At 40.0% G+C, this 144,179-nt stretch overlaps 3 protein-coding genes across 6 annotated transcripts; 1 reads left to right on the top strand and 2 right to left on the bottom strand.

The window, feature by feature from the left end:
- Positions 1–47,588: 47,588 nt before the first annotated feature.
- COPRS (coordinator of PRMT5 and differentiation stimulator) lies at positions 47,589–61,890 on the bottom strand. 3 transcript variants are annotated; one of them, XM_070736002.1, is made up of 5 exons: positions 61,755–61,836; positions 59,962–60,053; positions 53,890–53,974; positions 50,738–50,944; positions 47,589–48,353 (listed from the first exon to the last, which is right to left on the bottom strand). In XM_070736002.1, exons 2-5 carry the CDS (start codon positions 59,962–59,964, stop codon positions 48,181–48,183), a joined length of 468 nt encoding a protein of 155 aa, XP_070592103.1. In that variant the 5' UTR covers positions 59,965–60,053; positions 61,755–61,836; the 3' UTR covers positions 47,589–48,180. The 3 variants fall into 3 exon arrangements, with proteins under 3 accessions (XP_070592103.1, XP_070592104.1, XP_070592102.1); XM_070736003.1 differs by lacking the exon at positions 61,755–61,836 and adding an exon at positions 61,669–61,742; XM_070736001.1 differs by lacking the exon at positions 59,962–60,053 and having other exon boundaries at positions 61,755–61,890.
- Positions 61,891–64,949: 3,059 nt separating this feature from the next.
- On the bottom strand, positions 64,950–106,737 carry UTP6 (UTP6 small subunit processome component). Its single transcript, XM_070740447.1, has 19 exons — positions 106,540–106,737; positions 105,362–105,446; positions 99,749–99,790; positions 99,564–99,656; positions 97,503–97,550; positions 96,500–96,563; positions 95,533–95,651; positions 92,117–92,194; positions 88,634–88,715; positions 87,183–87,264; positions 83,096–83,280; positions 77,988–78,067; positions 76,300–76,377; positions 75,988–76,167; positions 73,240–73,320; positions 70,164–70,273; positions 70,004–70,070; positions 66,224–66,296; positions 64,950–65,491 (listed from the first exon to the last, which is right to left on the bottom strand). The coding sequence occupies exons 1-19, from the start codon at positions 106,629–106,631 to the stop codon at positions 65,334–65,336; spliced, it is 1,797 nt and encodes a 598-aa protein (XP_070596548.1). The 5' UTR covers positions 106,632–106,737; the 3' UTR covers positions 64,950–65,333.
- Positions 106,738–111,745: 5,008 nt separating this feature from the next.
- Positions 111,746–143,911, top strand: SUZ12 (SUZ12 polycomb repressive complex 2 subunit). 2 transcript variants are annotated; one of them, XM_070740446.1, is made up of 17 exons: positions 111,755–112,326; positions 113,931–113,977; positions 114,065–114,129; positions 119,168–119,236; positions 123,484–123,533; positions 124,394–124,478; positions 125,350–125,435; positions 129,255–129,486; positions 130,515–130,617; positions 132,201–132,306; positions 132,795–132,972; positions 134,778–134,869; positions 135,310–135,453; positions 135,767–135,924; positions 136,212–136,410; positions 141,446–141,525; positions 141,817–143,911. In XM_070740446.1, the coding sequence occupies exons 4-17, from the start codon at positions 119,224–119,226 to the stop codon at positions 142,163–142,165; spliced, it is 1,875 nt and encodes a 624-aa protein (XP_070596547.1). In that variant the 5' UTR covers positions 111,755–112,326; positions 113,931–113,977; positions 114,065–114,129; positions 119,168–119,223; the 3' UTR covers positions 142,166–143,911. The 2 variants fall into 2 exon arrangements, with proteins under 2 accessions (XP_070596546.1, XP_070596547.1); XM_070740445.1 differs by lacking the exon at positions 124,394–124,478 and having other exon boundaries at positions 111,746–112,326.
- The last annotated feature ends 268 nt before the right edge of the window (positions 143,912–144,179 follow it).

Genomic DNA, 144,179 nt, shown 5'->3' with positions numbered 1-144,179 from the left:
AGCCCTTCACTGCATCCATCCACCTACCTACATACCTACCTACCTATCTATCTAATAATATCTCACAAGGAAATTGATTCTCTGCAGCATTCTGGCTAATCTCATCCAAAACCACTAAAGATTTCAAGTGGAAATAGCAACATCTCCTGAAGAGTTTAATCATTAATTTAAAAAAAAAAATAAACTAATTTTCATTTAACTTTAAATATTCTCTGAAGGAATCTCATAAAAAATTGAATAAGGAGTGCCGCAGTGACTACTTTTGCTTCTGTAAAGAACTTCAAAAGCTTTCTATGATCTACTCAAAGGAAAAGGTTGGGAACTGCAGCTCTCAAAGGAGAATGCACCCAAAATAATAAATTATTATTATTATTATTATTATTATTATTATTATTATTATCATTATCATCATCATCATCATCATTATTAATTAAATTTGTATGCAGCCCCTCTCCGAGGCCTCGGAGTAGCTTTTAGAGCCATGGTGAGTGGTATCTTCCTCTGCAACATCTGAAGCTATGTGCTCTACAAACTTGTTGGAAATTTTGCAGTTGTTAACCCCATTTCAAGCTCTGCTAAGCAAAGAGATCATTATGAACTGAGATTCCCAACTCCATAAAAGCTGGATTCCAGAACATCCTCATACAACCCATTGGCTTCTAGCTGTAGTTGGCATCCCTTATAACACTTTCTTGGAAGTAGATGAAACGTTGTGAAGAGTGTACAATTCCAAAGTTTGTTAATTAGAAAGGTTCTTTCCACCGATTCACACTTCCAAGGAAGAGCATATTCTGATCTTGATCTAATACACACAATTCTCCTTCTCTGTCCCTGTGGCAGAATGTTGGCAAATGTTGATTGAGCTTAAGAGTTGAATGAAAATTATTCCGGAACAATGTAACCTCATATCCTCAGGCTTTTTTCAGATTAGAATGAAGCATTGTTTTTGCTGGTGACTATGCTCCCCTGATTGAACAAACACTGAATAGCCAGCTAGGTCCTATAGTAGTCTAATGTTTTAAAAGTTTGTGTTTTATAAATGAATCAGTACTAGGTTGGACAAATGATTTAAAACTCGGTCAGTCTCTACCGGCTTAACTTTTTTCCAGATCAAAACCAGATCCCTTTTCCATCCAAGAATACCAACTACAACTTTATAGACAGGTGCAAAGGGTTGGAACAGGAGATTGATGAATAGGAGGACAGAAATCCAAACGCATTTCTAATTTTACTAGGGAGAGTGAGGTGCCTGTAGATGGAAGGATGATAAAATTGTAGTACAACTGATAAACGGATTGCAGAACAATCTTTTTATATATATTTTCTCACAGATTTCTAAAGGACAGCCAAGTTAATGAAAGTGGATTTCCATCTGCTAAAATGTGTACTTAACAATGATTTTTAAATATGCCATGTCAAGCAACTCAAGGATTGGCAAGGAAATTATACTGCTGTTTCTTCCAATAAAGTCAGCAGCGCTGATTGAATTGATTGTCTCCATTTATTGAAAGCATTTCTTAGGTCGCCTTTCAAGGAAAAACAAAAAAGCTTTTCAGTGAAATGTTATCTGTTTCTTCCCATCTAATTGTTTAAACATTTTACATTTAAATATCAACAATTATGATTAGTATTTTAAAATAATACTAAAGCTACACAAATGTTCAGTATGGGTCAGTCTATTTTCTCAAAAACATTTCAACATTTAAAAAATGGTGAATGTGGATGATTGTGCAGGAATAAATAAGACTAAATAAAACTTATACATGATTTGGTAAACAGGTTAATTTCATTGGGAATGTGTGTGTGTGTGTGTGTGTGTGTGTGTGTGTGTGTGTGTGTGTAGCATATTTTTGCTGATAATGCAAGCTTAATATGCTCTCATCAGTTACGGTAGTTACATGTATGTATGTATGTATGTATGTATGTATGTATGTATGTATGTATGTAAGTATGTATATGCATATGTATATGTATGTAAATGTATGGGTATATGTTTAGATCAGCAGTCCCCAAACTACAGCCCGGGGGCCGGATGCGGCCCCCTGAGGCAATTTATCCGGCCCGCGGCAGCCCACGAGATTTTATCAATAGATATTATAAGCTCCCGAATCTCCTGTCAACTCACCGCGGTCTGTTGCAGAGCGAGGAGGCGGTACAGAGGCAAGGGGCGGGGAGGATAGGAGCAAGATAGAGAGAGAGGGAGAGAGAGAAAGAGGGAGAGGTACGAAGAGGGAGAGAGAAAGAGAATGAGTGAGAGAAAGAAAGAGAGAGAGAAAGAGAGAGAGGGACAGAGAAAGAAAGAGAGAGAGAAATAGAAAGAAATAGAGAAGAAGAGAGAAAGGGGGATAAATGGAAAGAGTGAGAGAGAGAAAATGATGGAGAGAAAACGAGGGAGAGGAAAATGAAACAAATGAGAGAGAAGAAAGAAAAGAGAGAGGGAAGAGAGAAATGGAGAGGAAGGAGGGAAGGAAGGAAGGAGAAATGGAGGGAGTTTGTTGATTTAAGTTTAAATTTACTTGTTAATAAAGAAGTATAAATTACTTTATTACTTAATTATTTAATTACTTCTTTATTTTAAATATTGTATTTGTTCCCATTTTGTTTTTTACTTTAAATAAGATTTGTGCAGTGTGCATAGGGATTTGTTCATAGGGTTTTTTTATAGTCCGGCCCTCCAACAGTCTGAGGGACAGTAAACTGGCCCCCTGTGTAAAAAGTTTGGGGACCCCTGGTTTAGATGATAGACAATAGATGATAGATAGATAGATAGATAGATAGATAGATAGATAGATAGATAGATAGATGATAGATAAATAGATAGATAGATGATAGATAGATAGATTTATAGATAGATAGATAGATAGATAGATAGATAGATAGATAGATGATAGATAGATAGATAGATAGATAGATAGATAGATGATAGACAGATGATAGATAGATAGATAGATAGATGATAGATAGATAGATAGATAGATAGATAGATAGATAGATAGATAGTAGATAGATAGATAGATAGATAGATAGATAGATAGATAGATAGATAGATAAATATATGATAGATAGATAGATGATAGATAGATAGATAGATAGATAGATAGATAGATAGATAGATAGATAGATAGATAGATAGATAGATAGATAGATGATAGGGAGAGAGAGAGAGAGAGAGATAGATAGATAGATAGATAGATAGATAGATAGAGATAGATAGATAGATAGATAGATAGATAGATGATAGACAGATGATAGATAGATAGATAGATAGATAGATAGATAGATGATAGATAGATAGATAGATAGATAGTAGATAGATAGATAGATAGATAGATAGATAGATAGATAAATATATGATAGATAGATAGATAGATAGATAGATAGATAGATAGATAGATAGATAGATAGATGATAGATAGATAGATAGATAGATAGATAGATAGATAGATAGATAGATAGATAGATAGATGATAGGGAGAGAGAGAGAGAGAGAGAGAGATAGATAGATAGATAGATAGATAGATAGATAGATAGAGAGAGAGAGATAGATAGATAGATAGATAGATAGATAGATAGATAGATAGATAGATAGGTGATAGATAGATGATAGATAGACAGACAGACAGACAGATGTATAATCAATCCATTCCAAGATGAAGACCTATTCATTGAAAGTTGTGGATCATGGCTTATTCTACTGGTCCAATGCACATTTTTTGATGTTTTTTGCGTACCCAGTTTACAACTTAGATAAAGTGATAGCCCCAAAGTCATCCAGCTGGGTAGCTTCTGGAGCCTGCTTGTCCTTTACTGCCAAAGTTCAACAGCAAGCAATATTCCTGCCAATTTCAGGCTTGCCTGTTCAGCTGTTTGAATGCCAACTGCATTATGTTCTAATATTAACGCAGGAAGGTGAGAAGGGGATTTTAGTATGCATCAGTTAGACAGTTAATGTATATATCACCCCCACCCCACATAATTCTTGACATAATTAAGTTATGTAGTTGCTGAATTTCCAGGGGGTTAACCTAAGCTTTGGATTGCTCTGGAATGGGACTATTCATATTTCCATGACACATGAATTAAACCAGTTTCTAATTTAAAAAAATTAGGTTATGATCTTGTTTGTCTGCTCTTTTTTACCTGGCTCCAATCTTTTCCTCATTTATTCCCACCCCCCTTTTTCTTTCCTCTTCCCACTACATTTTCAAGTTCACCAGACTAAGCCCAAAACGGTTTCTTCCTTTTCCTAAAACTCATTTTTTCAAAAAACCAAATAAAAAATAACGGAGGTAAAAAGGTGCTGTGTGTTATGTTATTGTGACTCCAACCACACATAATGAAAAATGTATCATTCATTCATTCATTCATTCATTCATTCATTCATTCATTCATTGGATTTGTATGCCGCTCCTCTCTGAGGGCTCGGGGCAGCTCACAACATATATAAAAACATAGTAGTACATCCAATCCAATTAATATAATTTAAAAATCCTAAAAATCCTAAAATAATTTAAAACATTAATTATCATTCACTCCATAAAACACACTTAAAAACACTCGTTGGTCCGGGGGGGAGATCTAATGATCCCAGACCTGGCGACAAAGATGAGTCTTTAAACTTTTTCGGAAGGCAAGGAAGGTGGGGGCAGTGTGAAACTCCATGAGGAGCTGATTCCAGAGGGCCGGGGCCCCACAGAGAAGACTCTTCCCCTAGGTCCCACTAGCTGACATTGTTTGGCTGATGGGACCCTGAGGAGACCAACTCTGTGGGACCTATACAAATCTAATAAATAAATAAATAAATAAATAAATAAATAAATAAATAAATAAATAAATAAATAAATAAATAAATAAATAAATAAATAAATAAATAAATAAATAAATAAATAAATAAATAAATAAATAAATAAACAAACAAACAAACAAACAAACAAACAAACAAACAAACAAACCTGACTGGACACTGGGATTCGTGCGGCAGAAGGCGGTCTCGGAGGTAGTCTGATCCTATGCCATGTAGGGCTTTATAGGTTATAACCAACACTTTGAATTGTGTCCGGAAACTAATCGGCAGCCAATGCAGTCCGCAGAGGATGTTGAGATGGTGAGATATGGCCATGCCTTGGAAGGCCCATAACTGCTCATGCGGCTGCATTTTGGAGGATTTGAAGTTTCCAAACACTCTTTAAAGTTAGTCCCATGTAGAGAGCATTGCAGTAGTTGAACCTCGAGGTGATGAGGGCATGAGTGACCGTGAGCAAAGACTCCTGTCCAAATAGGGCCGCAATTGGTGCACCAGGCGAACCTGGGCAAACGCCCCCCCTCGCCACAGCCGAAAGATGATGTTCTAAAGTCAGCTGTGGATCGAAGAGGACGCCCAAGTTGCAGACCCTCTCTGAGAGGGGTTAATAATTCCCCCCCAGGGTAATTGATGGACAGATGGATGTGTCCTTGGAAGCCATTACCCACAGCCACTCCGTCTTGTCTGGGTTGAGCTTGAGCCTGTTGGCACCCATCCAGACACTGACAGCCTCCAAACACCAGCACATTACTTCCACTTGCTTTACTGAGTGGACATGGGGTGGAAATGTACAGCTGAGTATCATCAGATTTGTATCTAACGTTTGAATATTTGCCATGCTCATTGTCAGAATGAACTGCCTTAAAACAGGCAAGGAGAATTTTATCTGAGCATAAAGTGAAGAATTCATAGTTACATGGCTACCCCTTGCAAGATAAGCACACAGGGTTTTTTAGTTCTGTAATGTAGGCTTGAGGCTGAAAGATTCAAAGCTCCTTCTGTTTAGTTTTCCTACACCTAGGCTGAAGGGGAATATCTTGGGTAGGAGGGCTACATGCCAAGCAGACTAAAGGGTGCCAGAAGATCCTGCCTGAGTGATGGCAGGGGCTGTAATTATTTTATAATTGGGGAACCCTTGGAAGGAGTCTGCCATGGAATTTTTAAATTATCTCCCCGCCAGTTTATAACAGTAACACAGATAACGCATGTTTCAGGTGCCGTGCATGGAAGAGGACCCATTTAAATATAATTTAAAATTATCTGGTGTGTTAATATGGAAAAGCCAGTCAACGATACTAAGCGAGAAGCCCTGAAATGGGAGAATTGGTGGGGGGAGCGATGAACCAGTTTTTATTGTGTCTCACTGCTTCTCCTAATTCCATTTAGCTCTGTTGCTGTGGATTTCAATGAGCAACTAGGATTAGTCTTACACCCAGAAAAAGAGTCAAGAAGGATCATAAAGCATAAATGAATTCCAGAATGTAACATTTATGAATATAATGAGCATACCGCACGAGGTATCCTCTTTTAGATTGAGAATTGTTTTGGGGGGGGTTGGGGGGGATTCAGACAAGCAAGATGTAGTGGCAATATCACATTTTTTTCTTTGAAAAATCATGTGCATAAATTCGCAATGATCATCATGAAGAACCTTATGGGCTTTTTTCCTGCCTTCTAGTACAATGCTGCTACTGTTAATCACTTTATAACAACAAAAAGAAAATAAATTATAAGTAGAACAATAAATCTCAATATTTATTTTATTTATTTATTTATTTATTGTTAGAGTTGGAAGGGACCATGCGGGTCATCAAGTCCAACCCTCTGCCTAAGCAGGAACCCTATAGCATCCCAGCCAAATGGCAGTCCAATTTCCTCTTTAAAATGTCCAGAGTATTGGAGTTCACAACATCCGCTGATAGGTTGTTCTACTGGTTGATTGTTCTGACCGTCAGGAAGTTCTTCCTTATTTCCAGATTGAATCTCTCCTTGGTCAGCTTCCAGCCATTGTTCCTCGTCCGGCCCTCCGGTGCCCTGGAGAATAAAGTGATCCCCTCCTCTCTGTGGCAACCCCTCGTATACCTGTAGACTGCTATCATGTCCGCTTTGGCCCTCCTTTTCTCTAGGCTATCCATGCCCAGTTCCCGCAGTTTCTCTTCATAAGTCTTGGTTTCTAGACCCCTGATCATTTTGGTTGCTCTTTTCTGCACCTTCTCCAGAGTTTCAATATCTTTTTGAAGTGTGGTGACCAGAACTAAACACAGTACTCCAGGTGTGGTCTGACCAGGGCGTAGTAGAGTGGTATTAAGACTTCCCTGGTCTTGTAGTGTATTCCCCTGTTAATGCAGCTTAGGATTGTATTGGCTTTTTTGGCTGCTGCTGCACATTGTTGGGTCATGTTTAGTCGATTATCCACCAAGACTCCGAGATCTCTTTCGTCGTCGCTACTGCTGAGAGGGGTTTCTCCCAGGCTGTATGTGTGTCCAGGATTTTTTTTACCTAGGTGAAGGACTTTGCTCTTGTCGATGTTGAACATCATTTTGTTGGTGTGGGCCCACTGTGTTAGTCTGTCCAGGTCTTTCTGTAATTTGAGCCTGTCTTCAAGGATGTTGGCTACCCCCGCCAGCTTGGTGTCGTCTGCGAATTTGATTAGTTGCCCTTCTATTCCCTCATCCAGGTCATTGATGAAAATGTTGAAGAGCCCAGAGCTCAGGACAGAACCCTGTGGTACCCCGCTGCCTACTTTCTTCCATGTGGATTTGGAACCGTTGAGGACAACTCGTTGGGTGCAGTCGGTCAGCCAACTGTTAATCCATCTACATGTGTTGTAATCTACCCCACTTGACCCTTTTACTATTGTCCATGTAATTCAGCTTTCTTGGTTAAACTGCTCGAAAGATGTTGAACTCCCTATAATCCTGCCAACATTTGACCGAGATGACTGGTGGTGACTCCAGATATTCAGTCCTACTCTTATTGATGGTGTCACTGAAAAAGGTAGTTTCGGTCCCTTTTGTGCAGATAGCGGTTCCTCCAAGGTCATCTTCCTTCCTCTCTACCAGATCCTGCATTTGGTAAGTCAACGAACGTTGCAATGGTCTTCAAAGCCCACTGACTTTTCTTCACAGAAGAAACATTCAGCATTTGTAAGGAGCAAGGAATATCTTTGGGATTGGCTACTGCTGCCCAATTCTAGTGATTCATTCTTTTCAACTGATCCTAAATAGTGTTTCCAGTTGTTACTAACTTAATATGATCTAATATTCCCCCTTAAGCAGAGCTGCTCTTGCCTTTCTGGTTCATTAGGGACTTCAAATAACAGTAACCCAGAAAAAGCGTTTTTAAAAGTTATGATCTGTAATGTGCCTTGTGTAAGATATGGATATGGCAAATTCCTAGACTAGAGCCCTAGTTTTATACGGTTGTCTTGGAAGCAGCTGTAACACTTTTCCTTTCTTTTGCATAGAGATAATGTGAGTTAAACCAGGCCACCAGTGAAGGGCTGCAAAAAAATGTTACTACCATACTTTGGGGATGTCTTATTTTGTGGGTGTGGCTTGCCGGCCATGTAATTAGGTGGGAGTGGCTTGATGATCATGTGACTGGGGTGGCTTAAAGGTGATGTGACTGGCATAAAGGTGGCCAACTTGACATCACTCATGTTAAGGGTATGGGTTAGGGGTTGGGGTAGGGGTAGGTGTAGGGGTAAGGTTAGGGTTAGGGTTAGGGTTAGGGTGCCTGGCCTCTCCCCGCCTCAAAGAGATACAATTTTCCTATCTATTTACTATTACTGAGCATCCAAAATGTACTATTTATTTCTATGTATATATGCCATATGTGTACATACATATTACACACAGCCACACAAAAATATACATTATCTACTATATAAACTGTATGTGTATGTACACACACATGCACACACACACCTCTTCTAAAATTATACACATTCAACCTCAATAGGAATAGGAAAAACATACCCAGAGCCCAGAAGTGTGGGGGGAGGGTGTTTCAAAATTTTTCTACCAGTTCTGCATACCTGACCATACTCGTAGGAGCCCATATAAGAGAAGCCCAATCTTTGACTTCTTTTCATATCACTGTTGCCCTATTTTATGAACAAATGACATTGGGTGAGGAACTCAATGGTTCTCTGGATTTCTTCCATGTGCCCAGGTTCTTCCATAGATTTCCACACCATAGAGAAAAAAAGTGACTTTCAGTCCAATGTAAAGATGGTAGGGTAAGTTTCGTTTGTTTGTTTGTTTGTTTGTTTGTTTGTTTGTTTGTTCGTTCGTTCGTTCGTTCGTTCGTTCATTCATTTATTTATTTATTTATTTATTGGATTTGTATGCCGCCCTTCTCCGCAGACTCGGCGCGCCTAACAACAGTATCTACTGATAATGCTGAGGAGGCAAAAGCAGAAATGTTGAAACTGAACATGTTCACAGATCTAAGAAGGATGCCAGACTGAGCGCTGCATGAAAGATAAACAATTGTCTATTTTTTTCTCAACTTATCAATCTACATTATGTACAAATAACAGAAGGAAGTTTTCAGGTTTAAGCAGGCGAAAGTTTACAGGTAACTTTATGTGCATAAGTGCACCAGCGTGCCTTCCGTCCCCTTTCCTAATGTTTCTCTCTTACTAGAACCATGTATATAGACATTGTTATATCTTTGTATACTATCAATACGTACCTGACGAAACAAGTAAGGCCTATACAATTTATGTATGGTATGTCTGTGTGTATGTCTGGTTTAATAATGGTTTTTTTTAAATTTTTTTAATTTATTAGATTTGTTGTGAATTGTTTTATTGTATGTTGTGAGCCGCCCCGAGTCCACGGAGAGGGGCGGCATACAAATTAAATAAATTAATTAATTAATTAATCAATCAATTAATTAATTAATTAATTAATTTAAAAACAAACAAATAAACAAATAAACTAGAAATTTTAGAAATCATAAGGGAAAAGAGACGCAAAAGGAATTAAAACAGTGCTGAAAGATTAGAGCCTAGGGTAGCTGGGGAAGCCTTTCAAATGTTGTTTGAGGCAATGGTTCAAAAAGGGGAATAGAAGCTAGTTGACGAAAGAAGGCACAAGTAAAATCATGTACTCTGTAAATATACTAAATGGATGTAATAATTATGTAACCAAAACCTGTATACAAATGAAATAATACTAGAATGATGCAAGCAATTTTTAGCATACAGTATTTGAAAGAAAAGAAACCCTGTACAATTGAACTGGTATTTGTCTCCACCTGCTGGTTTGGAGGAATACTATCATTGTTCATGTTATGTTGGTTTTTATTTAGGTTTTTTTTACAATTAATTTCAGACTATTTTTATCACACAAACCGATTCAGCAATTATTCCTTTCTCTTGACAAAACTGAAATTCTCAAGGAAATCAAGGGATCGCTAGGAGTATGTGAATATACTCTAAAATTTAACCAGATCAAAGACTTATGAATGTTATTGAGCCCAGATTTACCACTGTACGTTATTGCGGTTGTAAATCCAGACATTATATGACTGGATTTAAAGTTCCCATTTTTTCTTTATGATAGAATTAGAGACCAGTCATTGCAAAATGCTAAGACATTTGACTGCCTTTGCAGTCTTTATAGTTTTTATATGTATGTATGTATGTATGTGTTTGTTTGTTTGTTTGTTTGTTTGTTGATTGATTGATTGATTGATTGATTGATTGATTGATTGATTTGATTTGATTTGATTTGATTTGTATGCCGCCCCTCTCCGTGGACTCGGGGTGGCTTGTTTTCCAAGCAGGAAAGGGTAACAAAGAGCAGCAGCATTTTTATTGGCGAATTCTCCGCACCAATCCTTAAGAACATCCTATTGATACAACCTAGGTGAGATCATGTACCAGCCAGGGATAGTGTCCTGGTGATGTGAACTGGGTGAGATCATGTAGGTATGCGAGGCCTGCTTGAGGTAGGCAATTTGCTGCACACAACCTCTACATGACCCCTATCTCTACATATTTACAATGGTTGTAAAGAGAAACCATTCTCTCCAATGGGCATTTTTGCTGGAAACCAGAATCAAGTACCAGAAACCTTTTTTAAAAAAACAAAAAAGATAAATCATGGTCACATGATCATGGGATGAGACCATAAAAGCAAGTCATTACCAATTACTCAAAATGTGATCATGAACATGGATGTGTGTGCAGCCATTGCAATTATGAAAATGGGTCATAAGTAGTTTTGGGGAAGTCCATCATAACTTCAATCCCTTGTTAAATGACTTATCATAAGTCAAGAACTACCTTACCTGTTAGCAAAAACTTCAGAAGAGAAGGATTTAGGGGTAGTGATTTCAAAATGGGTGAGCAGTGTGGTCGGGCGGTAGGAAAAGCAAGTAGGATGCTTGGCTGCATAGCTAGAGGTATAACAAGCAGGAAGAGGGAGATTGTGATCCTGCTATATAGAGCGCTGGTGAGACCACAATTGGAATACCGTGTTCAGTTCTGGAGCCCTCACCTACAAAAAGATATTGACAAAATTGAACGGGTCCAAAGACGGGCTACAAGAATGGTGGAAGGTCTTAAGCATGAAACATATCAGGAAACACTAAATGAACTCAATCTGTATAGTCTGGAGGACAGAAGGAAAAGGGGGGACATGATCGAAACATTTAAATATGTCAAAGGGTTAAATAAGGTTCAGGAGGGAAGTGTTTTTAATAGGAAAGTGAACACAAGAACAAGGGGACACAATCTGAAGTTAGTTGGGGGAAAGATCAAAAGCAACGTGAGAAAATATTATTTTACTGAAAGAGTAGTAGATCCTTGGAACAAACTTCCAGCAGACGTGGTTGGTAAATCCACAGTAACTGGATTTAATCATGCCTGGGATAAACATAGATCCATCCTAAGATGAAATACAAAAAATAGTATAAGGGCAGACTAGATGGACCATGAGGTCTTTTTCTGCCATCAGTCTTCTATGTTCTATGTTTCTATGTTTCGTATACATTTCAGGAGATTTAATAACAGTTTTAGTCCTGAAAGTACGATTAAACTATGCTCCAACCCAATCATAGCCAAACTGCCTTACTGAAATTCATGTGCACATTTGTGGATATTTTGTAAATTGAGGCTGAGGGGAAGGCCAGAGCAGCCTTAAAACTGTGGTGGGTCTACACTAAGATCTTGACAGAAAGGTCTTTTCCCAAACCTACAATTTATATTTTCCATGTAAGTTCAACCGAACGTTTACCAAAAATGCAAATTGCTGTTTCGGATAAAAGGTATAATGGTACCTCAGTACCTGTCAATAATTTGTTCCGGAAGTCATAACAAATCCTAAAACTGATACGTATCAAGAGGTTCATGTGATTTACCTCATGATACACACACCCCTATTTGGCTGGAAGAAATGGAGAGTCACAAGGCAGCTGAAGTCAACAAGATCTTCCTTATGCATCCACTACCAGGAGAAAGACGAGTGCCAGGACAAAGTTTCTGCTTCAAAACACGTCAAATACAGAATTCAATGAGTTTTGAAGCACTCAAGTACCAAGATATATCCTTAGCTGCCTTTGATTTTATGGATGGTGTGTTTGGGCTGTATGACTGTTTTTAATAGTGGGGGGTTTAAAGACTGTTTTAACATTGGATTTGTATATGATGTTTTATTGTTGTGAGCCACTCCGAGCAGTGTTCCCTCTAATTTTTTTTGGGGGGGGGGGGGTGGAAAAGTATAGTGTCTGAGCGGCAGTCCCTTTGGGACTGGGCGGCACAGAAATAATAAATAAATAAACAAACAAACAAACAAACATACAAACAAAAAACCCACCCTGTTTTGCCTCAGAGAATTTCAGAATAAAATACTGTACTGTGTGTCTATAACAGTGAGCTCATAATAGGGCAACTCTATCAATATCAAAATGCCACTTAAATAGTTGAGCTAGTTTCAAACTAGATTTTGATTTTCTTTCTCTCTTCCTTACTCCCATTCCTTTTCTTTCTCTTTTCCTTCCTCTCTTTTTTCTATCTGTTTCTCTCTCTTCCTCTCTTCCTCTCTCTCTCCTTCCCTCTCACTCTTTCCCTCTCGGCTTCTGGGCAGGTTTGGAAAACTCTGAGTTGATGATGATTTTTAAGTGAGCGATTGCTCACTGCTCAGCTTAGAGGGAACTATGACTCCGAGTCCTCGGAGAGGGGGGACATACAAATCTAATAAATTATTATTATTATTATTATTATTATTATTATTATTATTATTATTAAGATATGATTGTAATATCAGGAATGGGGATAAAATCAATGGCTCTACATCCCTTTCTTGCTCTCTCAGTTGCATAGGTTTTCCTCTAATTCAAATTTAAAATCCCAAACCATTTTTTTAAAATGCACATTAAGTTATTTATGGCCTCTTTCTCTCTTCTCAGCCCTTTTGTCCAAGAAACAATTGGTACAAAATGCCATTAGGTAAAAAGAGCAGGTCACCTGTTGACTTAATAACATACCTGAGGACAGCACACAAAATGGGTGCCTGATCATTTTGCAACCCCTCTGCTGAATCAGATGAAGTTTTTCCGGTTCCTGAGTGTTAAAACTCCACTTAGGCATGCAGACAATATTAGCCTTATTTGTACAACTTGCCAAACGTAAGCTTTGTGGTCTCACAAAACTGACAATTAAAGTATTCACATGCCATAAACTTTTTCTTTAGAATATTTGCAGACTGTTCCACATTACAGATCCCAAGGCAGTAACTGCCGTTGCAAAATGACAATTGTGGAGGGTTGCGGGGAGAATCCAATAAAGCCCACAATTAAAAAAAACAAAACCCTGGAGAGGTAAAAATTGCACTCAGTAAGGAACAAAACTCATGTAAATAGTCCTGCCTTAGCCTGGTGCCAAAATAAATCCAGTGCTGCTGCCAGCTAATCTTTCATAGTGAGGGAATTCCATAAGTCAGTGCCAAAACTGAAAAGACCCCACTGTTGCATCCCCGTGTAATGTGCAATGTAATATATTCCCTAAAATAGGCACATCATCGTAAAAGGAAGAAAACCCTCTACTCTCCCATTCAAGCCCAGCCCTGCTTCTATGTGTCCCTCCCCACACCCCCGCAGTTCCCTAAAAAATATTAAGTGCGTCTCTTGGCTACCCAGAGCGAAAAGGAAATAATCCAAAATCGGCTGAGTTTGCCTGACTTGTAAATCGTGATTTACAAACCAGTGTCCAAGATCACATAGCAATCCAAACCAATCACATTATGAATCCTGTCATTGGAGTCGTGTGTGTGTGGAGAAAGATAGATAGAAACGCATATATACACAAATGCACAAACACAATACGTTTCCCAAAATGTTGGCCTTCCTTCTTTATTCCTTTTTTTATTCTCCCTTCAGAAATGCAAAGTTATAGTCCGAAGATAAATAATAAAAAGACAAGAGAGTAACAAGCCTTCGTGGCAACGTTCCAACAGAAACAAGCCTTCTTTCTTCTAGGTGTTACTTTTTCTCTAGGTGGGGCAGATGAGGGAGTTAACTTTTGCCTGCACATAATGTTAAAAAAATGTGTGAATCAAGCACATATGGTTCTCATCCACAGTCAATTCTGTGCACTTCAGCACTTATTTATCTCTTTGCTAAGTCACAGGCAGCTGTGGATAAGATTTTAGGGCAATTATTATGGCCAGAGCCATACCATATGAAAGAACAGAATCTGTACCTTAGCCTAAGAGAAAGAGTGATTTTTGCCCACAGATATTCTTCTCCGGGGGTGGGACAGGGAGAAAGCAGGCTGTGTTTCTTTAAAAAAAAAAAAAACTTTTGCAGCCCTTGCTTAAAAGAGTTCTGGCTTCAATTCTTTGAGACCATTTTCCGAATTTCAAGCTCAGCTACTGAGCTATTGTGCAACACTTGTCAATTTTCTCATGTTTCTGAAGTCTTTAAAAAAAAAATCAGCACACAAAGCCTAAGAAAAACTGGAAATAGTGAAAATACCAGTGAAAATTTGGTAGTCCCAAACCCCCTCTTTCTTTCACATCTTGTAGTGCCTTTAATTTGATTCTTGATTTTTTACCTAACCATATATACTTTAATATTATTTAATCCAATTCTTTTAAAAAAAGTTACCTGGATTTATTGGGATTGTTTGAAAGAGGAAGAGGAGCTTGGGCAGGACACTCATTTTGATTGAATTGATTCTACCTATTAATGAGAGTTGTAAATTTTGCCAATTTTTTAGATCTACTTTAAGATCTACTTTAAGCAAAAACTTCAGAAGAGAAGGATTCGGGGGTAGTGATTTCTGAGAATCTCAAAATGGGTGAGCAGTGTGGTCGGGCAGTAGGAAAAGCAAGTAGGATGCTTGGCTGCATAGCTAGATGTATAACAAGCAGGAAGAGGGAGATTGTGATCCCCTTATATAGAGTGCTGGTGAGACCACATTTGGAATACTGTGTTCAGTTCTGGAGACCTCACCTACAAAAAGATATTGACAAAATTGAACAGGTCCAAAGACGGGCTACAAGAATGGTGGAAGGTCTTAAGCATAAAACGTATCGGGAAAGACTTAATGAACTCAATCTGTATAGTCTGGAGGACAGAAGGAAAAGGGGGGACATGATCGAAACATTTAAATATGTTAAAGGGTTAAATAAGGTTCAGGAGGGAAGTGTTTTTAATAGGAAAGTGAACACAAGAACAAGGGGACACAATCTGAAGATAGTTGGGGGAAAGATCAAAAGCAATGTGAGAAAATATTATTTCACTGAAAGAGTAGTAGATCCTTGGAACAAACTTCCAGCAGACGTGGTTGGTAAATCCACAGTAACTGAATTTAATCATGCCTGGGATAAACATATATCCATTATAAGATAAAATACAGGAAATAGTATAAGGACAGACTAGATGGACCATGAGGTCTTTTTCTGCCGTCAGTCTTCTATGTTTCTATGTTTCTATGTAATTTGGTTTATTAAACTTGTGTAATTGTCTTCTTTTAATGTTGCCGTTTTAGCTGTAAGCCAAATTCCTAAATATTTAACTTTTTTTGACTGCTTGCATGTTAGTAATTTGTTCCAAATGCTTTATTTGTTTTTTTGTACAATTTTTAGTTATAATTTTTGGGTTTTTTGTTTGTTTATTTTAAGTCCTGCTACTTCGCCAAAATCTTCGATTTCTTTAATCAGTTTTGGTGCAGTTGTCAGTGGTTCTTCAATTATAAATACCAAATCATCTGCGAAGGCTTGGACTTTGTAGATTTCTTTTCTTATTTTTAGGCCTTTTATATCTTCATTTTTTCTTATTTTAACTAATAGTGTTTCCATCGTTAGTATAAACAGAAGTGGAGATATAGGACATCCCTGTCTTACTCCTTGAAATTTTGTCTAGAAAATCTACACCAAGATTAGAGAGGGGTGGAACTGATAGCAATGGTGTGTGCGTACAAGCATGCTGCTACATAATACTTCAGTGTTAGTTATCAGCAGAGTGAAAGTGTTTACATATAGATGAATCATCAGATACAAGAGAATGTATTGGGAGGTGAGAAATGATACCCTTAGTTCCCCTTGGGCAGTTGTACATATAAATCCGATGTGATTAAAAAGCCATAGGTTCTGATTCATACATTATCTTTTTGCACATCTGCCGAGAGGTAATGGATGCCATCACCGGCTGTATCTCCCAAAATCACAAAATGGACTGGATACAAGTAAACAGAATAAGAGACTGGCTACAAGTAAACAGAACACACAAATGTAAAGGATGGTGAATTAATAACCTTGAGACGTACTGAACCTTCACTGACTTAGATCATTATTATAAAATCAAACGTATAGAGAGCCAATGGAGAAATGACCAAATGCGTATGCCATAAAGATTTGAGAGAACAAAAAGAAGAACCTCCGGAACCGCCTGCTACCGCACGAATCCCAGCGACCGATAAGATCCCACAGACTTGGCCTTCTCCGGGTCCCGTCGACTAAACAATGTCGTTTGGTGGGCCCCAGGGGAAGAGCCTTCTCTGTGGTGGCCCCGGCCCTCTGGAACCAACTCCCCTGGAGATTAGAATTGCCCCCACCCTCCCTGTCTTTCGTAAACTACTCAAGACTCATTTATACCGCCAGGCATGGGGGAGTTGAGATATTCCTTCCCCCTAGGCCATTACAAGTTATACATGGTATGTTTGTGTGTATGTTTGGTTTTATAAATAAGAGTTTTTAGTTGTTATATTATTGGATTGCCACATGTTGTTTTTATCATTGTTGTTAGCCGCCCCGAGTCTACGGAGAGGGGCGGCATACAAATCCAATAAATTATTATTAAATTATTATTATTTCTGGAGGTGAGGTTGCATTCAGTGTAAAACCACTGGCAGAGTATAGGAGAGATCATCCTAGCATTTCCTTGGGCAAGTAAAGGCCACTTCAATTTCATATTCATTGTCCACCATTCAGCTCTACCTAAGGATTCTTTCAGACAAACCAGGGTCCCATTCCCAAACCTTTCCAAGTCCAATTTAATGTCTACACAATATTGTCCTTCAGACACCAGAGCAAGACAGGTTTACATGCTGGGAACAATCAGCACTTTGGCCTTTTTGGTCCATAGCTGAGCATGAAGACATGGCAATTAAACAGTGTTCTGAATTGTTGGCCAGAAACGGATTACGTTGCCTCATTCCTTGCATACTAAAAAACAAAAAGGGATATCTTTATATTGGTGCTATGGTGTTTTCATTTCATGTCAGAAAAGTATAATTCGGAGTCTTTTTCAATCCACCACCCGCTAAGGGGAGAAGACACCATGGAAATGAAGCAAGCAAAGTGTCTCATCCAAATAACCCAAAGCAGCAAAATGTTTCCACCTACATAACAACACTGACTGCTACAAAACTGATCTTCCCCCTATTTACAAAAGTTGTTGACAAAATTGAACTTCCAACAAAATGAATTTGCATGTGGAGAAAAGCACAGATAAAATCAAAGATATAAGTACAGATTAGGTGAGACCTGGCTCAAAAACAGTAACTGTGAGAGGTACCATGGGATCCTAGTGGATGATCACTTGAACACGAGCCAGCAGTGTGCGGCAACAGCAAAAAAAAACCTCGTACAATCCTGGATTGTATAAACCCCTGGTTCCCAATGTGGGGCCCATGCCCCACAGGGGGGCAATTTGATTTTTAATAGGGGCGATTGGAACCTTGTTTAAACCAAGTTAATGGCCTTTTTACGCTTCCTCCATATGAGTAGGAGTTCACTTTTTGAATAGTAAGACTTATATGTCACCCGTGGGGGGGATGAGGATTTAGAGATGCTTAGGTGGGGCCTGGGCAAAAAAAGGTTGGGGACCACTGATATAAACAGAGCCATAGAATCAAGATCACATGAAGCAGAGGTGGGTTCCTTCTGGTTTGGACTGGTTCTATAGAACCAATAGTAGGAATGCTGGCCCAGCAGCGATGGCCCGCTATACATATCCCCAAACCAGCACTCTCGGCGGCACTGTAGGCGCCACCATCTTGGTTTTAGCTTCTGCACACAGAGAGAAGCTGGGTTTTAGGACACACCCACATGACAGACCTGCATGGTGAGCGCATCCACTCAGTGTGTGAGGAAGTGAATCAGCAGCGAGGTAAATTAGAACCCACCCATGACGTGAAGTATTAGAACCCTAGTAAGACCATACTTGGAATACTGCAACCAATTTTGGTCACCATGCTACTAAAAAGATGTTGAGAAGTTGGAAAAAGTTCAGAGAAAAGCAGCTAAGGCAATCAAAGGCCTGGAGACTAAAACATATGAAGAACGACTGCAGGATTTGGGTTTGGCTAATGTAAAGAAAAGAAGAATTAGGGGCGATATGATAGCAGTATTCCAGTATTTGAGGGGCTGCCACAAAGGAGAGAGGGTCAAATTATTCTACAAAGCACCAGAGGGTAGGACAAGAAACTATGGTTGGAAACTAATAAAAAAAAGAAGCAATCTGGAATTAAGTAGAAACTTCCTAACACTGAGGATAATTAACCAGTGAAATAGCTTGCTTTCAGAAATTGTGGCACTCCATCACTGGAGGTTTTTAAGAAGAGACTAAACTAAGATGACCAGACAACCCACTCTCTGTGGGACAGTCACACTTTTTAAGAGAGAGAAATAGAGAGAAAGGGAGAAAGGAAGAGAGAGAGAAAGAGAGAGAGAGAAAAGAGAGAGAGGAAGGAAGGAAGAGAGAAAGAAAGAGGGACAGAGAGAGAGAGAGAGAAAGAGAGGAAGGAAGGAAGGAAGGAAGGAAGAGAAAGAAAGAGGGACAGAGAGAGAGAGAAAGGAAGAGAGAGAAAGGGAGGGAAGAAGAGAGATGGAGAGAAAAAGGAAAATAATTTTTTTATAGACCAAATTTTTAATCAAGACACCCCACACACACTTGCACCCCAGTCAATGGTGTCCCTCTTTACCAATGTGAAAATCTTGTCACTTTAGACTAAACAGTCACTTATCTGAATTGTATAGGGCAGTGAAGGCAAGCCTTCTTTTCCTCGGGTGTTGAAAGAGCGTGCATGTGTGCGAGTGCCCAAACCATAATTCAAAGCTAAAGACTTTTTTAAAAAAACTTTACTATTTACACATGTGACAGCTAAGCAGGCAAACAAGAGGCAATTTGGAATATTAAAAATGCCAAACAGCTCACAATGGCAAAAAGATTTGAACTAAGCCTAGCATCACTTCTTCAACAAGCCATGGTTGAAAGAAAGAAAGGTTGGTATGGTAACTGATTTAAGAGAGTTTACTACTTGGCTGCCTGACACCGCAATACTTATTGTAGTTTGACGTTTCCATATTGGTTAGTGAGACTCTGTTTCTGAATAAGTTTGTTTTCATGTGTGTGATCTTAATCTTTGGAGTTAGCATAGCAACAATGGTAACGAATATCAAATTATAATCACAAAGGAGGCAAAATGGTGAATTTGAATAACTAGGAATTCTGCTAGTTGCCAATCAAAGAAGTGAGGTTCAATGTCAGTTTTTTCTAGAGAGTTGTTTGTGCCTGCTGAAGCCTGTAACATCTGAAATTCTCCAGTACAAAGCTGCTCTGCAAATATAATTTTCCTATCAACTTTGACAAAGAAAAATTGCTAAATGGTTCCCACTTCCGTGGCCAGCATTATTGACAATGTTTTAACAGGAAAAGTGTTTTGATATGTTTGTTTTATGTAAGAGATACAAATTGGCAGGAACCAATAGCAGAAAGAAATGCCAACAAAAAAGTTGGTATAGTTAATTCCAAAGTGATAAAGTTATTACTGAAAGAGTAGTAGATCCTTGGAACAAACTTCCAGCAGACGTGGTTGGGAAATCCACAGTAACTGAATTTAAACATGCCTGGGATAAACATATATCCATTGTAAGATAAAATACAGGAAATAGTAAAAGGGCAGACTAGATGGACCATGAGGTCTTTTTCTGCCGTCAGTCTTCTATGTTTCTATGTAAAAAAATAATTGAAACATCTAGTGCGCCCTGACCGAGGAGGAGGAGGAGGAGGAATAGGAGGAGGAGGAGGAGAAATAATTTGTTTATGAGCCTTTCTAATCAAACTTTCTGATTCATCAAAAGAGTTGTATGGCACTGCAAGAGTTTTAAAACAGATTTTAAACAAAATAAAAGGCTCAATCCAATACATGCTTACTTGGAATAGATCCTACTGGATTCAAGTTAAGTTACTACAGAAGAAATCTGCATTGGATTACTGTGTTAAATTATGATTGGGTTCAAACATCCCACTAAGTCACAATGTTGCTTATTTGACTGTGGTTTCATATATTCTGCAAATTCAGCCAATTGGGGCTTATTCAATAAAACCTTTGTTTAAAACTAGGTCTGAAAGCAATGTGCAAAATACAAAAAGAGTCATAACTCAAAGACCTACAAATAGGAATAGTTCCATATTCTATCATCCTCATCTTTTTTCTTCTATTTATGCCTCCTCGTGTAACCTGGAGAATAGTGGAATAATTTTCCCCACCCACCCACCCCGCCTCCACCGCAGTCCTGAAAACAACCCCTTCGTAGATATTGCTATCTGCATCAGGAAATAAATTCACCGCCAACACCAACAATTTCTTCCTCCAAATCAAATATCAGCATCAGAAGAGGGAATTTTCTTCTGAACTATGTTATAAGAGGAAACACTGTTTCCAACATGAACACTTTGAAAAACCTTGTACATGTTATATCAGTGATGGCAAACTTTTTTTGGCTCGAGTGCCAAAAATATGTGCGCGCACGCGATAGTGGGCGTGCACATGCCCACGCCCATAATGCAATGCCCTACTACTCTATGTTCATGCGCACAACCCCACCCCTGCTGCTCCCCACACACATCCCCACAGGCCTCACTGAAAAGTGTTCGGAAACTTTGAAAAGTGTTCGGAAACTTCAGATCGTGCAGAATGCGCCCGGAGAGCCATCGTGGGGCTTCCTAGATTCGCCCACATTTCTGCAACACTCCGCGGCCTGCACTGGCTGCCGATCGGTTTCCAGTCACAATTCAAAGTGTTGGTAATGACCTTTAAAGCCTTACATGGCATTGGGCCAGAATACATCTGGAACCGCCTTCTACCGCACGAATCCCAGCGGCCGATAAGGTCCCACAGAGTTGGCCTTCTCCGGGTCCCGTCGACCAAACAGTGTCATTTGGCGGGCCCCAGGGGAAGAGCCTTCTCTGTGGCGGCCCCGGCCCTCTGGAATCAACTCCCCCCAGAGATTAGAATGGCCCCCAACCTCCTTGTCTTTCGCAAATTACTCAAGACCCACCTTTGTCGCCAGGCATGGGGGAGTTAGTATATGCCTTCCCCTAGGCCATTACAAGTTATGTATGGTATGTTTGTGTGTATGTTTGGTTTTTATAATAAGGGTTTTTAGTTGTTTTATTAAATTGGATTGTTACATGTTGTTTTTATCATTGTTGTTAGCCGCCCCGAGTCTGCAGAGAGGGGCGGCATACAAATCCAATAAATGACAATAAATAAATAACAGGCCTCTTATTTAGGCCTGTTGGGATGTTTTTCGCTGTCCCCAAGCTTTAGGAAAGCCCCCTGAAGCCTGGGAAGAGTGAAAAACAGCCAGCTGGGCCAATCAGAAGTTCGGAAAAACATCTGCTTGGCCTGTTGGGCCATTTTTCACCATCCTATAGGTTCAGAAAAGCCTCCTGAAACCTGGGGAGAGGAAAAATGGGCAAAAAGAAGCCCAAAAACCAGCTGGCCAGCAGACACAGGCTGACATAGGGCAATGCTTCACGTACCCTCAGATATGGCTCCATGTGCCACCAGTGGCATACATGCCATAGATTCACCATCACTGTGCTATATGCTTTGTAATATATCTTATAACCCAAAGATTCATGAGAGTGAATCTCATACCTTCAATGGGATCACTCCCTCCTTTCGCCCACATATTTGCTAATTGAATGCGAAGCTCGTTAAGTGCACATGAGGTATTTCAGGGTGGGGAAGGCCCTGGGGGGCCTACTGATGGAACAGGCCATCGACCTAAGACCACCCAAGGACTTCCTGACCCATTGAAATACCTCATGCTCCCCACAGTTGCTTCCCCTCACAACCTGCCACACCAGTTCACTTATCTTGTGAAGATCTAGTAAGCAGCCTTCTCTCCAGCCTTTCACACCCCTCTACAGTTCCGTTCAACCTTCTGCAGGCCTCACTTAACAGGTTGCTGGCTGAAATGGAGCTTCCAAGGATCTGTGCCTCAGAAGTTCCATTTCGGCCAGCAATGTGCAGGATAAATGTTGCAGAGCTTCTGCCATTGTTCATAGAGGCAAACAATTGTCATGGTGCTGCAAGTTTCATAGTTTTGGGCCTTGTTCACAAACGTTAGGGGCATTTATCATAATTTCCAACATTCACTAAGGGAACGCTTGTAACCCAGGGATTACCTGTACAACCTGCAAGTAAAAGATGTCTGAGCTCCACAGAAGGGAGGTTAGCATGAGAAACATTTCAAAAGGTCCCCTTCCTAGTTTTCCAGAGAGTAAAAGGAAAGGAGGAGAGAAATAGTTTCAGTCTTACAAGATACTGTTAATGTAACCATGCAATAAAGATGGAGCTAGTAATCCTGGCTTTGCTTCTTGTCTGAACTATTATGCAAGCCTAAACTCCAGACACTGGGCTAACCAAGTAAATGGTTAAATGGATATCTTTGTTTTGCAATGCTGATTGTTACAGATAGTCCTCAATTTATGACCATTTGTTCACCAACCATTTGAAGTGAAGATAGTGCTGAAAAATTGGACTGATGGCCCATGTCTGAAATTATGACCAATGCAACACTTCCGTGGTCACATGATCAAAATTCTGATGCAACTTCGGGGGCACTTCAACCCACCCACCCCCACTTATATCCCCCCTCTCCATCTATGCCCTTTTAGCCAGCTCTGAGGCTGCTAAAATACCGTATTTTTGGAGTATAAGATGCACCTCCCCCCCCCACCAGAGGGTAAAAACTTGGGTGCATCTTCTATACCTAATGTATCCCCACCCAGCTACCCTCACCTTTTGGCCTCTTCCTCCCAGCAATTTATCTCCTTGTAGCAAACATCAAAAAAAAAATCAGAGCCGAGGTGGCGTAGCAGGTAGAGTGCAGTACTACAGGCCACTAAAAGCTGACTGTAGATCTGTAGGTCAGTGGTTCAAATTTCATCATCGGCTCAAGGTTGACTCAGCTTTCCATCCTTCCAAGGTGGGTAAAAAAAGGACCCAGATTGTGGGGGCAATATGCTGGCTCTGTTAAAAAGTGCTATTGCTAACATGTTGTAAGCTGCCATGAATCTAAGGAGAAGGGCGGCATTAAAAATTGAATAAATAAATGAATAAACAGAACAGAGCGTATTAAGCCAAGCAACGCATTATCAACTTCCCGATTTTCAGTTGATGTGAGGCTGCTGGCCGGCCACATGCTAAACTGAAAGTGAACCTAGTTGCAAGGAGGCAAATTGCTGGGAGCAAGAGGCAGATTTTTATTTTCTGCTGAACTGGATGTAAGGAGGTAAATCAATAAGTATAAATATTTGTAGAATGTTCAAATTATTAGACTTATCTTTTAAAGACTGCTTTATTATTGCTCTAGACAACAAAATGAAGCTTTTTAAAATAAATGCTTGTTCTGAAGAGACTCAGTGGTATTTCATCTTCTTTTAAATAGTAGAGAATAACTATACTTCCACACCAATTTTAACAGAATCTGTACAAGTGTAGTCCAAAATGTAACAGTGTCCTGTTTTAGTATTAAGGTAAGACAGCTGAGTTAAACCCTGACTTAGTCATGTTTGGAGTAGATCTATTTAAATAATGGGGAGGAGTTAGTGTGACTACATTTAAGAAAATTTTCTGGCATTAATATACGGCATTAATATAGTGTGCATTTCTCCAATTCTTTGCTATTTCTATGGGTCAGGCACACCTGCACACAAATACCCAGCAAATAGTGTATATCATCTGTGCTGTTTGCTGGGAGGCAAATTGCTGGGAGGCAGAGGCGGATTTTTTTTCCCTTGTTTTCCTCCCCCAAAACTAAGGTGCTCCTTATACTCCCATACATCTTATATTCTGAAAAATATGGTAAATAAATTACAGCCGAGGAGAAGAAGAAAGAACTTCAGCTGTATCGCTCATTTCTAGCAAAAGAAGTTCTTAGTCTGAAAGAAGAAAAGACTTGCCAGGATTTTTTTTCCCCTTCCTGCTTTCTGTTTTTGATGTGGTTTGCAATTTTCCTTCGGAAATGTTAGAGAAGATTCATTGGAGCAGAAGCAGAAGAAGAGTTAACCGACTAGCAACAACTTGGGACAGAACAGCTGTAGATCAGCAATGGAACATATGCTCTGCATGCAGAAATCCCAAGTTCGATCTGGGACAAATGCAAACTACGGCTCATGCTATCTTCCTTTGAGGGCCATTTGGCATGAGAAGCGGGGTATGCTCAACAGGCATGCTTTCAAGGTACGACCTAGTCATTTGTGTTCCCTGCTCCAGAGATATATAATGTCCATTTTTATAACATTAACTCAAGTCCATAATCCAAAGGGTTTAGGCTCATCTGATCTGCAATATTTTAGGGAGGAAAAAAAATAGATCTTGATTTGTAGCTATGCACCTGCTTGCAAAGCTATGCTAATGCTTGTTCGGATGGGTATTTCTAGATCTTCTTCCCGAAGCTTATCCAGTGCTATTTTAAAGCTGCGTGAACCTCTGGGGCCACCTTCCTCCCATCCTTCTCAAATATCGATAGTGAGCTAATAATATTAACAGAGAAAGTCTCTTTATTCTCATCTGGCTTAGGATCCCATTTCTGCAGGCTTGGCACTTCTGTCTTCAGCTCTGCTATCTAGGAATGTGTCCACCACCACCTCTTCGGTTCAAACCACAGGCACACACTGCCTCTTACCAACACTTTGCCGATATGTTTAATATCAGGGTAATTATAAAAAGAGACAACCTGAATCATAGAACATGCTGATGCTCAGTTGCCAAATTCCAGCCAGTGTGGACATTAGTAATAAATGCTGTGAATTGTAATTTGGCAGTACAGTGGTACCTCATCTTACGAACGCCTCTTCTAACAAACTTTTCAAGATACGAACCCGGTGTTTACGATTTTTTTGCCTCTTCTTCCGAACTATTTTCACCTTACGAACCCAAGCAGCTGCTGCTGGGATGAAGGGGTTTCTTTTTTTTCCCCCCTTTTTTGAAGAAAGAAAAGGGAGGGGCTGCTTGGAGTAGGAAACATTTTGCAGAGAACAACGTGCTTGCAAAGGAACTGAAATGGCGTCTTTTTAAGAAAGAAAAGGGAGGAGGGAGGGGCACCTTGGGGGAGGAAAATTTTTGCAGAGAACAAGTGCTTGCAAAGGCACTGAAACGGTGTCTTTTGAAGAAAGAAAAGGGAGGGGCGCCCCCCTTGCCTTTCTTCCTTCCCACTCACCCTTTAGCCTAGCCTTGCTTCTTCCACCCGCCCCCTTTAGCTGCTCCTCCCTGCCCTCTGTTCGCCTCCCTTCTAAAGTTTGGGATTTTCCTGAAGGATTTGCACGCATTATTTGCTTTTACATTGATTCCTATGGGAAACATTGTTTCATCTTATGAACTTTTCACCTTATGAACCTCCTCCTGGAACCAATTAAGTTCGTATGATGAGGTACCACTGTATTTGTAAAGCCCTAGGTTCCCCCATCCCCTCTTGTGAAGCTTTACCTGAATATAATGTTAAAAAATATTTATTTAATTCATTAAATTTATAGACCACCCTTCTCCTAGTGGACTCAGGGCGGCGTACAATAATAAAAATACTATGGTAAAAATACAATTAAAAAAACAATAAAGATTAAAGAGCAGAGTATAACACTCAGCAGACCCAGAGGTGCCGGCAGAGCTGTGTTTTTAAGGCTTTTCAAAAGTTTTTATTTTTATTTTATTTATTTATTGGATTTGTATGCCGCCCCTCTCCGTAGACTCGGGGCAGCTAACAACAATGATAAAAACAGCATGTAACAATCCAATAATAAAACAATTAAAAACCCTTATTATAAAACCAAACATGCCCACAAACATACCATGCATAACCTGTAACGGCCTAGGGGGAAGGAATATCTCAACTCCCCCATGCCTGGTGGTATAAATGAGTCTTGAGTAGTTTACGAAAGACAGGGAGGGTGGGGGCAGTTCTAATCTCCAGGGGGTGTTGGTTCCAGAGGGCCGCGGCCACCACAGAGAAGGCTCTTCCCCTGGGACCCACCAAACGACATTGTTTAATCAAAGGGACCTGGAGAAGGCCAACTCTGTGGGACCTTATCGGTCGCTGGGATTCGTGCGGTAGCAGGGGATTCCAGAGGTAATCTGGTCCAAAGTCCAGGAGAGTGAGGGCAGAGCAAAGCTCTGGGGGTAGTTGATTCCAGAGGACCGGAACTACCACAGAGAAGGCTCTTCCCTGCAACCCTGCTTGGCTGACGGGACACGGAGAAGGCCAGCTCTGTGGGATCTGACTGGTCACTGGGACATGTGAGGCAGAAGATGGTCCCATAAATAATCTGGTCCTAAGTCATGTAGGGCTCTATAGGTAATAACCAACACCTTAAATTGCGTTTGGAGACCAATCAGCATCCAGTGCAGCTCGCAGGGTGATGGAGTTACATGAGTATATCTGGGTAAACCCATTTAGCCAGTTTCCCAAGCTAATGTCCAGTCAACAAAGCAGTGGAAGTGATGTGCCGGTGCCTGGAGGCTGTTGGGGACTGGATGAGTGTCAACCGACTCCAACTCAACCCGGATAAGACGGAGTGGCTGTGGGTTCTGCCTCCCAAGGACAATTCCATCTGTCTGTCCATAACCCGGGGGGGGAATTATTGACCCCCTCAGAGAGGGTCCGCAACTTGGGCGTCCTCCTCAATCCACATTAGAGAAACATCTTTCAGCTGTGGTGAGGGGGGCATTTGCCCAGGTTCGCCTGGTGCACCAGTTGCGGCCCTATCTGGACCGGGACTCACTGCTCACAGTCACTCATGCCCTCATCACCTCGAGATCCGACTACTGTAATGCTCTCTACATGGGGCTACCTTTGAAAAGTCTTCAGAAACTTCAGATCGTGCAGAATACAGCTGCGAGAGCAATCATGGGCTTCCCAAGATATGCCCATGTTACACCAACACTCCGCAGTCTGCATTGGTTGCCAATCAATTTCCGGTCACAATTCAAAGTGTTGGTTATGACCTATAAAGCCCTTCATGGCATCGGACCAGAATATCTCTGGGATCACCTTCTGCCGCACGAATCCCAGCGACCAGTTAGGTCCCACAGAGTTGGCCTTCTCCGGGTCCCATCGACTAAGCAATGTCGTTTGGTGGGACCCAGGAGAAGAGCCTTCTCTGTGGCGGCCCCGACCCTCTGGAACCAGCTTCCCCCAGATATCAGAGTTGCCCCCACCCTCCTTGCCTTTCGCAAGCTCCTCAAAACCCACCTCTGTCGTCACTTCCCTCTAGGCTTATAGAATTTATACATGGTATGCTTGTATGTATGAGTGGTTCTTTAAATTGGAGTTCTTTAGATTATTTTTAATATTAGATTTGTTTTCATTGTCTTTTCACTGTTGTTAGCCGCCCCGAGTCTTCGGAGAGGGGCAGCATACAAATCTAATAAATAAATAAATAAATAAATAAATAAATAAATAATGCATTTCAGATATGTTGGGCCAAGACCCATCATGCTATGGCTTTTCAAAACTGCTCTTCAGTAGGAACATGAGAAATAAAAGGCAGCATCCACTGAGTTTAAGACATGAGCCTGAAGCACAACCATAGCAAAACGTTATAGCTACAGGAGACGTAGGAGGTGTTGGAAATGTCAAATGTTTTATGATCCATAACACTGCTTAAATCCAATCCAATTTTTTAATTTTTTTTGGAAATTATAAATAATGAAATCTTTAAAAATTGAATAATTATTACGTGCTTGTGCACTTTCAACCCTTTGTTCCTTCCCCAATCATTTCCTCCCTGCTGGAGTCAAAGCAATTATATCTTGGATTGCCCTGATCAAGCTTCTTTTTATTCCCTCTTAGCAATACGACACTCAAAGGAGATGAGAATTCCCCAGGCTCAGCAACATATGCAATCTCCATCTATCTATCTCCATGACAGAAGCCAGGCATACCAAGATGTTATAATATCCCTGGTTTCAAAACAGAAACTGTGATTATAACTCAAGTATGTAAGTACACTGGTATAACTAAGGAGAAAAATAGTTTGAAGATGACAGGTTGCAGAGTGCATCATGTGAACTAAGAGTGAAACAGATGCCAGTACTCTTGGCTAAAATACCTTGGTTTCCACTTCCATATCCATATTCTACAGCGGATTACATGCGGATTTCACATGGAGAAAACAGCAATGGGTGACCATGAATAACGGTTATACTAAATGTCCTTATTCCCTTCCTCCTGCCTCCAGTGTGATGTCCACCAGGTATACGTTGAGTTGTAAGCATAGTTCCCTCTAAGCTGAGCAATCGCTCACTTAAAAATCATCATCAACTCAGAGTTTTCCAAACCTGCCCAGAAGCCAAGAGGGAAGGAGAGAGAGAGGAAGAGAGAGAAACAGATAGAAAAAAGAGAGGAAGGAAAAGAGAAAGAAAAAGAATGGGAGTAAGGAAGAGAGAAAGAAAATCAAAATCTAGTTTGAAACTAGCTCAACTATTTAAGTGGCATTTTTATATTGATAGAGTTGCCCTATTATGAGCTCACTGTTATAGACACACAGTACAGTATTTTATTTTGAAATTCTCCGAGGCAAAACAGGGTGGGTTGTTTGTTTGTTTGCTTGCTTGCTTGCTTGCTTGCTTGCTTGCTTGCTTGCTTGCTTGCTTGCTTGCTTGCTTGCTTGCTTGCTTGCTTGCTTGCTTGCTTGCTTGCTTGCTTGCTTGCTTGCTTGCTTGCTTGCTTGCTTATTTATTTATTATTTCTGTGCCGCCCAGTCCCGAAGGGACTGCCTCTCAGACACTATACTTTTCCGCTCACCCCCCCAAAAAATTAGAGGGAACACTGGTTGTAAGTCTTACGTAACAAGGCCAAGATTTACATTGGTTGAGAATCAGAGAAATTATATTCCTTTTTTTTTTGATAAACTTTATTAATTTTTCATAAAAATTGACAAACATACAAACACACATTTAACATAAAATTGGGGTTGCAATTTCCCCTCTTGTTCTAGAAGTCAAATTTCAGTACAGAAAAAAGAATACATTATTAATACCTTAGATCAACATATTAATTTAAATGAAAAGAAGAAATTTCTTCTTTTCGAGAAATTATATTCCAATGCATCTAAAAGTCCCCCTCCTTACAACAGCGATAAAGTCTCAAATCAACTGGTCATGGAAGATTTAGTCTAAAACAGAAGTGAACAAATTTTAATTGGCAACATGAGTTCTGACCAATGAAAGCGGCAGTCAGACTAGTTTTGGACCAACTGTGATGGAAGCTGTCACTTTGCTTCTTCAAATCTTTACTGGGCTCTACTTTGAAGGAGGGACAGATTGCTGAAAGGCCATCTGGAAGGATTTCCCAAAAGTGATTATTTGCTTTTGGACACATCTAGGTATAGTTCTGATCACAAGCAATCACTCTGGAGGAAGATTAGCTTCCTATAGGGAAGCAAAAATATATTTAAATAATCGGAGGAAGGGATGTTAAGTAGCTTTTTTTCTATATTCAATCTGGGTTAGCATTCACTCTGCTTAGTTGGATGGAAATGTAGGTTCCTAATGAACCTACTGAACCTATTACTGATAACAACTAGGAAAAATGGGAGGGAAATATTTTGTCATTTTCCTTTAACTCAATTTGCCTGTTCTACAGGATCATTGTACCAAGATAAGACTACCGGTAGCTATTCTTGTAGAGAGATATACAGTGTTCCTGAAAATTGTGTAAGATATTGCTAAACATCGCCCCCTACTGGCAAATGTGGGTTTTACTGAAGGAACTATTCTTCTACAAGGGCTTTCCTTCTGAAGATTTTTTTTTTAATGTATGTTTTTCTCCACTAAAATAGACTTTTATTATTATTATTATTATTATTATTATTATTATTATTAATTAATTAATTAATTAAATTTGCATGCCGCCCCTCTCCATAGACTCGGGGCGGCTCACAACAATAATGGCAAAACAATATGTAATACAAATCTAATAATTTAAACTAAAAACCCATAATTTAAAAACATGCACACAACACACCATACATAAACAATATAGGCCTGGGGAAGTTATTTCAGTTTCCCCATGCCTGACGGCAGCGGTGGGTTTTAAGTAGTTTACGAAAGGCAAGGAGGGTGGGGGCAATTCTAATCTCAGGGGGGAGCTGGTTCCAGAGGGTCGGGGCTGCCACAGAGAAGGCTCTTCCTCCAATATCTTCAAAAAAACTGATACTGGTCATATTCAGTTTTACATAGCAAACCTATAGAGTATGTACACTTTATGTGTTTGTGTGTGGGTTTGTGGGTTTGCCTGTGTAAAAGACGGAGAAACAGAAAAATGTAAGAATATAAGCACCAAGAGTTTTTAAAAAATAAAAACTAGCAGAATCAGAGTAGCTTGATGTTCTGCCAGTTCTCATATCAATGGACTCAATCTGTACCCAGAAAGAAGTTAATCATCAGATTTTGCACTTCCCCCAATGTTGTGCTATATAGTGCTCAGCTCTATCCCCAATATATAAATGCACAGTAAGCTCTGCAAACGGGGGTATGTATTTAGAATATGCAATATGTATAGGAATTTGCATTTAATGGGAACATGCGCAGAAAATAGACTGCAAAACGTACTTATGTGTTAATTTTCATAGATATTATTTTGACAAATTGTGAATTAATGCAGAAATGGAACAGATTTAGGAATAAACAACTGTGAAACCGATTAAAAAAAACTATGATTTCATTTTCACTTCATTTATTAGTTTTCTAAGCCGCCCAACTCCTGCCAGATTCTGGGTTGATATCTTTTCAACTATACCTTGAATTTTAAGTGAGTTTTCACAATTACCAGGTTTTTATCTGTTGTATGTAAACGTTATTAATACATCTATTATTTGGACAGTTAATAAGACTGCTAATAAGAATCGGGGGGGAAGGGAGCCATTACTCAATCCAATATTCTCTCTTTCAGGGTAGGTTTTAATAGGCACTGCACCCAAATCTAACTCCCTGGAGGCTTTAGTTCTGAACAAAAGAACTTTTCTCAAGGTTTCTTAGAATGTCTTAGTGATTATATTGAACACACTTTACTTTTTAAAAGAAATACCACTGGCACTGTTCAGATCTGTTATGTATCTGTCCTCTGCAAATCTCCAAGGATACGTAACTTTCTTCATGAACTGAAGAAGCCTCCTGAGGCCTGCGTGAAGTTTATTTGTATTTCATTCCATTTCAATTCATTTTAATTTATTTATTTATTTTATTTATTCGATTTTTTTTTTTATTCCGCCCTTCTCCTTAGACTCAGGGCGGCTTACAAACATGTTAGAATAGCACTTTTTTTAACAGAGCCAGTATATTGCCCCCACAATCCAGGTCCTCACACCTCGGAAGGATGGAAGGCTGAGTCAAACTTGAGCCAGTGGTGAGAACTGAACCACTGACCTACAGATCTAGCAGTCAGCTTTAGTGGCCTGCAGTACTGCACTCTACCCATTGCACCACCTCGGCTCAATCAATTTGTCAAAAACATGCACAAGGTAACAGGTATTGGTATAAACATAAACATGAGCAAAGTAGGTAAGGTAAATTAGGACAATTAGGACAATAAAACAGGGGTGGTAGGCACAATAGTGCGTTTATGCACAATCCTTAAAAAGAAACTTAAATTTAAACAGTTTAAGAACTTGAAGTAAATTCAAAAGTTTAAGAACTTAAAATTATTTCCCTACACCTTCACTTTCAATCTAATGGAAACACAAGAAGGCCAGGAAGATCATAGGAGTCTTGACTGAATAATTAAAAGCAGGACATTCATTCACATAACATGTTACATGAACATTGGACAAGTTTTTTATTATCTCACTAGTAAGGCCACTTTTCATATGTGATCATCCCATAACCCCCAAGACCAATCAGAACCAGCCCTGACTCAATTGGAAATGGAGATGTAATATTCAAACAGAATAGGGTTCGTTTACAATTGAGTTTATTCAAAGGGGCGGCATACAAATCCAAATAATAAATAATAAATCCAATTAGATTTGAACCAGTTAAAGATTTGACTGGGGTGGGTGGGAAAGGTGTATCCGAAGGTACAGAAGAAAACATCTGCAAATGTTTTATTTTTACACAGAATGGAAAGAAAGTAGCAGGGAGAGTAGATCTTTTAGAGAACAGTAAACACTTTTAGTCAGATACTGTAAAACTTTCACTATAATAATGTGTCACTTATATTAATATAAAGGTAGGAGGACTTAAGACAGTGGTTCTCAACCTGGGGGTTGGGACACCTTTGGGGATCGGACGACCGTTTCACAGGGGTCGCCTAAGACTATGGGAAAAGACAAATTTCCCATAGTGTTAGGAACTAAAGTTTCTATTCTGGCGTCTTGGAACATATTTTTACAATCCGACCAATCAGGTGCTTACAGTGGGGGTGTCCCTGTGACCTTCCTGCCAATCAGCTTATAGCTCTGTTGGGAGAATTGGCGCTAGACTTATGGTTGGGAGTCACTACAACATGAGGAACTGTATTAAGGGGTCGCAGTATTAGAAAGGTTGAGAACCACTGACCTAAGAAAAACATCAAAACTATTTAGCAAAGAGACCCAGTTATTTTTAGTGAGACAGCACGAAAAGTAGACAATATAAAAATAGAGCTCTTAAAAACTAGAGTTATGCTAGCTGGTTAAATTTAAATGTTGTTATAATTATGAGGTATGGTTATTCCTATTACTATCTTCTATCATCTGGAATTTTTAGATTAGGAGGTATAAATATTATTTACTGTATATAAATAGATAAATACTTATTTTCCCATTTAAAGGCTCGGTAAGAATGAATGCCTATTCACTTCCTATGTGTGGGGCTTAATTTAATTTCATGTAGTTTAGTTCAGCTTAATTTAATTTAATTTGTTCAATTTAGATACCAACCGGTTCTAGACTGACTAATTGGCTCAAAATAGAGCCAAAACAAGGTAGAATATACAGTGGTACCTCGGTTCTCGACCATAATCCGTTCTAGAACTGTGGTTGAGAACCGATTTGGTCGAGAACTGAATTAATTTATCCCATAGGAAATAATGGAAATGTATTTAATTGGTTCCCAGCCCATTGACTTGCTGGGAACCAATTAAATCTACAGTATTTCCTCTATTCCCTATGGGATAAAGATCTCAGGGAACGGGATGAGAGGGAATGGGAGTCGGAACGCCCCTCCTGGCCGCCCTCTTAATAGCCTTCCAGTCTCTACCTTGTGACTTCTCCACGCAGCAGGAAGGGTAGGGCTGGCTACAATACCGGCAGCTTCGTGGGGGCTACTTTCCTCAGCGTTCAGTCGGTTACCTAAAAGCAGCTGCACCAATTTTTTTTTCCCCGGCGGTGGTGGCTCCGTCGGCTTCCCTTCGAGGAGCAACAGCAGCGTCAGGAACGTCACGTGAAGGGAAGCCGCCGGAGCCGCCACGGGGAAAGAAAAAGTTGGTGCAACTGCCTGGAGGTAACCAACTGAACCGCGCGACATTCCCCACGCTGCTGTTGCTCCTCAAAGGGAAGCCGACGGAGCCACCACCGCCGGGGGGAAAAAAATTGGTGCAGCTGCTTTTAGGTAACCGACTGAACGCTGAGGAAAGTAGCCCCCACGAAGCTGCCGGTATTGTCGCCAGCCCTACCCTTCCTGCTGCGTGGAGAAGTTACAAGGTAGAGACTGGAAGGCTATTAAGAGGGCGGCCAGGAGGGGCGTTCCAACTCCCATTCCCTCTCACCTCGTCCCTCAGATCTTACATTTCTGATAGAAAACAAAATTTTCTGTTCAGTATCCGAATTTTTGTTCGGATACTGAAGCAAATTTTTGCAGAAAATTTTGTTCAGTATCCGAAATGTACGAGAAAGGAAGCGTTCGAAAACCGAGGTACCACTGTACTATATAAAAAAATAGAGTAATAATAAAGAAGAAGATGAAGAGTCTGACAAAAATATAGATGCATGCAAATTTACTGAACAGGAGTCCTAACCAGTAAAGGGCTGTAAACAATTTTACTACCGCACTGTGGTCGTGGCTTGTTGTGTGGGTGTGACTTGATGGCCATGTGATCGGGGTGGGAGTGGCTTGCTGGCCATGTGACTAGGTGGGAGCGGCTTGACAATCATGTGACCGGGGGTGGCTTAAAGGTCATGTGACTGGGTAGGAGTGGCTTACCAACCAAGATAAGTTTTCAAATAGGTGCTTGGACTCTTTCAATTGATTAAATCATATTATTTTAACAGCCACAAAAAGGACAAATGATAGACAGCATGATTTGTTGAGGAGCACAGTAACATTTAAAGGTTTTGTACTGAACCCACAACGTTCAGTACGATAGCAGATTAGGCAAGTAGCTCAATTTTCTTTAATTGCTATAAAAGTTCAGTTCTAAATAATGATTACAATGCTTAAAGCATTTATGGGTAAAAACATACTATTTAATTATTTCCTATTTTAAAAGTAAGTACGGGTCATACTAAGGTACTAGAAGATGGACAATAAAAAAACCTCGAGGTGATGAGGGCATGAGTGACTGTGAGCAGTGACTCCCGGTCCAGATAGGGCCGCAACTGGTGCACCAGGCGAACCTGGGCAAACGCCCCCCTCGCCACAGCTGAAAGATGTTTCTCTAATGTGAGCTGTGGATCGAGGAGGACGCCCAAGTTGCGAACCCTCTCTGAGGGGGTTAATGATTTTCCCCCCCAGGGTAATGGAAGGACAGATGGAATTGTCCTTGGGAGGCAAAAACCACAGCCACTCCGTCTTATCCGGGTTGAGTTTGAGTCTGTTGACGCCCATCCAGACCCCAACAGCCTCCAGGCACCGGCACATCACTTCCACTGCTTCGTTGACTGGACATGGGGTGGAGATGTACAACTGGGTATCATCTGCATATTGATGATACCTCACCCCATGCCCTTGGATGATCTCACCCAGCGCTTTTAGTGAGACAGCACAAAAAGTAGACAATATAACTGGATGATACAGAACTATAGCAACTTTGACCAATTTAGCCAACTTTCCTGCCGCCTAGGAATTCTGAAAGTTGCCATTTCCAACCTTAGAAAAGCTAGACTAAACATACATATAAACCTGACCTTTTCAAAAAGTGTACTTTATTTTTCAAAGACAGATCCCCATGGCGTATATTCACATTTAATGTATAAATTCCTTGGTTACCCTCTTTGATGAATGTGATCAAGAACAAACTGAATCACCATTCGTTGATGATGCTTTATTCTGGATATCGGCACTTAGCAGAAACTTCATCTGATAGGCCTAAATATCCTTTCCATGTCTATGCCAAGGATATTTGGTTGTCTCTATGAATCTGCACACTAAAGAATGGGAGGATGTTATGTCCTATGTGTTATGTTTGTTTGTTTTTTCTTTTTTATTATCAATAAAAATTAATTTTTAAAAAAAGAATGGGAGGATGAGACTAGAATTCAGATGATATTATTGGATGACTTACAGCCATCATATCTGGGGAAGGCTCCAATGACGGGAAAGGTGGAAGGAAAGAGAAGAGGATGACCAGCTGCAAGGTGTATGAACTCATTTGTTCAGATTAGGGGCAAATTGTCAGGGAGGAAATCTAATCAGTAAGACTCACTCAGGACTTGATGGTTCATAATCAATCAATTAATCAGAATAGAATAGAATATAAAGGTGGGGTGGGGTGGGGTGGGGTGGAATGGAATGGAATAGAATAGAATATAGAGGTGGGGTGGGGTGGAGTGGAGTGGAGTGGAATGGAATGGAATGGAACGGAACAGAACAGAACAGAATAGAATTCTTTATTGGCCAAGTATGATTGGACAAACAAGGAATTTGTCTTTGGTGCACATGCTCTCAGTGTAAATAAAAGAGAAGATAAGTTAATCAAGAATCATAAAGTACAACACTTTATTTTATTTTTATTTTATTAGATTTGTATGCCGCCCCTCTCCGATAGTCCAGGTACAAATAAGCAATCCAATCATATTAGGAACCAGTCAAAATAAATTGCAAGCACACATCAATCACTCAATCTTGTTAAGAGCTGGAGGCTATTTAGAAGCGGAAAGTTGGAACCCAAAGGACAGTCAATAACACTTTGTCCACCTGGCTTCCAATATCAGTCCTCAGGCTTTATACTGTCTACAAATCACAGAGGCTGATTTTGGGGATTCCAGCATTCCATCCTGCATCTGAAAAGAGTGTTGGGATTTGAACACGTGCAAACACAGCTAGTTTCCCAGCTAATTCCAGGCTGCCAACTATACATTTTTTGTTCAGGCTCCCCAGAGTATTTTACAAACAGTATTTTTTTTTTCCTTAGACATACAGAGTGCTGGAACTTATCATCCTCCTCAATCTAGTGACCTCTGAGACTCTGGGATTTAGGCACAGCAGATGGTTCGGAGAACTGATGTGCTCAGCATTTTCTTCCATCTCTGAAATTATTGACATGCCCTATTTTACAGCTAGAGATGCAGATAGCCAGGGAGACATTTGCAAGTTAAGCAGACTCATGATGTAACTAACAGCAGACAACAACAAAACTACTACTTCTGCTTCTTTGGAAAGGGAGGAAATTAAATTGAAACAGATGCCTAGCGTAATTAAGTCTGGTCATTAAGGGCATTTTCAGATGGATGGCTGCTAACCTTAACTGGTCAAAAGACATGGTGCAGCAATTTTACAGAGCAGGGTGGCGCAGCAGGTAGAGTGCTGTACTGCAGGCCACTGAAGCTGACTGTAGATCTGCAGGTCAGCGGTTCAAATCTCATCACTGGCTCAAGGTTGAGTCAGCCTTCCATCCTTCCGAGGTGGGTAAAATGAGGAGCTGGATTGTGGGGGCAATAGGCTGGCTCTGTTAAAAAGTGCTATTGCTAACATGTTGTAAGCCGCTCTGAGTCTAAGGAGAAGGGCGGCATCAAAATCGCATAAACAAACAAATAAATAAATAAATGAATGAATGAATGAATGAATAAATAAATAAATAAATAAATAAACAAATAAACAAATAAAAAATAAACAAATAAACAAACAAACAAAAGCAAAAGCAAAAGCAAAAGCAAAAGCAAAAGCAAAAGCAAAAGCAAAAGCAAAAGCAAAAGCAAAAGCAAAAGCAAAAGCAAAAGCAAAAGCAAAAGCAAAAGCAAAAGCAAAAACAAAAACAAAAACAAAAACAAAAACAAAAACAAAAACAAAAACAAAAACAAAAACAAAAACAAAAACAAATAAATAAATAAATAAATAAATTCGGGGGGGGGTTTACTCTTTAATAAATGGAAAATTAAGAAGTGATAGAAAAAATGGAAAGGTTTCAAGTAGAGGGGTGCTGGCCTCCAGGCCTCATAAAATTCAGTGAATCAGGCAGGGCAATACAGTGTTCCCTCAATTTTCACAGGTTCGAACTTCGCGAATAGCCTATACCACGGTTTTTCAAACAATATTAATTTAAAAATACTTCGCGGTTTTTTTCCTATACCACGGTTTTTCCCACCCAATCACATCATGTCATCGCCAAACTAATAATTTTTGCAAACAAATAACAAAAAAAATAATTATTGTTAATAAATAATTATGTTTATAAATATCAGGATCACTAAGTGTCTTATTCAATGGTGAGTACCAATAATAATGGTGAGTAAATGGTTGTTAAGGGGATGGGAAAGGGTAATTTAGGGGTTTAAAGTATTAAGGGAAGGCTTGTGATACTGTCCATAGCCAATAATGGTGTATTTACTTCCGCATCTCTACTTCGCGGAAATTTGACTTTCGCGGGCGGTCTCGGAACGCATCCCCTGCGGAAATCGAGGGAACACTGTACTGCAACAAACGCATTAATTAGAAGCTCTCTTAAGCATTTAATCTTATTAACAAAAAAGCAAAATAGCCCATTAACTGAAAGGTTGAGAGTTTGAAAACCAGGAGAGGAAAAGCCAAGCTTGAGGAATGATTGCATGCTTTTCACATTACTAGTCTGGGGAAAGGTGAGAAAACATGTGCTGGCAGGATAGTTTTTTTAAAAGAACTTTGCACATTGATGATTATGTAGAAAGCTTATTGGTCTGGTTTCAATACCAGTTCCCCATAAAGAATCTCCCTTTGATTATCTTCTGTGGGATGCGGAGAAGGGAACTGGATCTCACTGATGTTCCTGGACTTCCCAGTTAGTTTCACATCCTTCTGGAGCAGAATTTTAGGGACAGGAATGAAAGCATCCTTTTCCCACAAATTCTTATCTGCATAACAGGTTCTAACTAAAAAACTACTAGTTTTTTCTCATCATTCCTATCACCCATCTCCTCCCACTTGTGACTGAATGTATGACTGTAACTTGTTGCTTATATCCTCACGATTTATATAATATTGATTGTTTCCTGATGGCTTATTTGAACCCTGTGACAATCATTCAGTGTTGTACCTCATGATTCTTGACAAACATATATTTTCTTTTATGTACACTGAGAGCATATGCACCAAAGACAAATTCCTTGTGTGTCCTATCACACTTAGCCAATCAAAATTCTATTCTATTCTATTCTATTCTATTCTAGAAAAGGATTCCTTAGGGACTTCAGCTCTGTGGGTATTGACTCATGTTTCTCTCTTTAACCTGGAGCCCTGCCATACAAAGAGTTTTTCGTGTATTTTGAACATGCAACTTTCATGGCTCAAAACATTGCCAGCTGCCCTCTGGCAAACTTTCAAATTATCTGTTTCTTCCTCCCCCTTGCAAATGGGTGGCTTCCCACCTCCCTTCACCCCACTTCAGCAATAGATGTCAACATTTCATTGGCTCCTGTTTCTATGTGGATGCTCCCACCAAAGAAAATGCCATTTATTTTCCTGGCCTCTCGGCAGTGACCCACCATGCTTGATTCGGTCCTGGAAAAACTGCTTTCCTGGCATGAAACTCTTCCTGGGTTGGTAACAATTTGTAATGTAGCCCACTAGCAGAGCTGATGTGGCATTACATAAAGAAGGCTATATGGGCTTCTCCGTGGATTTGCTTGATTGCTTAAAAAAACACATTTTCACCTCAGGAGGTGCTTTTTGCCAATTACCAGCCTAATATACTCACAAACACAAAGTGATAAATTCATGAGCGATGCACATGAAGGAGAGAGGGTACTGGACATTGTGAAGGGAGGGGGAAAGATTGTTGTGCATTTTTGAAGATTTAAAACTTGGAATGAGGGCAGGAGACATTAAATTCTACACCTGGCAAGTTAGACGGCCTGAATGCTGATGACCTTACATTCTACATTTAATTACTGGGTAGCTTCTATAAATACGTTGATGGCTGAAGAAGGAACCTTTGCAGGTTTTAATGTTATTTTGATTGTTTAATGTGTATATTTTACATGTTTTTGTTTTAACTTAAGAGCAAGAAATAATAATAATAATAATAATAATAATAATAATAATAATAATAATAATAATTTATTAGATTTGTATGCCGCCCCTCTCCGAAGACTTGGGGCGGCTCACAACAAACGATAAAAAACAATATTATACAGGCACAAATCTAATATTAAGAAGAAGAAGAAAAAACTAAAATCCCTACCATAATTAAAAACCAAACAGCACACACATACCAAACATAAATTATAATAAGCCTGGGGAAAAGGTGTCTCAAATCCCCCATGCCTGGCGGTATAAGTGGGTCTTAAGTAGTTTACGGAAGACAAGGAGGGTGGGAGCAGTTAGAGGTTAGTTTACGGCAGGGGTCTCCAAGCTTGGCAACTTTAAGACTTGTCTTAAAGTTGCCAAGGTTGGAGACCCCTGGTTTACGGTATTGAGGAAAGTCTGAAGTCATTCCCTTCTTTTTTCTTGTCATTTTTTTTCACTTTTTGCCTTTTTTGATCTCTTCTCCTCTCCAATTTTTCACTTTTGTTATTTTGTATTTTATATATGGTATTTTTCAGAATTTATTTATTTACTTACTTACTTACTTACTTACTTACTTATTTGTTTATTGGATTTGTATGCCGCCCCTCTCCGCAGACTAGGGGCGGCTAACAATAGTAATAAAATAGCATATAACAATAATCCAATACTAAAAACAGTTAAGACCCATTATATAAAAACCAATCATACTTACAGACATACCATGCATAAAATTGTAAAGGCCTAGGGGGAAAGCGTATCTCAATTCCCCCGTGCCTGGCGGCAGAGGTGGGTTTTAAGCAGCTTACAAAAGACCAGGAGGGTGGGGGCAATTCTAATCTCTGGGGAGAGTTGGTTCCAGAGGGCCGGGGCCACCACAGAGAAGGCTTTTCCCCTGGGCCCCACCAAGCGACATTGTTTGGTTGACGGGACCTGGAGAAGACCCACTCTGTGGGACCTAACTGGTTGCTGGGATTCGTGCAAACCTCTTTTTTGACTATTTTTGTTCTCTAGCTGATCATCCCTTCCTTGGGAGAAATGGGCAGTCTAAAAACCAGCAAGCAAGCGCAAAGGGGGGGGGGCGACAAAAGTAAAGTAGCAAAAATCCTACACAATACCAAATATTTCCTTGCTAGAGATTTACTGTGACTTATAGCATTACCCTGCCATTGCTGTGGCAACAAATCACTAATGAAGACAGGCTTTATATCATCCCCGCATGGCTAGGTGATACTACACTATAAATCATTACTGAGGAAATGATCTCTTGTAATAATGGTGAATAAATAAGGGCAAAGGGATTAAAACAACCCAGTGTGATCTTCCACATTGGAATGGAATGGACACTTCCCTTTATTGAGGAATGGGCGAGTAGCCTCTCTTGCCCTCCAATCATACATCTTAGAAGGGCTTCTAGACTTAGGTTGCGCACCAAAGCTCCGTTTTTCATCTTGCTAGCCTTGTTTCACAATCTTGACATTAGATCATTTTCAGAGGTCTACGTTGGGCTGCCTTTCAAGATGGTTTGTGAACTAAAAAATTAATTCCAAACTAATTGGTCCTGCATTAAAATGATGCGACATGAACTGCTCTTCTTTGGTTTTTTTCATCATATAAAATTTGGGAAATATTTTCTATAACTCCTTTTGACCTGCTGAATATGTAATATTAGCTATGTAAAAATCTATGCTTGGAAACTGAACATTAGTATATAACACTATGCCCCAACCTGATGTCACTCAGAAGCTTGGATTATGATTCCCAGCAGGATTAGGCATGTTGGCTGCAAACAATTACAGTACTGTCAAAAAATTGGGAAACACGTTTATACTGAATGGAACATGCTACTGTTAATTAGAAAACATCCATGCAAAACATTATGTTTTTATCCACGGGCTAACTTCCAACCCATTTCCAATTGCAATTTAAAAGTGTCAGCTCTACTCTTTATATTTTTTAAAAGGTAGGCCTAGATTCCCCTTCTTAAAAATGAAAATAAAAATCTTACTATGTCATTTGAAAAAAATCTAACTGCTTGCTTCAGAGCTAAGGACTTCTGTCACTCTAAATCTTGCTGCCCCTGTAGCATGCTTTTGCCATGCATCTCAAGTGGGACTCTGTTGTGCCATTGTTCCTTCAGCTGTACCACACAATGCTACAATGGTGAAAGAACAACACTGTTGCATTCCCCTGGCTGAAATTCAGAGAGTTACCAACTTCAGGAAAAGCCACTTAACAACTGCCACACCAAATATGCCAGAGTTATTTGTATTGTCTGAGCACTCTATTCAATATATTTTTTTATATTCCCCACTTCCCCAACCTATTGATCTAATGAACACCAGATGGCTAGAAAGGGTTTACATATTTTGACTGCAACCTAATAATGTGGAAAGCCACGTGAATCTGTGGAGTGTTCTTGTATATCAACAATTTTTTTCAATTTTTATTACTTGACTTGATGACCACAAGATGGCACCAAAAGGTTGGTGTTTGCATTACTTTACTGCCATCTAGTGATCACTTATGCAGCTGCTGGGTGAAGTGCTGAAGAGCTTTATAGTAGTTGTGTTCTGTTCTAGCACCGAGCCCCGCAGGAATCAAATGCAGACCACTGGATATAAATAATAAAGGGTACAAGGAATTATTTACAAATAAAGTCTGTTCAAATGAAACTAAAGTCTCTAGCTGGCTTTGCCGGAATGAGCAGAGAGTCTTATCAGCTGGCTAGAGTCCCAGAGAGAGATAAGCAAGGTAATGAGCAGAGAGTCTTATCAGCTGGCTAGAGCCCCAGAGAGAGATAAGCACAGTAATTACCCAGCTGGAATAATGTTCAGAAGCAAAGATGTACAGAAGTAATCTTGTAGTCCGGAGCTCTTCTGAAAGCCAGGAATATGCCATTTTAAACCCACACCGAATTGTCATGAAACTAAAAATCAAAATGACATGCGTTGTTCTCTGCAATGAAGCAGGGTGTGACTCACTCTTAAATACTCTGAGGGTGTGGCCCATTAGTCAGCAGTGCTACTCCTAAGTAAATCTCCCACCAAGCCAGTCATGCCTGCTAGCTGCCCTGCATACTCTAGCATCAAGCAGAGGCTCCTCCTCATCTCCTGAGTCACTCATCTCAGGAAGTGCAGAAGGCCCTGGTTGTTGTTCAGAATCTGACCTCACTAGTTCACTGTCAGTCTCAGCTGCCAGGAACACAGGATGCCTGTATCGCACCTCCGTTGTCTCTGTGTAATTGTGACTAATTGTGTAATTGTGACTCTGACTAATTGTGCAGGACGCGAGTGAACCACAACAAGTTGTCAAAGGTTTATTTTCCTATTTTTCATACTTCATTCTTTTTTTTAAGTATTACTTTTTATTGTTGTAGCTGTATTTTTAAAAATACTATTAAAAGAAATCAAACCATCTCTTCCTTTGTGGTACACAGTCTACTTGGGTAGGATAGGATCTGTGCCAAGATACACACTCTGAAACAACTAAAGTCATCTTTGGATGGCCTTGGTAGTAGGCTGAAGATGAGACAGAAGCAACATTGTGAGGACACATCCTTTGGCAGTCTGAGAAACAACTCCACACCAAGACAGTCTGAATGCCAAGATTTTTTTTAAAAATAAATATTGTGTATATGTGTATATTGAATTTCTGTGTATATACACATACAGATTACTGAAATTATAAATTATAATACACATAGATTTAATTAGGATACATACACATACAGATATCCAACACCTTTGTGACATAGTCAAAGAAATCAATGAGATTAGTCATGTCAGACTAATCTCATTGATTTCTTTGACTATGTCACAAAGGTGTTGGATGAAGGTGGTGCCGTGGATATTGCCTACCTGGACTTCAGCAAAGCCTTTGATATGGTTCCACATAAAGAGCTGATAGATAAATTAGTGAAGATTGGACTTAATCCCTGGATAGTTCAATGGATTTGCAGCTGGCTGAAGCATAGACATCAGAGAGTTATTGTTAATGGCGAGTATTCTGAGCAGAGTCAGGTTACAAGCGGTGTGCCACAAGGGTCTGTTCTGGGTCCTATTCTTTTTAATATGTTTGTGAGTGACATAGGGGAAGGTTTGGTAGGGAAAGTTTGCCTATTTGCCGATGACTCTAAAGTGTGCAATAGGGTTGATATTCCTGGAGGGGTCTGTAATATGGTAAATGATTTAGCTTTACTAGATAAATGGTCAAAGCAATGGAAACTGCAGTTTAATGTTTCCAAATGTAAAATAATGCACTTGGGGAAAAGGAATCCTCAGTCTGAGTATTGTATTGGCAGTTCTGTGTTAGCAAATACTTCAAAAGGAAAGGATTTAGGGGTAATGATTTCTGACAGTCTCAAAATGGGTGAACAGTGCAGTCAGGCGGTAGGGAAAGCAAGTAGGATGCTTGGCTGCATAGCTAGAGGTATAACAAGCAGGAAGAGGGAGATTATGATCCCACTATATAGAATGCTGGTGAGACCACATTTGGAATACTGTGTTCAGTTCTGGAGACCTCACCTACAAAAAGATATTGACAAAATTGAACGGGTCCAAAGACGGGCTACAAGAATGGTGGAAGGTCTTAAGCATAAAACGTATCAGGAAAGACTTAATGAACTCAATCTGTATAGTCTGGAGGACAGAAGGAAAAGGGGGGACATGATCGAAACATTTAAATATATTAAAGGGTTAAATAAGGTTCAGGAGGGAAGTGTTTTTAATAGGAAAGTGAACACAAGAACAAGGGGACACAATCTGAAGTTAGTTGGGGGAAAGATCAAAAGCAACATGAGAAAATATTATTTTACTGAAAGAGTAGTAGATCCTTGGAACAAACTTCCAGCAGACGTGGTAGATAAATCCACAGTAACTGAATTTAAACATGCCTGGGATAAACATATATCCATCCTAAGATAAAATACAGAAAATAGTATAAGGGCAGACTAGATGGACCATGAGGTCTTTTTCTGCCGTCAGACTTCTATGTTTCTATGTTACACCTGGCTTTAATACAGATGTTTATGAAGAAAGATGATCTTGAAAGAACTGATTGACTCAAAGTCACCCACTGAGTTTCTCCAAAGTCCAGTATTTCAACCATTACATTTTAGAGTGCAAAAAAACGCCCAAAGGGCAAACCGGAAGTCCATTTTCTGAACTTCTGGTTTGCCAGTTGGGTGGTTTTTTTCACCATTCCCAGGCTTCAGTGAGGCCCTGTGTGGATGCGAGGGGGTGGTGGTGGTGGGATTGTGTGCATGCGCAGAGGCAGCGCAAGGGGTGAGCATGCATGGGGGGAGGGAATTGAGTGTGGGCACATATGAACCATAAAAGGTTCACCATCACTATTGTAGAGTATTGCTTTTCTCTATATAATTATGTTAATTGTGGGAATTTTTGCATTATGTATTTATCATCTTGTTTTTTTTAAAGTTCTGGTTTTTGTTTCATGTTGAAAGAGAGCTTCGTTAATATTTTAAATAAATTCTCCACAAAATGTGTAATTTAGTATTAAGCGTTGCTTTTATTACTACTACCAACTTTAAAATTCATGGAGGATAAGGCAATCATTTTCATTACTCCCAATGCCTTGTGCGACTGCCAATATCAAAAACTTACCTGTCATTAATTGTTGAAAAAATATGTAGGTGTGTGTTATCCTACATCTTGTGTGCTGGCTTTATTGAAGCACTTTGAAAAAAATACTATACAAGGTAAGCCTTTACTGTGATCCAAGAGAAGCAGCAAATTATGCAGTTTTTTATATAGTACAGAAGATGCAATTAGAATATAATAAAATAAAGGGAAACTGAGATATAAGGTTCAGTCTGCTTCCTAATTTCCAACTACCGGTAGTTAATTTTCAGCTATTGTGTATTAGAAGAATAAAGATATAACCTGCATCTGGGCTCCTGGGAATCTGCAAACAAGGAAATGCAACATCTGTTTTGAAGCTACCGCAAACCGACCTTAAAATTTTTACTTCTAATCCTTGGAGATGGACAAAACATACATCTTTCAAAAGCATTTATTTTATATATTTAGCTGAACAAGGCCTCATCTCATCTCAGTTTAGCAGAAGCTTTTGCCGTTTGAGTAGAGTGTATCACTTTTGCACAGCCACATTTTGGAAAAATAAGGCACAAACTTACTATGGCCTGGATGACTGCTGCCCTCTATAGGTTTTACTGCATAGATTGCAACAGTGACAATCTAAAATAATACAAAAAACGGAAGTCTGCCTATGCCTGCACATATACCATAGATGTTTTGAAATTATGGATGGAAGCAGATTGCTAAACACATAGTAGAGGGAAGCATTCAGTAACCTAAACTGGTGCCTTAATGTGTATACAGGTTGTCCTTGACTTATGACAATTGGAACCAGAATTTCTATTGCTAAGCAAAGCAGTTGTTAAGTAAGAGGTGCCCAATTTCATGAATTGTTGCACAGAGAGGAATCTTACACAATAGATATCATATTCTCCATCCAAAACAGCACTTGTTGCTGCCTTTGCAAGCAACAAGAAAAATGTTTCAGAACAGCTGAAAGGCTTGTCTACATTCCCTCAACCTTGAGGTCCTGAGGCATGGCAAGAATGCTGTAGGGGCAGTAGATTTTGTGGCTCATCAACCGCACCCATCTCACTATATACTTTGACACACCCTCTGCCCAAAAAAGTGACTTTCCTAATCTTGGAAAGCACCAACTTGGGGTGTTGACACAGAGGCAGGAGGGAGATCCCTTGCCCTCCCCTAGCTCCCAATTGGGGCCTTGTGGACTTGTTGGTTAGAACCAAATAATCCGGTCCCTAGATGCTGTTCTAGGGTCTAAATTAATCTTACAGCATTTCTGGAATGTTATCATATATGTATGTTGCATATTCAGAATATCTTTCTGTCCATCCATCCAGGGGTGGGCTACTGCCCAGATGGAGGGGAAATGCAGTGGAGTAGTGAACATGGAACTCCACCCCAGAGCACCCAATTTGCACTGAAAGATGTTGAAAGAAAATGCAGGGCGTCCTACATAAGCCACGCCCACAGCGTGGTAGTAAAAATTTTGATAGCCCTTCACTACATCCATCCACCTATCCAAAATCCAATGAAATTTTCTACACTACCCTAATAAAATGAGGACAGTTTAGAACTATATTCGTTTACTTAACAATAGCAACCAGTCTTTATTTATGTGTATCTCTATAGCCACTATCAATTAATTTATATTAAGCTTGCATAAATAAATCATATATGACTTTATACAGGGAAATTATACAGGGAAAATGGATTTTCCGTGCCCCTATTATACCTAAAAGGCTGATATTGCAACATTGGGAGGATAAATGTTTAGCCCCATTCACTCAATGGATTGAAGACCTGATTACACTTGCTACCTATGAGAGCCTATAAACTCCGCATGCACAAATATAAGGAAATAGGAGACTCATTTTTAAAGTACAGAATGTTGGGGAAAAAAGCATGACAGCATGATATAAATGTATTAGAAACACACACACACACACACTTTAATACTGTTTGCATTATATATAGAATTGTTACTTTATATTGTTCTAAAACATATTAAAATCTGTTTTCTCTCCTGTATCTTATTTCATTTATTTTTCAGTACGAGGATATATTTTTAATTTCTTTTTGTGTTTGTTCTTTTCCTTTTTGTTATTATTTTATAAGCAATATTTTTAAAGAATAAATCAGAGGTGAACATAATTATCCAGACCCTAGCCAAACAGTATATTCTATCAGCATTTCTGTATGTTTATTATGTTAAATAAAACACATACATATGCCATACAAAATGAAATAGCCTGTATTCCTGAAGAATAATCTTGTTATTATCCCCCAACCAGCATCCCAATGACCTTCAACATATTAAAACGTGGAACTATAGTTTCAGAAACTCTCGCTGAGTGTCAAAAGATGGAAATAAATGTGCATTGTCATTCAGTGAAGGCTTGCAAGACAAACCCAAAATTAAAATAACATAAAATAGTTAACAGCACTTTAACAGCAATAGCCACTTTACAAATTAAACCTAAATCATTTCAAGTTTGTTTAAACCAAAAGGTGATACAAAGTTGGATCTATCCAGTCCCTAATATTTCAGTACTCTAGATTCTTATAAGGCATCCAGTCATTTCAATTTTGTGCAGTTGAATGGAGAAATTATTGATTTAGAACTTAAGTATTTTTGTCCCACTGCTGGGAATGTTTCAGTCAACAGCATCTTCAAATTGTCCATCCTCTGTCATAGCTTTTAAGTGAATCAAACTCAACGGTGCTACGTGATGTAAACTTGGGTCATACAGAGGTTCTTCTTGAACTGAAGAGGATGCCTGTCCATTGCCATCCCAGAAACTTCCACAGTAGATAATATCGTCCAAATCTAAAGACGCAATTTGGGAACAATGTAAAAATGCACTATATACATTGTTGTACAATGCTGAAGTTAATCTGTATATATATATATACCGGTATATAGATTGCAAAATTACCCAAGCTAAGATTCAATTAACTTCTGAAGAAATGCTTTATTATACATATTATTATGCTCATTTATATTCAGTCCTTCCTCCAAGGATCTTAAGCTAATGGTGCTGGGAACATGCTATTTTCTCTTTGTTAAAAGAAAGAGGAAACAAAATGTGTTCTTCAACCAATATGATTAGAAAGCTCAGTTAACAGAGAGAAGTAAACAATACAGCAGCTATAAACAAAACTTATTATTCTAGGAGTCAATAATCATCTTCATCCAGTTAAACCAGGAACAAGTCATAAAATCTTCGTGTTACAGAAAAATGTAATTAATTAACTTTACAAAAAAAACTGTTTTCAATTTTAATTTAATAAACACTACATATGTTTTTAATTTATAGGCAATATTTTATGAAGGACTACTAATCAACACACTGTGAAACCTTGCAATACTCAGTAACTTTCCTTATACTTGCTGCTAAAAAAACTTCAGCAAGTTCTCGTAAGGAAAAAAGAGCATAAGACTCAGAAAAATAATACTAGAGACAAGAAAGAAAAATGTGCATTCCTTAAATGGCAATATGCAACTCTTCTCCACATCACACCACTAGTTTAACATTTTACAGAAATGAAGAAAAATGGCAATTAAAAGAAGAAAGATCTTTCCATTTAGAAAAAAAATATGTATTTCATCCTTGTTACATTACCTTTAATTATCCCTCTGATAATTACATTAAATTCTGATTAAAGAAATTAAAGAAATCATTAAATTAATTCTAAAAAATTATTGAAAACACAGGCTTGTTCTTTAAAACATTAAGAAATAAGACAAATCAAGATAAAACACAAAAATAATAAGAATAAAAGTGTCTGAGTCAGTTTGCTCTTTTGCTAATTGAGCCAAAGGATAAAAATGGCACTACATGTAATCCTCGTAATCCTCAGTAGTTGAACCTCGAGGTGATGAGGGCATGAGTGACTGTGAGCAGTGACTCCCGGTCCAAATAGGGCCGCAACTGGTGCACCAGGCAAACCTGGGCAAACGCCACCCTCGCCACAGCCGAAAGATGGTTCTCTAATGTTAGCTGTGGATTGAGGAGGATGCCCAAGTTGCGGACCCTCTCTGAGGAGGTCAGTAATTTCCCCCTCCCAGGGTAATGGGCAGACAGATGGAATTGTCCTTGGGAGGCAAAACCCACAGCCATTCCGTCTTATCAGGGTTGAACTTGAGTCTGTTGCTATTCTTATACTTCAAAGAATAAGTTAGTATATTACTATCCTAACATTATTATAGATATTGTATTTTCATTACTTGATTAAAAGACAGAGGGATGGTTTGTATCTTGAATAAATGATTTTTAAATTCAAAACAATTATAAAACTGAAGTTACAGCTCTAGTTAGAAAGAACTTGTATTTTCAACTAGGGTTTTGCAGAGAATTGTGTTCTTCATTGAAACTACAGAACTATTCTAAACTTACAGCCCAACTGTGAATATTTAAGAGAAAATTACTGAAGGATTACTATGGAATCATTATCAATAATTAAAATGGCAATTAAATTAAAGTATCAGGGGGACAAGTATTTGTAAAATATGTAAAGGAAAGAAACTAAGGAAGCAGTATAAATATTTGAAAAAATGCTTCACAATTTATGAAAAATCTCAAAGGTAATGAATAAAAAAAGGAGGAGATATAGCTACTATACCAGATATTTACTAGCAAATGACTAGCCCTTTCTATTTAAGAGTTTCTATTATTTAATCCCAAACCAGGGTGCAATTTTAAGAATTAATATATTTATATTTTCATAATATAACTTCTGTCAAATTAACGATAGTGGAAGTGCTTAGTTGCAATTCTCTCCTATTTTCTGTCTTAGCAAGTTCCTGGGTAGTCTACTGAACCTCAGAATTGACCCTGTTGTAACATGACAATTATTTAAGATCAGAAAGAAGGCAACCTGAATATCTTGCAGAGCCACACTTACATACAATTAAATTTATTCAATAGATATAACTATGCCAGCTTGAATAATGCTGGAAGCCTTATTTGTATCAGAGATCAGTAACATTCTAATATCTATTTAAAATTTAGATACAGTCTAGAACCACGCTCCTGAAACATGACAGATATAACTGTGTTCTTCATTTTCTCATACGAAGTACCAAGAAATTAATATATCAGTGCTTTCATTTGTCCAATGAGTAGTCTGACAAATACATGATGTATTTTTCCCAGTCATTAAGTTTCCTAACATGTTTGGGGAAAAAATCATAAATAAGTATTCCCTTACCATAAGAGTTTTTATTGTTTTCAGACTCTTCCATTTCCTTATCCCAGTCCTCTTCTTCATACTGTGTAACTGTTGTCATTTCAGGAAAAACAGCTATATTGTAATCTTCATTGTCTGATTTACAGTCTTCATTTTCTGATTGGAAGTCTTCAAAATCATCAGAATCCTCAAGATTACTTATTTTTGCCTCCACCTTTTCTGTTAGCTCTACAAAGAAAGTAGCCATATATATACTGTATATATATAAATAATCATAAGGATGATGATGATGATCTTATATACTGGTATTGGGGGGGGAGGGCAGAGATAAAGTACAAACAATGTTAGGCTGGCTCCATGCAATTTATTTAATATGATAGTTGCATTTTGACCAGACAGCAACTACCTCCATTTATTACCCTTTGCCCATTTCACCAACTAACATCAAGAGAAAGGATGGCAGTTACCGAGACTGAATTAACCACATGAATTGCAAAGCACGCACAATGAATACATTTTGCATTATCCTCAGATTTGCTGGATCAGTTTCAGGGACACCTGCTAACAATTTCAAACCCAGCAAAGGCCCAAGCCATGTATATACATCTTAGACAACTTGTCTTTCAGCTACTATTAACTAATGCAAAAAGCTAGGAATAAATTTGCCTGCACCACTCAGAAACCCAAGTATGTTATACTATATATAGTAGTAACTGGGTTTAAACTGGGTTTAAAAACTACAGAGTGAGCAATCCCTCATGTTGATGTGCCTTGGTGGCACAGTGGTTAGAGTGCAATACTGCAAGCTGCTTCTGCTGACTGCTGGCTGTAGTTCATCAGTTCAAAACTCACCAGGCTCAAGGTTGACTCAGCCTTCCATCCTTCCGAGGACCCAGATTGTTGGGAGTGATATGCTGACTCTGTAAACTGCTTTAGATTGGGCTGTAAAGCTCTGTGAAGCTGTATATAAGTCGAAGCTATTGCTATTGATCAATTAACTGCTCAGAAAAAGCTTCAGAAAAAATTGACTGGGGGGGCTTTGCCCAACATATGTGATTTTTTTTTCAGGCTGTGGAAAATAATACTTTCCTATTTTGAAGTTAACTACTTGCTTGATATGTAAGGGGAATCAACATTTGAAGGCTAGGATTTCAGATGCTAGATGGAAAGAGATTGTAGTAAGCTATTTAGCCTTTTCTCTTCTAAATATCACATATTTCTTCACCCCACATCTACTATTGTTTTTCTATTCAGAGATTCTTAAACAAATTGATCAATTGTAAAGCAGGAAAGCCCCCAGCAGTGATCTAATATCACCTAAGCTGCTAAAGGGAAATGCTGCTTTATACATCCCTGTTTTGGTATTCTTTTAAACACATCAATAAAACACTTCAAACATTTGATGACTGGAGTTCTGTAACCATTCTCCTTCTCTAAAAATGGCAAAAAAAATGGAAATCCTTCATAGTTAGCCTACAAAATGAGCTTAAAACATGATATGCCTATTTCCTTGTTATAAGTTTTTGGATTGAGTATAACAAGAGAAATTTCTAGCAGAACTTAAGGAATGTAGTGAACCAGTGTGCCAATTTACAATTTCTAACAAAAAAATATAAATGTATGAGCAAAGTCATCTTTTATACATAATCATTATTTAAAACAATTCTTCAGTTTTATTTCAAGGAACAGATTCTGATGAAAAATGTCCCTCTCATTCATTGACCAGTAGCCACTCATTCCAATAACAATACAATATGAACACACAATCATCAAGTCAGATGAGAATAGAGCTGGCTATCTTACTGCAGATGTTCCAACTTATTGAGGCACAAAATAGGGTTGCATTCTAGTACCCTGTGCTTCAATATTTATGTGGACATCGGTGGTAGTTGCTCCAAACATCCTAAATTCCGTGAGAGACATTTGATAATGACACTATATGCCAATGAACCAACTATTATTTTGCTTCCTAAGTGGCCCTTAAGAGAAGCTTAGGGTTTTAACAAAATAATAACAGCAGGATATAAAATAAATAAATATTGTAAAAAGAGAAGTCTTATAAGCAACTACTGTATTTCCAAAACCAAAATTTAATCTTTCTAGGAAAGAAAATCTCTTCAGATGTTTATGGCAAATAAGAAATAATAAAACTGAACATGTTCCAGATTTTAAATACCTTGGCATAATTTTTTAAGCTTCTAGAAGTTGAAGGAAACAAATTAGATCCATTGCTGTCAAAGCTAAAAACAGTGTCAAAGAAATTCTGGGCTTTTTCCATTTTAAAGAGAGTAGTTCAATTGCTACCATCAAGCTTTTAAAAGCTAAAACTGTGTTTCATAATTTGTCCTTTAAATACTATTTAAACCACAATAGCAATGATATCTGGATTCACTGATTAATAAGAGCAGAATATTAAAAGTACCATGTTATATAATTTTGAATGGGAAAATTGTTTTAAATATGTTTATATCTGATGTGAAGAAAATCAGACATGGCTTCCTTAACTATATTTTTGTTTTCTTTTTCTATATTGTAACGGAGACATTTTGAACATTTTTCCTGTTCTATTTTTATTTGCTATGTTCTATTCTATTTCAGTTTATCTTATTTAAGGTTTCTTTTTAATTCCAGTTTTTTAAGTCTCTTGTGATTAACTCATTACTTCTATTTTATGTGCAGTTATTTCTTTTGTGCTTCATCTTGCCAGTAAAAGGCTTAAATTAAGAATAAAATTTAGAAAATCCAACAGTAAACCTTAATAGTTTGGTAAAATAAGCCATGTTACTGGATTTTGGCTCACTGAATTAAACCATAATGCCAGATTGTACATCACATGGGAGCCTAGACATATGTAGAAAGGCTGCCAGCAACAGTCAGCTATACTATACTTATGTAGACCATCTCTCACTAACTTGTTCAGTAACAACTCAGTTACTAATAGCAATAGCATTTAGACTTATATACAGCTTCATAGTGTTTTACAGCAGCTCTAAGCGGTTACAAAATCAGTATTGTCGCCAACAATCTAAATCCTCATTTTCCTTGTGCACTGAACTGCACAACAGCTGAACAAGGCTTTAATCTAACATGCAAATCTACTCATACAGTGTATGTATTCTACAACTGAGTTATTGTTTCTTCTTCTAGAAGTGTAGTTACTTTTCTCTAAATACCTTTCCAAGGTTTCCAAATGAATGTCTTTGCCTTCTTTATTTCAACTTCCTGCTGTTCAGTAATGGAGGATCCATTAACTTCAATCTGCAAGGCAGAAAAACTTTTTTTTTTTTAATGATTCTCATCTTCTACTGTTTTCATATAAATACTCCCGAAATTGCTGGATAACAGATATAATCCTTGAAAGCTGAGTTAAATCTGTCTTTTTGAAAAAGATTGACCTTAAGTTCCTGTTATTAAAATATGGAATTGTAAATGTATTTTAATGTTAATTTCATAGTGAGAATATTAAACTTTAACTTGTTAATTAATGACTTTGATTATCTTCTTGAAAAGAAAATCTTGTGAAGCTTGTAAGGCCAATCTTTCTATTTGTCATAAAGAAGCAATGGCATTTGCCGTAAGGATAGTATAATATTGTTTCCTCAGTTCAGAATTGCAGATAATGTAATCATGAAATCTGAAACAGAAATTCTGCTTTTAATGTATAATGACAAATGCTCCCCAAACCTGGATAAATTGGGTAAAAGAACCATTGAACTTACCTGAATGGTCTTCTCGATGCACCGCAAGGAGAGTCCAATGTGGGTAATTCTCCAGTCTGATTAGTAGGGACTGAGTTTAATTTAAATATTAAGGTACCGCCCCCTGGCCCCTCAGTCAAAAAAAAAAACAAAGGAGCAGTAAACCCTAAACCCTTTTTATTGAATAACAAGAAAGCCAAGATAACGTTAAACTCATCAACCATATAAAGGTCCAGTGATCCTGGTCCAAAGTCGGGTGGGTTTGGACTCTCCTTGCGGTGTACAGAGAAGACCGTTCAGGTAAGTTCAACGGTTCTTCTCCAATGTACTCGCAAGGAGAGTCCAATATGGGATGTACCCAAGTTCCAATTAGAGAGAGGGAGAAGGCTGGACCAGGGGCGCTGGAGTCGAGCACACCCTTTGTAACACTCTCCTCCCAAAGGCTGCTTCCAAGGAAGCGAATGAGTCAATACGGTAATGTTTAATGAATGTCGATGGAGCCAATTTCCGGTGATGCCGACTGAGGATCTACTTCCAGCGGTCTGCAAAAATCACAGAACGCTGACCATGTGGCCTGATAAATTCTCCTAGTAGATGGTCTGCGTGTGGCTTGAATGGTAGCAATGACCGTGTCTGGTAGATGTTGGCGCTTTAGGCGATCCCCCTCAAGTGCCACACGGTCAGTTGCCACCACTGTGGGTCCGGATGAAGGATGTCCCCTTGGTTGAGGGAAACCAGGTGATCTGGAAACCTCCAGTACGGGGAGAGGGACCGTAACAGTCGCCATGGTGACCCTGGTATCTCCGCCCCATTTCAAAATGGCGGCCGTTGTGCCTTGTCCTGGTTTCCATAGCAACCGTGACTGGCTGAGGCGCTGCTCAGGCTTCCCGCCCAATCTGAGGCCCCACTAAATACGAAGCTTCTTCCTTTTTGTTTTTGGAATTAATGCCGCGATCTTCCTCCTCGTGAATGGCCAGCAATCTCCACACGTAGCTGTTGAATGCGGTTTGAGTCCTCGCCAGCCAACAGATCGGGTATGTTCTTCGGAGGGGGTGGACCCTTCCGAAGTCACCGCTCTTTTAAACAACCAGGGAGACCGCGGAGGTCAGCAACCCGGTGGCTCACTCCCTTTTCAGATAAATTCTTTATATAATAGAAGTAATGTTATGGCTGAATGAGGGTCTATAGGGGGAGGAGCTGCAGGCGAGAGGGGGAGACCCCCGGAGAGTGTCCCCCCTATGCTGCTCTAAAGTAAGTTAATATGAAGACTCTTCTTACCTGTTAATAAGGAGAAAGAACAAAAAAGTTATTTAATACATTAAAATAGAATGCTTAAGAGGAAAAAACTCTAAGTCCCTTTACTGCGACTGAGTTTTTTTGACTGAGGGGCCAGGGGGCGGTACCTTCTTAATATTTAAATTAAACTCAGTCCCTACCAATCAGACTAGACAATTACCCATATTGGACTCTCCTTGCGAGTGCATTGGAGAAGTGGGGTTTTTGTGGGTAATGACTTAAAGAACTACTATACCAGGGATGTCAAATTCAATTTCATTGAGGGCCACATCAGGATTGTCTTTGACCTCGGGTGAGGTGGACATGGCCAGTTTGACATTACTAGTGTTGGGGCTGCCTTTAATGTCCTGACCATTCTGCCAGCAAAAATGGGCTCCTGAGCTCCATTTTTGCTGTGACAGCCTCCTGCAGTCCTCTGCTAGCTCTTCTTTTCACTGTCAGAGTCACCATGGGCCCGTCCTTCACTGTTTCCAGGGTGGCCCATAGGCCAGATCTAAGCATCCCACAGTCTGGATCCATCCCACAGGCCTTGAGTTTGATCTTCTGATAAGTAATTTTGGATAATGAAGGAAATGGTTGAGAAGCACTTATCTAAAGTAAGAAAAAAGAAAAGAAAAACAAACACTTTTCTACCCAGATAACTTGAAACCGGCCAAGTGACAACGCTGTCTAATTTTTAGGAATAACACTGAGAAATCCCTGATTAAAATGCAAATATTTTTCAAGGAATAAAAAATCTACAGAAAATAGATGATTTCTCCAGATCAGGCATAGGCAATTTTTTGGACTGCGTGGCATGTTTTAGAAATTTAAAAGGATATTATGTCCATCTACAAAATGGCAGCCATCGATGGATTTGCCTCATCACAAAATGGTTGTCACATGCATTTAGCCAGTCATCTATCAGAAGAAAAACTGAGATTTCTCTGTTATACTAGAGCCAAAGGATACACTCTGAATTCAGAGTAGCTTTCTCTTTTTTTTCCCCCCCTAGACAAAACAGGACTGAACTACACCATGCTGGCTTTCTAAAAGTGCTCGTGGGGCTGATACATGGTCCATAAGCATTCATGTAAACAAATTTGATCTGGAAATTAAGGCTTTACTCTATCATGTGGATTAAGAAAAGTTAAGAAAAGTTAAGATGGCTAAAGGAGGCACCATTTCCTATCCTCAAAAATATGAATGCCCATATAAAGGAACCATATCTAATTCAATACAATGACTACTTGTTGGCTATACTGTAGCTCTCCCAAAATTCAATCTCCTAAAACGTAAAATGTTAATGAGTTAAAAATTATGATCAGAGCGGAATTTTTATTTCTGAAAGTACTATCACATTGGAGTGTTCATATACACAATCTAAAACATTAAACAGAAGGCATACATTTAAAAAATATTTTGTTAAATATAAGACAGCTAACCTGTAGAACATGAAGAACAGAATTTAATTAAATTGTTGCCAGGGATAAAAACTGTACTTTGGAATAAAAATATTTTAATTATATAGCATGTTTAGCAATTTCTGATGGCTTGACCGTGGTATCCTTCTGCGACAACTAAGGGAGTTGGGAGTAGGAGGCACCGTGATATGGTGGTTCTCCTCCTATCTCTCTGGCCGGTCGCAGCCGGTGTTGGTAAGAGGACAGAGGTCGACCCCAAAACCTCTCTTTTGTGGGGTGCCTCAGGGTTCAGTCCTCTCTCCTTTCCTATTTGACATCTACATGAAACCACTGGGTAAGATCATCCAACGACACGGGGTGAGGTATCAGCGTCAGTTCAGTGAAGCAGTGGATATGATGTGTCAGTGCCTGGAAGCTGTGAGGGTCTAAATGGGAGTTAACACACTCAGACTTAACCCTGACAAGCCTGAGTGGCTGTGAGTATTGCCTCCAAAAGACTATATCGACTGTCCATCCTTGGTTCGGGAGGGGGGGGAGAGAAATTACCTCCTCAGAACAGGTTCGCAATCTGGGTGTCCTCCTAGACTCATGGCTAAGATTAGACCAACATTTGATAGCTGTAGCTAGGGGGACTTTTGCACAGGTTCACTTAGTACACCAATTGCGACCCTAATTGGATCTGTGAGGCTCTTCTCACAGTCACTCATGCCCTTATCACCTCATTGTTAGATTATTGCAACATGCTCTACATGGGGCTATCCCTGAAAAGTGTTCAGAGACTACAGTTGGTCCAGAATGCAGCTGTGCGAGTTGTTGTGTGTGCACCTAGGCACATCCACATTATACCAATCCTCCGCAAACTGCACTGGCTCCCGATTGGTCTCCAGACGCAAATCAAGGTGTTGGTCATTACCTTTAAAGCCCTACAGGGCTTAAGACCAGACTACCTTCAATACTACCTTCTCCCATGTAGCTCCCAGCTACTGGTAATGGCCCATAGAATTGGCCTTCTTTGGGCCTTCTCTGTGGTTGCCCCGGCTCTCTGGAACCAGTTACCTCCTGAGATCCAGACTACCCCAACCCTATTGGTCTTCCGGAAAGCGGTAAAGATCTGGATTTCTGACAGGCCTGGGGCTGTTGATCTTATGATGATAACCAGCGAGAATCCAGCCACAATGGTATATCTGTATTGTAAATTGCTTTTTAAACTGTTTTTAGAGGTTTTAGTACTATTATTGATGTTTTATATTTGGCAGCATAGAAATTAAATTAATAAACAAATAAATAATAAACAAACAAACAAACAAATGGCAGTTTGGTTTTCACTGGGTTGCTCCCAGTAGCATCTAGAATTCAAAAATTGACAGTAATAATCCCTGATGTCCATCTGATTTCTTTAAAAAAAGTACTGAGAATTTTCAGTAAAGGTTCTTTTCCTAGCATTTTTCAAAGGAATTATTTGCTTGTAAACATACTTGAGTTACCACACTATGATTTCAGTTGACTGCATTTTTGTATTTCATTTTATGGTCATAGGGTGGGGGGAATGATGATATGACATAATGTCATGACTTAAGCAACTATATCAGGTTTTGTAATGCAACTACAGTACATTATATTTTACAATAGCACTGTCTATCATGAAGACATTATTGTAGTTTGTTACAAATACTATATACTCCAACCTAGCACCCTTTGTAAGTTTTTTGAGTTTTTAGCAAATCTTAAAACTGTTTGCCCAAGCAGATTAGAGAAGTTCTGAAAGGAGCAATAAAAACCAGCAGGAAGCTTACAGCCTCGGTCCTAGGAAAAAAGCTTGTTATATCAACTCAAACTACTGTATAAGGTGCATGTTCCTTTTTCATAAGCCTTGCTGTCCTTATTTACCAATTAATTGTGCTAATTGAAGTCACAATTAGCAAAATTGTCTGTAAATCTAGATTTAAAACCCAGAATCTATTAACATGTAACATCCAATTATTCTGTTAACTGTTACTCCATTTATTTCCCTTTAGCACATCTTTCTTTCAACATATCACCATCATGTTATTTCTTGGCAACCATAATTTTATCTACCCTATTACAGGTAGTCCTTGATTTGTTTGTTCATTTAGTGACCGTTTGAAGTTACATCGGCACTGAAAAAAGTTACTTACGACTGTTTTTCACACTTATAGCCCTCATGGCCATATGATGAAAATTCACCAGTTTGGCAACACATTCATATTTATGATGGTTGCAGTATCCCAGGATCATGTGATTCCCTTTTGCAATCTTCTCACAAGCAAAGGCAATGGGAAAGCCAAATTCACTTAACTGTGTAACTAAACAATTGCATTGATTCACCTAACTGTGGCAATGAAAGTCATGAGACAAAATTCACTTAACAAATGTTTTGCTTAGCAACAGATGTTTGGGGATCAATTGTGGTTGTAAGTCAAGGACTACCTGTACTTTCATCTCTTACCTTCCTTTGAATATATTCTTAAGCTTACTATTTCTTCTATAGAAACATTTAGTTTATATATTTATTTATATTTCATATTTCTAAACCACCCATCTCTCTCAAAAATAAATGAAACTGCTATATAAACATCTCCTTGTCTATTCTCAAAGCATTCTCCCTCGGGATACTATTTAGTAAACCTTCTTCCACTCATCCAGTTTTTTGATTCTCTACCTTTCTATACCTATGGCCTTTGCCTAGTCCTTTCAATAAATCCTATTCTACTGCTAGGTTCCACGAGATATTTAATTACACACTGGTTTTTTTTGCAAAAATCTGGGCTGTAAGTATTCTGACAACTCTGCTTTTCTAATAATTTTAAATCTTACACACACTGCTTACCATTATTGTTCTTCTGTCAATTTGTGTCTGATGCTACATCACATGACTCTTTGCATTGCAGAAAAACGTGATGCACCAAATAAATGCCAAAACTGTTCAAAGATATCAAACTGGAAGTTAGATGCAATGCTAAATAGGCCACTAGGAAACCTATCAGTATGTGTGTTTTATATGTCAGAATTTTAAATTAACAGTAGTGAGGCAGGAACCTTTTTAGCTAATTGGGATGCATGCAGTGAAGGGCTACCAAAATTTTTACTACCACACTGTGGGCGTAGCTTATGCAGGACGTCCTGCATTTTCTTTCAACATTTTTCAGTACAATTCGGTGCTCTGGGGTGGAGCTCCATTTTCACTACCCCACTGCATCCCCTCCCCATCCGGCAATAGCCCACCCCAATGCATGAGATAATTGCCATTGATATGACAACACTGAGGCACAAATGGTTAAACATCCCTTCTTGGTGCTTACTAATAATTAAAACAAAGCTTGGATTCTTAACTATATAGACAGTTTCGTGTGTTACTATATAGCCATATAGTCAAAAAAGAATCAGAAAGGCTTTAAATATATCTAAAGAAACTAAAAAATTAAAGTATGAAGAAAAACTATCTTTAAACTCCAAACTAATTTGATACAAAGATCAGCTGATCTTTGTGGCTGTATGATTAGAATATGATGCCATACAGGGTACAGCAGTGATTTTTCAGTCATGGCTTGGAAGAAGGGATGATCTGAGCCCTTAATGCAATGTTTCCTAATCTTGGCAACTTGAAGATATTTGGACTTCAACTCCCAGAATTCCCCAGCCAGCATTTGTTGGCTGGGGGATTCTGGGACTTGAAGTCCAAATATCTCCAAGTTGCCAAGGTTGGAAAACACTGCCTTAATGCACATTTTTAGCACTAGTTTTATGTCTGGGTTTCCCTTTGTTGTATTTTGTATATTATTCCTATTTTTGTAAGCCACCCTCAGCCTAGGGAGAAGAGTGGCATAGAAATCCAAATAAATAAATAAATATTGTTCAACCAGATGCCTTCCTGGTGCCAGACCTATGAAAGTTGTAGTCCAATCTAGGTGGAGACTTACTGTACCAGAATGGGAAAAGCTTTCCTAAAATCTTTTTTTTAAACTCAGGAAAGATACATGGCTGCCTAATCTTATTCAATTAAGTTCACTCAGCACTTCCTCTGCATTTATAAACCACACAACCTCCTAGTGAAATTAGCATGCTTCGAATTTAACTTCTATTCGTCACGGATAGCGTTAAAAACGGTCGCCTCACACACACCCCAGTAACGCTCTATTAAAAAAAACCTCGTCAGTACAGAAGCATCAACTCGAAAGCACGAGTTTTGAAATGCCCCCAAACCGATTCTCGCGTCCCGTAAGTAATCTCTGCATTATCTACACAACTTCCCGGTCAATGCCTCGCCGTTCTACATTGAAGAAATAAACATTCCATTTGAACCGGTTTCTAAAACGTGTTTCCTACGCTTGGGAAGCAAAGCCCTCCCCTCCCCAAGGGCGGCTAAATCAGGGGTTTCTCCAACCTTGGCTACTTTTAAGACTTGTAGACTTCAACTCTCAGAGTACCTCAGCCAGCTTTCCCTTGCTGAGGAATTCTGGGAGTTGAAGTTCACAAGTCTTAAAGTTGCCAAGGTTGGAGACACCACCACCCCACCCGACCCCCGGGCTAAATGTACCCTCAAGGCTTGCAAGTCCGCCGCCCAGCCCTCGCGCCCATGAAAGGTGTCCCCTCCTGCCCCCGTCAGACGGGCTCCCGCCTCACCCTGCAATCTAGGATACGCCCATGAGGCGAGGCCGTCTCCATGCCGGGCTGACGGGGCTGTCCCTACTCCTGCCCGTCAGCCAACCCAAAAATTCGGCAAAGGCGTGGCCACCGCAAGCCCGAGTTTTACACCTCGTCTGCCACCCGGGCCTATTTGACTTCTCGCGCGGGCGCGCCTGCTGCAATTTATTTATTCCTTTATTTTAATCCCGCCTTTTTGTCTTCCCTTCATACACAACTTAAGACGGCCAGCGCGTAGTTACCCATGAAAGGAAATTCTCGGCTTAACGACTACAATTGAGCCCAGAATGGATGTGGCTAAGTGAGAAGTTGGCTTGAATGAGACTTTTTAATATATATATAATTTTCCTTGCCACGTTTGTTAAGGGAATCGCTGCCAGTTGTTAAGTTGATAACACCGAATCCGGCTTCTCATATTGACTTCTCTTTGTCAAGGTCGCAAAAGGTGGTCACATGCCCCTGAGAGGCTATAACCATTGTAAATAAAGTCCCCTCGGGAGTTGGGCGGCATATAAGTTTAACTAATAATAACTAATAATAAATATTAACCAGTTGTCGGAATGTAAATTGTGTGACCATAGGGGAAGTGCAACCATCCTACATATGAAAAATGGTCACAAGTTGGTTTTTTTCAGTGCTGTTGTAATTGACTGCAACAGCCAGTAACCAAACTGTTGTAAGTGGAAGACTACCTGTAGTCCTTCCTATTTCTATTTCCACCACAGTCCTGTCAGCTGAGTTGGGCTGAGAGACAGTGCCAATTCTGTGCATTGAAGTCTCTATAATTTTGAAAGTTGCCACGGTCTATGGATGCATTGAGAGGATTTCAGGAGGAAAGGGTTTTGTTAATTGAAGCCCCCTCTTCTGAAAAATGAATGCAGGCAAAGGAATCATTTTGGTTCTCTTGTAAAGGAAAAAGAAAACATTGGAACCTGCTTCTTCTTTATGTTATCAGTTGGAAGAAGACATCTCTCAAATTTCACATTACTAATGACAGCCAGAAGGAATATCTGAGTGTTCATGTTATATGAAATAAATGTTTAAATTGATTACTTTAACTGATTACCACTTCTCCATATTTCCTCTAGGTACTATCTGCTAAACTCCCTCCCAGATCTTAGTCACAGCAATTGGGCTGCATTCAGATGATCTCTTTTAGTTCTAGGTAGATTCTGAATATTTAAAAGAACTAAAAGAGAGATATCCAGGAAAAAAGTTTACAGACTCGTTTTTTAGTCATCCTTTATAGAATAGAATAGAATTTTTATTGGCCAAGTGTGATTGGACACACAAGGAATTTGTCTTGGTGCATATGCTCTCAACGTACATAAAATAAAATATACATTTGTCAAGAATCATGTGATACAACACTTAATGATTGTCATAGGGGTCAAATAAGCAATGAAGAAGCAATATTAATTAAAATCTTAGGATATACGCAACAAGTTACAGTCATACAGTCAACATGGGAGGAAATGGGTGATAGGAATGATGAGGAAAACTAGTAGAATAGAAGTGCAGATTTAGTAGAAAGTCTGACAGTTTTGAGGGAATTATTTGTTTAGTAGAGTGATGGCGTTCGGGAAAAAACTGTTCTTGTGTCTAGTTGTCTTGGTGTGCAGTACTCTGTAGCGACGTTTTGAGGGTAGGAGTTGAAACAATTTGTGTCCAGGATGCGAGGGGTCAGTAAATATTTTACCCGCCCTCTTTTTGACTCGTGCAGTATACAGGTAGCGGTGTCAAACTTGTGTCATCATGTGACGTATTGGGATTTTTTTCCCCCCTTTGCTAAACTGGGAGAGGCCAGCACATAACACATCCAGCCCACACGTTTGACACCCTGCTTTATAGCATCTCCTTACCAAATATTTTCTCCAGATAGCTACTCTTGCTTAGGCATTTTTCCCCGCATTTTCTTGCAGAATCCTTCACATGACTTTGTATGACTTTGAGTCCTCCCTTCAGTCTTGAAATGATAGTTAAGTCTGGCAAGCATGGAAGATCATTCCAGAATCTTTATAACCTTTATTTTATTTTTTATAAGACTTTGCTGTTTGTTTTGCAAAAGTTTCAGATTGTTGTATGGCTGACATGTCCAACATAGGGAAAAAAAGCCCCGAGTCTTCAGAGAAGGGCAGCATATAAATCCAAATAATAGATAAGAAATGATGTCCACACTTTTATACTTGAGATATTCAGCTTTTTATTTTGAATCTGTACATAATGAATATGCTTTTTTTAATTAAAAAAAATGTGCCTAACTTGATATACAGTGATCCCCGATTATCGCGAGGGTTCCGTTCCAAGACCCCTCGCGATAATCGATTTTTCAGGATGTAGTGGTGCGGAAGTAAAAACACCATCTGCGCATGCGCGCCCCTTTTTCCATGGCCGCGCATGCGCAGATGGTGTTTTTACTTCCGCACCTGGGAAGACCCAGCAGCTGAGGAGCCGCCTGCCTGCCCGCTTGTCCGCCACTTTTCAGCTTGTCCGCCACTTTTCAGCTTGTCCGCCGCTTGTCCGCTTGTCCGGCCGCCGCTTGTCCGCCGCTTTTCCGCTTGTCCGCCCGTCGCTTGTCCGCCGCTTGTCCGCCCGTCGCTTGTCCGCCGCTCTGGGAGTTGAAGACCCAGGGAAGGTTCCTTCGGCCGCCCACCAGCTGATCTGCTCGGCAGCGCAGTAGCAGCGAGGAGCCGAAGATGGGGTTTCCCCGTTGCCCACGCAAAGGGGAAACCCCATCTTCGGCTCCTCGCTGCTACTGCGCTGCCGAGCAGATCAGCTGGTGGGCGGCCGAAGGAACCTTCCCTGGGTGCCGCCCACCGCTCGAGAGCAAGAGGGGGAGAGATAGAGAAAGAGAGAGAAGGAAAGAAAGAGATGAGAGAGGGAGGAAGAGAGTGTGAGAGAGGAAGAAGCAAGATAGAGAAAGAGAGAGAGAGAGAAAGAAAGATGAAAAAGGAAGGGAGTGACGTCATCGGGTGGAAAAATCGCGATATAGCGTTTCGCAAAGATCGAGATCGCGAAACTCGGGGGATCACTGTAACTTCATTTCGCTGTTGTTCTGTCTCCCTCCCTCCCAAATGCACCAAAATCCTTTTGACTAGAACAACTATATTTCAGTTTGCATCTGGACCAAGCATGCATGTTTTGCTTTCTACATAAACCACTCAAAACTAGCTGTTCCTGGAACAATGTTTATGTGATTGTTTACATTTGTTTGGCAGAAAACAAATTTCTATTCACTAGCCAGAATGAAATCCAGTTCTATCACAATAATATAAAATATAAACAGGTTCTATCACAAAACAGTAGCAAAATAAACTCAAAATTAAGTTTGTTCTTCCACTTTCCTTGAAAGTATATTTATATTAATTAAAATCAAAAACTTACATTTCTATTAACTCCAGTAATGTGGAGAGAAAATGGATAATAAGGCAATTATTTAGTAGCAAGTAATTTATCCAGGGAACATTTATTATATATGTGACTCGACTAAAAGCCAAGAGTTTCCATAGTTGTTAAATTAACAAACAGGATAATTTATTATTAGAATAAAATAATTTCTCACAGGTGCCCAGTTTGCAGCAATGTATACTTTGAAACAAATGTTTCCACGTGTTCTCCCTGCAATATTTTCATAGCTCTCCAGTGAATACTACCACAATTCTCTAGTTTGCCTTGAGAATGATTCAGCTCTTCTTTGATATAATCCAGCCAAAGATCTTCAATAAAAAAAACATAGTTATGACTGTAATAATGGAAATGCTATAAAAGAGGCAATTCCCCAGTGCAATAAACACTTTGCCCATGTATTTGATTGGAATGTTGCAACTGCGCTATATTCTGTAGAATTATCCTGGATGGATCAGAGATAATGTAGATGAGACGCTATTGTGGATTTTCTGCATATAAATTACAATAAGAAACTGCTAACAGAGGCGGAGAGAAGCACCTGGGGTCAACCCTAGTTTTGCTGTCCATTGCAGCTAGGAATCTCAAATACGGCCTAGAATGAATGTTTGTCTTTTAGCCAGCCAGGGGAGTGGATCATCCCCTGCAAACTCTGTCTTTCGAGGAGCTTGGCTGAAGTTTCGTGCGCTACTTACTGAAGTGCCTGGACTCCCAGGGAGGAAGGGAGGGACGGAAGGGCTGCAGCTACTAAACAGGCAGCCAAGCTAAGTGCCTGAAGGACCCTATCCTGTCAGCAAGCAGGAATAATTGTTTTGGCAGGCCATACCTGGCCCAGCGGCTGTAGTTTGAGGATCCCTGATTTAATGCAATATAAAAAGTGCAAAGATTTTTCTGCAGACCACCAAAATTTTCTCACAGACCACCAGTGGTCCATAGAGCACCAATTGGTGACCACTTTAGCAGAAAGAATCAGGTGACTGCCACAGTTATAACACAAAGACAACTGAGAGTAGTCTTAGAAACCAACAAGTAAAAATTCTTACCAGGTTCTGTAGCACCAAATTCTCTCAAGGCACGTTCATAATATTCTCGGATGTTAAATATTTTACTATATTCCTTTAAAAAATGATGGGTGGTTACCATGCTGAACTTAACACACAATGATAAAATGACTGGAATAAAACACATTTGTCATGCAATTTCAACCATCTTCTTAAACTTTAGGTAACCTTGATACATAAATATTTTGGGGGGCATTCTTTCCCATTTATCTGGAGCAGTTTGCATGCGAACAATCTAGGCACAAGAACAGACTCCTGGCAAGTGAGTCCAGAACAGTCCTGACTGTGCTGCTTTTGAAGGACAGCAAGAAAGGGCAAGAGAAGGCAGCGTTTTCAAAGGCCCTATTGGTTTTCTACATTATCACAGCTGGCTACAGTACTGACCTCCTCTGAGCCTCTTATGGGGGTTCAGCCCTTGTAGTGACACCGAGTCTAGATTCCCAGGAGGGAAGGGGGTGCATTGCAGAGGATGAAAAAGACAGCCAGTTTAGACAGTTTGGTTAGAAGAGATTTAGAAATTTTCAGAGCATATCTGAGATATAATCTCAAAATAAGTATACTGTACTCAGAGTATATCCTTAATGATGAAAGTATTTGCTACCGTGTTTCCCCGAAAGTAAGACAGTGTCTTACTTTCTTTTTACCCCCAAAAGCCCCACTACGTCTTACTTTCGGGGTATGTCTTATATTGGAAAAAATAAGACCCACCTGGCCAACCCACCTACCCGAACCCGCAACACCCGTGTCCGGTAAAAAGTAGTATTTTAAAAAATCTTCTTGAAAAATCTGGGTCTTCATTTTTACCCACTGGGGGGGACAAAGAGCCCGAAGCACCCTCCCCCCCCACACAATCACACGGAGACACATCCGCATCCCCGCCTGCCCGCCCAGGCCCCGCCATGACGTGGCAGCCGCGTCCGGTGCACACATCGGCCTTGACACGTGTCCGCCCACCCGGCGTCTCCGAAGCTTACCAGTCTCTGGCGGGCGTCTTTCGGCAGGAGAAGCCTTCGCCGGGCTGCTTCGCTGCTTGTTCCCCGCCGCCCCCCCTCCATAAGTCACCGCCGCCTCCGTCTGATCCAAATGTTGCTGTTCCTGCTGCTCCCGCTGCTCCCGCCGGCGTCTCAAGCAGATGCCGTGTTGCCCGTCCCGGCTAAGCCAGCCAGACGTCGTCCGTCGTCGGGGAACAAGCAGCGAAGCAGCCCGGCGAAGGCTTCTCCTGCCGAAAGGCGCCCGCTGGCCGCTTGCAGCCGAGCCTCGGCAGGGGGAAGAGGCAGTGCGCCGCGGCGAGGCGAAGGGGATGCGCGTGCGGGGAGCTGCCGGAAAGGAGGCGGGCGAAGGAGGGCGCAGCGGCAATGGGAAGGAAGCGCCCCGACCTCGTCTCGGGCGACAAGGGGGGGAAGGGGGGGGGTCCTTTCAAGCGGCGCTGGGCGAAAGAGGGCGGGCGGCCAGCAGCAGAAGGCAAGAGGTGCCTCCTTCTCCGGCTCTCCGGCAGATCGAGCGCGCGAAGAGGCACCTCTCACCTTCCGCCGCTGCTGGCCGCCCTCTTTCGGCCAGCGTCGCTTCGGAAGCCGCCGAACGCCGTCAGGGGGGTGCTTGGCGAGCGGCACTTCCCCACGGCACTTGGTGAGCGGAGAGGCGGTCGCCAAGCGCCCCCCTGACGGCGTTCGGCGGCTTCCGAAGCGACGCTGGGCAAAAGAGGGCGGCCAGCAGCGGCGGAAGGTGAGAGGTGCCTCTTCGCGCGCTCGATCTGCCAGAGAGCCGGAGAAGGAGGCACCTCTCGCCTTCTGCTGCTGGCCGCCCACCCTCTTTCGCCCAGCGCCGCTTGAAAGGACCCCCCCCCCCTTGGCTTCTGCTGGGGGTGGGGGGGTCCGGACGCCCCCTTCTCCGGCTCTCCGGCATATCGAAGAGGCACCTCTCACCTTCCGCCGCTGCCCGCCCGCCCCCTTTCGCCCAGCGCCGCTTCAGAAGGCCGGAACCCTCCCTCCCTCCGCAGACCCAGAGATAAAGGAGGCACGGAGCGGGGAGAGTTGCCTGGCAGAGCGCTTGCAGGCGGCGGCGGGGGGGGGGGACGACGGCGGGGGGGACGTATGTCGAGGTTCTAGTGTACCCCCGTGTTTCCCCGAAAGTAAGACATATGTCTTACTTTTGGGGTACGGCTTATATTAGCCGACCCCCCTGAAACCCCCGATACGTCTTACAATCGGGGGTGTCTTACTATCGGGGAAACAAGGTATTAGATTGGCAAGATTTCTGTCTATAGGAGAGGAACTATAATAACTGTTTAGAAATAATTTTGCATTTTTTCTTGATTTTGGAACCTGATAGGCCTATAGCTGTAGCATCAGGACCAAAAGAACCCCCCTCTCCACCCCCCCAACTATTGCAATCAAGGTAGGAGCTTCTCTCATTTGAGGAATCATATTACCGTAAGCCCCAGATCCCTCCCTCAAAAGATACACTTACATAATGCAAAGACATTAATTGTTCACTCAAGACAACCATTATAACCAGTGTGTATGAAACATATGACATTTAATGTATTGGTTTTAGAGCATTAAGAGAATCTTATCTTTCCAATGTTGCTGATTTACAATTCATAGCACTAACAGCCAGCACTGGATTTCTTAATTGTAGTTTGGGAATATCTGGAGCAGTGATAGCGAACCTTTTTTGGTTTGTGTGCCAAAAGGGTGTGTGGGTATGCTAGCATGCGTGCATGTACCCACACCCTTTCCCTCCTCCCCTGTGCATGTGCACCCCCTGCACTGCCCCTGTGCATGCGCAAAATCGCCCTATCCCTGTGCAAGCTCACAGGCCTCACTGAAGTCTGGGACAGTGAAAAAATGGGCAAACCAGAAGTTTGGAAAAACAGACTTCTGGTTTGCGCATTGTGCTGTTCTTTGCACTCCTGAAGGTTCAGGGAGGCTTTCTAAAGCCCTGGAGTGTAGAAAACAATACAATGGGCAAACCGGAAGTGCATCTTCCAAACTTCTGGTTTGTTCATTGGGCTGTTTTTCACATTCCGGGCTTCACCAAGATCCCTGAACAAGTACAAAAAACAGCACAACAGGCAAGCCGAAAATCCGTTTTCTGAACTTCCAGTTTGCTCATTGGGCTGTTTTTTGCACTCCAGGGCTTTAGGGAAACTTCTTGAAGCATCCAGAGGGCGAAATTACCTTCCCCAAGGCTGAAAATCAGCTGCCCAGCGCACGCATTGCACACTGGAGCTCACACAGGGCAATGTCTCTTGCACCCTCCGATATAGCTCCATGTGCCATAGGTTCGCCATCACGGATCTAGATAATCCAGAGGTCCACCTCACCATTTCCATTAATAAGTTTAAGAACACCAACTATGGCCAGGATTTTCAAGAAACTGGCCATGTGCCAGTAATCTACCTGTAACATTATGGATTATTATTTCCAGATGGCTTTTAAAATCAGCTCAAATATTTTACTGTGGCCCAGTCCTAAGGGAGCATGCTTTATAAAACAAAAAAATCCTCTACAAATATTGTACACTATTCGTTCATTTGTTCTATCAAACAATTGGTAAATATTTCCACAAATATCGCTGTTATTCATTCGATATGTTTAGCTACCCATCTCAAGTGAAACTGGGAGGTAAACAAATGTAAAATAAAAATGCAACCATACAAAAATTAAGGCACATGGTATCTGAGAAAATAATATATTTCATAATGATTAACACAACCAAGAAACAAATTCCTGCACTGGTTTATATTACTGTTTTACTTACGTGTTCCTTTTCCATTTGAATCATCTTTTTGAAAAACTGAAGTGAAAATGGGCGGCATTCCTTCAACCTAAGATAGAAGTAATGGGGTTAATAACAAATGGGGTTGGAGGAGTATAGAAAAAAGTGATTGAATAATGTTTTCAAAAGGAAATGTCCTAACCTGGTGAAGACTTGCTTTGCTTTCTTGTAGCCGCCAGTCCTATGAGCCCAATCAAGGTACTTTTCTTTCAAAGCGATGGAGTCAGCAGGAAGTGTGGCAAGGAAAGATTTCTGTTGGTTAAATGTAGATGATTGTGAAGTCCATTAAACGACACAAAGCTTTTAAGCATCCACAGTGGACTTTGAAACTAAAGTCAAGATCAGTTACCTTGTTCCTTATGATAACTACCCTCGCCAAATTGGATCTATTGACTCAGCTAGAGGATATATATAAACTGGCAATCGCCTGTTCATACAGTTTAGTACATCTACTCCGGAGAGTCTACAATCAGTCCTTGCTTAACAACCACTCATTCAGTGACCTTTTGAAGTTATAATGGTGCAAAATGAGGGGAACGTAGGGTACGTGCAGCTGTCTCATATCCTTGTCATATGATTGAGATCCAGGTATTTGACAATCAGATTGCAACTACAATGCTGCAGCATCTCAATCATATGATTGCGATTTGCAACTTTCACTACTAGTTTCCAAGAAGCAAAATCAATGGGGAAGCCAGCAGATCACAAATGGTGATCACGAGACATTGCACTTAAACAACGGCTTGGGACGCATTTCACAACAGTGACCAGAAATGACCAAACTGCATCACTAAGTGGCATGGTCACATGACATCATGCTTTACCATTGCATTGCTTAGCAATAGAAATTCTGGTCCTAATTATTTATTTATTTATTTATTATTTAGATTTGTATGCCGCCCCTCTCCGCGGACTCGGGGCGGCTCACAACAAGGCATAAACAAATCGTAACAAATCTAAATAAATTTAAATATTTAAAAAAGTTTAAAAAGAACCCCAATATACTAATAAGCACACACACAAACATACCATACATAAATTGTACATGCCCGGGGGAGATGTCTCAGTTCCCCCATGCCTGACGACAGAGGTGGGTTTTAAGAACTTTACGGAAGGCAGGGAGAGTAGGGGCAGTTCTAATCTCCGGGGGGAGTTGGTTCCAGAGAGTTGGGGCCGCCACAGAGAAGGGTCTTCCCCTGGGGCCCACCAACCAACATTGTTTAGTTGACGGGACCCAGAGAAGGCCCACTCTGTGGGACCTAATCAGTCGCTGGGATTCGTGCGGCAGGAGGCGGTCTCGGAGGTATTCTGGTCCAATGCCATGAAGGGCTTTAAAGGTCATAACCAACACTTTGAATTGTGACCGGAAATTGATCGGCAACCAATGCAGACTGCGGAGTGATGGTGAAACATGGGCATACCTAGGTAAGCCCATGACTGCTCTCGCAGCTGCATTCTGCACGATCTGAAGTTTCTAATTAGCCTTGTTAACTGAAGATAACCAGTATTTCTGAAGCAATTCATCATTTGTAATTATTTATTTATTAGATTTGTATGCCGCCCTCTCCGTAGACTCTGCTTCAATATGTTTATGTTACTCCATTTCAGGATTGAGGACCCAGATTGTGGGGGCAATAGGCTGGTTCTGTTAAAAAGTGCTATTGCTAACATGTTGTAAGCCGCCCTGAGTCTAAGGAGAAGGGTGGCATAAAAATCTAATCTAATAAATAAATATTATTTATGATCTTATAGCATTAGCACTTAGACTTATATACCACTTCACAGTGATTTACAACCCTCTCCAAGCGGTTTACAGAGAGTCAGCATATTGCCCCCAACAATCTAGGTCCTCATTTTACTGATCTCGGAAGGATGGAAGGTTGAGTAAACTATGAGCCTGGTGAGATTCACTCTGCCAAATTGCAGGTAGCTGGCAGTCACCATAAGTAGCTTGTAGTACTGCATTCTACCTACTGCGCCACTGTGACTAATGTTGGTATTGTTATGTGGAATATATTTATTTGGTTCGTTCGTTTATTACCTTTTTGTTACTTTTAATACATACCTTATTTTTCGGATTATAAAACACTCCAGATTATAAGATGCACACAGAGGAGGAACACAAGATAAAAAAAATCTGCCTCTGCCTCCATGGTTTATTTGCTGTGACCAGTTTGCCGCCATGGCCCATTTACCAATGCCACAAACAAGCAGTGGTGATAGGCAGCGATCCCCGATGCCTAGAACAGCTGATCAGCGCCACACCAACCCCTCCCCCACCAAAATATTCACTCTATAAGACACAGACATTTCCACCCACTTGGAGGGGAGTGCACTTTTATAGTCCAAAAAATACGGTAACTCAAGGCACAACTATTCCCAATACTCCTTCATCCTCCTACGTTTCTCCACAATTACAACAAAAACCATGTGAGTTGGGCTCAGAGGGAGTGACCAGCCCAAAGTCACTCAACCACTTCTTGTGCCTAAAGTGAGATTAGAATTCACAGTCAGCTGGTTTCTAGTCTGATGTCCTAAATACACCACAAAACTGGTGTATTTCATACTCTTCCTAAATTTCTACTTTTTTGTTAATGAAGCCTGTGTTTATATTTCTAAACTACATACAGATAGTCCTTGACTTGCAAACACAATTGAGTCCAAAATTTCTGTTGTTAAGCCAGGCAACTGTTAAGTGACAATTGTTAATTGGTCCGTTTCACAACCTTTGTTGACACAATTTGTTAAGTGAATCACTGTAGTTGCTAAGTGAATCTGGCTTCCCCATTCACTTTGCTTGTCAGAAAGTTGCAAAAAAATGATCACATGACCCCCAGGACTCTGCAACCGTCATAAATACATGCCAGGTGCCCATCATCTGAAGTTTGATCGCCATGATGAGCATGCTGCAAGGGTCTTAAAGTTGAAAAACAGACATAAGTCATTTTTTTCAGTGCTGTTATAACTTCTAATGATCACTAAACGTTGAGGTCCACCTGTATATATTTTCAGCAGAACGTTTTCAGAATTACAACAGCCTCATGGACTAGAGATATGATTTTATATGATAGTTTTATATCCTGAAATATATTTATTTTTAATGCAGAGGACATCATTACTTCTAAAATTAATATTTGAAATAATGATGGAACCATTCTTACTCTCTTTCCCAAATTAATCTCACAGTATGATTCATTTTTTAATGGAACATATGATACCTGATAGAGGGCTTCAGTCTCTGCTTTGCTACTTGCGCCTTCACTCCATTCTAGCCATAAAGTCCATAGTGGCAAGGTATCCTGCAAGGAAGAATAATAATTTTTAAAAAAAACAGGAGAAGAAAATATTGGATATGAGTTGTATAAAATACTTGTAATAATGTGAGACTTTACAATGGCTGGCAAATTTTGTGGCAGGCAAATTAAAAGGCAATGAAATTCCTGAAATATAAGTAGTCCTTGGACTACAATTGAGCCCAAAATTTATGTTCCTGAGTGAAACATTTGTTAAGTGAGTTTTGACCCATTTTACGTCTTTCCTTGTCACAGCTGTTATGTAAATCATTGCAGTTGGTAACTTAGTAATACGGTTGTTAAGTGAATGTGGCTTCCCCATTGACTTCGCTTTGTCAGAAGAAAGTCACAAAAGACATGACTCTGGGACACTGCAACCGTCATAAATAGGAATCAGTTGCCAAGCATCTGAATTTTGATCATGTTACCGTGGGGATGTTGCAATGGTTTGTAAGCATGGAAAACAGTCAAAAGTCCCATTTTTCAGTGCCGCTGTAACTTTGAAAGATCACAGAATGAACCATTATAAGATGAGGGCTACCTGTAGCCTAGCAGAAAATATACTGATGAAATTAAGGAGCCTTTCCTATTGAAAGAGACTGGACTAAGTAAGTGAAGTCCTCCATTACACAGGCTATGCAAAAAGCTTTCAAAGGAACAATAGGTGAAACTCAGTAAATAAGCTATATTATTAGCTTATTTTCACGGTTGGCCTCTGGGATCTTTAAAAGAGCAGGGGTGTGGAGAATGCAATTGTAATAGTGCCAGAAGCTGCAAACACATGGAATGCCATGGCCTTGATGATAAGTGCTCATCATCCTATGGACAAGCCTAAGCTGGTACTCATACAGACCCACTAGGTACAGTGGGACAGCCCACTGTTAAGTGCAAGGGGAAAACGGGGAAAAGCTCTTTGACTGCCTCTACTGGGAGCACTGCCAACTCATCTTTCCCTAGGTCGGGTAGGCAAAGTGGGCTCTTCTATGACTTGCGGACTTCAACTCCCAGAATTCCTGAGCCAATCATGCTAGCTCAGGGTTTCTGGGAGTTGAAGTCCACATGTCATAGAAGAGCCAACTTTGCCTATCCCTGCCCTAGGTGGTAGTAAAATATGACTTTTTGACAATGCCACTGTCAAAGGTTAATCTTATGAATGGAGAGAGTATTTCAGATCGCTAAGCAGATTCCGCAATTGTGCTACTTACTTCATTTTAGATAATTGACAGCCCTTGTTTACTGACCACAATTGGAAGTGGCAACTCTTACCACCAAGCACAAGAAATCATATGACCACGATGGCTTTATGACCTTATTTCCCATTTGGCCTTTATGCAAATCGCACAGATCATTAAGTGAGATATCCCATGATCACCACTTGCAATTTCACTTCCACATTCTCTATTCATTTTTCAGTTTGGAAGCCAGTTGCAAAGTGCCTGAATGGCAATCATGTCACAGCAGGATAATAAAGATGTGCGGATGAGTTGAAAATCTTTCCCTCCTCCAGTTACCATATCTTCGAACAAACACTAAATGAGGCAGTCAATAAGCGAGGACTATTTGCATGCATTTTTACTTCATAGAGAGTAGTATTTTAGAATTGCAGAGTTTATTACTACACATTATTTTAGTAACTTGTGCTGCACTTTTATTATGAATAAGACTCCTTGTTATGATGGTATTCTATCTCAACCACTTTGACTGTTGTGTTGATTTGACTTTTGTGTTGTATATTTGGTAATGTTTGCTGGTCAATCACTCAATAAATGTAACTGTTACTGCTAGTTTCACATGACTTTCATTTGTGTGAGAGAACTCCCAGGCTCCAAATACAGTGGTACCTCATGATACGAACCCCTCGTGATACGAACCCGGGGTTCGGAATTTTTTTGCCTCTTCTTACGAACTTTTTTTGGCTTACAAACCCACCGCAGATTGCAAAATGGCGCTCCACTGGGCGGCGGCACCCGGCTGTCACCTTTTAAAACAGCCAGGGGACTTCTCCGCGTTCTCCCGAACACCGAAGCCGGAAGTTCGGGTTCCGGAGGCTGCCGAGAAGCGCCCGGCTGTTTCAGAAGGTTACAGCCGGGCGGCACCACTCAGCGGAGCGCCGTTTTCGGGTTCAGGTTCGGGAGGCCGCCGAGAAGCACCGCCGCCCGGCTGTCACCTTCTGAAACAGCCGGGGGGCTTCTCGGCATTATCCCGAACACCGAAGCCGGAAGTTCAGGTTCCGGAGGCTGCCGAGAAGCGCCCGGCTGTTTCAGAAGGTTACAGCCGGGCGGCACCACTCAGCGGAGCGCCGTTTTTGCGATCGGCGGCGGCGTTTTCAGCAGATCTGGAGGCTAGAAAGGAGGTGGGGAATCCCAATAGGAAATTCCATGGGCGGAGCTTTGACATCATGAAGACAGGTTCGGGTTCGGAAGAATGGCAAGAAGCCCCCTGGCTGTTTTAAAAGGTGAAAGCCAGGCGGCGGCGCCCAGCAGAGCACCATTTTGCGATATTTTTTTTCTTTTTTGCACGGATTAATTGCTTTTACATTGTTTCCTATGGGAAACAATGTTTCGTCTTACGTTTCGCCTTACGAACCTACTTCCTACTTCCGGAACCAAGTTCTTAAGACGAGGTATTACTGTATTTCCTTCATACAACTCAAGTGCAGAAGAGAGCTCCTACCTTAGTTTTAACCACTTTGAGAGCCTCCTGGGCACATGCAGCCACTTCACTGCTCTTCAGGTTTAGCAGCAATTGCAGCCTCATTTCCCACATATCCACCAATTGGCTGAAACGATTTGTGGCTGCCGCAGCCACCTCTCTAGCCTTGTCTTCATGTCCGAGTTCCAGAAGGAGCTGAATCTGAAAAGATGCCACACCAAAATAACCACCAAAAAGTGTCTTCTAGGAAAGGATTTCTAAGCTCCAAATCCACCCCTTTCTAGTTTATGTGGGTAGGAGCTTTTCAAGGGCAAGGACCACATCCTTCCTTACCCACTGTTTATAGAGAGAAGCTGGCAGCAATTGTGATTCATGAGCTCGGCTGAAAACACTCTGGACCCTTTCCAGTCTCTGAAACAAGATGGAATGAATAAGAAATACTTTTACTGCAGTACAAATGAGTCTTCATAAAATATCCCAGAACTTTTGAAGTCATGATGCTGAGTACTCATGGCTAAATTTTCTGGAACCGTGTGTAGTCAAAATGATATTATTTATGGCACCAAAGGAAAAAGTGGCGAGTTTGGGAGAATTTCCAGAACTGGACAAAAAGCAACATTACATTTTTAAAAATTAAGGGGGGGGGGAACTTCCACCCACGAGGCCGATCAAATCAGTCTCCTTAGGAAACAATTAATCTTGAATTGACTTGATGAGAAGAGAAGGGAAAAACAGAAAGGATGAAAATTTGGAGATCCAAACGCTGTAGAGCAGGGTTGTCAAACTCAATACCTAGGGGCCGGATCCAGCCTGCAGTGTGCTCAGATCTGGCCCATGGCGTCGCCTTGGAAACAGTAAAGGACCATCCTGCAGTGCCTCTGTCAGTGAAAATGGACAGGGGCCCCTCCAAGCTCCGTTTTTGCTGGCAGAGGTCTTCAGGAGGCTGTCACAGCCGAAAACAGAGGTGGGGAGCCCGTTTTCACTGACAGAGTGCTCGGGCCGCTACAAGTGCCCCCCACCATGAGTAATGTCAGGCTGGCCACGACCACCTTGGCCCCCCGGGGTTAAACGCAACCCTGATATGGCCCTCAATAAAATAGAGTTTGACCCTACTAGAGAGCACACCACCTCAGGAGCTACAGAGCCCACAATCTTTCCATTTCCAAGACACGCTCTTTTGCAGCCCTCTGCTGTGTCCTCTCAATGCAAATTCTCTTCCTCACTCCCACAGCCATTGCCTCCTCTCCCTACGCCCTTGAACTTTGAGAAGTGGGAGTGCAGTACTGGGCATGAATCTATGGCCAGATTAATAGCCATCTACAGTATTTATTATTACACGTGGCCCTCAGGACTGAAAAGACTGTTCAGCCTTTCTGCTTTTGATTTTGGAGCACAATAGCTATTTTGCAATCCAACCTTAGAAATTTGGAGCCAAATCAGATAACCTCTCAAGGTGAGAACTAGGTGTTTCTTTGTTTTATAGTGAAGTACAGTAGTACCTCTAGATACGAGCTGCTCCACATGAGAGTATTTCAAGATACGAGCCACGAGGGGAGAGAAATTTCTGTTTGAGTCCCGAGCTCAAATTCGGGATACGAGCCGAGCGTCCACTAGGTGGCGCAAGAATCCTTGCTTTTGGTTATCTCGGAGGGGAAAAACAAAGTCTAAAGTTATTTGTTCCAGATACGAGTTGCTCGACATACAAGCTCCCTTCTGGAACGAATTATGCTCGTATCTAGGGGTACTACTGTACTATATTATTGAGTAGTCAGAATAGGGAAAGTAGGTCAGAATATGGCTATCTATCCTGCGTAGGCATATTGTATAGATATGGGATGGCAATTCTGACCTTTATCTGTTCTTATGACTACATAAGAATATAATATTCTATCTAATAAATCAATTTTCTAAAAGCTTTTTCAGGCTGGGAACTGAGGGACTTCCCAGGGAAGTCTCTCCAGGGAAAATAGCAGCATCAGTAACAAAAGGAACCTATATTAATCCAAAGGCAAAGCCTTTACCTTTTGCCTTAATTCTTCACTGTTGGTCTTCCGATTACATCGTTCCAAGGTAAAAGTGACATAACACTTCCACATTTCCTCTGCAGAATTCAAAATACTTGTTATTTCTTCTGAAAACAAAGGTCAAATTTACTTGCATAAGAGTCTAACTTCTGAGTAATCTGTTTCAAGTCAGCATCGGTTTTGCTAAGTCATCATGTCTCTTTTCCTCCTTCAGCAGATGTGGCATTACCACATTAAGCCTCAAGGGAGCGCTGTAGTACTCTGCATCTTACTCATAAGTCAGCATACAAAGCCGACTTAGCTTCCTTGTGGAAATCCCATGACAGTTGACTTACAGACAATACCAAAATATGACAAGGAAACTTAAGGGTGCAAGCTGCCATATCCTTCTCATCTTCTCATTTCACTGCAAGAATACATTAGAAATGGGTACTAGAAGATTTTAATGCATTGACTTTAGGAAGAAAAAAGGTGGAGGCCTCTGTAAGTACAAAACTGAAATAAAAACAATTTGTAAGCTTCATGCTAGGAACAGCCAGCCTACAGAAAGTACCCCATAGGAGGAACAGTGGTGTGGAAAGTGGTTAGGAAGGGACGCTCCCTAGTTGTTGTTGTTGTTGGGTTTTTTGGGGTGGGGCGGAGGGATATAATTTTTGATTTTTCTCTACCTTAAAATAAAACACATGTGAATAAAAAACCAATACCAATGACTAACCATGTACATATACAAAATTTTTGTATCATTTATATACTTAATGAAGCTTCTTTGTTTCCTATTTTCATTTCAACTACTATAACTTCATCTCGCCAATGTTTAGTCTAATTGACAGGTAAAAATATTTAAGCAACCAAAAAAAAGAAAGAACAAATGCAACTTCAATATCTGATGTTCTATGTACCAAATACAGTGGTACCTCAAGATACGAACTTAATTGGTTCCAGGGGGAGGTTCGTAAGACGAAAGGTTCGTAAGACGAAACATTGTTTCCCATAGGAAACAATGTAAAGTCAATTAATCCGTGCAACAACAAAAAACCCGCAAAAAAACTCTGCCGCCTGGCTGTCACCTTTTAAAACAGCCGGGGGGGGGCTTCCCAGCAGCCTCCCGAACCCGGAAGTTTGGCAAAATTTCGGGGTTCAGGAGGCTGCTGGGAAGCCCAGCAGCCCGGCTTTCACCTTTTAAAACAGCCGGGAGGCTTCCCAGCAGCCTCCTGAACCCCAACACCAAACCCTCCACGCACTTCGCCCTGAAAGCCGGCGGCGGCAGACCGCCTTTGGGTTTTCGGCTGGGGGGGGGGGAGCAGGAGGACCTTCCTAACTCCCTCCTCCCCGAGCCGAAAACCCAAAGGCGGTCTGCTGCCACCCGCTTCAGCCAGGAGGCATTCAGGGCATGGAGGAATGGGAAGCTCAAACGCCGGTGGCTTCAGCTTCCCATTCCTCCATGCACTTCGCCCTGAATGCCTCCTGGCCGCCTGGCAGAGCGCTCGCAGCCAGCGGGCGGCGGCGGGGGACAAAAGGCAGGCCAGCGCCTGGCTCATGCCTCTCCAGAGCCGCCGACCGAGTGGAGCAGCGGCGCGGGGAAGGAGAGAGAGAAGCAGGCGGCGGCGGGGGGGGGGAGACAAAAGGCAGGCCAGTGCCCGGCTCCTGCCTCTCCGGAGCCGCCGACCAAACGGAGCGATCTTCTGCTGGCCACGGGCGAAGGGCGGGGAAGCCAGGCAAGAGCGATCTTCTGCCGGCCATGGGCAAAAGGCGGGGAAGCCTCTTGCACCAGCTGCTACAGCCGCTGGCTTCCCCGCCCTTCACCGGCAGAAGATTGCTCCGCTCGGTCGGCAGCTCCCCAGAATCGTCACCCCTCCCCGTTCGGATCTCCCCTCCTCCCCGCCCGGGGGGCTGGGCTGGGAGGGGTGGGAAAAAGAGAAAGAAGGCGGCGCTCCCCACCCAGCCACGATGGTCCCTTCCTTATGGCTCATGTTGGCTGACGGGGAAGGCTAACCTAAGTGGTGCCGGAGGGCTGGGCGGGGCGGGGGCAGCGAAGTCGGTGATGAGGCAGCCTAACCCCACCGGTGACCGCCAAAGGGTTGGCGAAGGGAGGGGTGCTGCGCCGACCCGGCCAAGCCTATGGACGCGCCTCCCGCCGCTCTGCCCAATCGCAAAGCCGAAGGAGGCACGGGAGGCGGTGAATGTCGTGTCCTCCGACCAGTCAAGCGGAGCAGGGGGGGGGCTTGGCGGGGAATGTTGAGGGGGAGTGAAGAAAATTGAAACAGATTACGAAAAGCTCGGTGGTGGTGATGGCACTCCTTCCAGGAAAACGCCTCCGGGGGGCTGGGCTGGGCATTTTCCTGGAAGGAGTGCCATCCACCACTGAACTTTTTGTAATCTGTTTCAATTTTCTTCACTCCCCCCCCCCAACATTCCCCGCCTTGCTTCGCTTGACTGGTCGGAGGACATGACATTCACCGCCTCCTGTGCCTCCTTCGGCTTTGCGATTGGGCAGAGCGGCGAGAGGCGCGTCCATAGGCTTGGCCGGGTCGCCGCAGCACCCTCCCTTCGCCAACCCTTTGGCGGTCACCGGTGCGGTTAGGCTGCCTCGTCACCGACTCCCCCTCCCCAGAATCGTTACCCCTCCCCCGTTCGGATCTCCCCCCTTCCCTGCCCGGGGGGCTGGGCTGGGAGCGGCGGGAAAAAGAGAAAGAAGGCGGCGCTTCCCACCCGGCCACGATGGTCCCTTCCTTACGGCTCACATTGGCTGACGGGGAAGGCTAACCTAAGTGGTGCCGGAGGGGTGGGCTGGGCGGGGGGCAGCGAAGTGGTGACGAGGCAGCCTAACCCCACTGGTGACCGCCAAAGGGTTGGCGAAGGGAGGGTGCTGCGGCGACCCGGCCAAGCCTATGGACGCGCCTCCCGCCGCTCTGCCCAATCACAAAGCCGAAGGAGGCACGGGAGGCGGTGAATGTCATGTCCTCCGACCAGTCAAGCGAAGCAAGGCAGGGAATGTTGGGGGGGGAGTGAAGAAAATTGAAACAGATTACGAAAAGCTCGGTGGTGGTAATGGCACTCCTTCCAGGAAAATGCCTCTGAGCGAGGCTCCGCCTGGCTGGGGAGACTCGACCGAAAGGGGCTGGAGCGGCAGAGCCGAGCACGCCTTCCGCCCGGGGAGTCCTGCCCTTTCATCCCCGCCGGCCACAGGGGCGAGAGGATGAAGGGGCAGGACTTCCCGGGCGGAAGGCGTGCTCGGCTCTGCCGCTCCAGCCCCTTTCGGCCGAGCCTCCCCAGCCAAGCAGCCGCCTTCCGCCACTGCGGCCGCGGCGCCTGCGGCAGCCAGGAAGACCAAACCAGGCATGGCGGAGGCGGCGGCGGCGCTGCTGCTCCAGTCGCCCGGTCCTCTCCTGCCTCCCGCGCCAATGTTGCCCGCTGCGTTGGGCGCCACCAGCCCCGAGTCGGACACACCCTCACCGCCGCCCCCAGTCGCTGCCCTCCCCCTCTCGCTGGAGGTCTAGCCGGAGCCTGAGCCGGGCCCGCTCGGCTGCGCCTCCTCGCCCGCCCAGGATACTGACCTGCTGCCTCGCCCCGCGCCTGTCGCAGACCGTCTTTGTGTTTTTGGCTGGGGGGAGGGAGTCAGGAAGGTCTTCCTTCTCCCCCCCCCAGCGAAAAACACAAAGAAACACAAAAAAACAAAACACAAACTGCCGGCGGTTTCAGCCTCCCTTTGCCCCATGCTGCTTCGCCCTGCCTGTTGTCCTGGGAGAAGTGCTGGGGGGAGACGACAGCTGGGCAGCGGGGCTTCTCAGAGGCCTCCCGAACCCGAACTTCCGGGTTCAGCGTTCGGGAGGCCGCCGAGAAGCCCCGCCACCCGGCTGTCACCTTTTAAAACAGCCGAGGGGCTTCCCAGCAGCCTCCCTAATGCCGAACCCGGAAGTTCGGGTTTGGTGTTCGTAAGACGAAAAAAGTTCGTAAGAAGAGGCAAAATTTTTCTGAACCCTGGGTTCGTATCTCGGGTTGTTCGTAAGACGAGGGGTTCGTATCTTGAGGTACCACTGTATTCTCAATTATTAAGAAGAAAAAAGATTTCCATCATTCCAGCAATTAAACTAATTACCTAATAATAAAATTTTCATATATAAAATAATATAGATTATGAACTATCTTAAATTTGTGTTACATTAATATCTAGTGCCGCCACCATTTCTTTTTTCATCATCTGGGTATCTACCATCTATTTTCTCACTCTTTTACTTCACCTCCAAAGTGTTCATATACTTTAACTATTTTTAATTTCCATTTCCCTAGTTTTCTGAAAAATAAAAATAAGGGGAGGGGAGAGGCGTTTCTAGACATGCAGTATTCTGTTACCTAAGCCTTACAATAAAGCTGATGTTTGTACTCATAGTTTGTGTCTCTTCTCTGGACTACCTAAAAGGACTCACAGTAGGAGATCCAATAAACACTTTGTGAACACACAAAGCCAGGGGTGGAAAGTGCTTATCCACAGTCCTTCTTAGATAAGAACTGCTGCTGAAATTCCAGCTTAATTCCAATATACATAATGAAGGGGAGCTGCAAATATTTTGCACTACAGGCAGTCCTCAACTTACAACCATGACTGAGGCCAAAATGTCTGGGTGAGACAGTTCACTCTTAAGTGAGTTTTCTCCTGCCGCATAATACGTCCTTCCTTGCCATAGTTAAGTGAATTGCTGCAGTTGTTATGTTAGTAAAAACAGTTGCTAAATGAATCTGGCTTCCCCTGTTGACTTTGCTTGTTGGAAGGCTACAAATTGGAATCTCATAACTCTAGGATACGGCCACCGTCATAAGTGTGTCAGTTGCCAAGTGTCTGAATGTAAATCACGTGACTGTGAGGATGCTGAAAACGGTCACAAGTGTGAAAAAATTGTCATAAATCACTTTTTAGTGTTGCTGTAACTTTGAATGGTCACTAAAGGAACTGTTGTAAGTTGAGGACTACCTGTATTTGCTGTTCTCTAGTCCATAGTTTCAGAATGAAGTCAGAATTTCAATTATAACAATTGTGGGGAGAGGGGGTAGGCGGAGAAAGAGAAGAAAGAAAAAAGTTTTAATATCAGGGGAGGGGGGGGAAGTCTAACCAGTGGGAAGGTGTGTGATTGCCTCCTCAAATACAACGCAACACCGTTCTTCTTTTCGGGCAACCTCTAAAGCCTTTGACTGTTTCGACTTAGGTTGCTCTGATGGAGGAAGGGATTCCATCTCCAATTCCCGCCGTGCCATGAAATCCCACACAAGAGGATCGTTGTCATACGTTGCCTGCAAACTAAAAGAAAAATTGCATTGTGCTATTAGCTATGAGTGACTCTGGCGTAATTGCAAGTGCTTCTGTCCCATACACAGGAATGTTTTGCTTATGCTAACACAGTGTTTCTCAAATAGTGGGGTGGGCTCCCATGTGGGGGGCGCAGAGCGATGCCAGGGGAGGCCTGATTCCGGGGAATGTGCTTTTTTTGCCACAGGGAGTAGGGGGTTTTTTGCACTGAATAATAGCACACAGCACAGAGTAGGAGATATGAAGTACAGATAACAAACCCTTAAGAGACACCATGGAAAAATATTTAACAGAGATTAAAAGAAAGGAGGAGAGAGATGGAGATGATGAGACAATTGTAAGTCTCCCAAAAGCTAAGACGGGGAAATATGACGAAGCGTATGTAGTGCTTGGCTTCACTGTGACTACAGTGGGAGACGAGGAAGACCGGTATGCTTACCAGTGTTCCCTTTAATTTTTTGGGGGGGTGGGCGGAAAAGTATAGTGTCTGAGCGGCATTCCCTTCGGGACTGGGCGGCACAGAAATAATAAATAAATAAATAAATAAATAAATAAATAAATAAACAAACAAACAAACAAAAAACCCACCCTGTTTTGCCTCAGAGAATTTCAAAATAAAATACTGTACTGTGTGTCTATAACAGTGAGCTCATAATAGGGCAACTCTATCAATATCTTAATGCCACTTAAATAGTTGAGCTAGTTTCAAACTAGATTTTGATTTTCTTTCTCTCTTCCTTACTCCCATTCTTTTTCTTTCTCTTTTCCTTCCTCTCTTTTTTCTATCTGCTTCTCTCTCTTCCTCTCTTCCTCTCTCTCTCCTTCCCTCTCACTCTTTCCCTCTCGGCTTCTGGGCAGGTTTGGAAAACTCTGAGTTGATGATGATTTTCAAGTGAGCGATTGCTCACTGCTCAGTTTAGAGGGAACTATGATGCTTACTGTGTCTAAAAATGTTGGCAGACAAATAAATTATGGAGTAACTTAAATACATTACACCCCAATCACGCTGATAAGCCGCTTGAGTTTTTCAGTGAAAACGTGCTGAATATTGCAAACAATTGTCCAGGCGGAGAGTTGGGGGTGGGGGAATATTTACTTCTTCCTAAGGGGGAAAGGGGGGTAACAGAAAATAGTTGAGAAACACTGTGCTAACAGAACTCACACAATGTGCCCAGAAACAGGAATATGCTTTCAGCTAAAAGTACTTTGGATATTCCAAAGACTGGCGAATTACCATAAGCTCTATGCAAACCTAGCCAAGTGATCTGGGAAGGATTTATTTATTTATTTGTTTGTTTATTTGTTTGTTTGTTTGTTTATTTATCAGATTTGTATGCCACCCCTCTCCGCAGACTCGGGGCGGCTCACAGCAATAATGATACAATGTAACAAATCTAATATTTAATTAATTTATAAAACCCCAATTTAGAAACCAATCATAAATACTAGCATACCATACATAAATTTCATACGCCTAGGGGGAGGGAAAATGTCAATTCCCCCATGCCTGACGACAGAGGTGGGTTTTAAGGAGCTTACAAAAGGCTAGGAGGGTGGGGGCAACTCTGATATCTGGGGGGAGTTGGTTCCAAAGGGTCGGGGCCCGCCACAGAGAAAGCTCTTCCCCTGGGTCCCGCCAAACGACATTGTTTAGTTGACGGGACCCGGAGAAGGCCAACTCCGTGGGACCTAACTGGTCGCTGGGATTCGTGCGGCAGAAGGCGGTCCCGGAGATATTCTGGTCTGGTGCCATGAAGGGCTTTATAGGTCATAACCAACACTTTGAATTGTGACCGGAAACTGATCGGCAACCAATGCAGACTGCGGAGTGTTGGTGTGACATGGGCATATTTAGGAAAGCCCATGATAGCTCTCGCAGCTGCATTCTGCACGATCTGAAGTTTCCGAACACTTTTCAAAGGTAGCCCCATGTAGAGAGCGTTACAGTAGTCGAGCCTCGAGGTGATGAGGGCATGAGTGACTGTGAGCAGTGACTCCCGGTCCAAATAGGGCCGCAAATGGTGCACCAGGCGAACCTGGGCAAACGCCCCCCTTGCCACAGCTGAAAGATGTTTCTCTAATGTGAGCTGTGGATCGAGGAGGACGCCCAAGTTGCGAACCCTCTCTGAGGGGGTTAATGATTCCCCCCCCCCCCCCAGGGTAATGGAAGGACAGATGGAATTATCCTTGGGAGGCAAAACCCACAGCCACTCCGTCTTATCCGGGTTGAGTTTGAGTCTGTTGGATGTGTTCCTGCTTCGACATTAGAATTACATCCGTTCAGGCGGGTAGCAGTCCCATTGACATGCTCATTGTGTTAAGTATGCACATATGCCTCCTAGAACAGGGGTGGACAACTATGACCCCTTTATGACCTATGGACTTCAACTCTGAAAAATGATGGCTGGCTGGTGAATTCTGGGAGCTGACATCCAAGGGGGACATAGCTGCCCACACATCCTAGAAAATGGGAAACTTGGCACAGCAAGAAATGGGTTAGATAACACATTTTCTTTTCCCATGCTAGAAGCCTAAAAGGAATTTGTACACAACTGCACTAAAGAAACGGTTATCTCCTAACCACAGCCTCTGCAGACAAAACAGTTATGAAAATCAAGGGCATTTTCTTTTAGTGCAAGGGAGATACATACCATAAATCCAAACAGATGTATGCTTATCAGTTGTTTATAGTCAATTGTCCTCACAGCTAATATGATGGACCCAGCATGAAAATACTTGCAAGGCCAATCTGACCACAGAATTCATTTCATAATTTTATCTACTTTCTGTCTCAGCCCAACGAATCTCACCATTGTACTTTTGTAAGAATAAACAAAGTGAGCTACAGCACGTTGAGATGTCAGGTGAAAGTCAGGATGTCATAAAAAACCAATACAAATAGATAAAAATGGGGGTGAGAGGAAAGGAAAGAGACATGCTCTTTTCTGAACAGTAGCTCCAAAATTCTGTTGTTTCTTACTGTTATTTTTATTTCAAGTCACATAGTTCACACAGACACATAAGGAAAATCCAGACAATTAAATGGACAAATAAATATTTTCACACAGTTGATCATGGCCTCAAGATTCTGCTGTTTGTGCATATAAAGGGCAGATGCTATCCGTCTTGGATAGCAAGATGGGCAGTATGTATGTATGTATGAAAACAAATGCAACAAATTACATTGGCTGTTAGATATCTGTTTAAAAGCAAGGCTGTGATAATAAATGCCTAGACTTGAAGACATTTTCCTTTTTTTTATGGTATGGTAAACCTGTTTTCCTTTCCAAGGATTGGAAAACAGCTTATATTTTAAAAGCTGCATTAGAAAACATTCAGAATAATCAATATCAACATATATTCACCAGACTATCAAAGTTATATTTTAAAACAACTGAGCATTATGACTGGCAACAGAATATTTTGAAACACAGTCACTTTCAACCTGTTTTCCCCAGAAGGGAGCAAGGCTGATGTTGCAGTCCTCATCTGGCTAAGCTTTCCAGGGAAAAGGGGAATTTGAAAAATAGCTACAACCTAAGAAATGAAAATCTGCCCAAACCTAAGCCACTTGTGCCAAGTACTCAATACCTTTATTTTAATGTATACAAAAAATCTTATAAATTAAAAACAGAGCCAAGATAATAACAACATTTGCATTTTTGCACTGGAGCAAAAATGCAACTGTTATTTCTTGAAGAGAAACAGAATTTGTTTTTGCTAGAGCCGAACAAAAATGAGACCAGGTTATGCAATTAATCTAATCCTGATTTCTGGAATATGGTGAAATAATTCTATACCTTAAACACGCAGGGTCTTCTGGAGTAGACTAACACAAGATAGAATAATGGCTGCTGAATGCTATAAGGGTACAAATCATACGCAGAACTTACTTTTCAACAATTTCTTTCTGAATATCTTGTGAAAAATCAAAACGTTTTGCAACTGACAAAAGCGATAGTACAAACTCTGCACCTATAATGAATGAGGATACATTAATCAGGGTACTCTAAGCATCATAATCACCTCCCCCAATTGTACAACTCCTTTGGCATTCCCAGGCTTCTTGCCCCATCTAAAATAAATGGAGTGCTGACATGTTGCAAAATACACTCCCTGTGCCATACTATCAAGAAAATATTCAGGCCCTGTGGTTTTTTCTAGGGTATGTTTGCTGTGTACATTTTGCCCAGGTACATTGGTATTTTTCTCTTAGTTATATGCAAATCATGTATCAGTAACTAGATTTTTTTCAAGTGAATATTCTGTTACAATTTGTGACACCAAATATGCAAGTTTTTATCCTTAGACTCTATCTGTTCCTCCTATTCATTTTCTTAGCTGATTACTTGTCTCCAAGCCTCATAAGCATTAAGCACTTTGTTAATCAACCAATGACACACACTTAAAATTCCAGATATGCTTATTGGCCCAAACAACATCAACTTTTTAAAAAATTTAAGAATGTCTACCCTAAACCCACAAAAGAAGTAAGAACATTTTTACCCTAAACTAATATTGCATAGAGAAAAGGTATCTCCCCAATTTTTGAAGAAAATACAGGTAGTCCTCGAGTTATGACCACAGTCGAGCCCAAAATGTCTGTTGCTAAGTAGACAGATGTTAAATGATCTTTGCCCCATTTTATGGCTTTTCTTGCCTCAGTTTTAGGTGAATCACTGCAGTTGTTAAGTTAGCAATCCAGTTGTTAAATGAATCTGGCCTCCCCATTGCGTTTGCCTGCCAGAAGGTAGTAAAAGGTGTTCACGTGACCCTGGGACACTGCCATTGTCATAAATATGAGTCCATTGCCAAACATCTGAATTTTAAACATATGAAATGTTGCAACAGATATGTTGTGAAAACAGTGTGGAAAAGGGTCGTAAGTCACTTTTTTTCAGTGATGTTTGTAACTTTCAACAGCCACTAAATGAGCTGTTGCAAGTTGAAGACTACCTGTATTTGCTCACTTAGAAATTTCTGCATTTTTAGGATTTGTAGATAACTGAACCAGCTAATTCGTCTAAGCAACCATTCTGAGTGACCAGATTTCAATGCATCAAGAAGGCACCATTGAGCTGTATGGTGTGGTGGTTAAGGCACCGGGTTAACAACTGAGTTCCAATCCCGCCTTAGACAAGAAACTAGCTGGGTGATCTTGGGCCAGTCACTCTCCCTCAGCCCTAGGGAGAAGGCAATGGCAAACCACTTCTGAAATCTTACTAAGGAAACTGCAGGAACCAATCTAGGAAGTTGCCAGGAATCCAAAATGACTTGAAACAACCAAATATTTTTAAAACTGAGATGAACTATACTAATTACAAGTTGAAGAGCAATAGGTTACCTTTGATTTTTTCAACTGCAGTTCTGTAGACAATTTTAGCCAATTCACCATTAAGGATGTCCTCAGAAAAACTGAACTCACCCTAAAAATCAAGAGAAAATGGGTCTTTTATAATTAACATTTTATTTCTTGGATTTTTCCAGAGAAACCTTTACAGAGTCCGGCCAAGACTTCAGCAGCGACACTCTGGAAGGCTGTAATGTTTGCATTAAAACGTGGAGGTCAGATATCTCCCAATGTCAGGATAACATCACATATGCATGCTATTTCTATTCAAAGACTTCGTGAGCCTTATCGCCACAAAACCCTTATGAATAAAGGGAGTGATGGAACACCAACATTTTGGACATTGCTTATAACCCTAACAACAATGCCTGCAGTGGAATTTGGGAGGAACTGCTCTTATCTATCATCAGGTCAGCCACTGCATTCTGTACCAGCTGTGGCTTCTGAATAGTTATTTTCATACTGAACATTCCCTGTTGTGGAAAAGATAACAGTCCCTTCTGGAACGGAGCTATGCACAGAATAGAGAACCGCATGTGTGTTCTCTCTCCTCTCTCTCTCTCTCTCTCTCAGAACTGAAAAGAATATTCCAAACTGACTACATATGATGCAAACTGGCATTTTCTTTCCTTTGTCTTTTTTTTTCAAATAAAGATGATTTGGCAGAATTAAACTATACGTCATAATCCACAAAAGGAATAACCTTTAGTAGAAAGCCTTGTGGCATTCTGATCTTTCTATCCTAATCTGTCAAACTTCATCTATCATTCCTAATAAAAAGCAAATGGTGGTACAGAATCTTGAACTCTAATATTCAAGTAGTACCCCCTAATCAATTCCACCTTTCAGTGAGATTCAAATCAAGGCATCATATTCTTCTTTCCCTTATATTAAGTAGCATTGCCATATGTACCTGAAAAATCATGCCTGGAATTATGGGGGATTACAATATTTCCACATAGAATCATGCTATTGATTGAGGGGCACTGACTGCAAATGCAAATCAATTTGCAGTTGATGGGGGGGGGGGGAGCATTGTTAAGAAAAATGAACGTCTCTTCCTTAAACAATATCTCCAACATAGCCCAACAACAGTATTACCACATCTACCGTATTTTTCGCTCCATAAGACGCAGTTTTTTTCCTCCCAAAGTAGGATGAAAAATCAGCCTCGTCTTATGGAGCGAAGATGCAGGCAGGGAGGCGGGGGGGAGGCTGCGAATTCGGAAGTGCCATCCCGCCGGCTGGCTGGCTAGCTGCTGCCTGGCCCACCGTTCCCCGTAAGCTACGCCCGTGAGCAGGCGTGCACCCCCAAATACACCCGAGCGCCCTTTTCCACGGGCGCGTGCTCCCCATCCCCCTGCCAGCCCGCGGGGAGGTGGGCGGGGGCGGGGAGGTGTGGCAATAGGAGTAAAGGGAGCCGCGGCCGCCCCTGCCTCCCCACGGTGCCTCCGGCCAAATGCGCCCCTGGTTTCTCCACGCTGCCCTATTGCCCGCCCGATCCGCCTCCTCTGCCACCTCCTGCGTTGGGGCGCGATCTGCCTCCTCTCCTCCGCTGCCTCCTCCTGCCTTGGGGCGCAATCTGCCCCCTCTCCAACGTCGCTGCCTTCTGCCTTGGGGCGCGATTCGCCCCCTCTCCTCCTCCGCCGCCGCCTTCTGCCTTGGGGCGCGATTCGCCCCCTCTCCTCCTCCGCCGCCCCCTGCCTTGGGTGAGCAATCCGGGAGTCTGGGACAGGGTGGCTTTACGCCATGAAGAGAAAACGGCCGACTTTTCCCTGCTGCCGGAGCCGTTTCCTCTTCATGGCGCAAAGCCACACAGTCCCGGACTCCGGGATTGCTCGCCCAAGGCAGGAAGCGGCGGCGGAGGAGAGGGGGCGGATCGCGCCCCAAGGCAGAAGGCGGCGGCGGCGGAGGAGAGGGGGCGAATCGCGCCCCAAGGCAGAAGGCAGCCATCTGCCCAGACAGAAAGGAAACAAGAGAGAGAAAGTGAGAAGAAGAGAGAGAAAGAGGGGGAGAGAGAGAGAAAGAGAGAGGGGGAGAGAGAGAAAGAGAGGGAGAGGGAGAAAGAGAGTGGGAGAGGGGGGAGAGAGGGGGAGAGATAGCAAGAGAGAGAGAAAGAGAGAGGGAAAGGGGGAGAGAGGGGGGAGAGAAAGAGAGGGAGGGAGAGAGAGGAGATAAAGAAAGAGGAGAGAGAGAAAGGAAGAGAAAGAAAGAAAGAGGGATAGAAAGAGAGAGAGAGTGAGAGATGCTCAGTGAGCCTTTCTTTGAAGTTGCCTTTCTTTCTTTCCTTCTTTCTTTTTCTCTCTTGCTCTCTTGCTCTTTCATTCTTTTTTCTTTCTCTTGCTTTCTTTCTCTCCTTCCTTCCCTCATTCCATTTCTTTCATTCCCCCTCTCTATTTTTATTTCTCTTTCATTTTCTTTCTTTCTCTCTTTCTTGCTTTCTTTCTTGCTCTTTTTCTTTCTCTCTTTTACCTTCCCTTCCTCTATTTCTTCTTTTCTTTCTCCTTCCTACCTTCTTCCCTCCCTCCCTTCAGTCCTTCCTCTCTTACTCTCCCCTTTCATAAGTTTCCTTGCTTCCTTCCTCTGTTCCTGTCCCTTCCCCCTTTCTTTCTTTCTTTCCTTCCTTCCTTCCTTTCCTCCCTCCATTTCTTGCTTTCCTTTTCCTTCCTCCCTTCTTCCCTCCCTCACTCCCTTCTTTCACTCCTTCCTCTCTTCCTCTCCCCTTTTTGGCTCAAAATATTTTTTTTCTATTTTCCTCCTCTAAAATCTAGGTGCGTCTTATCAGCAGGTGCGTCTTATAGAGCGAAAAATACGGTAATTTTAAGTCAGCATTTATCTTTCTGAGCAACTGAAGGATAGAAGAAAGGCTTTAAAAACCTGTCACAAAACTCAAGTAACTTTCTAGACCCACACATCTTTTACAAACAATGTAAAACATTTTTTCCTCATTGATTTTTGGTGCTTAGGCATTGGGAAGGCCATATTGTTTACCTGCTACAAAATCTTGAAATTCGATGGGTTCAAATTCAATGAAAGAGGGACCTAAATAGATTTTACAAAAACAACACCTGGCACATGTTTATACAAGTTGTGACCTCTAGAAGTGCAAATGGAAGCAATGTAATGTGATCTCATTTGCATCCCACCTTTGATAACAACCACTGCCTACTGATAAAGCCCTTCCACTGTTTATCTGCTGTGTTTTCACATTCCTGATTTAGCAATGGAAGGACCTCACAATCGGGCAAAAGAAGAATTTGGGAGAGTTTCTTCTTAGGTCAGGCGATCTGGTTTGAAAACCAGGTGCAAACAGCAGATAGACTTTGTTGGATTCATGTATTAAACCATAGCAAGCACCACACAAATATGCAATAATTATCTGACCATAAACTGACACTTCAAATGCTTTCACTTGACAATTTAAATTACATAAGTACCATGGAGAAGAATATTTTTGATAACATAATGATTTCTTACTAAATCTATATTTGCTTGCTCAAATTCTTTCTTCTCTTTCCTTTGCTTTTCTGCATGCATCAGCTCCATTCTAAAATACTAGGAAAGGAAAAGGAGGGAGGAAAGGAAAAAGGGGAAGGGGAAGAGAATGATAACATATCAAGGTATTCAACATTTAAAAAGAACACAATCATAGCATCCTGGTTAATACTGGAAATTAAATACTAAATTCTAATACTAAAAATAATACTAATAATACTAATTATTATTATTATTATTATTATTATTATTATTATTATTATTATGTCAGTACAACACAGCAAACGAGATCACTATGCTGGATTTCGTATTTCATCACCAGTCGGACGCTTCCCAAGCACCTAGGACTGCGTGATGTAGCGGTAAATTATGTTTGCTGATCCCAGTAAAGCGGCCTTTTGCAATTGACAGATGGAGATTTTGTCAATTCCGCTGGATTTCAAATGTCCGCTGAGATCCTTTGGTACTGCACCCAGCGTGCCAAGGACCACTGGGACCACTTTCACTGGCTTACGCTAGAGTCGTTGCAGCTCGATTTTTAGATCTTCGTATTTATTTCTCTAGCTGCTTCTCAATTCTGCTGTCTCCTGGGTTTGCAATGTCGATGATCCATACTTTCTTTTTCTCCACAATCAGGATGTCTGGTGTGTTATGCTTCAGAATTCGGTCAGTCAGAAGTCGGAAGTCCCACAACAGTTTTGCTTGCTCATTTTCGACCACTTTTTCAGGCTTATGATCCCATCAGTTCTTTGCCACTGGTAAATGTTAGTTCCGGCACAAGTTCCAGTGAATCATCTGTGCCATAGCATCATGTCTATGCTTGTAGTCAGTCTGTACGATCCTTTTGCAGCAGCTGAGTATGTGATCGATTGTTTCATCTGTTTCTTTACAGAGTCTGTACTTTGGATCGTCTGTTGATTTTTCAATTCTGGCTTTGACAGCATTTGTTCTAATGGCCTGTACTTGTGCCGCCAGTATTAGTCCTTCTGTCTCCTTTTTGAGTGTTTCACTTGTAAGCCATGACCAGGTCTTTTCTTTATCCACTTTGCCTTCAATCTTCTCCAAGAACTGGCCATGCAATGCTTTGTTCCGCCAATTGTCCATACGACATTGAGTTACAGTTTTTCTGTACTGGTCCTTAGTTTGCTTCACCTTGAGAAGCTTCCTATTGTTGACCTCCATCAACACTGACTCTTTGCTCTCCTTCACAAAGTCAGCTAATGTATGCTTCTCTTCTTCCACTGTCTGTTTCACTTGCAAAAGTCCTCTGCCGCCTATTTTCCTTGTTAAATACAGCCTGTCAACGTCACTGCGGAGGTGTAGTGCATGATGGATCGTTATTAATTTTCTAGTTTTCCTGTCCAAGTTGTCCAGCTCTGCTTGAGTCCAGTTCACTATGCCAGCTGTGTATCTGATGACAGGTATTTATAGCCTTCATAGTGTTGCCACCATTCAGTTTGCTCTTCAAAATTTTTATTCAAAATTTTATTCAAAATTATTATTATTACTATTATTACTATTATCATTATTATTGTTATTATTATCATTATTATTATTATTATTATTATCATTATTATGTCAGTACAACATAGCAAACGAGATCACTATGCTGGATTTCGTATTTCATCACTAGTCGGGCGCTTCCAAGCACCTAGGACTGCGTGATGTAGCGGCAAATTATGTTTGCCAATCCCAGTAAAGCGGCCTTTATTATTATTATTTAGATTTGTATGCTGTCCCTCTTCGAACACTCAGAGCGGAAAGTCCTTGTTAATACTGTGCTTAAAGCACTGTTAACTCAAATAGTTTCTGCTACAGCATATTTTTATAACTAACCAAGTCACATCCTTTAAGAATGCTTTCAAGTACTCAAAATTATATATGCACCCCAACAATAATTTTGTCTTGATTAATTATGTCACTTTTGTGGACTGGCTCTCTTTCTCCAACTACTGTCATTTAACCAGAAAAAGGCTTCAGAAAAAAATAACATCATAATTGAAAGATAGGAATACATCATTGGAATTTACCACTGCCAATAGCCCAGCATATATAGACAGTGTACACAGCATTCAAATATTAAGAGCACGAAGGCAACCTAGCAGCATAACTCCAAATGCAACTGTGTCTTCTTTTGGCTGGTGGGATTAAAAAAAAACCCTAACATTTCTTCTGCATTTCCATTAGCCAAAGAAAAATATGGTTTTCTCATTTTTGCTAAAAATATATATTTTTCCATTTCACATACAGCAGCTACTAGGACTACCTAACCATTACTGAGGCAATATAATGTGTGTGTCCCTATTAATACTATATTAGAAGAACAATGACTGGATAATTCTCAAAAATACTCTTAAATTGCTGGTAGGAATGGCACAGACGACCATCTGGGTGACTTTGGGCCAATCACTGTCAGCCCAACTCACAGCACAGACCTTATGGGGGAAATAGGAGAAGGAAGGTGGACTGTTATCTTTGCCGCCTTGAGTTGTATAAGAAAAAAAGGTGGGATGATAAATATTTTTTAAAAATTACCTCTTTTTCTCCTGAAACATATAAGAGAATGTGGAGTGAATGAAATGATTGATTTTTATGATTTTTGGGGGGAGGAGGGGTTAGTTCTCTTAATTAGTTAATTGGATTTAAGATGTTGTGTACTATATATTTTATATGTTGTGAGCCGCCCTGAGTCCTCGGAGAGGGCAGCATAGAAATCCAATTAATAATAATAATAATAATCATCATCATCATCAACATCATCAACATCATCAACATCATCATCATCATCATCATCAACATCATCAACATCAACATCACCATCATAGAGGAAGTCTTCCTTAAGGACTACAACAGGGTCTGGCAACTCTGCCACTAAATGATGGGGTTGCTAAGCAAAACATCATGTGGCCGTGAAAAACATACCACGTTACTCATGCCTTGACCATTAAAAAAATCACCCACAGTTGTTACGGAAATATCACATTACCACAACTTACGTTTTTACTGCCACTGACTCTATTTGTCGGAAGCCATTTGTGAAATGCACAAATAGTGCTCACATGGCAAAGGGACACTGTGATGGCGTAAATACCCACTACTTGTGAAGTGCCCGAACCTCAATCACATGGCCACAGAGACACTGCAACGGCCATAAATGTGAGGTCATAAAGTTGTTTTTTTCGGTACTGTGATAACTTTGAACAGTTGCTAAATAAGGCACTTAAGCAAGGTCTATCTGTACACCCAAGAATACCTTATAATCTATAACTCAAAAGATAACATTTCCCAGGAAAGATGAACAACCCTGATATTTTATTCTTTGTGACAAGGAAGGGATCATCTGTATTTGTCCCATAGGCTACTGCAGAGAGAGAAGGGAGGGAGAATTACCTGCCTACCTCTTGATAAAGTTTAGGAGATTCAGGATGGAAACGCAATGCACGAAGGAACAACTGCCGAGCGCTTTCTGATGACAGGCGGTCTTCCATCTCCCATTTTGCAGCCATGATCCACAAAGCTGATCAGAGAGATAGAAAAGGTTATTTAAGACAGCCAGTACAGAATGGGGCATCGAACTAGACGTCAACCCCAAAAGAAATGCTTAGATCTTCACTGTTTACAATAGCCAAGCCAGCATGGCCGAGGAACAGGGAAGTTGTAACTCAGCAATGTGGGAAAGTCAGAGGTTCCTATTCTGTGATAGATAAAATTACTATGATTCCTAGGCAAAATGATGCATTGTATACCCAATATCATATTTCAGCATGGGCCATGTCTTTCATTTCTGTAACACTTGAAATACAGTCATGTCAAACCACTTCTGCAAAAGCCAGAATTATCAAAAATTCCCATTGTGCGTGTGTGTGAAAAATGTGAAATTAAACCACATTTAAAACAATATAATTAAGTCCTTGACTTATGGCTGGTCTCTTAGCAACCATTAAAAGTTACAACAGACCACCCCCAAAAGACACTTACAATCCATTTCCATCACATGGCTATAATTTACAACATATTTGCCAAAAAACTAGCTTTTACTTCACGTTTGCAGCAAAAAAAGCGGCCCATAGTAAACAATACATTTTTGTTTAATGCCCAGAGCGTTCACTTAACAAAACTGCATTATAACATTGGGTTTAGTACCATAATCTGCTTTATGACCATAACAACCATAATAGGTAGGCTCCATTATGGTCACAAGTTGAGGCCTACCTGTAATTAAAAGCATATCAGAAAAGCCTCTCATACTCCAGATATCCTCAACTCCATCAGCCAAATTCTGTTTATATGTCCCAGAACTAGCAATTTAAAAGGTTTGTGCTTCTTGCAGGAAGAATTATGGACATGGAGATATAACCCATGTACCTGGTTTGTTGGGATGAAGGGCTAACATGGAAGAAAACACTTTGCTCAGCTGTATTTTCTTGTTCTGTAAGGAAACAGAAAGCATGATTGTAGTTACGCATTTCAATATCAAACCAAATAATTTTCACCGCAGAGAATCTGAATTTTCTTAGAGACAGATGCAAGCCTTCGAAGGATTGAAGCTAGAATTGAACTCCTATCTATGTTTCTCATAACTGAAATTGCGAATGGTTGGGAACAATTAAATGGCACTAAATTTGGAAAAAAGAAGCAAAAGAAACAATCTCCCTAATCATCCAGAAATGTACATATTCTCTTACTTCTTGGCAGATTGTATGGGTTAATTGACTTAGCTTAATTAACAAACAAACCAATTTTGACTCTACAATTTGCATATAGCAAAGACTCTCCAGCAATATTTTTGATGTAATTTACAGAAGAGAAAAAAGAATATTCTTTACTAACAGTGTTAGTTCCACAAAAGGAGTATCAAAATTAAGTATCTTGTCCTGAATGTCTATTTGGCCCACAATTGATGGCTTTGGTTCCTGCTCTTAACTAAATTTTATACTTCAAGCTGCATATTCCAATACATGGAATGGTGCAACCCTATATAAAAATTTAAAGGAGTACGTTCAGTTCAAATAATAAAGCACAAATTGATTGCAAGAAAATTAGATCCGGGGTGGCGCAGCAGGTAGAGTGCTATACTGCAGGCCACTGAAGCTGACTAGATCTAAAGGTCAGCGGTTTAGATCTCATCACCGGCTCAAGGTTGACTCAGCCTTCCATCCTTCCAAGGTGGGTAAAATGAGGACCCGGATTGTGGGGGCAATATGCTGGCTCTGTTAAAAAGTGCTATTGCTAACATGTTGTAAGCCGCCCTGAGTCTAAAGAGAAGGGCGTCATAAAAATTGATTGATTGAATGAATGAATGAATGAATGAATGAATGAATGAATGAATGAATGAATAAATAAATAAATAAAATAAATATCCACTCACCCATTCCTTGCAAAATGCAATATGAGACAGCCACAGCTGAAGGTCATCCTGTTGGAGTGAGACAAAGGGAAAAGGAAGCAGCTGAGATCTCTTAAACCACTTGTTCATTCCAATGCTCTCTAGATCAGGGATCTCCAAACTTGGCAACTTTAAAACTTGTGGACTTCAACTCCTAGAATTCTGAGAGTTGAAGTCCACAAGTCTTAAAGTTGCCAAGGTTGGAGACTCCTGATCTAAATCATCAGGAATTGGGAGGAAAAGGAGCAAATCAAGCAAGCATTTAGAAATTGGAAATGCCTATTCAGATACAAGTAGTCCTCATCTTACAATCTGGACATTATAGCACCCTGTTTGTGATTATAACATCACAGGAAACTCTTATGATCACTATTTGCAACCTTCCCTGCCAGCTTCTGATAAGCAAAGTCAATGGGGAAGCCAACAGGAAAGGTCACAAATCGCTCTGGTAAGTCACTCCTGCCTGTGTGACCTGCAGTGGGTCTCCCAAATCTTTCCCCAGTCTCCCTTGACTCCTATGCAGCCTACCTTGGGCTTCTCCAGTCCTTCTCCAATATTCCTTGACACATGTATGGACTGTGCTGGGCCTCCCAAACTCGGTCCACCTTCCAACAATTCTTACCTGAGATTCCTGCCACTTTTTTTCTTTGCACCCTAGGATCTGTCCCTACCTAGGATTGTAGGGGGGAATATGACAATTGGGACTGGGATTAATCACACTAAGTGATGTAATACAGGAAATCCCAGTTGCCATTGTAACGGGAATCCCAGGGAAGGAGCATGAAAATGCCTCCCCCAAATGTGGGGAGTTCCTGTGTCCGTTTCATGTAAATTGGGGAAGGGATTGCTACAGTGCTGCGCAAACACAAGGAGGCCAAGGGAAGAAATGTGAGATCTGCATTAGTGCAGGGGGGGGGCAAAGAAAAGAGGGCATAACAGAATACGCCAGAAAGCGAAGGGGGAATTACCAGAGCAACTGGAGAATTTCCCTGTCTGTTTTCCCATTGATTTTGCATGTGGGAAGCTGGCAGGGAAGGTTAAAAACGGTGATCATGTGACCACAGGACCTTGCAACTATTGTAAGCATAATTTGATCGAAAACAGCTGAATCATGATCATGTGACTGCAGGGATGATGCAATAGACAGAACTTTGAGGACCAGTCAAAAGTACCACTTGTTCATTCACAACTTTAAACAGTCATTGAATGAGTGAATTGTAAGCAAGGACTACCTATATACTTGTATTATCCTGTGTCATATATTTTATAATGAAAAACAGGAAATTCAATGCTAAAAACAAGATGCAGCCACTCTTCATTAAGCAGCTACCTTGTTTAACAATTGTTCACAACCACAATGGCAATAACATGATCGAAACATTTAAATATGTTAAAGGGTTAAATAAGGTTCAGGAGGGAAGTGTTTTAATAGGAAAGTGAACACAAGAACAAGGGGACAAAATCTGAAGTTAGTTGGGGGAAAGATTAAAAGCAACATGAGAAAATATTATTTGACTGAAAGAGTAGTAGATGCTTGGAACAAACTTCCAGCAGACGTGGTTGGTAAATCCACAGTAACTGAATTTAAACATGCCTGTGATAAACATATATCCATTGTAAGATAAAATACAGGAAACAGTATAAGGGCAGACTAGATGGACCATGAGGTCTTTTTCTGCCGTCAGTCCTCTATGTTTCTATGTTTAATAACGAAAAATAATCATTTTTTCTGACTAATGAGCTTACTTACTTCCTGACCAAATTGCATGTGCCTGCCAATAACACACACTGGTGAGCTGTACAAAAAAAACCTATCTAAAAGAGACCTCATGAACAAGCCTTTGCAGCCTCTCTTTTTCTCTGCAACGTACAGTATTTTCTTAGCAATTTTGCTTCTGAGATAAGAAACATGGAGCAAGTGCACACACTAATTTTTGATGTAGGTATCTGATTCACACATAAAGATGATTCCATGTGTTTATTTTTAATAGCATCCCAAAATTAGGGGGGGGGAAGCCATTTCTGTAATAACAATAGGTTTACCTTCCATTTTGTTGTAGCACGCTTGAAAACGCCATGGATTCTTTGCACAATGGAATATTCAATCTCTTCTTTCTTAAACGAATAGCCAATGCGCTAAAGAAAAAGAAAAATCTGCATCTGTCACTGGTACATATTTTTAAAATCTCCATACACGTTTTCAAATGATCAGTCCCTGAGTAACTTACCAGTCTTCGTGTCTTAATCAGTTCCAAGAGATTGATTTCATACTGCGAGCAAAAAGATCAACAATAATTCAAGGATTACCCTGCTGAAGAGGTTGTCACCATCAAGCTTTACATTTTTAGCATTTCTAGAATGTGTAACAGCTACAAATGAAGCACGTTGCCAATAACACAAGCGATTAATCAGGAATTACTCTAATCCCCCAATCCAATAAATTAATAGCATAGCCATTTTTGAATGCTCATTCTTCGGCAGCCAAGTACTATCCACACTAATGAAGGTATTTGCAAGATAGAGAGAAGCCCAAAATTTACTGTCCTGATCCTTCCTTGCAAGTATTAATACCACTTGGGAAACTGCAAAGTTTGCAGAAGGCTAAGAAGTAAACGGAAGGAGGGGATCAACCATCGGTCTCAGAAGATTCTATGTCATCAGCAGACTGACAAAAAGTACAGATAGTCTTCAACTTAGAACAGTTCATTTAGTGACCGTTCGAAGTTACAACAGCACTGAAACAAGTGACTTAGGACCATTTTTCACATTTATGACTGCAGCAGCATTTTCAGTGGTCACATGATTTACACTGGGATGCTTGACAATTGGTTCATATTTATGACAGTCGCAGTGTCCTGGGGTCATATGAACACTTTTTGCAACCTTCTAACAAGGAGACAATGGGGAAGCCAGATTCACTTAACAACTGTGTTACCGTACTAATTTAACAAGTGCAGTGATTCCCTTAACAAATGTGTCAAGAAAAGTTGTGAAACGAGCAAAGCTCACTTAACAAATTTCTGACTTAACAACATAAATGTTGGGCTCAATTGTGGTCAGAAGTTGAGGACTACCTGTAATTCACACTGTAAGATGTAGTTGTTACCCCCATTTATAATTATTTGGAATTCTAAAATAAGAAATATATCAATTCAGCTTTTATTGAAATGTATTGTTCAGGTTACTCACTTGCTTAGATCCCTATGCTTTGTTTGTTTTATACCTGCCCTTCCTAACAGACAGGTGAAGCTAGGCAAAATCACATCAGACACCTGTACAATTAGCACAGAGTCCCCCCAAGGCTGTGTACTCTCACCACTTCTCTTCTCTCTATATACTAATAACTGCATCTCAAACGACCCATCTGTTAAACTACTGAAGTGTGCAGATGATACCACAGTGATTGGTCTCATTTGAGACAATGATGAACCTGCATACAGACGGGAGGTTGAACAACTAGCCTTGTGGTGCAACTGGAACAATCTGGAACTGAACACACTCAAAACTGAAGAAATGGTGATAGAATTTAGGAGAAACCTTCTCATCCTACCACCTCTTACAATACTAGACAACACAGTATCAACAGTAGAGACCTTCAAATTTCTAGGTTCTACCATATCTCAAGACCTAAAATGGTCACCTAACATCAAAAACATCATCAAAAAAGCACAACAAAGAATGTTCTTTCTGCGCCAACTCAGGAAGCTCAAATTGCCCAAAGAACTGCTGATAGAGTTCTACAGAGGAATCACAGAGTCTGTCATCTGCACCTCTAAAAATCTTTGGTTTAGTTCTGCAACCCAACAAAATTAGAAATGCAGAAAAAACAATTGCTATCAACCTACCATCCATTGAGGACCTGTATACTACACAAGTCAAAAAGGGGGAAATATTTACAGACCGGTCGCATCCTGGACATAAACTGTTTCAACTCCTACTCCTCAAAATGACACTATAGTTAGAGCACTGCACACAAAGACAACTAGACACAAGAACAGTTTTTTCCCGAACACCATCACTCTGCCAAACAAATAATTCCTTCACCACTGTCAAACTATTCACTAAGGCTCATTACTATTACTATTAGTCCTCTCATTGTTCCTATCACCTATCTTTTTTCACTTATGACTGTAACTTGTTGCTTGTATCTTTATGATTTATATTCATATTGATTGTTTCCTGATTGTTTATTTGACCCCTATGACAATCGTTAAGGGTTGTATCTCATTATTGTGGACAAATGTACCTTTTATGTACACTGAGAGCATGTGCACCTTGTGTGTCCAGTCACACTTGGCCAATAAAAATAATTCTATTCTTTATTAAATTTATATACTGTCCAGGTCCCCAAGGGAGTTTCTACTTAACTGCTTCCCCAAAGGGGAGGGAGGAGAGAAGATAACAAAGCTTACCCATCGTTCCTTTGCAGGGAAACTTTGCTCTGCTTTCCTCAATCTACTTTAGTCTGCAATGTGGCTCATTTGTATGAATAAATACACTACATTTTCTATATTCCTCTCCTAATAAGCATATTTAATATAATATCAATTAATAATCTATTAGGGCTGCCACATCTCAATCTATCTTTTTATAAGGGAGGAACGAGTCTACGGAGAGGGGCGGCGTACAAATCTAATTAATAGATAGATAGATAGATAGATAGATAGATAGATAGATAGATAGATAGATAGATAGATAGATAGATAGATAGATAGATAGATAGATAGATAGATAGATAAATCAATCAATCAATCAATCAATCAATCATAGTGGAGTAACAAGTAATCTCTTCATATGCTCCTAGACCTCTAGGTAGGACTGAAAGCCTGGGGAATAGTAACACTAAGCAATATTTATTTATTTATTTATTTAGTCATGTACGTATTGGTAATATACGCAGATATAATATTGTTTATATACATAAGATGGGTACTGATAAGAGGGAACAATTGGACAGGGACAATAGGCACGCTGGTGTGCTTATGCACGCCCCTTACTTATTCATCAACGTGGGCCAACAACTTGGCAGGCTGCAGTCTTCTTATAGTTTTAACACACCTTCAGATCTTGCTGAATTCCATAAGAGTCCTAGCAAACATGGAATCTGTACCAAATTCAACAACAATCTGAGGAGTCACACATTACCCATTCTAATATAGCAGCTTTCTCCTACCTCCCACCTTCAAGTGTGTGCAGTTAGCCCTCGGGATTACAACTGAGCCAAAAATTTATGTTGCAAAGTGACACATTTGTTAAGCGGGTTTGGCCCCATTTTACAATCTTTCTTGCCACAATTGTTAAGTGACACACCGCAGTTGCTAAGTTAGTCGCATAGTTGTTAAGTGAATATGGCCTCCCCATTGACTGTGCTTGGCCACGTGATCTTGGGACACAGCAACGGTCTTAAGCATGAACTAATTGCCAAGCACCTGAATTTTGATCACATGACCATGGGAATGCTGCAATGGTCATGTGTGAAAAATTGTCATAAGTGTTTATGAGCCCTGGTGATGCAGTGGTTAGACTGCAGTGCTACTTCTGTTGACTGCCTGCATTGGCAGTTTGAATCTCACCAGGCTCAAGGTTGACTCAACCTTCCATCCTTCTGAGGTGGGTAAAATGAGGAGCCAAATTGTTGGGGGCAATCGGCTGATTTTGTAAACTGCTCGGAGAGGGCTGTATAGCACTGTGAAGCGGTTTATAAGTCTAAGTGCTATTGCTATTGCTGTCACTTTTTTCAGTACCATTGTGTCTTCAAATGATCACTAAGTGAACTGTTGTAAGTCAAGGACTACCTGTCATACACCGCTCATCAATTATTCACAAAGTTTGCTTTTAGAGTGACAGGAGGCAACATCCCCTCCAATTTCTGACAAACCAAGCATTTGTGCAGAAATCCATGAACAAACTGCAAATATAAGCAATAGAAACATGTCGAAATTTACTTATTTCTTAGTTTATTTATTTATTTATTTGATTTTTATGCCGCCCTTCTCCTTAGACTCAGGGCGGCTTACAACATGTTAGCAATAGCACTTTTTAACAGAGCCAGCCTATTGCCCCCACAATCCGGGTCCTCATTTTACCCACCTCGGAAGGATGGAAGGCTGAGTCAACCTTGAGCCAGTGATGAGATTTGAACCGCTGACCTGTAGATCTACAATCAGCTTTAGTGGCTTGCAGTACAGCACTCTACCTGCTGCGCCACCCCAGCGCTCTTAGTTAAAATACATAAGCTAGAAAATGGAACAATATGTCATATACATATTTGAAAGTTGTGTCTTCAAGTCACTTTGGACTCCTGAACCCATACAACCTGCTTCCTGCACTTTTCTTGGCAGCATTTTTTGAAAGTGACCTGCCAGTTCCTTCTTTTTAGTGTGAGAAGTGATTGGCCCAAAGTCACCGCATGGATTTGTGGCTAAGAAAGAATTGCTGCCTGCCTTCTGTCCCAAGCTCTCCTGGGCATAAATTAGCTGCTTTGGCTTGACTCAGCAGTGATGCTTGCTTGGGGCTACTGCAGCACAGACTGAATCCCTGCTCATTCCCTGGCACTAACAAACAACCCTCACAGATGTTTTAAGCCAAGGCAATAGGTTTGTATAGGACTCGTTGCAAATTTTAGAGTTTACATGCCTAATTATTATCATTCTTCAAACGCAAGGTTGTGCCCTCCACCTTTACTATGTATGTGTCTTTCCTTAGTGTGCATACGCATGCCTGCACACCTTGTATGGAACAAAGCTGGTGGCGATGAGAATTATGAGAATATATTATGAGAATAAAGTTTAAAACATTCAGGAGGGGGGGGAGGGAAATGGGACAGGTTAGGGAAATTATTTTATTGCTCTAAACCTGCACTGAAGTTACAGATCAACAAAGTTACGAATATCACAAAATTGGATTGGAGTCATTTGCCTTAACATCCTAAACACAGGACATATTAGAGTTCTGAAATAGGTCAGAACCTACAGATATTATGGGGGGGGGGGGTTAAATCTATAGCTGACAATATAGGATACAGGGTCTCCTGCTTGAGCCGGTGGTTGGACTAGAAGACTTCCAAGATCCCTTCCCTCTCCATTATTCTGTTATTGATATAAGTAGTCTTCAACTTACAACCATTTGTTTAATGACTATTCAATGTTACAATAGCAGTGCAAAAAGTACAATTGTTAAACTTACAACTGTTGCAGCATTTCCATATTCACATAATCAAAATTTGGGCACCTGACAACTGGCATGTATTTAGTATAACAGTTCCACAAGTCATGTGATCAACATCAATCTTCCCAGCCAGCTTCCCACAAGCAAACTCAATGGGGTAAGCCAGATCCGCTTAATGACCACACAATTCTCTTAATAACTGCAGTGATTTGCTTAACAATGGTGACAAACAAGTTGTAAAAAGAGGCACAACTTACTTAACAAGCGCCTTGCTTAGCAAAAGAAATGTTGAGCTCAATTGTGGTCATAAATTGAGAATTACCTGCATGCATTCTCCCTACTAATCTCCAAATTTCTAAAACTTAAAAAAAAGAAGGCATGAAAAATAGCCTGAATTTACAATAGTTGCTAATTTTCCTAAAGTCTCATGAATTTCAATTCTGTTTTCTATTTTCAAAAATTTAAATGCTTTGGGAGATTCCTGTGACATCTTCTGAACTAATGGAACGACTGTTTATCTTTCCCCTACATAACATTTTATCACATCCCATTCCAGGTTCCCTTTAAGGAAGAAATAATTTGAAGTAGTTAGTGGCAGAATAAACAATGTATCATAGATATATTCATATCAACAGTTCAAAATAAACAGAAAAAGTTCTGTGTGAGAAAACTACCTGTATATAATTAATGAAGTCTTTCTTGTGAAGTGCTCTCCGCTGTATCTTATATTCAAGAGCCGAGACCTTCTTAATGACAGCCCTGAAAAAATGAAGGCAGAATTCTTTCGTAAACTCTTATTCATATTAGTAATAGTTTTAACTATTCTGTCATGTCTGATTTTTGGCAACTTTATAAGCAAATACTCTCCATGCTAGCCTGTCAAGCACAGCTTCTTTCAATTGTTGGAGCGGATGGATTTTATTTTTATGCAGGATAAGTTGTGATGTAACAGATGGAAGGGTACCCACATATAAATACAGGCAGTCTTCGACTTACAAGACTTCATTTTGTGATCCTTCAAACTTACAATAGCACTAAAAAAAGTGCCATGACTGTTCACACTTACACCCATTGCACCATCTCAATAGTCATGTGATTAAAGTGCTTGGCAACTGGTTCATATTTATGACAGTTTCAGGGGGAGGGAGGCTGTGATCATCTTTTGCGCCCTTCTGACAAAATAAATCCCTGTGGAAGCCAGATTCCCTTCACCAACTGTATTACTAACTTAACAACTGCCGTGACTCACTTAACAAATGTGGTAAGCAAGGTCATAAAATGGGGCAAAACTCACTTAAATGTCTCACTTAACAACAGACATCTGAGTCTCAATTGTGGACACAAGTCGAGGACCACCTGTATATATAGGACTCTTAGGATGTCCTTTAAAAAGCCTCCTTTAAAGTGATCCTCACTTTAAAGGAGCATTTGTATTGGGACTCAAAATAAATGCCAATCCACCTGGAAGACCCAAGATTGGAGAAGGAGGCATAAAGTCACCCTTGTGGTGTTTTATTCTTTATCAAAAAGATAATGCTGCAAGGAGAGGCATCTAGGATCTCCTTCCACTCCTTTTCCCCCCTTCCCCACTTCCACCCTTCCCTAGTTATTGAGGGGGGGTGGGGAGAACCAAGGCTTGCACAGTGGTTAGAGTGCAGCACTGCAGGCTACTTCAGCTGACTGCTACCTGCAGTTCAGCAGTTCAAATCTCACCACCGGCTCAGGTTTGGTGGCAATATGCTGACTCTCTGTAAACCGCTTAGAGAGGGCTGTAAAAGCACTATGAAGCGGTATGTAAGTCTAAGTGCTATTGCTATTGCGAACGCCCTGCTTCCAGACCTCCGCTTTTTACCTGACTTCCTTACGAGTGAACAGCCCGACTCTCTCCAACTGCTCTAGCTCTGGAATTCGGTCCTCGATGCGTTCTTCGATCCGCTCAGCCATAACCAGGTTAATGTTACTACGCCGAACCGAAACCCACGTGGAGCGCTCGCCCTCCGCTTCCTGTAGCGACCAGCCAGCTACCTCCAAGGGCCGGGCCGCTCCTTTCCCTTCCGTCTAAAGCGGCGCGGGATCCCCGGTGCTTCCACCTTGCGGCTCCTGGAATAATTGCAGCCTTTCTGGTTCCGGACTTTAGGGGGGGTGGGAGAATAACAGGGATACGGCGTCCTTGCTGCATGTCTGGCTATAAGTTATTGGGGGGGGGGGGACTCGTTCCAAAGAATGGCAGTAAAATTTGAAATGGAAACAACACACCTTTACCTTCCAGGGTCTGTTGTTGGGATGGAGGAGATGTTCGTGGTCCTACCAAGGCTTGAATTTGGGACTTTGCACTATTAACGGGACTTGGAATTGACAGAGAGCGAGAGAATCGGTCGTTATTAGAAAACTCGCTTTCTTAAAAGAAGAAAACGGCACACCAGTGAGATATTTTCCACTTCCAGCTTTGTGTTTCTGAGTATCAAAACCCTGTTTGGTTTAGGCACGGTAGCCAATTTATTTCATGATAGAGAGCATCCCTAAACCCTGTTTGTCATACTGCTGCTTCAGTGGCAAAATGAGAAGAAATATTCAGCAGACAATGCTCTTTATTATTGCAAAACTCCGAATTTGGGGGTAAATATTCTGCCAGGTAAAGCAGAATAAAATCCATGTTGGTTGTCTGAACCTGCTTGAGGAAGATAAGCAAGAGGCTTTCCGATCATATATAAAAAAGAAATTTGAGAAAGTACTTGGACAAACCAATAGCCACTTATAAGTCACTTTTTTCAGTGCTGTTGTAATTTCCAACAGTCACTAAATGAATGGTTTAGTTGTCAAGAAGTACCTATATGCTGTATCTTCCCTGCTACGGTTATTTCATTGATTCACTGACCATATTATTTCCACAATAAGTTATCCATAATAAACATAATTAACAAATATTCCAATTCAGTAAACTTTTTTTCCATTATTTATTTGCTTATAAAATTTGGTAAGGCCAGATATGTATTTGTTTTCTGTGTAATATTATATGCAACATGCTTCAGCAAATGTATTTAATGGTTTATATTCATGTTTTCTATATTACAATGCATTGCAATACTGATTAAAAACCATGTGTGAAAACCTGTCAGAATTTTAACAATCCCACAATTGGGGCATAGTTTTCATCATAGCAAAGCTGAAGCCTTTCTGTATGATTCATAACTGTTGGAAAGAAAGCAGCACAGGCAAAACAATATAATCTTAAAAGTGTTCTATTCTGGAAGTTCATAAATGCAAATTGCTAAAACAGAGACAATGAGCAACAACCAAGATGCTGAAAATGTTGAGACAAATATATGGATGATGTTATATAACTTATCTAAGTAGACCTGAGAACTGGACAGAATATTTTGCTTCTAATTATCTTAACACAATTAACATTATGGACTGTCAAAAGTGTTCAGACCTGAATAACAAATGCAATGTATGGCAGGCAAGAAAGAACTTGATTTGTAAGAACCCTGCTCAGTAGATTTGGAATGCAAACTAAAATGCAACTTGACATGTCTTTTGTTCCTGCCTCCTTCAGAAAATCTCCTGTAAATATTTCCCATGTGCCCTTAGGTTCACCATTTGAACATATAACAAAAAATTAATAGGGTGAAGGGTCTTTTTTTTAAGTAGCAGAGACTAAGGTCTTAGACAAAGAAGTAATGAGTAGATGGCAGTAGCTGTTCTTCATTCATTATTGTTACTACAATGTTTTAAACACATATTAATTTTAGAATATTTTTTTACCTTGGACAAATGTATCAAGACTTATATGATATTTACCAAAATATTGGTCCACAGTCCAATAAATAATTTCAATTATCTATATTAATCTGCATCAGAATGATTAATTTAACCCATTTGAATGTAATACAAACTATTTCAAGACATTACATTTAATATTAAGAGAAATAAAAATGTAACTGTTTTTCCAGTATAAGAATCAGTGGCCCAATATTCCTAAATAATTACATAAACAGAGTTCTCTTATTGCCCACTATCTTTTTTTGTAAAATCTCCTTCTGCTTGAAGAAGCATCGGGTAACCCCTAGTCAAAACATGCTCTACCAGCAGCAGTTTCAAAGAGGTAACACTATTTTATTTATTTATTTATTTATTACTTAGATTTGTATGCCGCCCCTCTCCGAAAACTCGGGGCGGCTCACAACATGTAAAAACAAACCATAAGCAATCAGACAAATTTAAAATATTTAAATATTTAAAAACCCCATATGCTAACAGACACACACACAGACATACCATGCATAAATTATTCTAAAGCAGTAAATGTATGGAAAAATATTCTAGAGAATAATGTGTGTTATTTAGTTAAACTAGCAAGCTTTGTGTTTATATCAGCAGCAGAAATAACAACCAAAACCACAGGTTTTGGATTTTTATCCTGACAAATAGCTAGTTCCAAAAATTTTTCTCCTTTTGAATAGACTAGATTTTTGGAGATCTTACATAATATAATACTATATATTAACAACTTGAGCATGAATTTCTATGAGTCATCTTTCTTATTCATTCAGTTCCAAAATTAACTGTGCCTTGGTTCCATCTGGAGGACAACTATGTAGGCGAATCATTTTCTATAGGTTATGACGTCAATTTTCCCTTAAATACCAAATAAATATCATTCATGTATTAACTGCTGAAATACAAGATGCAATCTATTTAAATGGGTGGTTTTCACTGAATTCAGTAAAATTTAAATGGGTGGTTTTCACTGAATTCACTTAATTCAGTAAGATTTTCTCTCTCATATTAGCCACAAATGAATTAAGCCACTGAGACCTGTTATTTTATCTATTCATTAATATTAATTTATATTATAAATTATATTATATAAATTGGTTAAATCTACCTGGAAACAGTAATTTTCCCTCTTGCTCCTAAACCTTTAACTTGAATATTAAATTGCCAATCCTATCCTTTTCACTATTTTCCCAATTAAGTATCTAAAATTAATTTTCTAGTGACAATGCCAATAAGACTTGTAATTATGTAATCAAAATAATGTTTGAAACTATCCCAACATAGTCTTCATAGTCTTCAGAGAGGGGCTGCATACAAATCTAATAAATTCAATTCAATTCAACATCTGGGAATTTCCATGGAAAACAAGTATTTAGTATCAGTACACAAATTAGTGGATTACACTGGGGTTTTTTACATTGGAGAAAATGGAAATTTCTGAGTTATACTATCATAATGTCAAGTCAAGACAGCTGGTTTGCTGTACTGTGGAGGTTAAGATAACAGGATGAAAACTAGAACACAAAGCCAGCTGGGTGACCTTGGACAGTTCTCTCTCAGCCCTGGGAAGCAGATAAGGACTACCCAAGTCTGAAAAATCTTGGCAAGAAAACTAGTTCAGAAATTAAAAACTGTCTCAAAGGCACACACATGAAAAAAAAACCTCACTATGAAGAATCATCTTCCCTGTACCTGGTTTCTAAAATGGATGGTAAAAAGGTCTCGAATCAGGCAGATGGCATATTTATTACTTGGAAATCTATCCCACCTTCCTTCCTCAAATTGACACACACTGCACCTCTTACACTAATTTTCTTTACAAGTCAATGAGGTAAATTAGGCTGAAACAAATTGATTGTCTGAAGACTCAGCTATTCCCTCAGGCAAGCATGGACTGTAGCCCAACCTCTTAAAAACTAGACAGATAGGTGACATTTATTTTATTATAAGCTTGATCAAAACTGTTCGCTGCTTTTATTTCTTATCCTGTATTAATTAGCTGCAGTCACTTCAGGTAAGAGGTCTGTGGAGCACACCAAATGTATTAAGGACCACAGTAAAAACGTCTGAATGTTTTATTTATTATGCAGGTAGGTATCCAAAAGCCCAACAATATTGACATTTTAATTTCATAAACATAATGAGCCATCACATCTCTTCCGTGGATTTTCACTAGGACAAACTCAAAAGGATATTCTGCATTTGTAATACCTTTTAATTTTGATATTCATTCTTTCGTGTTCACACTCTTAAAAAAAACCAGCTACATCATGATAGTTTGATCATTATCAATAGTTCACCTGCACCAGACAGAAATTACATCATTTTAACAATTTTGTGACAGGTAGTTCCTTTATTTAAATTTGCATTTGGGTTGCGTCTTCAAGAGACCTTGTGAGGAGAAACGTTGTGCGCCTTTCAAGCTTCGTAGCGTCAATGCTACGGAATAACGTTTGCATATAACCTCTATCACTTTTGAAGGTTAGAAAGGGCTCAAAAATTATTTTTCCTCCCCCTCAGCGCATTTATTTTCACCACACAACGGAAGGAAAGTCCATTTAAGCGATATCCTGCAACAGGGATATCTAGAACATCATTCAGCTAGAATATTTTAGATATTCTAAAATATCATAGGATACCATTAAACGCTATCCTGCAACTAGAATAACTAGAATATTCTGAAGCTAGAATACTGTATGTTCGTAACTGGGAGTGGAGGTGTGTGTGTGTGGAGGACCATCCATTGTTGCCAACGAGACATTAATTTCTACGGTTAGAATTTGACCAGGAGATAAGATCTCAAAGATGGCACCCCAAACTCCCCTCCGCGGCACGTGCGGGGCCGGCTCGACTAGCGCGCGATGGCTTTCCCGCGCGCTCAATTTTTTCAAAACCGTTCTGCGTAAAACGCGGACGGGTTTTTTTTTCCACGTCGCCGTTGCCGCCGCCGAACCCGCTCCTCGCAAAGCAATCCGGCCCGCGTCGCTGGTTCGAAGACGAGCAAACCCAGCCTTCCCAAAGTCGCGTTCTTTCCCATCATGCCCATCGGCTGCGGGGTTGGGGGTGGGGGCGGAGGCGAGAGAGGCAGGAAGGAAGAGAGCCGAAGCAGCCCCAGCTCCGTTTTCCCGCGAATTCAGTTCAAAGGAAGAGCGAGGGGGAGGGGGAAAGGGGAAGCTCCCGGCGGCGAAGCGCGCGGTCCAACCAAACTCTCGCAGGATCATTCTGCCGTCACGGCTGGGCGGGATCTCGCCCGTCCAATAAAGCGGGACGGCGCCATCGCGGGAGCCAGTAGGAAGGCGGCGGAGGGGGCGGGAGCGGCGGTGGCGGCGCCGTCGGGTTTGGCTGGGCAGCCGAGGGGCGCTTGGTGAGCAAACCGAGCGGGGCTGCTCCGAAAGAGTTGAAGCGCTTCCACTTCCTCCTTCGCCGCCTCACCTTCGGCAGCGCCTCCTGCGCCCTTCTCCCCTCTCGCGGTCGGTCCGCACCTGCCGTCCAGCTCTCGCCCCGCAGGAAAGAGGCCTCATGGCTCCTCAGAAGCACGGCGGCGGCAGCGGCGGGGGTAACGCGGGGCCCAGTTCAGGTGCTCCGAGCGGAGGGGGAGGCGCCGCCGCTGCTGCCACCGCCACGGGCGGAGGCGCCGGCGGGAGCTTCGGCAGCGGCTTCACCTCAGCCGCGGCGCCCGGCGGCAAATCCGGCGGTGCTGTTGGAGGAGGAGGAGGAGGCGGCGGCAGTTATTCCGGCGGCGGCGGTTCGTCGGCATCTTCCGCGGCGGCCGGGTCGGCGGCGGCCCTCCCTCCGGTGAAGAAACCGAAGATGGAGCAGATCCAGGCGGACCACGAGCTCTTCCTTCAGGCCTTCGAGAGTGAGCGGGGGCTCCGGGGGTGGCCGGGAGGGAGGGAATGAAGGGAGGACCACGGCAACCGCCGCTTTCTCCCTTCACCCGCCGGGAGGGGGGGGCAAAGCGGATCTGGTGGCAGCCGCGGCGTTGGGCTCCCGGCGACCCCTCAAGCGGGAGTCCCCGAGGAGTTTTTTTCTTTTTTTCCAAGAGGCAACCGGACTTTTGGAGAAGCACTTGGGGGGGGGACGACAACAACGGAGCCCTGGGTGTTGGGACCTTTGGCCGGGAGGGGGGTTGCTGGAGGGGGAGAGGGGGGAAGAAAAGCTCCCGCGACTTTCTGCCCCTGGGTTTGTCAGCCCCGGGTGGGTCTCTTTAGGGAAAACGTCGTGTCTTGCTAATCATTTTCGTTAATGAGCCAGCGGCACGCACGCACGCCCACTCCGGGAGCCTTTCGGGACCCGTGGGGTTCCGCGCCGCGGTGTAGAGTTGCGTTTTGGGGCTCCCTCCCCCTCTTTCTCTCGAAAGGGATGGAACTGAAGGAGGTGTTTGTTTCCAGGCTCGTCTTGCTACCCTCGAGGATTCCTTAAGAAATAGAAATAATATAGGGGTCTTTGTACCATAAATCGATTTAACGCGGCCTTAACAGGTCGTTTATAACTTGTTATAATTAAGGTTATGGGCCAGTACGTGAAAAGTGGATTTCGGTGATTGATCCACACTCCTGAACTAAACAAACAAACAAAAAGCGTAATTTGTTAAAAGGGTACTGTAGCATGTTAAATAGATGGGGGAGTATCCATTGACATATACTGTAGTAGCCAAAATTTGGGAAGATTCGGGTTTTTTAGTTGAGTGGTTTTTAGACCTAAACAATTCCAAATATTTAATAGAACAATTAACAGCTTTGATTAGTTTATAAATAATACATTGGTTGATTTGTGCAAACTAGGGTACCATGCTGCTATCCATAATGTGATCTATAAACCCAGCTTGGGTTTTGGAAAGTTTAAAATACTTTAAAATGTTGTTAGAATCTTTGTTTCTTTCCTGCGCTCATTACTTGGCTGTTGTTGTACCACAGGTTCTAATATACAAGGTGGTGTACACTATTTCCATATAAATGCTACTAGTGTATCTTAGTGATTGTCTGCTATACAGTAGGATATTTACCAACTGTGGTACCTTTCTGTGACTTCTCCCAGAGGTTTTTTTACAAAAGACAACTGGGCTTTTTTGGTGCGGTGTTTTTTAAAAAACATCTTTCACTTCTCATCCCAGAACTTAGAATTGAATAAACTTCTTAAATGAGAAACGAAACTTAAAAACAAAAGCAAGGAAATCCAGTTGCCTCTTTTGGGGAGTGCGGGGAGACACCTTTGGGACAACCATGACTCTGGATGACTGAGAATCTCCACAGACTTTCTGTGGTCTCTGCAAGTAAATGATATTGATATTAATTGGGTTGGCATTTGAAAACACCTATTCATCTTATATTTGAAGAATATATGAACACAAGTTTGATATGAGTGAGAATGTTTTATGTATGATTTTCTAGTACTTGTTCAAAAGCTAGTGAAGTCTCAGATTAGCAGCTTTGAGTAAAGAATATTTCATTTTTTTCCTCACAGAACCAACACAAATATATAGATTTCTACGTACCCGCAATCTTATAGCTGTGAGTAACTATTCATCTTTTTCTTTAACTTTGTAGATTTTCTCAAGTCAGCATTGAATTGATTTTTTTTTTCATTTTCTGTTGCAGCCAATATTCTTGCATAGAACTCTTACTTATATGTCTCACAGAAACTCCCGAACAAATATTAAAAGGTAACTTAAGCAGTAATTAAAACAAGGGCTTTGTTTTCCAATAAGTGACAAAATAGTATATGTGTCTTGTCAATAACTGTCATTGAAGCTGAAACTAATTTTTTTCTGATCTACATAATGAGATGAACTTGGTAGAGGTGTTTATCCAGGGGAAATATGACATTTATTGCTTGTTTGATGTGCCATATTTTATGTGATAGTTTTGGGAATTTTTTCTCAGTGATTTATAAATTAATACAATTGTAGTAATAAGACAGGTAATATAAAATGCTTGCTGGATAATAAAAATGTTGTGCATTTATTATTTTTTGCATATTTGTAACACTAGTTTTCTGCTGTTTTATTGTGGCTGATTTTTGAACGCCTTAAAGTTTATCTGGCTATTTTAAAGTCAGCATTTCTAACTATTTGTTTATTTGTGTGGATTTAATGTATTTTAGTGGGTTTTTTGTTTAGATTGTTTGCAGTATGGTATTTGTAAGAAGCTATACTTATGGTTACATGGCATTAATGATGCAGTGCCATTTAAATAACATAAGGTAACATGTTAGGCAATGATGAAAAACATATAGGGATTATAATGTAAGAAGACACAGTCTGAAGTAATGGAATATATTTAGTAGGGAAAAAGCTACAGTGTAATAGACAGGTGTCAGTGATTAAAATTATTTCTGGCAATTTAAAATTAATACTTTCAAACTTTTGTGAATGGACAAAATTATGTAGACATATTGGAGCATGACTTAATGGCTGCTGGTGCAAGATAGTACACAAAGTTTTAACTGATTAATTCTGAGCTATTTTTGGATTAATTTCTAATATTCAATGTAACTGAAACTTCTTTAGTGACTGCTGCTATTGGATTGTAAAAGAAGGAATATGTGTTTAATTTTTCTTCTGAATCTTTGTTTTCATACTTAGAGAATAATTTCATGGAATATTTTCCCAGTATTGAGACGGAATCCATTTATTTTATTGAACGATAATTTAATTTTTTTTGTTTTGAATTTGTGTCATATGTGATGTATAGATTAATATAATCAGTATTGAAAATATTGAAAGTATTTTAAAAAGTATGACTAATGAGTGTTGATATATATATAGAGAGAGAGTCTATCCATCTTGTGCTACTATAACACAGTTATTTCACTCTGCTTCAAAAGTGTATCATGATTAATATACCTCTCCTTCTATTGTGTGGTATACTCTGAAAGTATATGTTAGGGAGAGTCATAAATTATTTCAATCCAAGGGTCATTACTCTGTTTTAATAGATATTTTTAAGTAATTAATTGACCTACAAACAATCAAATCAAATACTGGATAGTGAAGTAGTTATAAATTTAATAACTATAATTAAATTATTTTAATAGAATAAAACACAGATGAAAACAGAAAAGGAAGTGCAGGAACAAAAGAAAGATAATAAATAGAGGAATATATAAACTTTTTATATAAACTTCTATAAACAGAACTTCTTTTCAAAAGATAGTTACAATATTGTCTCTCCTTCTAGATGATATACAAATCCATTCAGTTCTTCATTTTATCAAAGTCCACTTTAATCTTCAAATACATGAATCATCTTTTCATTTCTTCTTTCAGCAAAAAGTCCATATAAGGTTTCTAATCTTTCAAAAAAAAAAAAAAATCCTCTGATCAAACAAATCAGCTTTGCATTTCTGATAATTCTGACATTTTCACAATATGTTTCGCCACTTTGAGCATTTCATTATTTTTCCATTGCATTTTCTATAGTATACAAAACAAAGCTATCTTAAGTCTTTTCTAATTCATTGTCCATAAGTCCCAATAAAATGTCTTGTTTCATAAACCAGAAAAATTGATACCATAGATGTCCTACTGAATTTTTGAAAGCTATTGACATATTTTTAAAGTGTTTTTAAATAGTTGTGGGAGATACAACACAAAATAATGTAATAAACATCCATATTGAAAATGATTAGTTTAACTAGACATATTGTTTTAAAATAAAATATTCATAGATATTTTTTGTCCTGTAAATTATTTTTATTCTGTTAAGTAAATGTAAGATGATGCTTCATAATTAATGAATTAATACAAAGTGGTTATTGCCCAAAAAAAGCAGAAGACCCTCACTGAAATAAAACTTCCTTTACAAATGACAAATTAGAAACGAACTTTCCCTAAAGGGAAGTATTATAAATTTTGAACACTTGTGATTAGAAGATCAATTCAACCTACCATAAATAGCAGAATGTCTTTTAAATACCTTAAATGGGTTTTGATAAGATTTCAGTGCTTTTAATTTTACATTTTAGGATTTAAGTCAGCACCTTTCAACCTAGAAATTGGCAAGTACTGTATAACATATGAAAAAGAGATGATCTCTTGGCTTCTGCTGCAACATACCTTTCTAGATTTTGGAGTGATTGCACAATAGCCTAATATAGTGACCTAACCAGATCATAACCAAAATATGTCAGGTGACTGTATGACTCGTGCCATAGCTCGTTTACCATTATATATGTGAAAGAATTCTTACCTTAGCTTTGCTTAATCTAAAGCTTATTTCCAGGCTATAAATGTTTAACTGAAATATGTTCTCATGCAGAATACTATTGTGCTGGGATCAAAGAATGGTACATGAAATATATTCAGGTATTCAAATAATTGTGGTACCTGATCTAGCTGTTAAAATTATCTCATCTAGATATTTGTTCTAGTTATTACCAGTATGGGAGGCCAAATTGCATCACATAAATCAAAGCCTACCTTTAAATAGATAGTACATCTGTTGCAAAGCAATACATTCTAGACCTACCTCAAACCCAAATAATAGCAGTTTTTGGTGTTTTTCCAAGCCAGTTGATTTTTGATATGAACAAAATTGAGTAAGGTGTTTTCGAACTATGTTTTCAACAGTTTTAATACTATCAGAATCTCAGTCAGTCTCAAATACAAATTTTCCACTGTAATTTAATTTGAGTCTTTTTATAATCCAGTATGCAAAAAACTTATATGTAGATATTCTGCCACAAAACTACACTTGTTAGATTATACATGTTTACTCTGAATTCTCTTCAGATAGTATAAATCTTTTTTTATATGTTTAGAAGTATTTCTAGGTGTGGGGGGATAGAACATTAGTATTACTCGAGATCAGCTGTAAAATGTGTGCTATTGGTCAAAGTGTATGTGGAAATTGTACTAATGAATTAGACACTGAAAATCCTCTATCCAATTTATTTTGGCTAGGCTGTAAGCAGCCTTTAAATAGATAATGTGATAAAAGTAAAACTAATTCCTAGACCTTGATCAAGACATAGAACAGAAACCATAAGTTGTAAGTAGTCTGATTTAGAGTGTCTCCCACTATACAAAGCTAACTTAACCTTGGTAGCTAAGTTTGGCTACTGATAGAGAAGATTGTTTCTAAATGCTGTAGAAAGCTGAAAGCTCTTCCCATACTAGGATTCCCAAAAACTAATCATGTTCTTCAGTAGATTTCTCAGTGGGTCTCTGCAGTTCAGAGGCCAGACTATATTGTTAGTTTTCACACTATGCAAAACGGTTGAAGGAATTGTCAAAGGAACCACTACCTCGTTCTAGCATTTCTAAATCAAACTCTTCCTAGCCAGAACATAAAGCCAGGTTTAACTATTCTGTTCACATAATTGTAGTAATGAATTCTTCATCAACTTCTGATGTGCACCATTCAAATTCCTCAAGACAAAGTAAGGTAAATTGACCTCCTTGAGCCAGAAGAGGAGAAGGATGATTATGTACTATCTTAACCTTAGTCGGCTTTTCTCTTTGTTTTTTAAACTATGGTTTCTATTTTTATGTGTGTTAAAAGAATTGCAAGCTGTATGGTAAGGGCATTATGTCATGAAAAGGCAGTTGCTGTTTTTCAACAATGAAGCCTGTTCTCCATTTTCTAAGATGATAATGACCTATCATCTCTCTTCATGAAACACATTCATAACTAGTAACCAAAAAGCAGGTCACAGATCTATAGCTGCAGCCTAAGTCATAAAAAGATAGTGAGTAAGAAAGGCTAAAATTCCCCAAGTGTTTTAAAAATGCTAGTAAACTCAAATATAAGTTTATAAGCATCAAATATATAAGTATTTTTAAAAAGACTTAAGCAATAATATAACAGTAGCTCTATATGAAACTTATAACATTCAGCAGCAGAGCTATATAAGCCTTTAAGGAGCAAATATTTTTTCATCCAATAACTGCATCTCAAAAACAGTGGCCACAGTATGATATATTAGGGTTTTTTAATATCCTGTGCATGATAATGAAAAATATTTTAGAAGGGTAAAAAATCCTTGATTAATGTCATCAGTTCTGATAAGATGCAAAATGTTGCCACTTTGTTGCTAGCAATTTCCTGAATATAAGGAGGCTGTTTGGAGCATTTTCTACTCCTTTTCAGTTTTGTCTTGGGTGGACATTTTCAAACTCAAATGTTTCTACTATCGGTAGTAAAACCTGAAAGGAAGTTACAGCATTGATTTTTATGTTGGTTCTTTGTTTTATAGAGCCAATGTTTATCACCAATGTTTTGGTGATTCTCCATTGGTATAAGACTCCCAAATAATGTAGCATGGTTTCCAAGAATTATCCGGTGTAATGTTAACATTAATGGATTATGTTGCTTATTTAAGGAAATATAGCTATCTGCAATTATTCATAGCTTCTTCAAAATGGGGGTGAGTGGATTGGTAGATAACCTAATAATGTGAAATGATGTAAAGGCATCAATACAAAATTGAATTTCAGTTGTAACTTTAGCTATGTTTAGAGGTCTCTCTAATTTTGGATTAAAATGATATTTTAATTGCATTCAACAAATAATATATAAAATCTAAAATAACAGGAATTGCTGGGATGCTCCTTATAAATTCAGTATAAATTTTGGGGGGGGGGGATGCTGGAGACTTGTTTCTTGAAGGATGGTGATTTTTTGAATAATTTTTTATGCAACAAAATTGTACTGCATAATGGAAATTGGTGCAATTTCAGAAGCCAACTTTTATTGCAGGAAAACTTTCAGAGTAGACGGGATGCTGACGAAAGTAGAGAAAACAAAGGGAGAACATGACTTGCAAAGGTAACATTTGTTTTATCAACCAATGTGTTTCAATAGCAATGTTTCAACTGTGATGAATACATGATAGATTAAATAATATGTCGATAAAATTTATGCAGAAATGGAAGTGAAATGTGAGGTAGATAAAGATAATTTGCATCGGCTTCTCCCATAATAAAATATTCATAAATTAATTCTGTTAAAGAGATGTATATGTTTTGTACTTTGATAGTGTGTGTCCCAGTTAACACTAAATGATATATATTGTTGCATCTGCAGAAGGAGACTTCTGTAGACATTTATTTTTAGGTAGTATATAGGCTGGATCCACCAATGGGTTTTTTTTTTTTGAAATTTTAATTTATTTCCATTATGTAGTCCGATTTCCACTTACTCTGCATTGCACTATGGATTGGGATCAGTGTTACGTAGGTTATATTGCAGTGAGGTGAACCTTTTTTAGCTTGGCCACGAAAAGGATATATGCACACGCAATAGTATGTGCATGCATGCCCACACCTATAATGCAATGCCTCCCCATGAATGTGCACAAGCCCCCACAGAGGACTCACTGAAGCCTCCAGACTTCCAGTTGGGCCATTTTTTGCCATCCCCTGTGTTTGGGAGGCTTTCCTGAAGCCTGAGGAGAGCAAAAACAGCTGAAAAGAAAGCCGAAGATAAGCTGATCAGCACACACATGTGCGCTGGAGCTGACATAGGACAATGCCTTGTGTACCCTCAGATATGGATCTGTGTGCCACCTATGGCACCCATGCCATAAGTTTGCCATCACTGTTGTATTGCAAATGGGGATGCATTTTTTTTTGCTGCAGATCATTAATTGCTACAACACCTTAAGGCAGAGTTACTTAAACCAATAAATACTATGAGGATTTCTAAAGTTGACCATACATTGGCTACCAGATGATTTTGTGGCAAATCTGTTTTCTTTTTATGCAGGCTGATTGTTAAATTTAATTGAAAGCCCCAAACTCAGTTAAAATTTAAATGCAGCTATTACTACCTATCCTTAAATTGTGAGTTAATTTGTGAGAAGGCTGCTAAATCAAAAAGTAAACAGATTGTGTCTGCTCTTGGTTATTAGACCCATTTGTGGAGGCTAATTGTTTTTCTTTAAAAATGTGTATTTTAATTATACCTTTAGAGGAAATGGAAGTCTTCTGCTAAAAGTAGCATTGTCCATAGATGCACAGGTGATAATGATTACAACTGTAGTCAATTTTGTTTAGCTTATGTTTATCTCGCACTATTGTATCTGTTCCTCAGAAAGACAAACCTCAGAATGATAATAACAAGTCTCAATTATATCACACCTCCTTGTCCACTATGCACTCTTTTTGGCTGCCTTTGAATGTTCAGAAACGTTGTGACATTGCAGATAAAATGTTCAGCAGCATATTACATCGTACTGAAATAGTTATATTAGCTGACTTCAGGGGCAGGTTCAAAGTGCTACTTTATTGCCCTCAGTACATTGACATAGTTTTGGATTTCCATATTTCAAAAAAGGTTTTGGATGTAAACCTGCTGAAATAGTACAGTATTTGAAAAAGACTTACATAATTAGAAATTCAGTTTATTGGAACTGAAGAAGGAGTCTGTTGAGTGACCTATTTATCTTTCAGAAATTGGTCTGTCTTCTCTTTGGGTTTTGGCACAGCATGAATTATCTTTTTTTAGGAAGGCAATACATTTTTGTGATTGAGATTAATAGATATACACTGCTATGATGTTTGCTGTTTTTTTTAAGGAATTGTATTTACTTCAATCATGCCTTTATAAATTTTTAAGCTTGGATATCAACTTTTCCTTAAAAAAAAACCAGATAAAGATAGTTCTTGCTTAATGATGCAAATGGGACTGGAAAGTGCATTATTCAACAATATTGTCATAAGTCAAAAAATGATGCAGTTGTGCTCCTTAGTTAAGGCAGTTCCAGCAGCCCAAGTTGCCATTGTTAAGCAACAACCTCATATAACTAGAATCTTTGATGTCCTGCTTGCTTCCCCCTTTACTTTGTGGCAAAATGGTCACAAGTGGTTATGAAATAAACACCAACTGTTGAATATATTTTTATTAGTTTTTATTGAATTGTTTTTAGAAATTTGAATTTAATTCAGAAGAACTTGTCATTTCTTTATGTAATGACAAATTGAAAAAATACAGCAAATGAAGTAGAAAACTATCAGGAATGTACAAAACGATAATAATGATGAAAATTGCTTCTATTCTGGAAAATTTATTTCCCAATAATGCCTAAATTACTGCTTTTTAGAGAGTAAAAAAAATGCTGGAATGAGCCATGTACATTTACGCACAGAATGTTTTCAAACTTTGCTTATATGCATATTAGATTACATTGAAGCTCAGAAGTACAGTGTTTTAAAACAAAAAGATACTCCATTATATGCAGAGGTACAAACATAGTCTTGTCTTTAATTTCTCAAGACAAATACATCTTTTCATAGGGCTGTACAATGGTTTTCTAATGAAATACTCAATTTTATTTTCCAATTTCCGTGAATCCGCTGCCAGTTCAGTTTTCTTGAATGACATAGGCTCATAACATACACATAATAATGTAAAATAAAATCCTTCAAGTGAAGAATTGCTTAAATAACCTATGACCCTAATGGCTTTTCTTAGTGAGTTTATTTGCTTTTTTTCTTTAGGAGCTGATGTTAGTTTCCTATTTGTCCTCCTGAAGTAAAGTTTTCAACTATTTTCCTTCATAGGAAATTACAGATTATTGTATGTTTTAAAGTATAAACATACTTTAAAATACCAAACTACTAAGATGTTACATTCATAAGTTTTAGATGCCAGTGATTAAATTTCATTGAACAAGATATTTATCAGATTTATTAAAATGGTTCTTGACCGTGGTTTATTCTGAGATAAACCAACATTGGTATTATAGTACATGTGAAAGGGTCAAGCTTTGATGAGTACTGTAAGGAAAGAAAAACTAATTGTGTAGTAAAAGCTGACAATGCTTTTCTCCCAGTTTATCCTAATTCAGTAAACAAGACTTTCAATCTTTAATACTTCGTATCTAGGAAATGTTATAATATACTTCTTTTTAGAAAGAAATCAAAGCAAATCTAATAAATCATATAATTACCAGCCAATTAAAACCTCAGCATAATTAAAATTTATTTGCAATGCATTCTTATTAGTGTACAACATATTCATTTTAATGCTTGGGTAAAATTACTTCTACCATATAACTTTCATGTAATTGCTGCCCAACTTGTCACTTGTGTAGCATCTTATGGAATGCCTTGAAGTTGACTCGCCACTGGTGGTTTTGTATTTGTTAAGGGCCATTTGATTTCAGCAGGTTTTTGAAGCTATAGTATGACCTTTACAAAACTGATTTTTAAAATATTGTGAGATACCTTGAGTGGTGATTCACATAACTAGAATTGTTTATAAATATTTTAACAAAATAAATTGATTATTGGTACATTGTTCTTTCAAATTGACTTTATTCCAAATCTAAACAATTTAGGCAGATAATGAAGGGAACAAGAGGTTTAGAAATTTTGGCTTAAATTTTTTGGAGCCGCTTGCTCAACTAATAACTTCAGATATATTGCATTGTAACTCCAGTCATCCCCATCCTATTATTACATTGTCAGCTTGGCGAGTGAATCTTCCAGGTTTTGTCTTGTCTGATAGAAACCTTTAGATATTAAAACAAGCACTTTTAATTGGACCCAGAATAATTTTAGCACATACGAAGTAAATACAGGTCATAATTAGTAAACTACACGTTCAAACATGGGAAATTCTTAATTTAAGCATTCTAATGTAGAATACAATATTAATCCATGCAATTAAGGAATTAAAGACTAATGCTAAATCAGTTTGTGTAATGTAAGGAAGTGCCAACTGCAGCAAACCAATCATACCTGAAACAGTAATTAAAACTAGATTCTAGAGGAAAAGTGCAGTCTCGTTCAGAACTATCTGTACTAATCTCAATACATGAAATGCCCAATACATGAAATGTCCAGTGAATAATATATGTGTTACATTAGCAAAGGAGTCGAAATGATTATTTACAACACTTGCCATATTTCATATAAGTAGTTGCATAGTGGTACAGTACATGTGTTATTTGTAAATGTGGTGTTTTAATGGATAAAATATAAAATGTGTATGTTTGCATAAACTATTTAAATAAAGACTTTAAAAATGTCACACCTTCAAATCAGTAATTTTTTATTTTCTTAATTTAGCTTGTCTGCTCATCTACATCTCACCTTTACCGGTTTCTTCCATAAAAATGGTAAGTAGTTTTTCTCTTTTCCCCATGTGGTGCTGTTCTCTAAATTGACAAATATTATTTCTTATAGAATTGTGGAATATAACTAAGATATAAAAATTGACTACCCTATTTTTGGAGTATAAGACACACCTTTTTCTCCCCTAAGAGAGGGTGGAAATGCAGCCATTTTTTGCTGTCCCAAAGCCCCCCGCCCTCTCACCTACAGAGAGCTCCTGGGTGCCTTGGGAAGGCAAAAATGCCCCATTTTTTAAAAAAAAACACCGTTCTTCACCTGTTTTTGCAAAAATTGGGTGGGGAAGGGGTCTAGGGAGCCTGCAGACAGCTCTTAGGGACTGGTGGAAGGCAAAAATGCCCCCGTTTTTATGAAAAATTGGGCAAAAATGGGGGCATTTTGCTATCCCCCAACACCCTAGAGCTGTCTGCAGGCTCCCCAGATCCTTTGCCCACTTCATTTTTGCAAAAGAAACCTCAGGTGGAAAATGGTCAATTTTTTTTTGCCAAAATGGGGCTGTTTTTGCCTTCTCTATAGCATGACTGGAGGAGGAATTCTGGGAGTTGAAGTCCACAAGTCTTAAAGCTGTCAAGTTCAAAGTTTGTAAAAAGTGTACATGGTCGTAAAAAGTATTCTGCTACACTGGTATTTTATTAAATAATATATTACTACACCATTTGATTCAGAATACTTTTTTCCGCCTCTAAAATCTAAGTGCGTCTTTTACTCCGGTGCATCTTATACTCTGAAAAATATGGTAATATAATACTGTGGTGGTCTGCAAAATATGGGTTATATACAGTCTGGCAAGTTGGCTTTAAAGCTTGAAGTTAATGACAATCTTAATGATTTTATTTCTATATATTAGTGTGGAGTACTAAACATTTGTTATAGTCCTCGTCTTACAACCATCCATTTAGTGACCATTCGGAGTTACAACAGCACTGTGAAAGGTGACTTATGACCTATTTTTATACTTATGACTATTGCAGCATCACCATGATCACATGATCAAAATTCAGGCACTTGACAACTAGCATGTATTTATGACTGTTGCAACATCCAAGAGTCGTGATCACCATTTGTAACCTTCCCAACTGGTTTTCAACAAGTAAAGTCAATGAGGGGGAGCGAGATTCACTTAACAAACACAGGAGTTGCTTAACAACTGAAATGATTCATTTTAACAACTGTGGCAAAAAGAAAAAGGTTATAAAATGCAACACAGCACATTTGCTGTCTTGTTTAGCAATGGGAATTTGGGGTTCTCTTGTGTTAAGGCCTACCTGTACCCAGGATTGAAGTTGAGCTATGTGCTATGGTATTCCTCTAAATCTAAAGCTCCTGAGCCTTTGTTTTTCAATTGTATTTAGTTGGTGAGTATTGTAGACTTCATTGAACTGTTTTAGTATTTTAAAATACAAACTTTTGTATCATTTCTGGGTGGTGGAAAACAACTGCATCTCTATTTACGGGTAATAAACAGATGTTTTTGAATTTGAGAAAGGTCTAGCTTTGTTACTAAGGCGGTTAGAAATAATATGCCTTTTTGTCAAAGTTAAAAATAGAATGTATGCTAGTGGACATCACTAGACAAATGTTTTTCTGGTTGTATTTTTAAAATAATGCCAAGAAATTCCTCTGCAAAAAAATGGCAGTTACATTAGGCAATTCCTATTGATATGAGAGCCTTCTATTAGGGTGAGTCAGCATTTCTAAGGCATCCAGCAAAATATTCTATTGTAAATATATCTTGGTCATGCAGAGTTCAATACGTAATCTTTTCAGGATTTTAAATCTTTCTATTCTATATTGTCTGTCTAGATAAGCCATTGCAAAATTCAGAAAATGAACAAAGTTCTGTAACTCTGGAAGTATTGCTCGTAAAAGTTTGCCACAAAAAACGAAAAGTAAGTATTAGAAAGCAAATGTTAAAATAACAGAAAAAAATTATGTGCGCAAAAGTTATAGTTGGTAAAGGAAGAATGTGTTATTAAAACTAGACTGTTTCTTATGAGAAGCTGTAAATTATCCAACTATGTAAGCCATTTGTTGGCTTTGTCAAGTTTCTCTTTCACTGTTTTATTCACATCTCTCATTTAAGAACTGGGTTTTCTCATGTTTTACTGCCAGATGAAATAGTAACTTCTATTTGGGTCTTAATTCCTTCAGTTTGTTTACTTGAATTCTAAGGAGAGGAATTATTTTGCCTCAAACTCTTGAGTACAAAGACTTAATTGAAAAACTTTGAGCTTAATATTTTTGATGGATAGCCTTTTCTCTTTGTTGATTTTTAAAAAAATTTAGCTTAGGATTTTTTTACATTTTTTAAAAAACCTGCTTGCTTTGGAAGCTGAATGAGTAGTCTTAAAAAGTGCCAATGATTTGACATTTTTTAAAAGGCTGTTTGAACAAAAGACCAAGAATGAGAGAAAGACCAAAACCTCCTTGTTAGTCCTTGTGGCTTTTTAGACCCCTTGACTCATTGGAAAAGAGTTGTTAGAAACTGCCACATAATTTTTAACACTGGAAGAGTGATGAGACTTGAGCAACTAAGTAATGATCTTCACCAGGTTCTCTACCTTTGGGCTTGGAAGAAAAAGACAACCTTTTGACTAATCTAAAAGAACATGATATTCTACTTTTTAAAATGTATTAGAATTTCAGCAAGATTATTTTCAGGCATAGCGTTACAACTTTAGTTTTAAAATGAAAGATATAATTAAGTTAAGAAAATATTTTGTTAAAAAAAATAATTTAAAATTTTTAAATTATGAAATATGCAAACTTAATAACTTTATTTTGGTCATTGATACTTTGTAAATGATGCAAAATCTGTCAATGGTAGTTTAGCCTCAGGTGCCCTTTTACAAATCAGCAGTTTCTTTTCTTTCTCCTTTTTATCTTGAATACTATGAATATGCTGCTGGTGTCTTATTTTGTCCTTGTTCTGCTTAGAAACATGAAATGTTAATATAGTTCAAGGTCAGATAGTGTAAAAGATGGGGCTGTATTGCTGATTAGTATTTGACATAATGTAGATCTAGTCCTCAGACCTCCATATAAAACTTGTTTGTTTGATTGTCTACTACAGCGGTCCCCAAACTACGGCCCGTGGGCCGGATGCGGCCCGATGAGGTCTTTTAACTGGCCCAGGGCGGCTCACGAGATTTTACTGATCAATATAATAAGCTCCCGAATCTCCTGTCCACTCACTGCGGTCGGCTGCTGAGCGAAGAGAATTGGCCAATTTATTTCTCGCCTTTAGGGAAAGAAACTGCCCTATGGCAGAGCAGCAACAGTTCCTCTCCCTAAAGGCGAGAAATAAATTAGCCAATTGCAGGCCCGCTTTCCTCCCCGCCTCCTTGCCTCTCCACCTCCTCCCCTCCACCTCCGCGGTGAGTGGACGCGAACTTCAGGAAAAGGCGATGGCAATTGAAAAACTGTCCACTGGGGGGGGGGAGGCAGCTGCTTGAAAACCCCTGACCTCCATCGCCTCCCCCCCTCCACGGCACAAGGCAAGCACACCTCGCCGCTGACACAGGCGGTGGGGACCGCCCTGTCCCCCTTCAGGGCCTCTTTTTCTCCCCTTCCACCACCCCTGTCTGAATGTTGTTTGCCACTTAGGAGTGACCCTCTCTCGGGCTTGTTGTGGATGCGGCGCGGATGAGGGGGAAAGCCGTAAGCGCGAATTAGCAAAACCAGTTCAACCTCTTCTTCCCCTCCTTACCGACTACTGAAGAAAAAAGAAACTTCGTTGGGATTTTGGCTCTCCACAGAGACTTTCCAAATGTGCTTTTCCGGGCAGCCGGGCTTTTCCCCTCATCCACGCCGCATCCACAACAAGCCCGAGAGTGGGTCACTCCTAAGCGGCAAACAACATTCAGACGGGTGGTGGAAGGGGAGAAAAAAAAAAGCCCCAGAAAGCCAAGCAAACTTGCTGCAGCACGCTCGGTTCTCCCCTCCGCCTTCCGCCAAGTTGGAACTCTATTTTTCTTTCTTTCCCCCCCTCCCCTCTTTGGAGGCGCAGATTTTTTTCCCCTCTTCCCAATCAGCAGGCGCGCGTGTAGATAAGTCCAACCACTTCCACCCCACCACCCGTTCCTGCAGGAAGAGGTCGGGCGTGCTACGCGGAGGCGGAGGTGGCGTGGGGCTGGGCGCTGGGCACCGTGGAGGGCGAAGGGGTGGACGTGATTGCTGCCTCTTAGCTGGAAGTCCGGTACTCTCCGCTCTCTCTCTCTCTCTCTCTCAGCGCAGCTTAGAAGTAACAATGCCCAAGGGCAGCAGCGGAGTTTGGAGGCTGCAGCAAAGCAGCACCAAGAAGGACCGTATGTTGGTCCTTTGAAACCGCCGCCGCCTCCGTTCGGATGAATTCAGGGGGTTAGCTAGAGAGCCGGACGGGGGCGGAGGCGACGGCGAAGTCCAGTGCTGGGGCCATGCAGAGCTGCTCATCCAGGGGGCCGTGGACTGGCAAGCCGCCCTCCGCTCTCTCTTTCGCTCTCTGTTGCCAGCGTGGTGTATGAGAGAGAGAGAGAAAAAGGGGGGGGGAGAGAAAGTGAGAGAGAAAGAAAGCAAGAGAGAGAAAGAGGGAGAGAAAGAGGGAGAGAAATAGAGTGAGAAAGAAAGAGGGAGAGATATAGAGTGGGAGAGAAAGAAAGAGGGAGGGGGAGAGGGAGGGAGAGAGTGAGAGATAGAAATAGAGTGAGAGAGAAAGCAAGCGACAGAAAGAGGGTGAAAGAGGGAGAGGGAAAGGAAGAGGGAGAGATAGAGAGGGAGAGAGAAAGGGGGATAGATGGAAAGAGTGAGAGAGAGAAAAAGAGAAAGAGAAAAATGAGAAAATTATGGAGAAAACGAGGGAGAGGAAAATGAAACAAATGAGAGAAGGAAGAAAAGAGAGGGAAGAGAGAGGTAGAGAGGAAGGAGGGAGGGAAGGAAGGAAGGAGAAATGGAGGGAGTTTCTTGATTTAAGTTTAAATTTACTTGTTAATAAAAATGTATAAATTACTTTATTACTTAATTACTTCTTATTTTAAATATTGTATTTGTTCCCATTTTGTTTTTTACTTTAAATAAGATATGTGCAGTGTGCATAGGGATTTGTTCATAGGGTTTTTTTATAGTCCGGCCCTCCAACAGTCTGAGGGACAGTAAAATGGCCCCCTGTGTAAAAAGTTTGGGGACCCCTGGTCTACTACAATGTTTTTAGATGGAATTTATCTCTAATAGTAATATTCTGAATCTGTTAGAAAAGTTGCAAATATGAATGAGCTAGCTCAAGTTAAGTGGTGTAAAAATAATGATTTTTAGATTCTGCAAAAATGTTTTCATTTTTGTATTTGACCTGACCAATGTTAACCACTAAAAATATTGTTCAAAGTATTATTCTTTCTGTCTGCGTCAAACATTTAGAGACAGAAGATAAGGAAAATGTTAGTCTTTTTGATAATAGCCTCCACTCTCTGGAATTCGCTGCCACTCGAGGTACTGTGCAGTATCCCCTATTCTTCTCTCCTTTCGGAGGGTCCCAAAAAAGAATCCTTCTTTGGCCTATAGTGGATTGTTCTAGAACACCATCTAGTAATTGCTTTGTTTTAATGTGGCTTGGAGGTGCTGTGCACCATTCAGATTATGTATTGGGGGCAATATATAAAATACTGTGAAATAAATAAATGGGTAGCCTTGGGTTCTGCTCTGTTGTGTTCAGCAAATAGTCCTATCTTTGTTTGCAGGATGTTAGCTGTCCCATAAGACAAGTACCTACAGGAAAAAAGCAAGTACCTTTGAATCCAGACACCAACCAAATAAAACCAGGCAACTTTCCAACATTGGCTGTTTCCAGCAATGAGTTTGAACCCAGTAACAGCCACATGGTGAAGTCTTATTCATTATTATTCAGAGTAACTCGTCCAGGAAGAAGAGAATTTAATGGGGTGATAAATGGTGAAACAAATGAAAATATTGGTAAGAGTAAAGTCTATTTCATTTTCACTTGGTATAAAAAGATGGAGCCAGTTCTTGAATGTGTAGGCATTCATTGCATAAGAATGTGTAGGCATTCATTGCATAAGATTTATCTGCCTAAGTTCAGTTTTGGCTCAGAACCGTGTGTGCTTGAGTAAGTTTTTTTTTTCAGGAAAGATTGTAAAAGATTCTCACATTACTATTTATTCCCATCTTTCATTCTCCAAAGGAGCCCAAATTCATTGCTATAGCTGTCCAATAGAATATTAACATATTTTTAAAAACCTTATGCTTACACAACTTTGCGTTTTGGCATTGGCCTTGTGTATTATATAAATCTAAACAGGAGAGAACACCAAGTTGGAAAAAGACATAAATGGAGAATAATCCACTTCCTGGGGGCAAAGTTTTCAGTTTTGATCAGCTCAGTAATCATTTTATTGCAGATAGTTTGAGAAAGTTTAACATATTGGTATAATAAATACAATACAGTTAAGTAGTTTTGTGTTTCCATATTGACTAGAATCTGTTTTGAGAGAATGATAATATATAACATATGTAAGTCAGACATTTTTAAACAGGAGTAATGAAAGTACTCTGACTAGTATTTGAGAAATACACCTTGAATAAAAGAAAGATCAACCCCGAACAAGACTACAAATTTGCAAGTTCTATTGTCTTTTATCATAGCCTAAACTTGGAATTCCTGTCAGCATCATCCAAAGAGCCCATGTTAGCAGAATGTAAATTGAGTTCATTTTTATGGTACCTTAGTACCCTTTATCTACAGCATATGCAATTGAGAACAGAAAATTGTTTTAATAAAATCAACTTCGTATTAAAACTTTGCTGCCTAGAAAGGATTTCTATACCAAAGAAGGGGTATGGTTTTTGTTTTTTATTGATTTGCATTTTTACTATTTATCTCTAAACAGCTTTTTATGGGCAAACTCAAATAATAAACTTCAACTACACAAGCAGTGAATTATTAATATGTATGTTTATGTAATAACTGTGTTTAATTACAGATGTTAATGAAGAGCTTCCAACTCGAAGAAAACGAAATTCTTCAAACCGTGAAGATGGGGAAAAGACTTTTGTAGCACAAATGACTGTATTTGATAAAAATAGGTAATTTGCTCTTTAAATAAAGTTTTTTTTCCTGGCTATGTTTCTATTGGCCTTTCAAATGTGGATTTTATTTTAGCCTGAGGGTTCCCTATGAAATTTAATTTTAATACCTTTAAAAAAGAGTCCTTTATTGGACTTCACGGGTTATCTTTGTGTCAGAATTCTGTTAATTCTGTAGTTTGGCAATTAAATAAACTGAAAAGTAATTATATCTGTGAAAGATATGCTAAACACTGTATTATTTTAGGACCACACAAAGCATGTATGTACAGTATATTTTGAAATGCCACATTTTTTCTGTTTTTTAAACAATAGAATTCACCCAATTAGACCAAACATGAGAAGTAAATCTATGGCTATAAGGGTGGGAAGAAACAAGGAAAGGCTGAACATGGGTGGGTGGGTATGTCAATGATCTTGGAGCAAATTTAAGGAGCAGAGAAAGCTTCATAGAAGAGATAACAGAAGCAACCATTCATTTAGTGTCTGTTCTAAGTTACAATAGTACTGAAAAAAATCCTATATTGACTTTGCTTCCCACAAAGCAAAGTTAATGGGGCAAACCAGATTCGCTTAATGACTGTATGGTTCACATAACAACTGCAGTGATTCGCTTAACAACTGTGATAAAAAGAATGTGAAATGGGCAAAATCTCACTTAACAATTGTCCTGGCCTCAGTTGAGTTGAAGACTATCTTTATTTGTCAATCCTAAAATAGATCAAGAATCCTTTACAGTATTGGGAAAAAGCCTCTTTTTATTAAGTCAAATTATAAGTCAATCCAGAATATTTAGTTATCACAGCAGAGATCAGTGTACTAAAGAAACAGCATTTTTTCCTTCTAAAATAGGCGATTTTATATAAATCAACTTCACAAAGGGCATATAGCAGTGGTTCCCAACTTTTTTTTGGCCATGCCCCAACTAAGCATCTCTAAACTCCTGAGACACACACACACACACACACACACACACCGACATATAATTCTTATTATTCAAAAAGTGAATTACTCACATAGAAGAAGCCTAAAAGGTCATAAAATAGGTTTAAACAAGGTTCCAATTACCCCAATTGAAAATGAAATTGTCTCCGTGTGGGGCATGGGCCCCATATAGCATACAACCCTAAATCTTAAAAAAAAAACCATTTATGATATTTCTGCAAGTCTGAAAAAAGCCAAACAATTGAAGATGAAAAGTGACAATAGGCCAACTAACATTTTGGTATACTATATTTCTTCCAAATAACATAGAAACTTGATTAACAGTTGAATTATAATATAATGTATTATAATCTATGAATTCCATAAATAGGTTTTAGTTAGAAATAGTTGAATGATTTTGTTCACATTAGTGTCAGAGTTTTTAATCTTTTACACTAATATGTGTTTTGAAATTTTATTTTTTTTATTCTTGTTCCAGTTATATTGTTTATTATCTTTCCAAATTAAGAAATTTGTATTTATTTAACAACATTAACATGGGTAATTTAGAGATCATGAAGAAACTCCATAAACTTACATAAAAATTAAATCAAGCCCTATGACCATAATTAAATATTGAATAACATGTTTTGTAACAGACGGTTGCAGCTTCTTGATGGAGAATATGAAGTAGCCATGCAAGAAATGGAAGAATGTCCCATCAGCAAGAAAAGAGCAACATGGGAAACAATACTTGATGGGAAGGTAAGGACCACTAGTGCCATCAGAACTCCTCACAAAAATTGTACAAAGTTGATGAATTCCTGAGCTTCTGATGTTAGGAGCTTGAAATTTTATTAATAGCGTAAGTGACTAGACAGAGAAAGAACAGTTTAGTTCTGTAATACAGCAATGCTCCAAATGAAATATTTTGGAATAAATACTACTTTAGAGGATTATGCTACATCAGATTTGTTGTTCCATTGCTGTTATGTTGGGATCACATTTGAAATGTCTTGCTGGCTGTGTTAGATGTAAAAAGTATGATGTGTTCTTACAATAAATATTTGCTGTACACAAGCCATTTCCCTGTCCCACTATTGCAGTATTACAGCGAAGGTTATTTGGCTCTTAGCAACAGTTTAACAATGATCTTTTCTCATTATTTTTTTTATGGATGATTTATTCTATTCCACCTTATGAAACACTCCTTTAGAAAATTCTTTAAAAATATTCTTTTTGTTTTATTTCAGAGGCTTCCACCATTTGAAACATTTTCTCAGGGACCAACACTTCAGTTTACGCTGCGATGGACAGGAGAAACAAATGATAAACCTGCCACTCCTATAGCTAAGCCCCTTTCAACGCGAAATTCAGAGAGTCTCCCTCAAGAAAATAAGTCAAATTCTGTTAAACCTACACAGACTATAGGTAGGTGAATATTTGAAATGGAAGTACAGTGGTACCTCTACTTAAGAATGCCTCTACTTAAGAACTTTTCTAGATAAGAACTGGGTGTTCAAGATTTTTTTTGCCTCTTCTTAAGAACCATTTTCTACTTAAGAACCCGAGCCTGGAAAAATTTCCCAGGAAATTTGAGAGCGGCACGAAGGCCCGGCCAGTTCCCTGCCATTCCCCCTTTAATCCTGGCCATCTCAGGCTTTTCTGGGCTGCCAGAGGAGCCTTTCGGTAGTGCTTAAGGAGGCTTTGCCAGTCCAGAGCGAACAAAGCATTTTCCTTTCTCTGGGCACTTGGAGAGGGAATAAACCTGCCAGCACCCAGAGAAAAGATACACTCCATTCGTTCTGGGCAGCCCAGAGCGAATGGAGCTTTTTCCTTTCTCTGAGCGCTTGGAGAGGGAATAAACCACTTTGCTGTGGTGACTCCCTCGCGCTGCCTCCCACACACCCGGCGTGAGGTTGCCTCATGGAGCATCTGGGCACAGAAAGGTAAAAGTGGGCGCTTCGCCCTGGCCAAATCAAGTCAGCTTCAGCCAAACCGAGGAGTCACCATAGTGAAGGAAATGCGCCAGCTACAAAGTGAGCGAGCAATAGAAGAGGGGAGCCCTTCACCATGGGAACGAAGAGGAAGCAGGTAGCAGCAGCCGTCTTTTGGTCTAGGAGCGGAAGGTATGGAAGGCGTGTGCTCCTCGCCGCCTCAGAGTCCCTCTTTTTTTTAAGCATTAAAGTTTTGGATTTTTTTTATTCCCCTCACCTCACCTTCTTCCTTCGGCAGCAACTGTCCTCCTCCTCCTCTTCTTCCTCCTCCCAAAGTCCAAGCTTTTGTTTCTTTCCTAATGGGTTTGCATGCATTATTTGCTTTTACATTGATTCCTATGGGGAAAGTTGCTTCTACTTACGAACTTTTCTACTTAAGAACCTAGTCACAGAACGAATTAAGTTCTTAAGTAGAGGTACCACTGTACTAGTTAAGTTGTGCTGCTTTCTTGCTGTAAATTTGCCGGAGTAATTTTTAAAACTTATCTTTTATTTTAAGTAAATGTAAAATATTACATGAGTCGTTGAGATTAAATTAAAAGAAACATAAATAGAAAATAAATGAAAAATAAAAATATAAAGAAGTGGTTTCTGATCTTCTTTAAAGCAGTATAAATGTAGTACATTTATGTTATCCTCTCTGTAAGGTTACCTAATGGCTCCCTTCCACATTATACCCTTTCTAACCATAAAACTCAGAACGCTTATCTTTTTTATTTGTTTGTTTCCAGAACAAAAAAAATCCATACAGAGTTTCCACTCACTATCAAATATAGACTTTTTCCTAATAAACAAGCCAATTTTGCCATCCTCAATCTCTTATGGTGTATCATTGTATTAAATTCACCAACCATTCCTCCATTGTAGGTATTCCAGATTGTTTTTTTACTTCACAGTCTGGCCAGAATCATGGGAGCAGCCATTAAAATTCTGATCAGGATAAACTCTCCCTAGATTTGTAGCTTAAATAAAATCAGCAAGGTGCTGATATTTGTTGACTTAGTTAAAGCATCTCTTTGTGAAATAAAAATTTAACTAAATCATTCAGCTACTGATTGCTGTAATTGGCATATGTAGCAAAAATGGCCTTCAAAAGACTTCAGTCTTGTACATTGTATTAAAACGATATAGTTATTGTGGAGAGGGGTGGCATACAAATCTAATAAATTATTATTATTATTATTATTATTATTATTATTATTATTATTATTATTATTGACTATTCCGGTTCTATTTCAGCTGTGAAAGAATCTTTGCCGTCAGATCTACAAACAAGGAAAGAGAGAGATGTTACAAATGAGCCTCGCCAGAAACTCAGAATATTTTATCAGGTATTGACTCTCTAATATTTCTGTTTGTTATGGATTATTGTTCTATTTTATCTATCTGTCTATTAAGAGTTTTATTCTACCTTTGTTACTTTGTAAGTAACTCAAGGCAGCAAACATTCCTAATACTCCTTCCTCCCCCTATTTTCTTTACTACAACCTGTGAGATGTATTGCGTTGTAAGAAAGTGACTGGCCCAAAGTCATCTAGCCAGTTTTGGTGGGACTGGCACTCACCAACTCCTGATTTTTAGTTTGGTGCTTTAACCAGTAGGCAAAACTGCCTTGTAATAATTTCCCCCATTTTTTTTACGAAAGAAGGAGCTAGCTATTACTTCTTGGTTTTAAGTAGAAATAGCACTGGTTCATAAAATGCATACTAGAAGAAAATGAATTGCAATGTTTTTTTAAACAAACTCATGGTAATATAATCTCTTTCTTTAGTTTCTTTATAACAACAACACAAGGCAACAGACTGAAGCTAGAGATGACTTGCATTGCCCCTGGTGCACGTTGAATTGTCGCAAGCTTTACAGCTTACTTAAACATCTCAAACTTTGTCACAGCCGATTTATTTTCAATTATGTGGTAAGTAATCCAGTAAAATCATTTTTGACATTAACATTTTATTTCTATCGGTGTTGTCTTAGTGGAAGAGTATTCTATTATAGAAAACTATATTGTGAATTTTCAGATGGAGCCCAGAAGATAAATGAACAAATTTAATACTTTTTATTCAATTTACTCAGCAATAGTAGCTACAACACTGAAAAATTTACATTAAGTGCTGTCATCCTCCTTAATGTACCCAATAACTCAGAATAAACAAATAGTGGCTAAAAGTTGGTTTGGAATCTTTGTGCAGCAAGATTTGGAAAACTCATTCTTTTATTTATTGCAGTATCATCCCAAAGGTGCTAGGATAGATGTTTCTATCAATGAGTGTTATGATGGCTCCTATGCAGGAAACCCTCAGGATATTCATCGTCAGCCTGGGTTTGCCTTCAGTCGTAATGGACCAGTCAAGCGAACTCCAATAACACATATCCTTGTATGCAGGTCAGTAGAAAATGGAGTTCGTCTGCAGATGTATATGAGTAAAAATCACATCTGTGATGCTCTCGTCACATTAGAGAAAGTAACTGATATTATGAGAGCTTATTGTTTTGATATGTTAATTTTTTTTAAAATGAACTTTACAAGAATAATTGATAATATGGATATATTGCTGCCAGGAAACAACTACTTATAGGTTTCTAGGCTTCAGTTCTCAAGTGGTCTTTGTAAGGTTGCAGTGCTGTTCAGTTTAAATACCTGGTTGAAAACATTAACACTTCATTTTTCAGACCAAAGCGTACAAAAGCCAGCATGTCTGAATTTCTTGAATCTGAAGATGGAGAAGTAGAACAGCAAAGAACATATAGCAGTGGCCATAATCGATTATACTTTCATAGTGATACTTGTCTACCTCTACGCCCACAAGAAATGGAAGTTGATAGTGAAGATGAAAAAGATCCCGAATGGCTACGGGAGAAAACTATAACGGTAATTTTGTATCACAGCTTACTGTGATATCTTCCCTTAATCTGCTAATATTATTAGCAGATGGAATTGGTACAATTGTTGGTGTAAATAGCAAGGAGCTGGATTATGTACAGAATAGTGGACTACCTAAACATGAGTGCGACAAAAGCTAAAAATTTCCAGGGATAACGTTCTCTTGAAATGGACACCTATATAAAAGCAAACATTTGGGAAATATAAACGGATTCTCTGGGCCCTTGCTATGACAAAAGATCCTAATATTGCAACATTGGAAAAATAAATGTATGGCCTCATTTTGTATCGAATACCTGATTATATTTGCCATGTATGAGCCCCTAGCTGTAAAATATGGGAATTTTAAGACCAGCAACCAACCTAAACATGAAATGTTCTCTTCCCTATGTTATATTTTTTTCCTTCCATAGCAATTAAATTAATATAGAAGATACATTTCAGAATCTAACTGACAATAATAATGTCTTGTTTTCTCCGAAAACTGTATGTGTAGGACACTTAAAAGTACTTCTTTTAAAGAAACATTATTTTTATTACATCTCCAACAAAAGGCTGTCTTAAACCACCCTTTTGTACAAACATAAATGGGAGTCCAATAAATTCTTAATATTTTTTGTCAGGGGTTCCCAATACCAAGTCCATGGACCAAAACCAGTCTGTGGCATGAAAGAAACTGGTTCATGTAAACAAGTGAACCCCATTTGTGGGATGCAGATAGCATACAAAATCACATCCCCTCTAGTCCACAGAAAAAACTCTCCATGGAGCCAGTCCCTGAATCCCAAAACGTTGAAGGCTGCTAGCTTAAGTCATAATTTGAGGTCCGCTGACACAACTTGAGGTCCATTGAAACTCTTGCTCTAGAAGTTAAGGCACACCTTAATTTGTCTAAGCAATATGAGAACCCAATAATTATTTATTCCACTTGTTTCTTAGCATCTGCATATCACTGATTTATTGCTAACAAATACCTATAAAAACCAATATTGGTAATAGTGGTTTTTTTGTTGTTGTTAAAAAGATTTAACTGATGGTTCTACTATCTCAGAAACGAAAAATGCTACTGGTCCAAATACTGTTAAAAATGTAACTGTAAATATGGATTACATCTGATATCTTTTAACACAGCATATATTAGGGTTAGGATGTTAAAAATTCATCTTTATCTTCTGTCAATTGGTCCATAGTCAAAATATCTCCACTTCCATCCAAATTTTCTATATTACATCTTTTCCCTCAAAATCAATTTAGCATGAGGAAAAGGGTCTTTTTTATTAGATATTACATTATGTGATGTCAGTAGGTGGTCTAATAGGGAGTTGTTTAAGAGGGATGGTTTGCATCCATCATACAGAGGTACCCAGGTGCTCGGTGAGGAGTTCAGAACATTTTGGGACAGGCATTTAAACTAGATAAAGGGGACAGAGATGTAACTGATGTGGATGATTTCTGTCCCCAACCAATGAGGATAAATCAGTTTCTAGAAGCTTATGAAAAGGGAGTTGTAAATAAAATAGATATAGTTGTTGATGATAAGGGGCAAACTAATAATGAAAATAATGTTCTAATAATGAAAACAAGCTCTGAGTTAATGGCCATAATATCTAGAGATAATTTGGATCTGGTTGCCATAACTGAGACATGGTTTAAGGATTCTAATGAATGGGAAATATCCATACCAGGATATACATTGTATAGGAAGGATAGAATAGAGAGAAGGGGAGGTGGAGTAGCCATTTATGTTAAGGAAAGTCTAAAAACAACAGTAATTCAAAATACATGTAAAGATCTGGAGACTCTCTGGGTTTGCATGCAAAATAAAGAAGGTTCTGTCATTAGAATTGGGGTGATCTATAGGCCTGCAGGGCAATCTGAGGAATATGACAACAAGATGGTGTATGAAATTACCCAAATGGCAGTAAAGGGAGATATTGTGGTTATGGGTGATTTCAACATGCCTGATGTTGACTGGAATATCCCCAGTGCCCTTACATGCAAAAGTAAGAATATAGTAGACGCCTTTACAGGAGCAGTTCTGGCACAGCTGGTTAAGACACCGACTAGAGGGGAGAATATTCTAGATTTAGTTTTTATGAATGGGAATTGGGTTTCAGAGGTTAAGGTGGGAGAAAATTTAGGTTGCAGTGACCATCTATGTTTGTGGTTTGATGTGAAAACTGATTGTGAGCAATCCTATACTGCAACCAAAGTATTGGATTTCAGAAAAACAAATTTTAATGCAATGGGGGAATATTTAAATAATGAATTAAAGGGGAGGGATAAAATGGCAGGAGCGAGTACCCAGTGGACTGTATTAAAAAAGGCCATCTTAAAAGCCACTGGACTGTTTGTAAGGCAAATAACTAAACATAAAAGGAAGAAGAAACCGCTATAGTTTAGCAATGATGTAAGGGCTACAGTCAATGAAAAAAAGGCTGCCTATGGGAGGTATAAAGAGTCTGAAAGTATAGCTGATAGAGAGGTGTATAAAATGAGACAGAAGGAGGCGAAACAGAGCGGCAAGCGAGCAGCCGGGCGGGCGGGTGAACCGGCAAGCGGCAAGCGAGCGGCTGGGTGGGCGGGTGAACGGGCAAGCGAGCGGCCGGGCGGGCGGGTGACGGGCAAGCGGCGAGCAGCCGGGCGGGCGGGTGAACGGGCAAGCGGCCGGGCGGGCGGGTGACGGGCAAGCGAGCAGCCGGGCGGGTGAACGGGCAAGCGATCTTGGGGTTTCCCCTTTGCCTGGGCGGCGGGAAGACCCAGGGAAGGTTCCTTCGGCCGCCCAGCAGCTGATCTGCTCCGCAGCGCGGCAGCAGCGAGAAGCCGAAGATGGGGTTTCCCCTTTGCCTGGGCAACGGGGAAACCCCATCTTCGGCTCCTCGCTGCTGCCGCGCTGCAGAGCAGATCAGCTGCTGGGCGGCCGAAGGAACCTTCCCTGGGTGCCGCCCGCCGCCCACGCAAACTCCACCATCTGCGCATGTGCGGCCATGAAAAAAAGGGCGCGCATGCGCAGATGGTGTTTTTACTTCCGCAACCCTATATCGCGAAAAATCGATTATCGTGAGGGGTCTTGGAACAGAACCCTCGCGATACTCGAGGGATCACTGTAGTGATAGGAAGAAAAAAACCTGTAGCATCACAAAGCTTAGTACCAGGAATAATACATGCATTAATGGGAATAAGGAGATCGCTGACCATTTCAATAGCTACTTCTGTTCAGTTTTCTCAAAAGACACCTTACAAAATAATACTATAGAGGGATATAGCATTGCTTCCAGCTGTACGGATTCAGCTCCAGTGATCTTAGAAGCCGATGTCTTAGAAGAACTTGAACGATTAAAGATAAATAAGGGAATGGGTCCAGATGGCATCCACCCAAGAGTTCTTAAAGAACTCAGATCTGTCATTGCTACCCCCCTGACTGATTTGTTTAACCAATCCCTGTTAACAGGAGATGTTCCTGAGGATTGGAGAATGGCCAGTGTTGTGCCTATCCACAAGAAGGGCAGTAGAGAAGAAGCTGGAAACTACAGGCCAGTTAGCTTGACATCAGTTGTAGTTAAAATGATGGAGACTCTACTCAAAAAGAAGATAAATCAGCACCTAAAAAACAATAACTTATTAGACCCAAATCAGCATGGCTTTACTGAAGGCAAATCATGTCAGACTAATCTCATTAATTTCTTTGACTATGTCACAAAGGTGTTGGATGAAGGTGATGCCGTGGATATTGCCTATCTGGACTTCAGCAAAGCCTTTGATAGATTCCACAGATTCCACATAAAGAGCTGATAGATAAATTAGTGAAGATTAGACTTAATCCCTGGATAGTTCAGTGGATTTGCAGCTGGCTGAAGCATAGACATCAGAGAGTTATTGTTAATGGCGAGTATTCTGAGCAGAGATAGGTTACAAGCGGTGTGCCACAAGGGTCTGTTCTGGGTCCTATTCTTTTTAATATGTTTGTGAGTGACATAGGGGAAGGTTTGGTAGGGAAGGTTTGCCTATTTGCCGATGACTCTAAAGTGTGCAATAGGGTTGATATTCCTGGAGGCATCTGTAATATGGCAAATGATTTAGCTTTACTAGATAAGTGATCAAAGCAATGGAAACTGCAGTTTAATGTTTCCAAATGTAAAATAATGCACTTGGGCAAAAGGAATACTCAATCTGAATATTGTATTGGCAGTTCTGTGTTAGCAAAAACTTCAGGAGAGAAGGATTTAGGGGTAGTGATTTCTGACAGTCTCAAAATGGGTGAGCAGTGTAGTCGGGCGGTAGGAAAAGCAAGTAGGATGCTTGGCTGCATAGCTGGAGGTATAACAAGCAGGAAGAGGGAGATTGTGATCCCGCTATATAGAGCGCTGGTGAGACCACATTTGGAATACTGTGTTCAGTTCTGGAGACCTCACCTACAAAAAGATATTGACAAAATTGAACGGGTCCAAAGACGGGCTACAAGAATGGTGGAAGGTCTTAAGCATAAAACGTATCAGGAAAGACTTAATGAACTCAATCTGTATAGTCTGGAGGACAGAAGGAAAAGGGGGGACATGATCGAAACATTTAAATATATTAAAGGGTTAAATAAGGTCCAGGAGGGAAGTGTTTTTAATAGGAAAGTGAACACAAGAACAAGGGGACACAATCTGAAGTTAGTTGGGGGAAAGATCAAAAGCAACATGAGAAAATATTATTTTACTGAAAGAGTAGTAGATCCTTGGAACAAACCTCCAGCAGACGTGGTTGGTAAATCCACAGTAACTGAATTTAAACATGCCTGGGATAAACATATATCCATCCTAAAATAAAATACAAAAAATAGTATATATAAGGGCAGACTAGATGGATCATGAGATCTTTTTCTGCCATCAGTCTTCTATGTTTCTATGTTTCTATTGTTTCCAGAGATGTTAGAGTTCTTAGTACTTAGAACCCAATATTGACCATACAATTAAGTGTTGTGGCATCCTTATAAAAATTATTTCCTTCACTTTAACGGTTAACTCTTGTCTCACCGCAGCAAATTGAAGAGTTTTCTGATGTTAATGAAGGAGAAAAAGAAGTCATGAAATTATGGAATCTACATGTTATGAAACATGGGTATGTATTCTATTTTTAATCTAAAATCGGTGAGAAAATGAAATTTGGATTGCTGGGAATTCTCAAAAGATGAAAATTTTAAAATGATCTTGTTTAGAAATACCATTCTTGCCTGTATTGCCACAATTTCCAACTTTTTAAAATTTTAAAAATTCTCAGTACATTAATATAAACACAGCAACATATTTAATAATTTTTTTAATTGAATTAAAAATATGAATAATTTTGCAACCATATTTGTTGTTCTCAGCACTGACTGTAATAATTTGTTTTATGTTTTAATGTTAACAGATTTATTGCTGACAATCAAATGAATCATGCCTGTATGCTGTTTGTAGAAAATTATGGACACAAAATTATTAAGAAGAACTTGTGTCGGAATTTTATGCTTCATCTAGTCAGCATGCACGACTTTAATCTTATAAGCATTATGTCAATAGACAAAGCCGTTACTAAGCTCCGAGAAATGCAACAGAAATTAGAAAAAGGAGAGTCCATTACAGCCACAACATCTGAGGAGTTTTCAGAAGAACAGACGAGTGCAACTAATGGCTATAGCGATGCTAATTCTAGGGAACGGTCTTCAGAAATAGATAATACATCTTGTATGACAAAACAGAATAGAAAACAGAAGATCTGAAAAGACCAGCCAACAAAAAAAATGAAGTGATATTCTAAGATGCATGAACTCTATAAGGAATTTAATAAGATACACAGATTTTTAACAGGCACTGCTGGAAACAAAGAATTTCATCAGATAGCGTTGATAAGGTTCCTATTGAAATAATTACGCAAGTGCAACATGTATATCAGTTCTAGTGATGTAATGACAATACTCAAAGTTTGAGCATGAAGAGCAATACAATTTTTGGAAATTTTAATTATGAGATGTACTGAATTTACATAACTTAAGTATATGTAAACCAGTTTTTATATAAAGATTTTTGCATCAGTAATGGTTGACTTTCCTACCACGGAGTTAAAAATGAGAAGAGATCAGAACAGTTTATAATTTTTACTTAAAAATTCTGTTTCCTTTTTGTAGAAATAATGTATCATTTAAATTCATTTAGGGGGGAAATTGCTTTATCTATTGTAAACACAGGGATACTATATTAATTGTGCCAGTAGCCTAAAAGAATTTGTTGATATCATCTGGTATATGAGATCAGACAGTTTAGGGTGGATGAAGATGACAATATGCTGCTTTAACACCTTCAGGTGATAGAGGGCATTTCTGCCTATATTTGCATGTATACAGACTGCAGAATCAAAGCACAGTTAACCTGGGACTTTTAGATGCTACTTTTAAGGGAGAAAATACACTGTAAAATTGGCCCAGAAAATGTGTTGCACTTCTTTTGCAAGTATTCTGTGATGTATTGCATTCAATACAGATGCTAACTAAAAGTCTGGTGCAGTCTTGCACTGCTCTTAACACATTAAAGCATGTTTACAGATTTTCTTTTTTTCCAATGGAAAGTAGCTTCACTACTGGTACAGTATCAGCACCAAGGGTTTGTTCCAGCAAGCACTGTGGTTGAGTGACATCACCTCATTTTTTTAAAAAAAATCTTAAATAGTTCATTTTTCATATTCCTTATTTATAAAGGATCAGTTATGTAAATACAATTTTACATTTGTTTTTATTTCATTCCATCATTGTAAGGAGGCAGTTCCCTGTTTTGGAGTTTGGCTTTGGAATGGATGGGGAAGAAGCTTCCTAATGGAGATTTTCAAAACTTTATAAAAACTGTAAATACTGACTTGGGTCCCTAAAGGTGTGTTTAACTGTGAGACTATTTAACTAATGGTGTGGATGTGATTTGTCATCCAGTATTAAGTTCTTAGTCACAGATTTGTGTCAATAGCAAAGAGGGAGACTACAGTTTTCATTAGATGTCTTTTGTCTGCTCTGAGTTGTAGCAAACTCTAATTACACCTTTGAATAGCCGGCAAGCATTTCTCTTGGGCTTTAATTTGCTAAAGCTGTGCACATATGTAAAGAAATATTTTAGGAGAGACATAGATGTAGAGTTATTGCTTATGTCACTTAAGCAGTTGCGCTCTCAATGCTTAAAAGGAGGCTAGCATTCTTTGCACAAAAAGTTGATGACCCCCAAAAATAGTAATCAAATTACTGTCAAGTAAACTTTGTATGTCATGTCAATTTATAATAAAAGCTGAGAATCCCTTTGTTTCTATTTATAATAAAGATGGATTTTCTATATGTACTCTTAATGAGACTTTGAAGAAATCATGTATACTGGATGAACATTTGAATGGTACAGTAGATAAAGACAATTGTTTAATGAACCTTTTGTTTTTACATTAAATGTTTATTTGAAATTGAATTTTGTACATAAAGTTCAATATGTAAAATCTGCCAAGGTGTCGTGTTGAATCTTTTCATATACTGTATATGCCGAAGTGAATTCAGAGCGGGGTGGATGGGGCGCAACGCAGTACATTGGTACCTCTACTTAAGAACTTAATTCGTTCCATGACCAGGTTCTTAAGTAGAAACGTTTGTAAGTAGAAACAATTTTTCCCATAGGAATCAATGTAAAAGCAACTAATGTGTGCAAACCCATTAGGAAAGAAATAAAAGCTAGGAATTGGGGGAGGAAGAGGAAGAAGAGGAGGACAGTCAC

This window comes from Erythrolamprus reginae, chromosome 2 (genome assembly GCF_031021105.1).
Source record: "Erythrolamprus reginae isolate rEryReg1 chromosome 2, rEryReg1.hap1, whole genome shotgun sequence".
Classification (NCBI taxonomy): Eukaryota; Metazoa; Chordata; class Lepidosauria; order Squamata; family Dipsadidae; genus Erythrolamprus; species Erythrolamprus reginae.
Note: the sequence above shows the minus strand (reverse complement) of the source record. Positions and strands in the feature narration are given on the sequence as shown.

What these genes read in the sequence shown, in the direction of transcription:
- COPRS (XM_070736001.1), bottom strand. Translation starts at nt 61,796, where the DNA reads ATGGAGACGGCCTCGCCTCATGGGCGTATCCTAGATTGCAGG. An exon ending in CATTTGGAAACCTTGGAAAG is followed by an intron (nt 50,945 to 53,889) that starts GTATTTAGAGAA and finishes CTTTCTTTGTAG; the next exon opens with AGCTAACAGAAAAGGTGGAG. An exon ending in AAACAATAAAAACTCTTATG is followed by an intron (nt 48,354 to 50,737) that starts GTAAGGGAATAC and finishes TTGCGTCTTTAG; the next exon opens with ATTTGGACGATATTATCTAC.
- UTP6 (XM_070740447.1), bottom strand. Translation starts at nt 106,631, where the DNA reads ATGGCTGAGCGGATCGAAGAACGCATCGAGGACCGAATTCCAGAGCTA. An exon ending in CAGAAAGAAATTGTTGAAAA is followed by an intron (nt 83,281 to 87,182) that starts GTAAGTTCTGCG and finishes TTTTTCTTTTAG; the next exon opens with TTTGCAGGCAACGTATGACA. An exon ending in AATCACACACCTTCCCACTG is followed by an intron (nt 78,068 to 83,095) that starts GTTAGACTTCCC and finishes TGAATTCTGCAG; the next exon opens with AGGAAATGTGGAAGTGTTAT.
- SUZ12 (XM_070740445.1), top strand. Translation starts at nt 111,987, where the DNA reads ATGGCTCCTCAGAAGCACGGCGGCGGCAGCGGCGGGGGTAACGCGGGG. An exon ending in GGAGAACATGACTTGCAAAG is followed by an intron (nt 119,237 to 123,483) that starts GTAACATTTGTT and finishes TTCTTAATTTAG; the next exon opens with CTTGTCTGCTCATCTACATC. An exon ending in TGAAACAAATGAAAATATTG is followed by an intron (nt 129,487 to 130,514) that starts GTAAGAGTAAAG and finishes GTTTAATTACAG; the next exon opens with ATGTTAATGAAGAGCTTCCA.